General features: G+C 39.8%; 1 protein-coding gene and 1 long non-coding RNA gene across 2 annotated transcripts; one reads left to right on the top strand and one right to left on the bottom strand.

Moving 5' to 3' along the window:
* Nucleotides 1–12,887: 12,887 nt before the first annotated feature.
* Nucleotides 12,888–92,823, bottom strand: LOC135697538 (thioester-containing protein 1 allele S3-like). The gene is made up of 13 exons (XM_065217297.1): nucleotides 92,672–92,823; nucleotides 92,052–92,601; nucleotides 69,379–69,718; nucleotides 69,044–69,309; nucleotides 68,877–68,971; nucleotides 68,559–68,814; nucleotides 68,273–68,488; nucleotides 68,167–68,209; nucleotides 67,682–68,101; nucleotides 52,105–52,398; nucleotides 13,706–14,985; nucleotides 13,102–13,255; nucleotides 12,888–13,034 (listed from the first exon to the last, which is right to left on the bottom strand). The coding sequence occupies exons 1-13, from the start codon at nucleotides 92,731–92,733 to the stop codon at nucleotides 12,946–12,948; spliced, it is 4,065 nt and encodes a 1,354-aa protein (XP_065073369.1). The 5' UTR covers nucleotides 92,734–92,823; the 3' UTR covers nucleotides 12,888–12,945.
* Nucleotides 30,748–46,861, top strand: LOC135697843 (uncharacterized). Its single transcript, XR_010517444.1, has 3 exons — nucleotides 30,748–30,924; nucleotides 31,269–31,330; nucleotides 46,554–46,861. It is a non-coding gene; the product is annotated as an uncharacterized LOC135697843 (long non-coding RNA).
* Nucleotides 92,824–134,166: the final 41,343 nt, after the last annotated feature.

Below are 134,166 nucleotides of genomic sequence, written 5' to 3'. Positions count from 1 at the left end.
CATATACAGCTATCGCTGTACCTTCCTTGTTCCTACTCCCATCCGTAAAAACTCGCTTGTATCCTTCATAATCCGTGTTTATAGCTCGTTGATAGGCCTTAAGCCATATTTCTTTGGAGATGTTGGTCTTTTTGATTTGATGTTTAAAGAGCTGTTTCTTTACTCGCCCTTCCAGTCCGGTGTTTCTTCCAAACTGTGGTCTTAGTTGGCATGCAATGTCATTGTCCTTAGGGTGGATTTGCATTACCACGTCAACATGCTTGATCGCTATTTGCGTGATGTAGGAACCATTGTGCTGTTCGCTGGAAATTGTGTTTTGGATGAACCTCGCTAGCTGGTTTTGATGATACACACTCTTGATAATTTCTCTTTTCGCCAGCCATTCGCCTCTAGCCTTCATCGGTACCTGACCAGTCTCCGAGAGCAAGACGTGAATTGGTGTAGACTTGAGATATCCCATTGCTGTTCTCAACATGCTATTTTGGATCGTTTGAATTTTTTGGAGATTCGTATCTGCTGCGCTTCCATAGATCGATGCACCATACTCCAATCGGCTTCTTATCAAGGCATTACCGATCTTGACTATTGTTGCTGGATTCGAGCCGCTATTCCTTCCAGCGAGAAGTTTTAGAAGTGGAAGCTACTTGCTGGCTTTTTCGTTAACTGCCTCTATGTGTTTTGGATGGCGGAGTTCCCTGTCTAAGGTGAAGCCCAAATAGACGTGTGTATTCACCAGTTCTATATTAACTCCTTGGATCCTAACTTTGATGTGTTCCGTGTTCTTCCTTGTGAATGGGATTATCGCCGTTTTTGCTTGGTTGATTTTCAGCCCTATCGCCTCAAGTCTACCCGTAACAGTACTCAATACCACGTTCATCTTCTCCGCCGCTTCTTCCAACGATCTCCCCCTCACTATGAGTGAAAAATCATCTGCGAACTGCACGAGTTCGCAATCCTCGTTGTTCACTTCATGTATCGCAGCTGTGTAGAGGTTGAACAGAACGGGAGAAAGCGGGCACCCTTGGGCCAATCCGCTATTCACCACTTTCGTAATCTCTCCTTCCTCCGTCTTCAAAACAAGAATCCTGTGTTTCATGTAACAGTGCAGCCATGATATCAGTTTCCCAGGAATTCCTTGATCCCTTAGTGTTACCTGTAGTTGGTTTGTGTTAACGCAACCGAATGCCTTAGATACATCTAGAAATGCGACCAAGCACTCCAGGTTTTGGGCCTTCACTTCATGAATGGTGTTCACAACATAGTTGACACATGTTGTGGCGGAGCTATTACTTCGGAAACCAAAAGATCTCATCGGAATAAGATCGTTTATTTCTGCGACTTGCGATATTCTGTTTTTTACCACTGAGTTGATCAGTTTCAGGTTAACATTCATGAGCGCAATCGGTCTTTTCGAGTTAGGCAACGACGGATCGGTTCCAGGCTTCGGAATGGGTCGTATTTCTGTCCGTCTCCAGCTCTCGGGGATGTTCTCCGTCATGAAAATTTGATTCATCATCTCACTGACCTTCAACTGCAAGTCTAGTGACAGTCCTTTGAGGATGTAGTACGATAGTCTATCTTCTCCCGCTGCTGAGTGAAGTTTTCTCGTTCTAATACATTGCAAGATTTCATAGTCCTTCAATGCGTTTTCGAAACCTTCCAGATCTTTCACTGTTGACGCAGTTGGGCAGAAAACCTCACTAGGCGTGTTAGGGAAGAAGTAGTCCATCAGCTCCCTTCCTAACTCTCGGCTGGCTACGATGACTTTCTTTTTCCCTCCTGACAACCCAGTGTCGACACCCTTCACAATGTTCCACAGCTGTCTTGCCGGGGTATTTTCGTCGATCTTCTCCTTCAGTTCCTTCACATATGCTCTCTTTTCTTTTCTTAACGCCTTCTTAAACATCGCCCTCCTTCGTTGTAACTCGATGAAATTTGTTCTTGATCTGTCCCGATTGTACATGCGCAGCGCCTCTCTCTTGGTGTTGTACCTCATCAAATGGCCTCATTGTATGGCTCAATCGAATAAACATTACAGAGCCGAGTTATCATTTGCATTATACATGATTAATGTCTTAAATCTAGAGTTAAAGGAATTGAACCGATTACTCGCGGTCGTCTCGAGGTTAGTGGAGATTTACAATTTTTTGGATGGGGAAAGGGAGAAGGAGGTTTGAAATATGATTTATTATACAAATATTTAATTAATCCTAAAACATGAACTTATTTCTATTCATCTTGAAAACAAACATTAAAAAAAAACTACACGCACAATACACAAACTAAACACAAGGTTAATCAAACTTTCAATCTAAGGTTAGTATTCTTAAAGTAAACATATATGAGTTTCATAAACTCCAGATCACGTCTAGTCAAAATATCACGAACTGGAACATTAGGTTGTCTACCTCGAGCCCGAAGGGAATCGTACAGTTCAGATCTGACTCCACGATGCTCAGCACAAGACCAAAGGATGTGATCGGCGTCTTGGTAACCTTGTCCACATTCACAGAGATTGCTGTCTCCCAGCCCAACACGAAACAAGTGAGCGTTTAACGAATAGTGATTGGACATGAGGCGAGACATCAGACGAATGAAGTCTCGACCCACATCCAACCCCTTGAACCAAGGACTCTTCGACACCTTAGGGATGATCGAGAATAGCCATCGTCCCAAACTCCCTTCACTCCATTTATTTTGCCAGCTGGCGAGCGACTGTTGACGATAAATGAAGAAAAATTCATTGTAGGCGATTTGTCGATCGTAAATATCGCCTTGCATAGCGCCCACCTTAGCAAGTGAGTCCGCCTTCTCATTGCCCGGAATCGAGCAATGAGATGGGACCCATGCAAAGGTGATGACAAAAGATCTTAAAGATAAAGCACTCATAAGCTCTCGTATTTTCATGAGAAAATACGAGGAGTGCTTTACCGGCCTCATGGATAGAATAGCCTCGACAGAACTGAGACTATCCGTAAAAATAAAATAGTGATCTGGTGCAAGTGAGGCGATCGTTTCTAGCGTATAGTGTATTGCCGCCAGTTCAGCAACATATACGGAACAAGGAGCTTGAAGCGTTCGAGAGGCGCTATGAAATTCGTTAAAAATACCAAAACCAGCGGACGACTCTATTAGTGATCCATCTGTGAAGAACGATCTTGCGGAATCAACTTGGCCAAACTTTGCAGCGTAAATTGACGGAACAATCATTGCATCCTGAGTTATGTACACGTAGTACAATGACATAAAACGAGTTTGAGGGTTTAGCTCAAGAAGCTTCTCAAAGTTTTCGATTACCAGTGGGTTCATAACTTCACAACGGGTGAGGAGCCTGAGGGACAATTCCGAAAACCGATCCGATAGTGGCAACATGCCCGCCAACACTTAAAGACTCATCGTATGAGTCGAGTGCATGCATCCTAACGCGATACGAAGACAACGATACTGGATACGTTCCAGTTTGATGATGTGAGTTTTAGCCGCTGACTGGAAGCAAAAACTACCGTACTCTAAAACCGATAAAATCGTTGTCCGGTACAACGTTAGAAGATCTTGCGGATGAGCTCCCCACCACGTTCCGGTAATTGTTCGGAGAAAATTGATCCTTTGTTGGCATTTTCGTCTCAGATACTCAATGTGGGATCTCCAGGTACATTTGGAATCGAACCAGACCCCAAGATATTTGAAAGACATGGAATGAGTGATCGGCTTACCCAAAAGTTGAAGCTTCGGATGTGCTGGGCTATGCTTCCTAGAAAAAAACGACCAACTCAGTTTTCTCCGTGGAGAATTCGATACCTAGCTGGATAGCCCAAGTAGACAAATTGTCTAAGGTATCCTGTAAGGGCCCTTGCAGGTTGACCCCTTTGGGTCCTGTCATAGACACTACGCCATCATCTGCAAGTTGTCTCAACGTGCAGTTGTCCCTTAGACAATTGTCAATTTCTCTGACGTAGAAATTATACAGAAGGGGGCTTAAACATGAGCCCTGGGGGAGACCCATGTAGCTAAATCGAGAAGCTGTAGAGTTTCCATGAGAAAAGCTCATATGTTTCTCTGACAGCAAATTGTACAAAAAGTTATTCATTAATGGGGAAAGGCCACAAGCGTGGAGTTTGTCTGAAAGGACTTCAACCGATACTGAATCAAAAGCCCCCTTAATATCCAAGAACACAGAAGCCATTTGCTCTTTTTTAGCAAAAGCCAACGGGATTTCTGTGGAAAGCAACGCGAGACAGTCGTTCGTTCCCTTACCCCTACGGAAACCAAATTGAGTATCTGAGAGTAGGTGGCTCGTCTCAACCCATTTGTCGAGGCGAAAAAGGATCATTTTCTCCAACAATTTTCGAATGCACGATAACATCGCGATGGGACGATACGAGTTATGATCTGACGCGGGTTTTCCAGGCTTTTTAATGGCTATAACTCTCACTCGCCTCCAATCATCTGGAACAATATTGAACTCCAGGAACTGACAAAACAAGTTCAACATGCGCCTCTTAGCGACGTCTGGGAGGTTCTTCAACAAGTCGAACTTGATTCTATCAGCCCCCGGAGCCGAATTGCGACACGAAAGGAGCGCGAGTGAGAGCTCCAGCATTAAAAAAGGCTGGCTGATCTCGTCTACCGAATTCGTCGTTTCGCGAGGAATCATCTGTGCCGGAATGGAATCAGGACATACTTTTCGCGCGAACTTGAGAATCCACCGATCCGAGTACTCCTCGCTCTCGTTGTTTGAAGACCGGTTACGCATCCTTCGCGCCGTGTTCCAAAGCGTATTCATCGACGTTTCGCGCGATAAACCGTCCACGAATTGCCGCCAGTATCCGCGTTTCTTGGCTTTGATGAGGCTCTTGAGTTCGTGTTCAAGAGTCGAGTACGCTTCGAAATACTCGGGTGTTCCGCGTTTCCGGAAAAGCTTAAACGCGTCGGACTTTTTACGATAAACCTCAGTGCATTGCTGGTCCTACGAAAAGACGTTCCTGGAACCGGCCGAGTTTGAGCTCGAAGCGCGCTGTCCAAGATCAGATTGGAGAGGAAGTTATATTCCTCCAACGGTGGAAGCTCTTCTACCGACGACACGGCTTCATCTATCGCGGTCTTGAACGTTGTCCAATCGATATTACGGGTGAGGTCGTACGCGACGTTAACGGATTCCGACGAATTGAACCCACTGGCAATCGAAATACCGATCGGCAAGTGATCACTACCGTGGGGATCCTGGATCACATTCCACGTGCAATCCAACGATAATGAATTAGATCAAAGTGTGAGGTCTAATCTACTACCATTTGAGGATGGACCAGCCAGACGTGTTACTTCTCCATTGTTAAGAATTGTCATATTGAAGTTATCACAGAGGTCATATATCAAAGTAGAACGGTTGTCATCATACAGTTCCCCCCAGCCTGTACCGTGGGAATTAAAATCTCCCATAATCAACCGTGGAGCAGGAAGAACTGAACAGATATCTGAAAGTTGTTTTTGACTAATCGAAACTCGGGGAGGAATATACACAGAAGCAATACAAAGGCTCTTGCCTTTAACAATGCCTGACATGCGACAACTTCAATACCTGGAAATTGTGGAAGATTCACTCTATAGAAGGAATGGCACTTTTTGATCCCCAAAAGTACTCCTCCTCCACGCGAATCCTCACGATCCAGTCGAATAATGTTAAAATCATGAAAAGGAAGATCGATATCTGAAGAGAGCCAAGTTTCACACAGAGCAAATGCATCACAATCATTAGCGTGCCTTGCTGCCACAGTGAGAGGCCGTATGTCCCAACTGTTTGCAGTTTTGGCAGATCATGACCCGAGGAACAAACAAGCGCACAGGTAGCCGAAGTTTTCCCAACTCGATGTACTGAGGAAGGGCTGAACCAGAAAAGGTCACGCGAAACGAGTCTGTGGGGGTAATACTCTTTTTACCCTCGCTGACAGATACTGAGCCCAGTTTTTGGACATCCAGTATCTTCACCGGGGGGAGCAAGGGGTTCTTGAAACGGCCAACCGCCTGCTTCTCCAAGATCTCGGGGGTCAGACTCGCTTCGGTGACCACACCTTCGATCTCCACATCACGAGCTGGTATGTAAACCCTGTACTCAATCGTAAAGAGCTGGGAGGCAGCAATCTCGTTAGCCTGCTTCAGGTTAGAAACGACAACACGAAGTTTATTATGCCTAACCTTCGTGATTTCGGTCACGGCCGAGTATCGCTTCGTCAGATCAGTGGAAATTTGCATCAAGTTCAAAGGTTTGTTTTTGGGCTGAAAGTAGACAACCCATGGCCCAGTCGAGTCATCTGGATAGGCTCGCGATCGGGGGCTTTTCTGAAACGAACCATGAATGACAGGACGTTTTCGTCTTTTCTTGCCATCGAGTGGCAAACTGGTGTCATCTTCCGACAAAATGTCCATATCGTCTTCTGACGAGACGTCCATTTTGCCGTACTAGTGGGAGCGGTGAACGCTCTACCACTGAAACGATGCTTAAAACCACACAGACACAATAAACAGAAAAAAAAACTACAAACACAGAAACACAAAATTAAATTTAACTGATGGCCGAGAGAAAGATACAGGAAAAAAAACTTATCTGCTATACTACTACCACCGAGTGATTACACAGCAGCAGCGGAGCGACGCGCAGCGTGGGTGACCTTCGATGCGCGTGTGCGGGCGATCTTTGTAGTGGTGTGCTTGTATGAGGCTTGGCACTCAGCTGGACACACGAAGATGGATGACCGGTATAAATGCGGAGGCAGATGCTGACACTCGATGACGATGATCTGTGTGCAGGTATGCGTGATCACGCACCGATGAAGCGCAAATTGGTTTGCGAATATCCAATTGCAAGTGAACTATTTTCTTTCCGATGACGCCGAAAATCACACTTGCTTCTCAGAAAAACTCACTTTCAGATAATTGTTTAGCCGGGTACTATGCCAGTGTCTCAAGTACATGCAGCACAAATACCTCTCTCGTGTCGGAAAGCGACGAGACATTCTCGAACACCTCACAATTATTTACGAATGAGAAGCAAAAGAGCAAAAACCAACTTGTATGTGATATGCCCGGGCGCAACGTTAATAGAGAGAAAAGTGGCGAGAGAGAGTAAAAATGTTCTCGTCACTTGAAACTGATGCGCAACAGCAACAAAAAACCGTTTAAGTCTTTGAAAATTGATGATTTTTTTATTATTTTATAGTAGCAGGAGGGCGTCAGGGATGACTTTTAAACTTATACCAACATTTTGGAAGGTTTATCTGCAAAACAAGGGCGTTTGGAATGTGGTCAATCCTAGACCATTGCAGGAACTGATGGAGTTTCGGATAACTGAGGCCTCGATGGGTGATAGCTCATCCTCGTTAGAAAGTTAAAAAAAAACTCTTATTCGGTCTTGAAAAAGACCAATTCGTTTCGGCTGGACTGGGAGAATAAGAAGGGCGCTAGTAACAAAAAACGAATTTATTGTTCGATCTGTCAACTGCTGGACTGAATTAGTTTAAATGATCTTTATTTTAGTTTAACTTGGACGATTACCATATAAATTTTTACTAAGTGATTTAATTGCTTTCTTCATCTTTAGGTATGGGCAAAATTTAAAATTTGTTTTACAGGATTAGTCCTAGACTTAGTACACGGTCGACCACCTTGGTGGGATTGGTTTGTTTTGTTTTTTTTTTGTTTTTATTTTTTTTTTTTTTTTTTTTTTTTTTTTGTTTTTAGAATTTGAAGAGAAACTACTTAATACTACTATTTACAGCTTAAAACTAACCTACTCTACTATATACACTTAACCTACTATGTACAAATTGCTTATTAAAGCATGTTCAGAAAGATTGCATTTTTGAATAAATTTAGTTGTCATATCATCAATTTTGGAATCTACTTTGGGAATTTCTGCCTCTTGATGGAGGTCTGCTATTCTTGTGTCGAATGGACGATCTAGGATCATCCTCAACACTCTATTCTGTGCAACCTGGATTTTGTTCCTGTGGGTCTGAGCGCACGATTCCCACACCGGGGCGGCATAGAAGATCGCGGGGGCTATGATCTGTTTGTAAACAGCCAGTTTGTTTTGCCTTGAGAGGCGGGATCTGCGGCAAATGAGCGGATACAAACACCTAACCAAGGCGGAGCACTTAACTAGGGTTTTCTCTATGTGCGAGCGGAACAGGAGCTTCTCATCGAACAACATCCCGAGATAAGTAACATCAGTGGACCACTCGACCCTTGTACCATCCATTATTACGGTACAGGAGGGAGACGGTTTAAGTTTTAATGATTGTCTGTGAAGGAACATGATCGCTTGGGTTTTCGAGGCGTTGATTTTGATTTTCCACGTGGTGGCATAATCAGTAAAGGTGTCAAGGCATCGTTGGAGCTTGTTCGTAATTTCACGAGGCATCCTACCCTTGACGGCTATCGCGGTGTCATCTGCAAACAGAAAGAACACGCAACCGTCTCCTAGAGGAGGGATGTCCGACGTGTAGATGCTGTAAAGCAGTGGTCCCAGCAGACTCCCTTGCGGAACACCTGCTGGGATCGGAAATTGTCCCGAAAGGGAACTATTCAACGACACCCTGAACGACCTTTGCTGGAGATAGTTACGGGTGATTTTCACAAGGTATGGTGGAAAGTTGGAGTTACAAAGCTTGTATATAAGTCCGTCGTGCCAGACATTGTCAAACGCCTTTTCGACGTCTAACAAGGCCATGGCTGTGGACTTGGATACAGCTTTGTTACTCCGGATGTTATTCATCACCCGCACTAGCTGATGATTGGTGGAATGCCCCTTACGGAACCCGAACTGTTCCGGAAGAAGAATGTCATGTTCCTCCACAAACTTGTTTAGTCGGCTGAGGATCAATTTTTCGAACAGCTTGCTCAGCGCTGAGAGCAGGCTAATCGGTCTGTAGCTTGACGGTAGTGAAGGATCTTTCCCAGGTTTGCGGATCGGGATGATTTTTGCCACCTTCCAGATGCTTGGAAAGTAGTGCAGCTCCAAGCATCTGTTGAGGATGGCAGCCAGCAGCGAGTGCACCCTCGCGCTGAGATTTTTCAACACTAGGTTGAATATTCCGTCAAACCCGGGAGCCTTCATGTTCGTACTGTGTTTCAGCGCTGAGCAAATTTGTTCCTCTGTAATCCGTTCTTCTTGAGGGACGGCACAAGGGGAGGCATCTAACGTCTGGACGCACTGCACAACCTGGTTCTCGAGTGGACGTGGGATTGTAGAGCCAAGCAAATGCGACTGGGCAATGTGCTCCCCAATTGCATTGGCCTTCTCTTCGTTGGTGATAAGCCGTTCGTCATTGACTCTAAGTGGTGGAATGGGCTTGGGGTGAGACTTCAGCACCTTGGCAACCTTCCAGAATGGTCTGGAACGGTCGTCCAGGTTCTGAACGAGCCGCCCGAAACTCTCGTTCCGGATTGAGACCATTCTGGAAGCGATCTGCCGATTCAGATCGACCATTTCGTATTTACGCTGCAGATCCCCAGTCCGCTGAAACTGGCGTCTACGAACATTTCTGAGCCGAATCAAGAGTTTGGTGTGGGAATCAATTGCTTGAAACTTACCCCTCACAGGAACTCGTCGAACGCACTCTTCGTCAGCCACGGATATGGCTTGATGGAGACCCTCCAGGGCCCGGTCGATGTCCTCCACTGTGTCGAGCGGTGGGTTGTCGTCGATGTGGCGGTCGACCACGCGTCGAAACTGGACCCAGTTGACTCGATGGTAGTCCTTCCGCTGGCACGGTGCAGGGGCCACGTTGTAGCCCAGCTCGGTCAGCACCGGTTGGTGGTCCGAACTCAGGTCGTTGACGGCAACCGGCTTGGCTAATCTGGTGTTTGCCAAGAACAGGTCCAGCGTCGATGGGTTGCCCGTCGGTGATGTGAAGGTTGGTTCGTCCGGAAACCAGACGGAATAGAGACCATGCTGGGAATGGTCGAATAGCAGGCGGCCGTTCTGGTTCTGCTGGTAGTTCCGCCAGGCCTCGTGCCGGGCGTTCAGGTCCCCTCCGATTACGAAGCGGGCATTGGTGCGGGTTATGATGGCAAGGTCGTTCTTGAACTGCTGTGCTGTGCCATTGCTAACGGTACATTGCCGGGGACAGTAGGCGGCGATGAACCGGATGTTTCCGGTCGATGTTTCCACCTCTACGCCGACGGCCTCGATGATGGAAGTGCGGTAGTGGGGTAGGGTGCAGTACTTGATGCCTTTCTTGATGATGACCGCGACACCGCCCCCCCTGGAGCTGGTGCGATCAAGCCGGACAATGCTGTGGTCGGGCAGCCAGAAGCTGTCACCGGTCTTGAGGTGGGTCTCGGTGAGGAGGCCCACGTCGATGTCGTGCTTGCGGAGGAAGTCTGCAAGCTCAATGTTTTTCGCCCCTACGGAGCGAGCGTTCCAGTTGGCGATCTTTATGGGTTCACGGTCCATAATTAGCGACGAAGGAGATGATAGCTTGGAGCTGTTGTGTTCTTGTTGCGCAGGTGCGCTTGATGATGATGGCCTGGGCCAACAGTGTGACGATCTCATCCGTTGACAGCGGAGAATCGTCTGTAGCTTCACCGGTTGTACCGGCCAATCCCGGAGCAGGGGGATCCGTCGATGGGCCGGAGGCTTGACTAGGTACTGCAGCGGCAGCCGACTGGGCAGCAGTCAACTGTTGGTTGAGCGGGAGCGGCGCCAACACTGGAATTGGCCGTGGTTGGACCGGTGATAACGGAGGAAAGTTCTGCGCGTTGTTTTCCGGGACCTTCTTGCGACCGGGCTGGTTGTTGGACGAGGCCTTCTTCCGGATCTCGGCGTATTCGGCCCGCTTCGGACAGGCCTTACTCGTGGCCTTGTGGGCAGCACCGCAGTTGGCGCATGTGGGAGCGGCTTCCTCGATGCTGTCGCAGTCGTCGATCTTGTGGTTTTTGCCGCATTTGATGCAGCGGCTGGCCATGCGGCAGTTCCTGGTGCCGTGCCCGAACAATAGGCAGTTCGAGCACTGAGTGACGCCACGGTGGGTTGGCTTATACCGCTCCCACTTCACTACGATGTGGAACAGTGTGCGTGTCGTATGGAGATCCTTCACGGTTGTGGAGTTCTTCTGCAGATGGACCAAGTAGAGCTGGTCACGATACTTGATGGCCTTGCTGCGGGTCATCTTGTGGATTTCGACCGGCTTGAGGCCGTTCGCCTTAATCTCGTCCATTAAGGTGGTGGTGTCCATGTCGTGGAGCCCGCGCAGCACCACTTTCAGCGGCTTGGTGGCCTCGACGTCGTGGGAGAAGTACTCCAGCTTCATCCTGTCCAAGAGGGCCTGGACTGCGTTGTAGTGATTTTCGGCCGAGACCATCAGTTTGTAGCCTTCCGTGCACCGTTGAATGGTGCAGCGAAGGCCCTGCTTAATGTAGAAATCCAGCTGCTCCCATAGCCCGGGAGGGAAGCCCTTCACATAGAAGGGTGGCAACTTAACTTTTTTAGGCACCGTCTCAGGGTCCGACTGCGGCTGGGCTCCGTTCTGCAGGGCGGAGAACGGATTGTTGCTCAGCAGCTTTTTTGCTGCCGATGCGGTGGCGCTGATGTCTTCAGGTCTGGGTCGTTTAGTTCCGGGAGGCCCCGGCTGCGGGTCCGCAACGCCTGTCGGGACGGGCAATGGGGTTTTCTTCTGCTTCTTCTGAGCTGGCTCGGTGGTCGCGCCGTCTCCTGGGAGAGTCTGTTTTCCCGGTAAGCCGGCACTCGCGTTACCGCGCGATTTCTTACCCATGGCTGGGTCAGCGAGAGCGTCACTATACAACGCGGAGCTAATTCGACTTGCGAACGAACGAACGAAACTAGAGAGAATTCAAATCGACTGAACTGCTCAACAGTCTGGCAGCGAATGATGATGATGAGCTGGACTGAATATGACGGGAATTTTCTAAAATCACTTATCTATAATAACATTCTTCTTCGTTTTCTTCTCTAAACTGCTCTTATTGGCTAGCAAATGGCACCAATCAAGCAACACTGTTTATTTCGATGTGGTGGTGAAGCTCTGCTTGGGAGGGAAGGGACCGTTGGCGGCTGGTCGATAACGACGTTCGTCATTTTGCACCACACACACACTTGCACTTGGTTTGCGAAAAGTAAGGTGGATGGAAACGATGAGATTTCAGTTTTAGGAAAGAAGTTGTACGTTAACTGTTATATTTTCGCACTATAGTTGCGAACAGAGTGTTAAGAAAATTCATGATTTTTTGATGACTTTGAAGTATCAAAAGGGTGTTTCGAAGTTCTACAGATCTCCTCGTGCATTTGTTTGGAGGTTGAACAGCAACAGCGTGACGTTTAGGGTGTCGATATAAACTTAATATTTTTTTTTTGTAGCAGACGTTCTAACCCAAGTTGCATTGCAAGTTTTATCGAGGTTTTAAAGCATTTTACAAGTCTAAATCATATTCTACAGAACCCTCATGAAGTCCAAATTGTTATCTAAGAAGTTACTGTTGATTTTTTGAAAATTTCGATAGATTGAATTGCAATAACAGGGAGTTTGCAATTTCTATTTAAATTTTATTATTGTTCGGATACGGGCCTGCTTTAGCTCAGTCGGGACGCAGCTACAAAGCAAGATCATGCCGGAGGCAGCTGAGTTCGATTCCCGGTCCGGTCTAGGAACTTTTCAGGTTGGACAATTTCTAGACTTCCCTGGGCAAGAGTATGAGCAAAAATGGTACAGGCATCGAAAGCTCTCAATTAATAACTGTGGAAGTGCATCGAGAACATTTAGTTGAGAGCACGCAATAAGCTAAAATGCGATAAGCAATAAGTTTGTACACGCCACTGTTCTTGACAACAAAAGGTAAATAAGCACATGTTTAAATTAATTTATTTTTATTTTTATACGATAAGAATTGCTTTTCTAGGCCAAAACATGACGAAAACGGATACAGTTGCCCACCTTAACATGCAAGTGTTCTACAATCCTCATCTTCACAGATGTCGCAAACTTGCAGTACGATTCCTTCATAGGTCGCCAAAGCAAAACGAGCTGCATTGAAATGGAAAAGGATAAGCTTGAATCGTTAGTCGGTTGAGTTGTGGCAGTAGTCAATTACCTCTATCTTCCGTGTCATACACAACGACGTATGCCGGCCGGTGCATTGCAATCTTGAACTTGCGATGGGCAGTTACCACGAAGCAAAGCTCACGATGTCCCACGGTACTGTAGTATACATACATGGCGGATCCGTCGAACGAACGCATGGTATTCTGCAAGTAAAAGTAATGAAATATATGGTCTGTGGCAGGGTTGCTTCCACTCACTTGCTATAAAAAAATGATTTTCTGAATTTTGAAATTATTAGATGTTATAATGATACTTTGTCTTTGTTAGATACAAGAAGAGGTTGAAAGGCAAGTTTTTGACACATGAAACCTGTCAATTTCACTTTCAGAATGTTAAAATCAGCAATTTTATGATTCATGAGCGCTCACTCAGAGTGAGTACTCGCGAGTCGTAAAATCGCTAATAGTGACTATCTGAAAGCGAAGTTGACAGGTTGTATGTGTCAAACACTTGCCTTTCAGCCTTTTCTTGTATCTAACAAGTACAAAATATCATTATAACATCTAATGATTTCAAAAATCAAAAAAAATCATTTTTTATAGCAAGTGAGTGGAAGCAAGCCTGGTCTGTGGTGAATTTTCGCCACTACTTACTTTAATTTCTCTACCAGAAGATAAATCTCGTACTGCATTATCGTTGACGATGAGACCGCTTGGAAGATGTACTTCAACGAGAACCTTGTTGGATTGTACTTTGTGTTCAGGCGGTGTAAATTTTAAGCATACTTTTAAATCTTGAACCTCGTAGTTGCTCGTCTTCAACAATTCTATTGTAAGGTGGAAACTGTTTTTGGCTGATGCGATATTGTGATGATACTGATACGACAGTTGAAAAAGGCCATATCCAATACCAGCGACGCTGACTTGAAAAACACGGTGTGTATCAGGCAGTTCTTGCTCGGTGATGTACAATGATTTTGACTGATCTATATGGAAGTCCCATTTTCTGAGCTGAGAATCACTGATTTTCGATGTGATTTGTACCCTGTAGTCAACAGGCGATTGGGAAAAGGTCTGTGCCATTTTACCCACTGCTTTCAGACCTACGAAGGTACTTTGAACTCCAGCAAAATTGCCGGAAGAATATCGTTGTTGGTTCAACCACTTATAAATTTCCAAGGCTTGCAACGGAAGATCCTGTGCGATATATGACAGCAGAGCATACCCTGCGATTTCAATACTCAAAGAACCTTCATCCCAGTAGCGCCCATCTTCCATATTGGATTCTGAATTTTTAATGAGTTTTCCAAGAGAATCATATCGCTTTGGGTGGTTGGTCAATGATAAAGCATACGTTACCAAAGCTTGATGATAATCACTCTTAAGATCATCAATTTTACCTGCCAGACATTTAACAGCATTGTCTACAAGTATTTTGTATTCGCTGGAAAAAATTTGATTCTCCTTAATGGCAACCACTACGAACGCCGTCAATGCGATAGATGAAGAATTGTCTTGCATAGGGGAGTAGAGTACTTCACCGACCTCATCGAAGCATCCATTCTTATTTTGTTTGCCTGCCAACCAAGAGAAGGCATCGTTGATCACTGCGCGATTAACCGTGATGTACTTGGATGCCGTTACGAAAGCGTTGGCCACCAGGGCCGTGAGAAATATACTTTCAGTGCCCGGCTCTGAAATCCATTGTCTGAAGGCACCGTTAGCGCTTTTGTACTTCAGTTGGTTATCATAGCCCTTGCTCAAAGAGTCAATTGCCTTTTGCTTAATCGTTTCGTCAGGGTCAGAGACTGTTGAGTGGAGATAATCCAGTGCAACAATGTTCGGAATGAACGTCAAAAGGTTCAGATCACCGCACCCATTGGGGATATTGATTAGTGATTCCGAATGCTTAGCAGGTAATCCTATCACATCATCTGAAATGTAGAGAAAACAATAATCGCAATCAAACATCAGATTGAATGGTGCATAGGTTTGTTCATAGAGCAGTTCCAGGCACAATAGCAAAAAATTGATATGTTGAATCAACCTTCTCCGATTTGTATAAAATTTTGCGTAACTATTTGATATGGGCAACATCTTATTCGGTCATTTTGGGTCTTGTGAAATACGGAGGTGAACTAACCCCATTCTAAAAGCCTCCCTAACTAAGAAAAAAAAAAAAACAAAAAACAAATTGTGAAATTTTCAAAATGGCGTCCTTAGAAATTTTCAAATAATGTTGGCACATAAACGGCATTCCTGATCGAAATGCCGTCTGAGACAAAGCTATAGATAAACAGAAAGTCTTTTTGGGAAACATAAGCAAAACATGTATAAAAATTAACAATTCAATAAAAATACTAAAAACCCAAATTTCTCAACATGTTCATGTGCGATTTTTGATTTTCGTCGTCAAAAAAAAAAAAAAAAGGTAATGAAAAATGTAAATTTTTGGATGTTCAAAACAATGAACTCTTGAAACTGACAAAAATCGTAGAACAAGAACTATTGATCCACTTTTCAACCTTATTGTTAGTTTACTCTTTTATGTGTATTTTTTCACATGAAATGATTTAAAAAGTTTTTGTTCTTGGATTTTTGTCAATTTTTAAGTATCCTTAATTGAAAACACTTCAAAAGTTTGCATTTTTCATCAGCTTTTTTTTTTAATAATTCAAAAATCAGACAAGCTCATTTTGAGATAGGGAAAACGTCGACTTCGGCAATACCTTAACCCGTAAAAGCCCGGGACAAACTATTTATTTTCAAAAAATTGTATCTCTGAGATGCCATGGCCGAATAAATTGAAATTTTTTTAACATCATTCCGGTGAGTGGTTCTTACATATGTTGGGTGGTACTCCCCATCAGGCCCCTCCCTCTTTGTTATATATTCAAGGATTTTTTTTCAATCTGCATCCTATATCTTACTTTGCATTGCGACAACATATTGATTTTTTTCTAATTACTCGATAAAATAATAGAGACCAATCATAAGAGCCCATGTCTACCTTGGAATCGATTCCGGATGTTCCGGATTATGGTCAAATTTATTATTTATCATAACTATGTCGTGTGACGTATCAAATCACATCTACTCGATGAAATATGACCAATGGATCTCAAAATTTATAACCATTATTATATGGCGATCGTAGAACCAGTTCATATCAAATCACATCTACTCGACGAAATATGACCAATATTGCACTCAAAACAACAATCATAGAGCCGTTTGGCCACCGTAGAACCGGTTCTGGACATTCCGGATTATGATTCCATCAAATTAAAATCTCCCATAACCATATCAAGCGATAAAGCAAAGAGCAATATGGCCTCTAAGGTGTTCCAGTTCCAGATATTAATGATCATGGTTCCATATGATTAAATTTGATATCTCTGATAATCATATCAAGTGACATGTCTAATCTCATCTATTCGATGAAACATGACTAACGGCTCTCAAAACAAAAACCATAAAGGCATATGGCCACCGTGGAACCGGTTTCGGGAATTCAGGATTATGGTTCATCAAGGTAAAATTTGATTTCTATGATAACCGTAATAAGCGAGCGACATATCAAATCACATATGGGTCATTCCAGCTCAAGTGGGTACACCACCTGTGGTCGATGTCACCGATTTGAGCCAAACTTGGCCAAAACGCTTATTTTGGCATTTTGAACAAACGCCTTTTTGATTTTGCTCTAAAGTGCTAAGTATTTTCGAGATTTAAAAAAAAAAAATTTCAGAAGAGATTACTCCAAAACCAAATAAGTTATTCATGATCTTAGAACGTCAATTTGAAGGTTTTTATAATGTTAATTCTTATAGGTGTACCCAAATTGTGTTTTTGTTATATTAACGACAGTAAACAGGCTGATTACCGGCAGGTATTTAAGTTGTAAAAAAATGGCCTACTTTAACCATGGGCGGGATTTTTTATTTTCTTATATTTTGGGCTCAAATTTTCACCACACTTTGGAAAACTCTTGTACTTGATGTTTTTCCAAGGGAAAATTATTTGGACAAATAGTTTTTGAGATGTGACCAGATGAGTGAGAGGTAGTTTTAAGCTTTTCTGGTGAAAAATCAATGCTATTTAATATATTTTTATTTTTTCTTGAATTCCTTCATGCTGATGGCACAATAATATTGTTATGTTATTTTTCACATGTTCTGGCTGGATTCTGATTATATGAAATCATAGCTACCTCATTTATTTACTTCTGTTCATAATTTAATTATAATCCTAAAAGTGAAAAATACATTCCTATGGGATACAGCCAAAACGTGCTTAAGAAGTACGATGAAATCAGATAGATTAGGTATGCAAAATTTCAGTTGTGGATGACAGTTGCTACTTGAATAATACCGAGTACATCATATCAAGAAGACTGGCAACTTTTCCAGAATTCAAGCGACAGATACAATAGCGCTGCGCTTGAGTGAAGGTGGAGACAACGCATGGAAAAATTAGCAAACTTTGGGAGTTTCTGTTGAAACAAAATTTGGACAACTTACGTTTATAGCTGCCTATTTGCCATTCCAATGCGTAGGCCAGCAAAAGAATTTTCTCAAGGGTGACCTTCAGAAACTTACCCGTCATAGGTCTAAATTCTTCATTATTGGTGATTTTAATGCAAAACACCGCTCATGGAATAATGCTCAAAGCAATTCCAATGGTAATATTCTGTTTGATGATTGTTCTGCATGTTATTACACTATTCAATATCCAAACAGCCCAACATGCTTTTCTTCTGCAAGAAATCCCTCCACTATTGATTTGGTCTTAACTGATTCATGTCAACTTTGTAGCCAATTGGTTACCCATGCTGACTTCGGTTCTGATCACCTTCCAGTAACTTTTGAAATATCCCAAGAAATAATTTGTAATCCCAACAGCTCTACTTTCAATTACCATAGTGCTGATTGGGAGCAGTATCGAACATTTATGGAATATAACTTCGATCCAAACATTCCATTGCAAACCAAAGATGAAATTAATTATGCTCTTGAATCTCTGACTACTTTTATAGTTGAAGCAAGAGCTGCCTCAGTACCAAAATGCGAGGTTAAATTCGATTCAATTATAATAGACGACGATCTTTAGCTATTGATCCGTCTTAAAAATGTCCGTAGGAGACAATATCAAAGAACACGCGATCCTGCCATGAAAGTTATCTGGCGGGATTTGCAAAAACAAATTAAAAAACGATTCTCTGCTCTGAGGAACAAAACTTTTGAAAATAATGTTTCTAAATTAGACCCGAGTTCTAAACCCTTTTGGAAACTCACAAAAATTTTGAAAAAACCTCAAAAGCCAATTCCAGCGCTTAAAGAAAGTGGTAAAATTTTGATCACAAATTTGGAAAAAGCTCAGAAACTTGCTTAGCAATTCGAGAGTTCCCATAATTTCAGTTTGGGTCTTACTAGCCCTATTGAGAATCAGGTTGCTCGGGATTTTCTGAATATTTTCTCTCGGGAAAATATTTTTGATGATTCCTGGGGGACTGATTTGGACGAAGTAAGGTCTATAACTAAAAAATTTCAAAATATTAAAGCTCCAGGTGATGATGAAATTTTCTATATCCTCATCAAAAAACTCCCAGAGAGTACCTTGTCTTTCCTGGTAAAATTATTTAACAGATGTTTCCATTTGGCATACTTTCCTGATAAATGGAAAAATGCAAAAGTTGTTCCAATTTTGAAGCCGGATAAAAATCCAGCTGAAGCTTCTAGCTACCGTCCAATAAATTTGCTTTCTTCAATAAGTAAACTTTTTGAAAAGATAATTTTAAATAGAATGATGCTTCACATCAATTTTTGCAGATGAGCAGTTTGGATTTCACCATGGGCATTCAACTACTCATCAACTCTTAAGAGTTACCAATTTAAGTCGTTCAAACAAATCTGAAGGCCACTCAACTGGAGTTGCTCTTCTAGACATAGAAAAAGCATTCAACAGTGTTTGGCATGAAGGTTTGATTGCTAAATTGAAAAAGTTTAATTCTCCACTTTACATTATGAAATTAGTTCAAAATTATTTAACTGACAGAAATCTGCAGGTAAATTATCTAAATTCCAAATCTAATCGACTACCTGTTAGAGCAGGAGTTCCTCAGGGTAGCATTCTTGGGCCTATATTGTATAACATTTTCACTTCGGACCTCCCTGATTTGCCTCAGGGTTGCCACAAATCTTTGTTCGCTGATGACACAGGCATTTCCGCTAAAGGAAGAAGTCTTCGTGTTATTTGCAGCAGACTGCAGAAAAGTTTAGATATTTTCTCTTCTTATTTACAAAAATAGAAGATTTCTCCCAACGCTTCCAAAACTCAACTTATAATATTTCCACATAAGCCTAGAGCTTCCTTTTTTGAAACCTAGTAGTAGTCATATAGTCACTATGAGCGGAGTTCCAATTTCCTGGTCAAACCAAGTGAAATATCTTGGATTAATACTTGACCAAAAATTAACTTTTAAAGATCACATTGAGGGCATTCAAGCCAAATGTAACAAATATATAAAATGTTTGTATCCTATTATAAACAGGAAATCCAAACTTTGCCTGACGAATAAACTTCTAATATTTAAACAAGTTTTTAGACCGGCCATGCTTTACGCTGTGCCAATATGGTCTAGTTGCTGCACTACCAGGAAAAAAGCACTTCAAAGGATTCAGAACAAAATTCTGAAAATGATTTTGAAGTTGCCTCCCTGGTACAGTACTACCGAAGAACATAGAATTTCGAATGTTGAGACTTTAGCACAAATGTCCAACAAAATAATTAATAATTTCCGGCAAAAATCGTTATAATCCTCAATTGCAACGATTAATTCCCTTTATACTTAGATAAGATTTAGTTTTAGTGTTTAGTTTTAAGATATCAATTGTTATACTGACATGCAGGTTTAAAAAAAAACCTGTTTAAAATACTGAATTGCCAAGACAGGAACAATGTAAAAACACTTAGATATATATCATAACAATTAAGGCTGGTAAGTTACTGTAGTAACTGGAGCACTTAGGTTAAAAATGAAAAAAATATTTTGAATTTGGAACAAATAAAGATGACGCAATTGTACCTGGCTCATATGGAAGTGTTGCCAGTCTTCTTGATTTGTTGTCTTCGATAATATCCTTACTTGAGTTATTAATTTTTTTAGATGCAATCTCACGAGCAAGAGTGCTTTTTTTATTATAGTTATAAAGAAAAATAAACGTTGAACATTTATTTTAAATTTTTGTAAACACACTTTCCATTCATGAACGTAACTGTTATGTTCTTCTTCTACGCATTTTAAGCTTATTGCTTATCGAATATTAGCTTATTGCTCTCAACTTAGTGTTCTAAATGCACTTCCACAGTTAATTGAGAGCTTTCGATGCCAAAATCAATGCATGAGTTAACTGTTAACGTAACTGTTATGTATCGTCAGCAAACCCATAGTTCAAAATCAGTTAGTAAACTATTATGTACCATGTTTTTACTGCACCGCCCACCGTTATTTCTGTCTTTTGGAAAATCTAACTATTTTCTTTACTAGAGCTATATTTAGTACTCTTAATTAGTCATCTACAATTAATCTGTTGGATTGGTTAGAGGACAACCGAGAAATAGTGATGGGAAAATGGTACTACCCACCGCGCTATTCGAAGGATGGTACTCATTTAACATACCTGCGTTTCGATTTTACATAAATATCTGTTTACTACCAGCCAAGTCTGATGAAATAATTTTTGAAGTGCTCCCAATGTTGAAAATATTACTCTTCTTATGTCAATGGAAAATTTTGTCTTCTGAGCACAAACACAACTTACTACTTGTTTTGTTTTTGCAAGCCAAAAAATATACACTAATACTTAGACATAATTGTAAGTCTGCAACTGTTTCCTGTGCGTAGCTTCAAATGCGTAGAAGAAAATAACATGACAGTCACGTTCATGAATGGAAAGTGTGTTTTCAAAAAATGAAAAATCAACGTTTATTTTTCTTTATAACTATAATATAAGGGGGCGACCCCGGCGTAGTGGTTAACATCCTTACCTCTCACGCCAAAGTCACGAGTTCAAATCTCACCCCCGGACAAGTCACGAATGGCCCAAGAGTGTTAAAGTGACTATAAAAAAAAAAAAAAAACTATAATATAAAAAGCATTCTTGTTCGTAAGATTAATTAATCAAATAAGGGTATTATTCAAGTGGCAGCTTTCATCCACAACTGAAATGTTATGTATCTGCTAATCTATCTGATTTCATCGTTCTTCACGTTTTGGCTGTATCCCATAGTATTTTTCACTCTTAGGACCACAATTAAATTATGGACATAAGTAAATGAACGAGATAGCTATGATTTCATATAATCAGAATCCTGCCCAGAACATGTGAAAAATAACATAAAAATATGATTGTGCCATCGGCGTGAAGGAATTCAAGAAAAAAAAATGGTATTTATGTTCCACCAAAAAAGCTCAAAACTACCACTCACCAGTGCTGAGATTTGTCATTGTCACTGACAGACTTTCGCGCGATATTGACTAAATTGTTCGTCACATAGTCACTGACAGACTTGATCCTCAAAAAAACCTTCGTCAAAATCTCATTCATTTTTTCGTCAATGACAAAGATTCACCTGGTAACAAAAAGTGTAATTTAGTACATTCTGTGTCACATTATTGTTATCCAAGTAGCTCAGGACGTAGATACTCATTCACTAAAATGGATTCATGTAATTGTTTTGCTCAAGTCATTTAATTCCGTTACAAATTTAGCTAATAAATAAATCTGCACATGTTCGTCACTGACAGCATTGTCATTGACAATTGACATGGTTTGCCTTGACTATGACTGCTGGCTCCAATGAGTGACCAAAGCAGAATTGTCAATATCACCGTGTACTGTCGAGATTTTGCAGCACTGCCACTCACTCATCTGGTCATGTCTCAAAAACTATTTGTCCAAATCATTTTTTTTGTCCCTTGGAAACACATCAAGTACAAGAGTTTTCCAAGGTGTGGTGAAAATTTGAGCCCAAAATATTAGGAAATAAAAAAAAAAACCCATCCATGGTGAAAATAGGCCATTTTTTGATAATTTGGATGCCTGCTGGTAATCAGTCTGTTTACTGTCATTACTATTACAAAAACAAGATGTTTGTACATTTATAATAATTTAAATTACAAAACCTTCAAATTGACGTTCTAAGATCACGAATAATCTCTTCTGAAAGTTTAAATTTATAAAAATCTCGAATATCTTGTACCCCAGAAGGATTGAGGCACTTAAGATCAAAATCAAAAAAGGCGTTTGTTCAGAATGCCAAATTAAGCGTTTTGGCTAAGTTTGGCTCAAATCGGTGACATCGACCACAACTTTTTTAAATTCTGTACCCACTTGAGTTGGAATGACCCATATATTCGACGAAATATTAGCAATCGGCTCTAAAAACGAGAACCATAGACCCATATGGCCACCGCAGAACAGGTTACATATATTTAGGATTATGGTTCTAAATGATTAAATTGGTTTTTTTATGTTAACCATATCAAGCGACATGTCAAATCACATCTACTCGACTAAATATTACCAATAGCTCTAAAAATTAATAACCAAGCCTTATTACCACCGTGGAACCGATTCCAGATATCCCGAATTATGGCTCAACATAGTCAAATTGGTTATCTATCATTGCCACATCAAATCAAATGTACTGAACGAAATTTTACCAATGGCATTAAAAACAATAATCACAGTGCCATATGGCCACCTAAAATCCGATTTAAGATGTACCTAATAAATAAGGCAAACTATAGCTAAACTGAATCCGACAGATCCGAAGTCGATATCAGAATATCAGAAAAATAAGTGAAGGTAAATCGACGGCACATTATCGAGGGGCGAAAACGAAAGCAAGTGCAGCAGAGGCAGCAGTCATGGCAGTGGACCTGAGAGAAGAGCCTCAACAAGATCGTCAAGCTTGGGATAGGAATTAGACCAGGGCCCAGGACAAAGTAAAAAAAAAACTTCAAGGGACAGCCCTATGGGGTTGTACGCAATGGTAACGTTGGACTACGTAGTCTTATATAATAAATGTCGCCCCATTGCCAACATTGATGGAGACGAATGGCCACCAACACGTTAGCCCACTGCTAAACACTACATTTTCACAACTTTCACAATATGTTAAGTCATTGCCAACATTAGTATCGATGGATGGCCATCCACATATCAGCCCACTGCTGGTCCGTGACGTGGCGATTGTGTTTACACACTGTCAACACAACCACGCGTGGAAATCACGACGATTCTATTGGCACACTGTCGACGTCGATGATGATGGTGCTGTGATGACTCACTGCCACCGCACGCACACTAACGCTGATGTTGACAAGGCAATCAGCCTACTGCCGACGCTGGATGGTCGAAACGAATTGGCGATAATGGTAAACTACCACTACACGCCCGCTAACGAACCATTGCGATGATGCGACTGACGCTTCGTCTATCGAAAATTCTTGCTAATGAGCACTGAAAAGAACTCAACTCTTTTGAAGGATGTAGCGAGCTATATACACCGAGTGAAAAGAAACCACGCTGTTTCCGACGGTCGGGCCCAAGCTGTTTCGAGGCGACGCTGGAACATATCGGCGAATCCGGTCAAAACATGGAAATTCTCGATGAACATTTCAAATGGTCCTATCTGCTTTGATCGATTCTCTTCATCGACTTTCTCTTTTCATAACCACTGCTATGCAAACAGATTTCGCGCTAATTCTACCACATAGTTTGATAAAGGAGGTTCTTATCTAGCGTCCAAAACGTCAAATACAACAGGGAAAGGTTTTGCAGCTAAGTTATTAACGAAAGAGAAAGTCGATGAAGAGAATCGATCAAAGCAGATAGGACCATTTGAAATGTTCATCGAGAATTGTTCTCGCTTGGGAAAACAGTAACACTGGATTTGACGTTTTTCTCTATGTTTATTCTTCGGCTTATGGTAAAAACTGAACCATGGTTCGAAAATGGCTATTGCTGTTATAATATCAAAAAACTACGAAAAAGTTACATTTATGGTACATTCTGCTCTGTGATTGGTAGATGGAAGCTCACTTCCATTCGGCAAATCCAGTGACCGTGTCGGCTGTACTTCTCCCTCTCTCTCTACGACGGCTCGATTCGTAACGCACACACACACAAAAGGACCGCGAGTGTTGTAAACGCTTCTTGCCGGAGAGTGGCGCGTTGACACGGCTGACGGTGGTGAACGTTAGGAAGTTTCGCTATTGCGAACAATAAATGTTATTTGTTAACCGCAGCAGGAGTTTGTGTTTTGTGTAGGAATAAAAATTTGAGCGGGATTCTCTCTGTTAATACTCTTTAGTATGAAGCGCTTGGCATAGATGACCCACGAAGAGCTACTGATTCCGATCAATAGCGATGCGGCGTCTTTCTCCTTCTATGGATGCTCATTAGACTGATGCAAAATTTGAAATTTTCGCTCCACGGTGCTCAAACGGCTTCAAATCATGTCCTGATTAGCCTGCCAAAATTTAAACTCAATTGGTAATAAACTGACTTGGCACAAACCATTCGAAGTTTATAAGGAAATTACTATGGGAAAACCAATCTTTTTGTTCATTTTCCATATTGATTTTTCGAAAATTTCTACAATTTTGCAGAATATTGTTTTTCAGCCAAATGTCAAATTAAATAGATATTAATTGTTTAAGAGATTGATAATCTTATGGCATGATCAAGCAGCTGTTCTGTTAGCAACACTGTATTCTGCAGTGTGACATAGTAGCCATGATATTTGTGCTCTATTCTTCTCACCAGAAACACCAATGTTGCCTGCTGAACAGTTGAATGAGCATAATCATAAGACATCAGTGACTTGAATCATTAATAACTTTTGTTCCGTGCATTTGATTGAAAAGTGGTTTGGAACAATCACTACAATCACTGCTATCATTTTTTAAATCAAAGTAATGTGGTGAATTGTTAGATAGATTTGTATGAACAAAAACATAAGTTTTCCCATAGTAATTCCCATATAAACTTGAAATGGTTTGTGCCAAGTCAGTTTCTTACTAAAGTAGTTCAAATTTTGGGAGGCTAATCAGGACCCAATTTGGAACCGTTTGAGCACTGTGGAGCGAAAATTTCAAATTTTGCATCAGTCTAATGCTCATGTGGGTTGCAGCTCACTGTTGCAGGCAGCCTTTCGTTGTGAACTGGAGAACACCGCCACTCACCACGCGGTGATTGAATAACCACCGCTTGGTTAGACCGGATAGAATTCAACTTTGAAATCTGTGTTAGGGAAATCGCTTTTCGCAGGCAATAGGTGATAATTTTAGTGATCATAGTGACATAGTGACATTTTTAAAAATGATAAAATCTTATAACAGATGTATAGAAATACTTCTGATCGATTGGTGATAAATGGTCCAGGGGCAACTGAGTTATTAACGTTCCAAATCTTTCATATATTGTTACATGTTCCATTTCCGGTTTTCACAAAGTGTACCCCCATATAGAAATCACAGACGTAGTCCTACGTCAAAAGCAGCCACCGAGAATGGAAATCTTTCATATTTTTAGGGGAGAGGAAAGTTGGCGAATATCCACAGTTCCTTAAAATATGTAATATATTTGAATGGATGATTGTTTATTTTCCCCCTTAATAGCTCTCCAAAATTGATCTTGTGGAATGTAGATAGTGCCTAATATCACATCAGGTAGATGATCAAATTGAGTATATAAAACTGGCTGATAGACTGACAGTTACTATGGGACTGTCCATCAACTACGCAGATCGTTTTATAGAGAATTAAGTCGATTTCCCCCACGAAGACATTCATTAATATTTTTTTTAAATGCCTGCCAACTTCTGAATAATGATCATTGATACAACATATTTGGAATTTTTGAATCAAAAAGTTATAGACAACGGATTTGCCTGTATCCAAACATTTTTTAGAAGCATCTAAAACCGTCCTCACGGTGTCCATTTTGATTAATGATTTTTTATTTAAATGTCATTTACTCGGTTAAGCCACAGCTGTGCTTACTCGGTTAAGCTCCAGCTATAAAACAAGACCATGCAGAAGGTGGTTGGGTTCGATTCCCAGTTCTGTTTATGAATTTTTCGGTTTGTAAAAATTGTGGAAGTGCTCAAAGAACACTAAATTGAGAACTGGCTTAAAGTCCCAGAGGGGACGTAACGCAGTTAAACACAAGTGGTGATACATATTTCGTTGAGTAGATACACTGAAACAAATCGACATGTACCGTTTATTGGATCCATCTTATAACATAGCAATGTCAGCATATTTATTCATTCTATGTTATGATTGATAGATTCCATTGGATTATCACTTAAAAACTATGACTGCGATATGGAATGATTTCTATCGTAATTTCACATACTTAGTACTTGATAATACTTTGCTTCGAACGTGGTTAGCGAAGGTAAGAAGTATATGAATATTGTCTGATATATTTCATGGTGAAAAACTGTTGATATGTCATGGGTGGGAACAGACATCTAGAAACTAATGGAAAATCATATAAGTTTGCACTATGAGAAAATTCAGTAAAATATACCTGTTTTCATGATGAATATTGCTCACTAAAATATATATCTTATAAGATAATCATGTATATTTTATTGGAGTTGCTTTTACTGATTTTTGACGTTTGTTGATATGTCGCGTGTGAATAGACATGTAGAAACTATTGGACTGTCATTTAACTTTGCAGTATAGGAAAACATGTATATCTCATCGTAATAGCTTGCTTTGATTTTTGACGTTTAAAGATTGTAAACAGATCTATCCCAATCATTAAATAGTCATATAGAAATGCCTTTTAAGAAATCCAACAGCAAGCATTTGTTTTTGCATGTTTTTCTGGGATGAATATCGCTCCCAATAAAATACATCTTACATGATTGTTCTTTATAAATTATTGAAACAATTTTCATCGATGTTAACGTACACTCATTCATATGATAATTGGTTCCAGAAAAGAATGTATTGAGATTGAAAAAAAATGATTCTACTGTAATATTTACTTTGCTGTGATTCTAATTGTAAGCCTTCTACACGGCTAATTCAGATTCCAGCCCTAAGTAGTACTCGAACTTCATGAGCCAGTTCTATCAAATCATATAATTTAGTCGTTGATTTATTGCACACAGGTGCATTAAGAAAGATTTGAACAAACCACACCACCGAAACGGAACATAAATTTGTCAGTGCTATTTGTCTTCACTCTAGCAAAACGAGCATAAAGTTGCACTACATTCCATGTCGGGAGAGCTGTTCTTACTTCATGCTATTTGAACGAGCTCAATCTTGAAGTCAGCCGTGGCCCAGTGGAATCGAGCACAGACACCGAAAGCATCACACCTCAACAGATCTTGATCGAATCCCAAATCAGCTACAATAAAAAAAAGGCACAACTGTGAAAGCTCCCACTGCCTGATGTTTATTTTTCGAATTTATTTTTAGATATCGATTAAATATATGTGTCAAAAGAAGAAGTAAATTTCATGTTATTTTCACATAAACTTTACTTCGATTGATTTATGACACATATATTATATTGTGGTGAAAAGTATAGCTTATGCTTATGGGTTTCAAATCCATTTCAGTTAATTATTATAATTTAATCGATTTTCATTTATCATATGACGATCATATAAAAGTTACCAAATTATCAGCATTGTAAATGTATCAGATATTCATATAGAATTTACCTGACACATTTTCAATCATATCATTTTCAATGGATTATCTTATAGCGCAAATTTATTAGACTTCCACATAACAGGAATATGTCAAATTCGTTCAGTGTATGATTTGATGATGTGGTATATGGGGCATTCCAGCTCAAGTGGGTACACCACCTGTGGTCGATGTCACCGATTTGAGCCTAACTTGACCAAAACGCTTATTTTGGCATTCTGAACAAACGCCTTATTTTGATTTTGCTCTAAAGAGATGAGAGATTTTCAAGATTTTTAAAATTTTCAAACTTTTGTAAGGGGGATCCACGTTGGGCGCCAATGTAAGGGGGATCCTGCTAGGGTTCTCAAAAAATTCCGGCTTATGCGCCAGACGAAGAAGTCGTCTGCCGAGAATTGCAGATATGTGTGCCCAGCTAGCAGTTTTCTCAACCCAGCAGATTCCACCCACTAGAGTAACCCAACGACCAAAAACCATCAACGTCCCAAGTCCAATAGTCCAATCGTTCTTTTTCCCCCCAATTCTTCTATTCTAATTTTATCTTCCAATTGTTTTTAATTGATTGAGTGAATTTTAAAATACGGTGCATGTGAAATAGGTTTATTAAAATCAAGTTCAGTAAAGTCAAATTCGATTTAACGAAAAAAAAAACCTGGTTTTGAAAGGTTCAAAAAAAATCCATTTATGGTTTGCTCGTTTTAATTTTTGTTGTTGTTGTTTTATTCACAAAACCCTGCTCTACCTTTTTCTCCTATGTGTGACGTCACTCTTCCCTTCCCCCCTTTTGTGTTCCCTTGTGAGTCGTTCTAACCCCTAAAAAGCTTTCTTCCCCTACTAAATATAATTCAGGGTCCCTACTTATAAATCGGTGTTCTTGTGTGTGTGAGGAGAATGGTTCGCGTACTTACGGTTGCTGCTCAACGGTACCTGTTCGAGCCACACTCGTCCGTAGTGGGTGGCTCTTCCGTATGATGATGGACGATGATGATCACCCCGACCGTTGCCGGGGGGGGGGGGGGGTAAACCAATCTACTTCAGACCGGCTCGATGATGCTCGATGGTTCGGTGCCAAGTTGTTCACCGCGACCAAGATGAAGATGCGACGGTTGGAGATCGCTATGACCGCAACGATCGCCGGGTCAGACAACGCCGTATCCTAACCTCAAAAAGGGAGCGTCGCCAGAGTGGCGACCAATAGCGGGCACTGGGTGGGGCGGATGTCGTCGAGTGGCATTGCCGGGCGAAACTCGCTAGATAAGGAATTCACCGTTTGGGATAGTTCCAGTGTGCACTAGCGTCGGTGGGCGGTTTTTCTGTGGGGTGGTATCGCACGGAGGGCCTCCGGTTTTCAGGACGTGAGTCGGGCGGATTACGCTGGCGTTGGCAGCCTTCCCCCTTGTGGACCTTCCCACGAAACAGGCAATCACTTTAGGCGTGTGATGCACGTGGGGCCGAGTTCTTCATCCGATGACCAACGCTCTCCGAATGTCCTATAGTGGTACGCAACCACGAGGCGATAGGAGCACTCAGGGTAACCAAGCCTGATACCACCAACCAAGGACTCAAATTCACTCTGGGCGGTGAACCGATGGAAATACCGTCCAAAATAACCTCGCAATATGTTTAGCGAACGTTCCTGCCACAAGCCCAAATCGCTGTTGCCACCGCTCAGTGGCTTCTGTAGAAACAAAGAAAACTCCTCAGAAACACATCACACATGTTTTTATCCACTACTTTACCTGAATTCTCAATCTTTTCACTTAAATTACTCCGACTCACTTTTAGCTACCTTAGCCTGTTTTTCTAGAAAAAACCTTTCAATAAAAAATTTAACTGATTAGGAAACTATCTTCACTTTTGCAAATAAACTTCGCTTACTTTTATAAACGATTTTCGCACTCGTGACTCACGTTTTTGTGTGCTTTTTATGTATAAAAAAAGGTTAATAAATTCTGAAAAAATAATTACACCACATTACAACATTTTAATTTTTTTTTCTTTAAGTTTTCACCGTACTTGATTTTATTATAGGTTTTGTTCACTGCACTGATTTTCTTTAAATTCTGTACTGATCTTCTTCACTCGGCGGTCCAAAAGGGAAAGACCAAATAGCTCTCCCTGACCAACCAATAAACTTCCCTTCTATTCATTTCATCTTTTCAATATTCCAAGTTTTGTTTCCGGTTCTATCTTGATTTCTAAAATTCATCATTAGATTTTCCCTGTCATTAATCATTGACATGGGTGAAAACACAGTCACCCCACTATCATCGTCATTTCAAAACAAATTGATTCGAGCACTCGAATTCACCTATTGCCTAAGCACTAGGAGCAACCAACTCTAACGCTTCTATATGAAACGATCGTTTGACCGTTTCATCACTCCCCACTAACCCAAAAAAAAAAATTATGAAATAATTTTTTTTTTCTGACCTTTTTACACCTTAATTTCCTTCAATGCATACGTACACCGATATTTTCCGATCTTATTCCCTAATATTTACACTTAATTTGCAATATTTACCCTTTACCCTAATATTTACACCTATCACTAAATTCCTGCAAATTCTTATAACCATCCATTGACAAAATTGTTCAACTATTACACCCTCCGAGAGAGATCCGCGGCGAACGTATACCCGATTCAACACCAGTTGATAAACTGATCATATTTTCGTATTTCTCCCAACGTATCACTCCAATAAACCTATTGGCAAAAAAAACAAATTTGAACCTACAAACTCCTACCACTACATATTCCGCATTATAAAAATGTACCTGACCGTTGGTCAGAACATATTAGTATCGTCAAAATGTAGGTAACTACTACCAAGTTACTCCATATTGTTATATGGACACGATCAAAATCTCTACACAACCCGAATATTTCTCTTGCGTTTCTCTCTCTCGGCACAGAGATGAATTTTGAAATTACCAGGCTATTGCTTTGTCGGAGAATGTGAATCGGTATAGTCTATTGTGAGTAGCTACTGCGGGAAGCGCGTTCTCGCTAGCTGTTGAAAAAAACCTACTAAGGAACATGCTTCAGGCTATTGAAGTGAAGTGAATTATGTGGTATGCTTCCCAGGATACGCCATGTTATGGAATTGCCAAAAACGTAAGTACCAATTTATCTACTTAACTGACAGCCTATTTCCTACCTAATTTACATATTTACCCTAATTTCCATCTCCTACCTTTGCATATCTATTGTCTAGTTATGGTTCCTTTGTTTCGCAATTTTTCTAAATGACCTTCAAATGACCTATCCTATTTATCAATTTTATATGGAGCCACTCTATCTTTCACGTGGTGATGGATATGTGACTCCGTTTTGATTTGTTGTGAAAATCTTTTGGAATCTTTAGAAAAAGATGAAAAGCATTCAAATAGACTTATGTTGGATTAAAATTTACTGGTAGCATTATCAATAACTATTTACAAATTTACATTTTATTTTAGCACGAAACCGATTATGGATGTTGTGACTGATCGATGTTGATCAAATTGTTTCGTGGTTTTTGGTGAGTATTTATGCTGTTCTTATTTACGCTTAGGTTTATCCTTTTGACCTTGCTTTTGCTATCTACATTTATGTTCCGACAGTGCGTATTTTTGTTTGGTTTAACCGATGGCTATCCTCATTGTTTATTTACATAGCTTGCGAAAATTTGTGAAATTATTATCTTGAATGATTGCACAGACTTAAAGTCTGGTGCACCAATTATGAATTTCATTGAACTTAATTACCATTTTAACTTAAACTGAAATATGTACATTATTTACTATTTACATTATAATTGTGATTATTTTTCGCTTTCGTTATTGCATTTACCTTGCACTGATTATTTAACCGATTTCCGTATTTTTGTGTTTGTGTTGGTATTTATACATAGCTTTCCAATTTTTTATTTTGTTATTTTTTATCTTGATATTAAATCTTTTTCAATTGAGAAACATGATACATTCCGAGAGTTTTGCCATTTAAATCTTCTAATATATAACAATAGTCGCCCACTTTTTTCTTAATTATAGCCTCAGAAAATTTAGGAGCCAGCTTTGCATTGAATCCTTTCGCTTTGTCTGACAAAAAATAGTTTTTCTTCAGGACTTTTTGTCCTACTGCAAAATCGACCATTTTTCCTGCGCGCAGGTTATAATATTTTGAATATTTTTCGTACTTCCTCGAATATTTTGTTCATTTTTTTGCCATGTTCTTTTTCGGTGGGGGTCAAGTCCCTTTCCGTGTCTCTTAAAACTTGATATTCTTCACCTGAACTGATCTGGTTCCTACCAAAATTTACAAAATATGGTGAGAACTTACTGGATGCATGGGTTGCATTATTTATCGCATTTGCAATTTTGTAAATGTTTGTGTCCCACTCATTCTGGTCTTTTTTTATAAGGGCTCGTATTGCCGAAGTTATTACGCGGTTTGTCCTTTCAGCATTATTCACTTGTGGAAAGTAAACCGGGGTGAGCCAATGACTTACACCGTAATTTTCCAATAATTTTTTAAATTCTTTTGATGTAAATTGTGCCCCATTGTCTGACAAAACAATTTCGGGCACTCCAAAAAGCAAAAAGACCATATTTTCCATAAAAAAGACAAGCTGTTTGGCTTTCGCTTCTTTAAATGGTTGAATGATTACAAATTTTGAAAAAATGTCCGTAATAACTAGTAAACATGTGTTACCCGATCGTTTTGCGCGTGGATACGGTCCAACATAATCAATGGCGATTATTTGCCATGGCTGGTTAGCTATTTTTTGTTTGCCCATAGGGGGCACATGGTTAACATTATCTGATTTTGATGTTTTGCATGACATGCAGCCGTCACAATAACGTTTTACCTCACTGTACATCAAAGGCCAGTAGAACTTTTCTCTTAATTTTTCTAATGTTTTTTCTGTTCCTAAGTGAGCCTCTTCATGTATTTTTTTGATCAGGTTCAGTCTGTCTGGCTTTGTAGGAATAAGCTTCCATTCAAATCTTGTATCTGTTATGTTCGTTTCGTTGCCTACATATTTAAAAATTTTATCGTCTATCAGTCTAAACTCTTTGAATTTTTCAGGATTTTTTTTAATTTTTTCTATCATCCCATTGTAGTCAGCATCTTCCCATTTTGCTTGGATGGTGTTGAGTGATCTTGAGAGACAGTCAGCTGTTATGTTGTCTCGTCCTCTCCTGTATTCTATGCTAAAATCAAACTGTTGGAGTTTGAGAGCCCATCTGCATAACTTCGCCGATCCTTTTTCTGCGCTGACTTTTGACAGCCAGACCAAACTTCGAGCGTCTGTAACCACTCGAAAATGGGTTCCCTCGACGTAGTTGCGGAATGCTTCAATTGCCCATAAAACAGCCAAACACTCCTTTTCCACCGCAGCATATTTTCTTCTAGTGGAATTTAACTTTTTGCTAAAGTACGCTATAATTCGTTTTTCGCCGTCCTGTATTTGGGTTAGGACTGCTCCTACAGCCAAATCAGAGGCGTCTGATTCAATTGTAAATACCTCCTCAAAGTTGGGGTTTGCTAGAATTGGTGGACTAATCAATGCCTCTTTAAGCCTCCCTAATGCCTCCTCTGCTTCTTTGCTCCAGGAAAAATTTTTCTTGTCCTTTTTCAAGAGATCGGAAATCGGTGCTGTTATGTCACTGTACTTTTTTATGAATTTCTGATAAAAGTTTGCCAACCCGAGCAAGCGCCTAATATCTTTCACTGTTTTTGGTGTTTGGTAATCAAGGATAGGTTTAATTTTCTCCATGTCGATCGAAATTCCTGATCTGAAATCACGTATCCTAAATACCTTACGCTTTTTCTACCAAACTTGGATTTATTTAAACTTATTGTCAAATTTGCCTGTTTTAAACGATTGGCAACTTCTTTAATTAGCTCGAAATGTTGGCTTAATGTCTCAGTTGCTAAGATAATATCGTCCAAATAAACCCATTGCAAAGGCCTCAAAATCCAATATCAATCTGAGTAAGAAATTAACCAGTAATAGACCCCCATACGGTAGTAGAAAATACACAACTTAACAGCAGCAGTGACAATGTTGCACATTTCCAGGGTCAGTTGTTTATAAACAGTTGCTACCGCGTCGTCAGCGATGCGCGCTGACTTAACTAGGTGCTTCGAGAAAGGTCAAAGTAAACATTGGTGAGTAAGCATCCTACATAGCCGTTCCTACCGCGAGGAGCATTAATTCTTGTTAAAAAAAACAGACACCGACTTTCCAAGAGAAAAACTATCTGTCTCGCTTTATATGTACATACTGGAGAAAAACTATTGTGTAGAGTTTAAGTAACAAATTCATGTATAAAAGGTTTCGAAGAATAAAGAATCGGGGCAGTTGTTCTGATGAGTTATTATCCGAGGTTTGCTAGGTGCGGACGAGCACAGTTCCAACCTCAGGATAACTGATTCATCAAAGAGGTTTTTCCATACAGTAGAAATGGAATTGCACTGTCTTTCATTTTACGGAGAAAGAAAGACCACGCGAGTTGTTGCTCTACGTTGGGCACTTCAACACGGGAGTGAAACATGGATGCGCAACGGAGTATGGGCGCTTCATCTGGTGACAGCGGAAACTAAACCGCTATTTTCAAGTGTTGGAACGCCAAAATTTCGACTGGCTAAAATCAGTAAGTGTTAAAAAACCAAAAAGTGACTTTGATTAAATTACAAAAAAGGAAAAAGTGAACTAGTGATTAATAAAGAGTACAGCACATTGGTGCACATCTGGTCAACTATAAAGATATGGGGACTTCAACTGGGAACTTCATCGCAGACTCAACAAGGAATAACCCTGATCCTGCTCCTGATAGGGTGAGTACACGGTTAAAAAAAATGTGTTAAGTTCTATTCTAGATACACATAAATGGAGTGTCTCATATCATACAAGTGAACATTATAAATTGATTAAAGTTCTGATACGTTTCAAGCAATGTTTCAAATATTGTACATTTAATCTTTGTAAGCAATACTTCTTGCAAGATGCTGGATTGCGTGATATGAAATATAAGTTTCCACTCATCAATGTCTACATCATAAGTAAAATTCAGAATTTTTGCGGTGTAATTATTATCCTTTTTTTTCAACCACTTTAAGGGAACGTTAAATTAATTTCAACAAATTTAAAAGGCCAGCAGGCAAATTTAATTAACAAAGCACAAAACATGAAAAAATAATGTTGTCTTGAATTTACGCTGAAAGCGTTTTTGATCCAAATAAATTCGCGAAAACGGAAGATAATAGCAATATCCATAATTTAATAAGAGACTGAGAAACAGTCGCATTTTTACTCGTTTGCTTCGAAAAAGAAACAAAAATGGCAGAGTTCCCGACTGAAAGAGCTATTCAATGCATTCCAGAGTTCAGAGGCGCGGCCTCAGAATTACGATCGTTTTTATACCAGTGCGATTTCTTCGCTAAGAAATTGCCAGTAGAAGAATCGCATGAACCTTTAGTTCAGGTAATTTTGATGAAATTGAAAGATCCGGCATCAGGGTATTTCAAACGCATTTATGCGGAAACATGGCCCGAAGTGAGAATTAATCTCGAAAGAGAATTTGGGACAAATGTTAAACTGGAAGAAATTTTTCAGAAAATCGAAACTTTGGAGCAAGGACCAAACGAATCCTTTCAAGATTACAAAGATAGGGCATTAACATTAAAAGAATACGTGGATGAATATGAAGAAAACAATGCCAAAGGCAGAGAGTCATATGCACTACGGCATTTGAGGATACATTTTTTGGGAGGTTTGAAAAATAGGAACTTGAAAAATATGGCAAAATCACAGAAAAATAACACCTTCAATGAACTAGTCAAATGTTTACAGGAAGAGTGTATCTACGAAAAACAAATTGAGGATATCGAAAAAAGACTTCAGTGTATTCACATCGCTGAAAAATCAAAATCACAAAGGAACCGGAATAATTGGGATATTCATGTAAATCAACCCAAATATTTTAACCAGTACCAACGGAACGATCAACAAAATAATTCGTTTGATAGAAAATTCGGATCTCATAGAGATTTTCCGAATAATTTCGTTAGGTCTAATCAAAGGCCGTTCAATGGAAATCAAAATGTTTACAGGGGCACGAGTTGCGAATACCAAAAAAATAATAATTTTAGCAGAAATATGAACAACAATAATTCACCGAATAGGTCAGACAATTACAACAGGAATGATAACGGAAACTACAACAGAAATTACCAAGGTGAATACAGCAATAGATACAATGACGAAAACCGCAGAGAGAATCTCAGTATCAGACATAATTTCAACACAAGACATAAAAAACTAAAATTCCGGAATCATGGAAAGACACATGTTACAGATTCCCAATGTTTTCACGCTGGGATAAAATTTGACCCAATCATTACAACAAAGCATAAATATCCAATGTTCGGTGGAAATAACGGAGATTTCTACTGGTATATGTCAACAGCAGAAAACCCGGAGTTCTTTTGCAGATACTATTTTAAAACAAGTAAAACCGAAAATTTTATGCACAAAAGTATAGCATTGAAAGTGGGAGCAAAACTGATAAACCCACTTAGTGTGGCATATACAGAGATAGACGGAGAAGAAGAAGAATCATTTGGAGACATTTGGGTCAATTTAAAAATAGGCAGAAGTAACATACCAATAAAATTTAACTTAGTTCATAATTTAGCTGTACCAGCCACGATAGGCACAGCATTCGCAAGAGATCATATCGAAAGTATAGGTGGGAGCTTCAGATTTGCAATCTTCAAAAGCTTCTCTCATCCTATAAATAAAAAATATATTGATTATATACATAGAGAAAGTAGTGTGAAAGACATTAAACGATATGTGGAAATTGAACCATACGTTTTTAAAAAGGACATGGTAGGAATTACAGCGGATGAAAATATAATTGAGAGAAATAAGGAGCTCTCAAGTAAAAATAGTCATGAAATAGAATTTAATTTTCATGCAATAATGGGGAAACAAAATAAAAATAAGCAATATAATAACAACGAATCACCCCTTTATAATATAATATCAAATAAAATAGCACTTAAAAAAATCTATTCTAGAGATAACTTATTTTTTGTCGAGATACCTACATCTAATAACCCCGCATATAGGCTGAGATGTTTACTCGATACAGGTTCATCAGTAAATCTGCTCAGATATGAAGCAGTCAAATCGCTAAGAATAGACCAAGTAAATACAAATGATACTATAACAATAGCGGGAATTGGAGGAAATACAAAAACAAAGGGATCAGTTAATATAGGTTTAATCATAGGAAACATAGTATTCCCAGCAAAATTTCATTTAATGACACATTTATTAGTACCATGTATACTCGGAGGAGAGTTCCTTCAAAAACATGTAGCACAAATTGGAAGAAATTTTGAATATGCTATTTTTGAGCTCGACACTTGCAAGAAAAACTATAAAGAAGACGAGTGTAAAGATTTTACACAAGTCCATACATTCAATGGAATGGAAATAGATGACCCGTTGGAAAATGATTTTTATCATGAAGAATATAATGAAGAAGGAAGTGAATATGACGACAGAGAAATGTTGGACTTAAATTCTGACATAGACTACGATATTGTCAAATACAAAAATATTAAAATGCTTCAAGGACACGAACGATATAATAAGATCTTCGAACAGATCAAACTTGATCATTTATCACGAAGCGCTTTAGAATCAATTGAATCAATTTTAAGTAATTTTAGTGATGTGTTTTTTCTTGAGGGTGATAAACTGACCCACACAGATGCGGCAGTGCACGAAATAGAAACTTCAACGAACGTACCCATTAATAAACGGCAATACAGATTCCCAGAAGCAACAAAAAGGCAAATTAATGAAGAAATCGAAGAAATGTATAGGCAAGGGATCATCAGACCAAGTAAAAGCCCGTGGAATGCACCAGTCTTGTGTATACCAAAAAGGGACTTGGATGCAGCTGGAAATAAGAAATATCGAATTGTAGTGGACTTTAGGGCTTTAAATTTGATAACTAAGCCTTTTGTATATCCAATTCCACTCATCAATGAAATCATGGATAATCTTGGAGATAGTGTATATTTTTCAACATTGGATTTAAAATCAGGATTTTATCAAATCCCAATCGATCCAAAAGATGCCGCTAAAACAGCCTTCTCAACCCCAAAAGGACACTTTGAATTTACAAGAATGCCTATGGGATTAAGGAATAGCCCATCAACTTTTCAAAAATTAATGAATACGGTACTATACGAAATCGGAGATGTTCGAGCCGTTGTTTATCTGGATGATGTCATCATTTCAGGAAGAACAATCGAAGAACATAATGAAAACTTATATAAAGTGTTGCAAGGACTACGCAGACATAATTTAAAATTGGAACCGGTAAAATGCAAAATTTTGAAAACAGAAATCAAATATCTTGGTCATATAATAAATCAATATGGTATCAAACCAACCAAAGAAAATGTAGAAAGTATACAATTGATGAAAAGTCCATCTACAGTGAAAGATGTTCGATCATTTTTAGGTACAATTAATTTTTATGGAAAATTCATTCCAAACATTGCAAAGTACAGGAAACCTTTGAACGATTTATTGAAGAAGAATGTAAAATTTGTATGGACACGTGAATGTGAGGAAGCTTTCGAAATGCTTAAAACATGCCTCATATCTGAACCTTTGTTAGTAAGGCCTAATTATGAGGATACATTTGTCATCACCACAGATGCTAGCAATTACGCGATAGGAGCGGTGTTATCTAATGAGAAAACTGTCGATAGACCGATCGCCTTTGCGAGCAGGACATTAAAAGGTGCAGAAAGTAGATACCACACAATCGAGAAAGAATTATTAGCGATCGTTTGGGCGGTTGACTATTTTAGACATTTTATATTTGATCAAAAATTCATTGTTTACACAGATCACAGGCCTCTAATTTCAATTTGGCGGTTAAAGGAAACGTCACCCACATTAACAAGACTGCGACTTAAGCTGCAAGGTCTTAAATGTGATATACGCTACAAACAAGGGAAAGAGAACATTGTTGCAGACTTTTTGTCAAGGCTACCATGCACGAAGGAAAACAAAAACGTCAACCAGATTCAACCAACAAGTTATTGTCAGGGGCAATCAAGGTTACAACGTTGTAATTGTAAAAAAGGTAACGTAAACATTAAGAATCAACAACATACGTCGGTAGAACAAGAGCAGGTAGTTGCAGTCGTTACGCGACAGCAGCAAAGAATGCAGAGGCAGACAACCCAAACAGAAATAAACAACAAGCGACCAAGCGATTCCACTGACCAATATTTGAGAACTGACCAACCTCAAAGGAACTCAGTTTTTAATGAATTAGTTAACATGGATATAAGTGACAATGGAAACACCACAAAGAAAGATGATAACCACAACTTATACAATGATTTTAAAGCAAGCGTAGAGCAATCATTAGTAAACACAGATGAACTTTTGATTTCAGGGAAATTAACTAATGACTCAGCAGATGCTACATTAGTTATATTAAATAGTAGATCAGCCTACAAGGAAATTTCAACTCTGTGTAATTTACCACATGGATTGAAGGATTATGACAAAAATGGAATTATAAATATACCAAACGAAAAGATTGCAGGATTGATTATCGAGGGGAAAAATAACTCTTTGCTCAATGGTAAAAGTTTCCTAAAGAAACTCCATAGGAGCTTTATGGAAGGTCCTGACTATCTAAAGCAAGCAAAACATGTCCATATATTATCATTTCGCAAAATAAAACAGTTTGAAGTATTACAAATGATACAATTCATATCATTGAAATTTGATAAGAAAATTTCTTTGTACAATGCAGACTCTGAACGTATTCAAATAGAGGGTGAAGAAATCGAAACAATTTTACGAGAATTTCATGACGCACCCCTAGGTGGACATGTAGGAGCAAAACGTATGCGAAAGAGAGTTGGGTCTCTTTTTACATGGAAAAATATGAGACGAGACATTGAAGATTATGTAAGAAAATGCGATTCGTGTCAGAAAAACAAAATTTGCAAGTCCAACAAAATTCCAATGAAAATTACTACAACAGCTACAGAGCCGTTTGAAAAATTATTTATGGATATCGTTGTTTTACCCGAATCGGAATGGGGTAATAAATACGGATTAGTCGTTCAAGATGACTTAACCAGATATTTAATTGTCGTATGTATGGAAAATCAGGAAGCACAAACAGTAGCAAGAACTTTTGTCGAAAATGTGATCTGTAAATTCGGGTGTCCAAAAGAAATAGTGACCGATCAAGGTGCGAACTTCATGAGTAACCTCATGAAAAACATATGTAAAATTTTGAAAATTAAAAAAATCAACACAAGTGCATACCATCCACAGGCTAATTTAGTGGAACGTTCAAACAGAGAGTTGAAAACCTATTTACGACAATTTATTGGAGGGAATCAAAGAACATGGGACCAATTGATACCATACTTCAACTTTGAATACAATACAACGATTAACTCTTCAACAAATTACACCCCATTTGAGTTATTATATGGACGAAAGGCAAAAAAAGGTAATTCCACAATGGACTATCATGATTACGTTGGTGAAATGAAGAGCATTTTGAGCAACATTCATTATAACGCAAGAGAAAACTTGAAAATATCAAAAGAAAAGCGGAAGGTTCAATATGACAAAAATTCAAATCAATGGCAACCAATGTGGGGAGATTTAGTTTTAGTGCAATCAAACCCTATGGGGGTAGGACAAAAACTACAGAGTATGTGGCGTGGCCCATATACAGTAATGGAAATTCCTAGTGAACAAACCGTGGTAATACAGAATGGGAAGAAATTAGAAAAAATCCACGTAAATCGTATGAAGCGATACAATGATTAATCAATGAACAATGAAAAGTACGCGGAACAAATTCGTCAGTACCGATAAATAATTATTTATTTATCGATTATTATATACATAATATTTATATTATAATTAAGAAAAGAGCGACACACATATTAAAATAACAATTAAAATTTGGATGTTACTCCAGGAGATGGCTATGAAAATGGAAAGAATACTGCGAGCAAATAATAAAAATATTAGTGAAAAAAAAAAAGAAGTGATAAACTGTAGCTAATGTATAAGAAAGATACATGGAATGTTTGTGAGAGCGTGCGTTAGACAAGGGAAGACGTTCCCGGAACGAATGATGTATATGGTGATGATTAAATTGAATAGTAATATAAATAAATAATAAGAATAAAAATCGAATGGATATTATTGACTAAATGATAATGACCCCGGGGTATGTAGATATAAAATTAAGTATTGTTATTTGAAAATGAATATATGGAATCACCAGAATGATAAGAAACAATTGAAAATTGTAAAGAAAAAGTATATATTTAATTTCAATTGGGATTAATAAGGGATTGAACAAAATGTTCAAAACATGCATATATGGAGATGGAAACATAAAAGCGAAGCTTCAGATAAAGTTTCAAGAAAATGAAAACAAAGGTAAAAACATATATAGTTAATAACAGTAAACAGTATTTTCTAATATAATAAGTGATGAAAAAATTTCAAAGAGATACAAAAAATTTCGACCTATATGTAATGCATGCAGTAATTGAATGATTCAGCTAATAAAACAAATGTATTCATCAAAAAAGAGCAAAATATTTTGCAGTACGATTTTGAATGGATCGAAGAGCTAAGGATTGACATTACAGCACACCATATGGGTTAAATTACTGAAAAACAGTTACAGATTTATACAATAATTTCATTAAAAAAAAATTTCACGTTGAAAAATAATACTTATGACAATGATGAAAAAAAAAACGGTGACAAACAAGATCAAAGTGGACAAGAAGATTGTACCTACAAAGCGCTTTGGGCTAACTGTGTACTAGAATCTCACAGCGAGATTGAATACAAAACAATTTTGAACGGAAAATACCGTCAAAACACAGAATTAATATACTGTAAATGATCCCAGAGTCGTAAATGATGCTATGGTTGACAATTTATTAAATGCCGTTTTATTTTTTACAGACCGTTACAGATCTGGAGATGAACAATTGGACAATGGCATTCGGAATCCAGAATGCACGAGAATTTATGAATGAGTCTAACTGAAATTTAAGTTTACTTACAGATATCCACCGTTTCCACTCAATTAGCGAAGACGAGCACTTGCAGCAATTTGGCCACTTACAAGACATTAATTGAATTGACTAAATAAAAACATAAACGTATGGCCAGAGGAACCTGGAACCGAGCATAAATGAATCGAATTACAGATACGTGCCGTTTTAAACCTCATTAGGAGAAAGAGAGTACTTGCTGCAATTTCATGACGTAGCCATTCAGATGCTTTGATTAATTGGTGAGTTACAACTACAAACAAAAAGAGATAAACGAAGTCAGAGAAAAAGTAGAGTAATAAAATAAAAATACTAGCAAAACATGATGAAAGATATCAGAATAAGAAGTATGACACAAAGGAACAAAGTTAAGAGTAAAACAAGAAGTGTAATATCGACAATCAGATAGAATGTTCAGATAAAGTAATTAATTGTGAATTTGTTTGCTGCAAATAGATAGTATACTGATTATTTATTGTGTAGATGAAAATATAAATTTGAAAAAAATAAGAGCGGCAAGCAACTAACGCAGAATATTATTAATCATATCATGTCAATGATATCAAAATATGTAAGCCAAGCTAAAAAATAATAATAATTATAATTGATTCAAAAGATGAGTAGAAAATAATTTGAATATACCAAAGTTATAGTTTAATGAATGTTTTAGAGTGAAATTGAAAAAAAAAATTATCGAAAAGAAAATTATTGATGATACAGTGAAAAAGGGAAAATCGATTTTGAATATCCTTGGATGTACCAGGTGGCGAATCTCAGAGACCGTCAACAGCGAAGGAAGAGTCACATTCACAATGGCTAGATGACAATCGAAAGACAAATCATGCGGAAGATTGAAGATTGACGGTGTTGGGTAGGATGATCGGAAAAGTACAAAGAACAGGAAGATGGAATCGAGTGGTTTATCGAGGATAACAGAATTGATCAACACATTATACTGTATAGATGAGATCTTTGGCATAAGCTCATCACACAGCATCTAAAATGACAAACTACTTCAGCAACGATTTCGCAAACATCATCATAAAACTACAGAACATACAACGTAACGTTTGATATGACATCATTAAACATCAAACTCAAAAATGGCAATGAAGCACAATCAAGTACACAACTAACGCATGGTATGGCACAAACAATATATTGACTAGCTGCATATATAAACTCAGATAGAAAACAGTCGTGGATAAAATCCAAAAAAGTTTACATCTTATAACGAAAAAAAAAAAAAAAAGATGTGGAATTATACTACACCATAGAGAAAGTTGAAGTTCTAATAAGCACCAAAAAGTTTCCAACAGAAACATACATAATGACGAGATGCGATCAGTACAAGACATAGATAGAAAGACGATGAAGAGTAACCTGAATGCGGCAAACAACGAATCATAGATGGCGGGGAATGGCAGATACACCCACACCTGATATTTGATATCAACCAAATGACGAGTCAGGAACAGTTTTCAATCGCATGGATGAACGAGCAGAAATGAAGAAGCTTTTACGAAAGGTACAATTGAGGATCACCCTAAGGTTAGGAGAAATATGGCAACAAGAAAGCACGAAATTTTCAAATGGAAGATTACCAACTCAAGCTTATTGATAATAATTTTTGAAAAATGATTCTCAAGCTCAGTAAGTAAGGGGGGATGCAACAACCCCAAATTCTAACATCACTCCTTATAGTGAATTATTCGTAATAGTTCTATAGAATGTTAACATTAAATATCAATTGCAACAAGAATGGTATAACTCAACTAAACGCATAATTAACGTAAGTCAGTTAGGCAAATTTTCATATCAGCAAAACGCGTGATAAAACTTGTTAACACAGATGATTTAGCCAAATGACAAAATTTAGTTTAAGTATGAACGACTGAATATGTTTATCAATAGTACAAAGTAGGGTCTTAAGAAAGGCACAGTAGGAGTAAGAACAATAGTAAGAAGATCCAGTAAACAAAATTAGCAAATATAGAATAGATACCAGCGCATATCCTTGAGAAGAATCTCTTCGATATTATTCTCAAGCTGGTTAAGTAAGAGGGGATGCAAAGGCCTCAAAATCCAATATCAATCTGAGTAAGAAATTAACCAGTAATAGACCCCCATACGGTAGTAGAAAATACACAACTTAACAGCAGCAGTGACAATGTTGCACATTTCCAGGGTCAGTTGTTTATAAACAGTTGCTACCGCGTCGTCAGCGATGCGCGCTGACTTAACTAGGTGCTTCGAGAAAGGTCAAAGTAAACATTGGTGAGTAAGCATCCTACATAGCCGTTCCTACCGCGAGGAGCATTAATTCTTGTTAAAAAAAACAGACACCGACTTTCCAAGAGAAAAACTATCTGTCTCGCTTTATATGTACATACTGGAGAAAAACTATTGTGTAGAGTTTAAGTAACAAATTCATGTATAAAAGGTTTCGAAGAATAAAGAATCGGGGCAGTTGTTCTGATGAGTTATTATCCGAGGTTTGCTAGGTGCGGACGAGCACAGTTCCAACCTCAGGATAACTGATTCATCAAAGAGCTTTTTCCATACAGTAGAAATGGAATTGCACTGTCTTTCATTTTACGGAGAAAGAAAGACCACGCGAGTTGTTGCTCTACGTTGGGCACTTCAACACGGGAGTGAAACATGGATGCGCAACGGAGTATGGGCGCTTCACCATACATACGGTTGAAGATCGTTTCCGAGAGTTATGTCCATGAGTTTGGACATAGTAAAAGGTGCTCCTTTTAGGCCGAACGGCATGACCTTAAATCTATAAAGCCCTGATTTTGTTCTGAACGCGGTATATTTCTTCGAGTTTTCAGCTAATGGAATTTGCCAGTAAGCTTCTTTTAGGTCTATGACACTAAAATAGGTTGCCTTGTTAATCCTATGCAAAATTTCGTGTAAATTTGGGATTGGATAAGCGTTATTTTTGGTCACTTCATTTACGCGCCGGGAATCTAAACAAACGCGAAATTAACCGTTGGCTTTTTTACCGGGAGTAACGGGCTCGCGTAATCTGAGTCGCACGGTTCAATGATATCCATCTTTTTCATCCGTTCAAGCTCTTCATCCACAAACTTTTGGACGTATGGTGAGCAACGATACATTGGAGAGGGTTTAATCTCTGCTCCGGAAATTATTTGAATTTCGTGTTCCAAAATCGCGGTTCTACCAATTTTATCGTCTTCTGAAAATTCAAAATAACTAATTGCTTCTAGCAACTGCGTGCGGTCCTGATCTCCTAACATATGTTCAGTTTCAATCTCTTCGATCAACATTGGTGGAAAATCTAAAGTAGGAACGTCTAAGGACAAATCTTCTTCCTCGCTCTGATTTTCCTCTATTGCACCTACGAAATTGGAGAATTTAATGGAAACTTCTAAGTCGTCCTTTGAAAAATAGTTTTCAACTAAATTAATTGAGAAACTTCGAGAACTGTTTCCGATCTGGTCTAAGGATATGATTTCCTTGTGATTTACTTTCATTGCTGGAACTATCTCGAAAGCTTGCCAAAAATTGACTCCAAGGATCAAAGGTTTAGAAAATTCTAAAACAATATACATACGGATAATTTTTGTCATCTTATTGAATGTTACTGGGAGGTTTATAAATCCTATACATTTATGGTTTGACGTCCCTGCTGTATCTACTTTAATATTCGTTTTATGAATTCTGAAATTATATTTCTGTGCTATTTCCGTTGAATTTAGAACCGATATTTCCGCTCCTGAGTCTAACAGTGCTTCTAGTTCTGAATCAATAATTTTGACTTTTATATGTGGACATTTGTTTGGCTTAACACTTAACTCGTAGATTTTCCGATTGGTAGGATTTCTTTCCTCATTTCCTTCAGTGGGGGTTGAAGGGTTTGTCGGAAAAGAATCACCCCTTAGTTCTCCTCCGAATTCCCGTTTTTTGGAGTTTGCTGAGGGAGCATATGGCTTTTTGGGCACGTAAAAAATGTGACTCCAGGTGTGCCACATGCGTGACAAAAAATCACCTTCGGCTGTTTACAGTCCCTCCAGCGGTGACCGTATTTCCTGCAGTTCCAACAGAGTGAGAGAGGCTGTGATAGAGTTTCTTTTTCCTGAAGTCCCGAGTTATTCGCTTGAGGTTCCCTGGATTTTTGAAGTTGGCCTTCCTTTCTGTTGAAAGCGCATACTTCTTGTTCATCAGAAGACGATGATGAGGAGTTTGAAGTTGCCTCCACATTCCTAATGTGTTTTTTTGTAGGGTGAGTCGATTTCGAATAAATCCTTCCACTATCTTTATCTAGCTGCTGGCAAAGCATGTTGAGATGTGCAATATTCTTGATTTTATAGAAAGACAGTTTGGTTTTGTACCATCTTCGCATATTGTTCCTAAGAACTTTCAATCGTTTTCGATCCGAGTACTGTTTCGTCATTCGTTCGAACATCCCTTCTATTTCCGAACAGAATGCAACAAACGATTCTCCTTTCCTTTGCTTCCTGTCTTTAATGTCTTGTAAGATCTTACGATCCTTGTTGGGGTCACCAAAACGAATTTTCAATTGTTTAGAAAATTTATCCCACGTTTTGTACTTCTTTTTGTAGGTAAAGTACCAGCGACGAGCTTCACCCGCGAAAAGGATGTATGCTTGATCAAGGAACCTGTCGTTTGGAATCCGCTCAGCGATGATTAGTTCGTTCACCTGGAAAACGAAATCCGAGACGTCCATCCCATGAGAATCTCCGGTGAACTGGATACACCATTTATCTAGGCGGTAATGCTGGAAACGATCATCTCGTCTTCTGTAATCCTGGGATCTTTCCGTGAGAATACTGGAGTCGGAATCGGAGCTAGACTCTGAAGAGAGCAGACTGCTCAACGAATCCAGGGATGAACTTTCACCTTCTGATGACGATTGTTTCGGTAATTTCTTCTTTTTATCCCTTTTTGACCCTGTTTGTTCATTAGATTTGCTCTTTTCTTTTTTCTCTTCCTTTCTTTTTGGTATTGCACCCTGATACTTGTTTAATTTCTCTTCTTTTTTGTTATCAGTCCCTATTTTTTTCTAATCGACATTCAGAGCTGAGATGTTTGGTAATTTTTTAAAATATTTTTCAATTGATTCATTAACCGTCTTTGTAATTAGGTATTGATCAATAGATTTTCGTACTTCTTTTTTGATATTTTCGACAAAACTTGCTTCTGATTGTTTTTTTTCCTGTTTCTTCTGTTTCTTTTTTCTAACTGATGTTTCGGAGTCTTTAATATTTGCTTCCTCCAGTTCATCTTCTGAACTGCTTAAATTCATCAATCTAATTGCTGTTTCTTTGTAAATTTTAGTAAGGCTTCTGACTTTAGACAAAATGTCTACTTTCTGTTCTCCTTGGGCTAAATCAAGGACCTTCGATCTATAAATTCGATCTCGCCAATGGCGAAGTTGTGTAATCCACTTTACCTGGAATGTTTCCTTAAGACCAGTTTCGATCTCCTCAAGTTTTCTTGTTACTAAGGGTAATTCATTGACGAAAAAACTATCTTCGTCGAGGATGATGGTATCGTCACCTTCTTCAAGTAAAATATTCCTGAGTCTCCGTCTTCTTTGGCTATCCGTTTCTTCGTAATATTTATTTCTTATTGCCAGCTCATAAACTAACTCTTCCTCACTTAAATCATCCACATTCATTCTTTCTGCATAAAATTTTGCTGAAACCATAATACTAATTTGTTGTTTTTCTTTTGTTTCAGAAAATTGGTACTTTAAAAAAAAGTTCAAAAATATAGTAGAAAAATAAGGAAAATAGTAATATATACAAATCAAATCAATTCACAATGATGTTTTTAATCAATAAACCTTACCTCCGACAATATTTCTGGGTACGCTATAATTTACGGTAATTCAACTCTTATCCTAAGAACTTCAAATAATATTAGCTTGTAGAGTGCTCAAATCAATTATTTACAACTAATAAAATATAACTTATCATTAGAATTTCAATATCAACAAAAATAATTCAATAAATTTCAATGCTGAGTGGGCCGTGCCATTTGAAAGTTGGGCGCCAATGTAAGGGGGATCCTGCTAGGGTTCTCAAAAAATTCCGGCTTATGCGCCAGACGAAGAAGTCGTCTGCCGAGAATTGCAGATATGTGTGCCCAGCTAGCAGTTTTCTCAACCCAGCAGATTCCACCCACTAGAGTAACCCAACGACCAAAAACCATCAACGTCCCAAGTCCAATAGTCCAATCGTTCTTTTTCCCCCCAATTCTTCTATTCTAATTTTATCTTCCAATTGTTTTTAATTGATTGAGTGAATTTTAAAATACGGTGCATGTGAAATAGGTTTATTAAAATCAAGTTCAGTAAAGTCAAATTCGATTTAACGAAAAAAAAAACCTGGTTTTGAAAGGTTCAAAAAAAATCCATTTATGGTTTGCTCGTTTTAATTTTTGTTGTTGTTGTTTTATTCACAAAACCCTGCTCTACCTTTTTCTCCTATGTGTGACGTCACTCTTCCCTTCCCCCCTTTTGTGTTCCCTTGTGAGTCGTTCTAACCCCTAAAAAGCTTTCTTCCCCTACTAAATATAATTCAGGGTCCCTACTTATAAATCGGTGTTCTTGTGTGTGTGAGGAGAATGGTTCGCGTACTTACGGTTGCTGCTCAACGGTACCTGTTCGAGCCACACTCGTCCGTAGTGGGTGGCTCTTCCGTATGATGATGGACGATGATGATCACCCCGACCGTTGCCGGGGGGGGGGGGTAAACCAATCTACTTCAGACCGGCTCGATGATGCTCGATGGTTCGGTGCCAAGTTGTTCACCGCGACCAAGATGAAGATGCGACGGTTGGAGATCGCTATGACCGCAACGATCGCCGGGTCAGACAACGCCGTATCCTAACCTCAAAAAGGGAGCGTCGCCAGAGTGGCGACCAATAGCGGGCACTGGGTGGGGCGGATGTCGTCGAGTGGCATTGCCGGGCGAAACTCGCTAGATAAGGAATTCACCGTTTGGGATAGTTCCAGTGTGCACTAGCGTCGGTGGGCGGTTTTTCTGTGGGGTGGTATCGCACGGAGGGCCTCCGGTTTTCAGGACGTGAGTCGGGCGGATTACGCTGGCGTTGGCAGCCTTCCCCCTTGTGGACCTTCCCACGAAACAGGCAATCACTTTAGGCGTGTGATGCACGTGGGGCCGAGTTCTTCATCCGATGACCAACGCTCTCCGAATGTCCTATAGTGGTACGCAACCACGAGGCGATAGGAGCACTCAGGGTAACCAAGCCTGATACCACCAACCAAGGACTCAAATTCACTCTGGGCGGTGAACCGATGGAAATACCGTCCAAAATAACCTCGCAATATGTTTAGCGAACGTTCCTGCCACAAGCCCAAATCGCTGTTGCCACCGCTCAGTGGCTTCTGTAGAAACAAAGAAAACTCCTCAGAAACACATCACACATGTTTTTATCCACTACTTTACCTGAATTCTCAATCTTTTCACTTAAATTACTCCGACTCACTTTTAGCTACCTTAGCCTGTTTTTCTAGAAAAAACCTTTCAATAAAAAATTTAACTGATTAGGAAACTATCTTCACTTTTGCAAATAAACTTCGCTTACTTTTATAAACGATTTTCGCACTCGTGACTCACGTTTTTGTGTGCTTTTTATGTATAAAAAAAGGTTAATAAATTCTGAAAAAATAATTACACCACATTACAACATTTTAATTTTTTTTTCTTTAAGTTTTCACCGTACTTGATTTTATTATAGGTTTTGTTCACTGCACTGATTTTCTTTAAATTCTGTACTGATCTTCTTCACTCGGCGGTCCAAAAGGGAAAGACCAAATAGCTCTCCCTGACCAACCAATAAACTTCCCTTCTATTCATTTCATCTTTTCAATATTCCAAGTTTTGTTTCCGGTTCTATCTTGATTTCTAAAATTCATCATTAGATTTTCCCTGTCATTAATCATTGACATGGGTGAAAACACAGTCACCCCACTATCATCGTCATTTCAAAACAAATTGATTCGAGCACTCGAATTCACCTATTGCCTAAGCACTAGGAGCAACCAACTCTAACGCTTCTATATGAAACGATCGTTTGACCGTTTCACTTTCAGAAGAGATTACTCCACAACCAAATAAGCTATTTTTGATCTTAGAACGACAATTTGAAGGTTTTTAATACAGATTCTTAAAGTTGTACTCACATTTTATTTTTGATATAGTAATTACAGTAAACTGGCTGATTACCGGCATGTATCCAAATGATCAAAAAGTGGCCTATTTTCACCATTTTTGACAATTTTGATACCTGCCGGTAATCAGTCTGTTTACTGTAGTTACTATAACAAAAATAAAATGTGAGTACAACTTTAAGAATCTACATTAAAAAACCTCCAAATTGACGTTCTAATATCACGAAAAGTTTTTTGGTTGTGGAGTAATCTTTTCTGAAAGTTGAAATTTTTAAAAATCTTGAAAATCCAGGGTTGTAGCCGAGCAGAATCTAGGTACTTCAGAGCAAAATAAAAAAAAAAGCGTTTGTTCAGAATGCCAAAATAAGCGTTTTGGCCAGCTTTTGCTCAAATCGGTGACATCGACCACAACTTTTTAAAATTCTGTACCCACTTGAGCTGGAATGACCCATATATAATGGTTTATTATATGACAATGATTGATCATGAATTTGCAGAATGTTAACCCATTACCTGGATCATCAGAAACCTATTGTAAGGTATCAATTGGTTCTATTCATCTTTCCACTGCCATCATAAACAAAAATATCCGAACCAGTTTTACGATGGTCATGCATAATGTTTCGAGTGTCATTGGTCATATTTCATGAAGATATGATTTGATATTTCACTTGTCATAACCATGAGAGACAATCATTTCGACCATATGGAACAGCATTCCGGAATATCCAGAGTCGTTTCTAAAGTGGCTTTGAGAGATGCGTTGACCATGTGAAACCATGATCCGGAATTTTTGAAACCAGTTCTACGGAGGCCATACGGTTCTATGGACGTCGTTTCGTGTGCCGTTGATCATATTTCGTTGAGTAGATGTGATTTGATATGTCACTTGATATGGTTATCAGAGATATGAAATGTGGAACCATAAGCCGGAATATCTAGAACCGGTTCTACTATGACCATAAGGTTCTATGATTGTTGTTTTGATAGGCATTGGTCATATTTCATCGAGTAGATGTGATTTGATAGGTCATTTGATATGGATATGAGATATATCAAATATGACCATAAGGCATCATATCCAGAACCGGTTTTACGGTGGCCATATGGCTCTATGGTTGTCATTTTGAGTGCCATTGGTCACATTTCATCGAGTAGATGTGATTTGATATGTCGCACGATATGGTTATGATAGATAATAAATTTGACCACATGGAACCATAATCTGGAACATCCGGAATCGATTCCAAGGTAGCCATGGGTTCTAATGATTGTTCTCTATTATTATTTTGAGTTCCAAGAAAAATATCAATATGTTCTCGCAATGATAAGTAAGATATATGATACAGATTGAAAAAAAAAACACCCCCGGGCCAACACATCCTTGAATATATAACAAGGGGGAGGGGCCTGAGGGGAAGTACCACCCAACAGATGTTAGAACCACTCACCGGAATGATGTTAAAAAAATTTCAATTTATTCGGCCATAGCATTTCAGAGATACAAATCGGGTGGAGGGGGTAGGGGGGTAAGCTAAGTCCTAGAGCACTCAAATTTGTCCAATAGATGCTCTGAAACACAATGTATGCACATGCTAAAATTGAGCTCTCAACGACGTTGTTTATCCTCTGACGATAATATAATAAGGTTTTGCCGAAGCCGCCATTTACCCTATTAAGATTTTAATTTTCTTTTTTAATTTTTGCTTGGAATAACTGAAAACATTTTTTGAATATTTTTTCCCAGAACAACACTATTTTTTCCACAACTTAGACCTCATGTCGATCAGGAGCGCTCGATTTTTTTGAAAAATTTCAAAGACGTCATTTTGAAAATTTTACGATCCGACAGGGAGCATTGCAAACAATAATGCAATGCTCCCTGTCGGATCGGGGAAGGTCGAGTTTTTCCGATTCATCATTTGGTCTGGAACTGCTCCACATAAACTTACGGTCGATGGACGCCTTTATCTTGATGGATCCTGGGTCGACGGCTCGTGGTATGTTACAATTGATGTTGAACGACAGATTTTTAAACTCCGGCAGATCAATGAATTTGGGTTCATTTGCTATGTACTCTCGACTCTCCGGGGTGACCTGTAGCAAGTGCTCCAATCCATCGGATGCTAAATCGTTGACGGCTTCGATCTTGATAGAAATATCGCCCAACTTCTTTGCTTTGATCAAAAATGATATCGGTTTCACTTGGTTGGAATGTATAATGACTGCCTTACTCCGACGCCTATCTGTGTATCAAAATAAAGCAGAATCTATATGAGTGTGCCCTTTTAGCGATCTGAGATAGTGATAGAAAACATATATGTTAAAAACTGCTAAATTTAGGTTGATGTTAGGTTATGGTGCCATGTTTGAAATTTCAGCTCGCTCACGCAAACTTAAGGGTGTCCACAGTTAAATTGCACTTAAAAGTAACTTACAAGTACTCGCCAAAAATAAATCTCTCAACCGATTGCCATGACTTTTTTTCTGCTTTCAACCATAATTGCAACATTTCCTGCTCCGTAGCGACAACATTAGGATGCTTACCCCTAATAAAAATAATCATTAGAAAGAGCTTACCGACGTGTTCGGAGTATCATCCAAACCATTTGTGGGATAGTTCAACCATCCGGGTTACCGTTCGTTTATGATATTTGTTTATAAGGGACGGAATTCGTGCTTCATTATAGTCCAGTATCTTTCGATCGGCCGTAGCTCCGGTGTGTTTGGTGGATTGAGATCCATCGGCACGATCACAGGTCCATTGTACCAGTCCAAAACGTCCTTGGAGTAATGCACAAGAGGCTACAAAATTGTAGGGACGTTGTGTGATTTGAGAAACGGGAGCAGTCGTTTCTTCAGGCCAGTGATGCAAAATATCATGACACTCAGATGACACTCGTCTACGCATCAACCGACTATCGCTAACAGAACGTTCACACAACAATCACAACACAACAATCACCAGTAATGGTCGCTTCTCACAAGCTAAACGTTACACTCGCTGCGGATGATGAAGAGCACAACGAAAACAGTGAAGGCTTCTGCTGTACGATCATGAGAAAAAGCGAAACGACAGAAGAAAATGAAAACAATGCCTACGCACTAGGCGAGTAAGAGAGGTAACACAGTCGGAAGAAGTGTTAGTTTGTTTACTGAAATGAACCGCCCATTTTGTTATGGCAAGTTTTGCTATAAGAAATGCTCCTCGTGATTATTAGCGAAATTCACATCAAAGATTGATTAATTGCGTTGGAAATCAGTTTGGCACGGCATTTGTGACCAGCATACACCTTCCGGTCGTATGAAACAGGTCAAAAACTGTTCAAATCCACAGATAATTTTTTTTGTTTTGAATTAATCATTTTGTTCGACCATTTTCCACAGAGATGGCGCTGTTCCGCTGTTAGGAAGTGATAAAAATCCCCATAAAGAAATTGAGAGAAGTGCGAATAATTCGCTTCCGGTGCATATTCAGGTCAAAAAAAAGTGAACGACAACCTAAAGAAATTAGTTAGGGGCTTTGTCGTTCAGTTTTTTCCCGGAAATTAATGCTAAACAAGCTACAATTAAATAGAAATTTTACCTGCTTTACTACCAGTCCCCAGAGAGCCAAAAAAATTCACGAGCTCAATCTCTCAACATGCCTTGTATTTTGTTGACACTCGATTTGTGATTTCCCTTTCACAGATTACAAAATAGAGTACCTGACACTACAAAACATGTCTAGTACCTCTATATATGCATTTGCTTTAACATTTGAAGTACCTCCTTTTTTACATATTCTGCGCAAAAGATACTTTATACCCCGCCCCATACATAGAAATCGGCGGGAAATTCTGTGAGGGGTGAGCTATTGTGTGTGCAGAATGTGTAAAAAAGAATGGACTTCGAATAATAATCTAAATGCATATATAGAGGTACCAGACATGTTTTGTACTGCAGTGTCCTCTGTGAACAATTATAGGAAAACAGATTGTGTCTAGTTTCCAATAGATGTCACCGCAAACAACAGCTGTGACATCTGATGGAACATGAATGCAGAAGCTTGACAAAATGATCAATTTCTGTATGGCAAAATAGTGAACTTTTCGTGAACATTAACGGCAAAGAACTCACCAACACTGGGAGACCGTGAGTTCCTGCCCACCTGTCTTAAAAACATCTCGGCCTACGCATTCCAAGTTCGTCTCGGCAGGCGCGACTGTGTGAGTTTCAAACAAAGCAGGCAACATTAAACGGAAGTTGTTGGGCTCACTCACCAACACACTCACATATGCATGCAAAGCAGCAACTGCTTCAAAGCGAGCACAGATGAGTGTCGTGATTGTCGGGAATGACCAGATCGGTGATGGATCACAAGCGAAGACGACATTCATCAGTTGCTTTTTACTTCTTTCGTCAACTTGATGGATGGTCATGGAGAGAGCTTCGACGAGCACATTGATAGGAATGTACAAAGCGTTACTACACCCAACCGGGGGATGTAAGATTCGCTTACAATTATGTGGGATTCATCATCAGAGGATGTTAGTGGAGACCGCATGAACCGGGGATGCGATATACCTAGCTGCGGTCCAATGCATGAAAATTGGAGACCGAAAAATGTATGTGTATTAATGAGGTAAATTAGTTATGTCGAAAAAATAGGAATCAGATTGCCGACTGGACTCGAACCACGAACGTTGCGATTATCAGACCTGTGCTTTGTCCACTGCTCGCTCAATGCTTCTGAATATGGGTAGCCTAAAAGCAAACAAGAAGCGCTCATTTCCTCTCACACTTGACTTCGTATGCTTTTTCTGCTGGAGAGATTCGAGGCAAGTGTGTGCGACGTTCTACCATGTTATACATAAAAATCAAGGCAAATGCTTGCTTGAAAGCACAGACAGAACACGAAATAAAAAAGGCAAAAAACCATTACATCGCCTGCAAGGTCAACTTCTAACATTCGTTGCGATGTTCATGAACAGAGGATGGTAGGAAGTGGAACTAACATTCATTGTAATAAATTTTTGGTTTGCGTGTACCATCAATTGTTTGACGATCGTGATTGTGATAGATCGCAACTCTGTGTACAGCTTACGTGCCCGCGTTATAGTTGTCCTATTATGTCGTTCATTGCGGTTTGTTGCTTTCTGAACCTTGAATGAACGTAGTCCTGCTCGTTTCTTGGCTTTCTGCTCGAAGCTTTTTGTCAGGTGCACTTTTTTTCGTGACATCTTGAACGGAATAGTTGGGTTTCCGTTCGAAGGCAGCAACCACTCGCTTGTGATCTTCAACGCAGCATGGAACACTTTTTCTTGCACCCACTTGCTTCCGATCGACAGTTAAACGTTCTCCAAAACGTTTTATGACACGAGAAACAGTAGATTGTTGGATTCACAACATCTTTCCGATGGCTCGGTGCGAAAGATATGGGTTTTCAAAACTCAAAGCTCCTAAAAATTTCACAATGCAAATCACGCAGTGTAAACAATACACGTTGAGGCCATCTCATCCAAAATTTTATTAAAATTAACCCAAAGGGCAAAATGTTACAGATTTTGAAAGTGATGCAATTTAGCTGTGGATACATCGGATTTAGAAAAAAAACTGTAAAATACTCAACAATGTGTATTTTCGAAACTAAGACGATGTTTAGATATCAAAATTTGATGCCCGGTGCCATTTAGGAATCCAAGATGGTGGCCATCGGTTTTGAAAAACCTGTCATATACTCTACAATATGGGTATTTCCGAAATGGGGACGACGTGTAAAGGTCGAAAATCGATGTTGGACACCATTTTGGAATCCAAGATGGTGGCCTTCGTTTTTAGAAAATCTGTCAAATTCCCAACAATATGGATATTTTCGGAACGAGGAAGACGTGTAGATGTCAAAATTCGATGTCCGCTGCAAGTTTGGAATTCAAGATGGTGGCCATTTGTTCTAGAAATACTATCAAATGCCCTACAATATGGATATTTTCCAAACGGGGACGACGTGTAGAGGTCTAAAATTGATGTTGGATATCATTTTGGAATCCAAGATGGCGGCCATCGGGTTTCTAAAAAACTGTCAAATACCCACAATATGGGTATTTCCGGAACTTGAACGACGTTTAGAGCTCGAAAAGATGTTGGACGCCATTTTAAAATCAAAGATGGTAGCCATCGGTTTTAGAAGAACTGTCAAATACCCAAAAATATGGATATTTTTGGAATGAGGACGACGTGTAAATGTCAAAACTCGATGATCGCTGCCATTTTGGAACCCAACACGATAAGCTGAACTATTAGCTCTTTCGAATTCATGACTTAGTTCTCACGTTCTGACGCCTGTTCAGTGTGACTAGCGATTTCATAACGCTAAACAAAATACAAAATTCACAGTTGAGCCACTCCTGCCAGCGTTCAGCAGACATCCCGGTCCTGTGTATGAGAATTAGGGTGTCCCAAAGTTGCACTGGAAATCTGGGGGCTCACCCTCCAAATGATACCTAAGGGTGTTACAAACAAACTTTTGTATAGCGGCAACTCTGGGAAATGTTGTTTAGAAGTCACCCCGACGATAATTTTGAGAAAAGTCCATTTTCATAGCTTTTTTTTTCCTTTGGTTTGTTTTTTCCGTCGATCTTGTTTTCCGTGCTGAGTACCAATGCTACCGACGCCAGGGAGGCAGCTCCTACACCTGGACCCTACCTATCGACCCATCAAGTCATGAACCGGGAACCAACGGATTTACTTCCCATCCGAAGGAAGGCGTGATCAGAGATGTTATGCCTCAGAACATCCCGGTGACGCCGACTGGGATTGAACCCAGGCCTCCTGGGGTGAGAGGTAATCACGCTTACCACTACACCACCGGCGCCGTTCATATTTCATAGCTATTATCCAATAAATATTTTTAGGTCTTTTAATTTCAGTGAAATCTTACCCTTTCTTATTTTCCGCAGATTACCAAGGGTCAAAACTATAAGAGAAAAAAAATGCTACGGCATGTTCTGTGTCCAATTTGTTAGTTACAATTTTTCAAATTCTCTAATATGATGTTTTTTGTTGTACATCACTGCATTCAATCATCAAAAGTGGGTATCAAAAATAGCGCTATTATCAATCAAATGCAGCAAAAGACACAGAAACTTCGAAACAAATGTTATCAAGGGATTTGCAACAAAGTCGGTGATTTGTATTTATCGATTTCAATGATAGTTTAATTTGCTGGTGGACATACTGCAAGTATTGAAATTCTGAACTTAAAAATCATTTCTGCTGCATTTGATTGATAATAGCGCTATTTTTGATACCCACTTTTGATGATTGAATGCAGTGTTATTTATTGGATAATAGTTATGAAAAATGGCCTTTTTTCAAAATTATCGTCGGGGCGACCTCTAAACAACATTTCACAGAGTTGCCGCCATACAAAAAATTGTTTGTAACACCCTTAGCTATCATTTGGAGGGTGAGCCCCCAGATTTCCAGACATAGTGCAATTTTGGGACACCCTAATGAGAATGGACCAGGGGTCTTCCAAGCCCCCACTACAGGCAAGTATGCATTCAATATCGAAAATTATATACCTGATACGTCCGACGTTTCCAGTCAACCATTTCACGACCGTCTCTCATCATCTGTATCAATCGTTCCGGATCCGGGATGCACGCCTGCAATCCTCATAGAAGCCCCTAATCCCCTCATTACAGTCGAGCCACTTCTGCTAGCGTTCAGCAGTCATCCCGGTCCTGTGTATGAGAATGGTGAAGGGTAATGTCCATCGCTTCTAGCTGCCACACTAAAACCGAAGCTAGAGCTGGCTAGAGCTCTGCACTGGGTAATTGCTAAGATTTGGGAGGATGAGATACTACCGGAGGAGTGGATGGAAGGTGTCGTATGCTCAATCTACAAAAAGGGCGACAAACTGGATTGCTGCAACTACCGTGCAATCACACTGCTGAGCTCTCCCAAATTCTATACCGCCGCCTGTCACCATTTGCAAGAGAGTTCGTGGGGCAATACCAGGCGGGATTCATGGGTGCCCGCACTACCACGGACCAAATTTTCGCGATTCGGTAGGTTCTGCAGAAATGCCGCAAATACAACGTGCCCACACATCATTTGTTCATCGATTTCAAATCCGTATACGACACAATCGATCGATATCAGCTATGGCAGATTAGGCACGAGTACGAATTTCCGGATTAACTAAAGCGATTGGTCAAGGCGACGATGAATTGAGTGATGTGCGTTGTTCGAGTATCGGAGACACTCTCGAGTCCCTTTGAATCTCGAAGGGGGTTACGGCAAGGTGATGGACTTTCGTGGCTGCTATTCAACATCGCGTTAGAAGTTGTGATTAGAAGTGCTGGGATAGACACGAGTGTCACGATCTGCAGGAAGTCCATCCAGCTTTTTGGCTTCACCGATGACATCGACATTATGGCACGGAACTTTGAGACGATGCCGAAAACGTACATAAAACTGAAGGTTGAAGCCAGGCGGATTGGACATACGATTCGCTGCCAGACTGTTGATCAGTACAGTCGACGTTTCTTCTCTCGCTCTCTTCGTTCGTTCGATTGCGTTGTTCCGTTTTTTTTCTCACGTTGAATAGTGACGCTCTCGCTGACCCAGCCATGGGTAAAAAATCACGCGGTGGCGCGAGTGCCGGCAATCCCGGGAAACGGTCTAGGCCTGAAGACAACAGTGACAGTGCGACAGCCGCGAAGCAGCTGTTCGACAACAATCGGTTCTCCGTTCTGAAGGACGGTGCAGAACCGGTGACGGTAACAACAGGACCGCCGAAAAAGGACAGAATGCCGCCCTTCTACGTGAAAGGCTTCCCTCCCGGACTGCGGGAAAAAATAAATTTCTACATCACCAAGGGCGTCCGGTGCACCATTCAGCTGTGCACGGAAGGATATAAATTCAGCTGTGCACGGAAGGATATAAATTCAGGCCATGCTGGACCAAGCACAGGTGGAGTACTTCTCCCACGACATCGAGGCTGTTAAGCCGTTCAAGGTGGTCCTGCGAGGACTATACGACATGGACACAGACGTCCTCTTGGAAGAGCTGGTGGCTAATGGACTAAAGCCGGTCCAAATTCACAAGATGGCCCGCCACAACAAGGCCGTCAAGTACCGCGACCAGCTATACCTGGTCCACCTTGAGAAGACCTCAACAACGTTGATGGACCTCCAGGGCATTCGCGTCGTGTTCAACATTGTGGTGAAATGGAAGCGGTACAAGCCGGTCGGTCGTGGAGTCACCCAATGCTCGAACTGCCTGCTGTTCGGGCATGGAACGAAGAATTGCCATATAGTCAGCCTCTGCATCAAGTGTGGCATACAACACAAAACCGACACCTGCGACAGACTCGCTCATAAAGCTACAAACAAGGTCTGCCCGAAGCGCGCCGAGTACATCGCGATCCGGAAGAAAGCGTCGAAGAGAAACCAACCCGGCCGCAAGAAGGTGCCGGAAATGAATGATCAGATCTTCCCACAGGTTCCACGACGACCGATTCCAGTGCTGCCACCGCTGCCACTCAATGAACGATTGGCTGCTGCTCGTTCCACTGCTACTACTACTCAAGCTCAAGCTTCCGGAGCCCCTGCAAACTCAGGTCAACAGACGACTGCTGCTCCACAGCCGCAGGATCTTCCCACAGCCCCTGGGCTAAACTGGCGTCAGGATGGACCGTCCCTTCCGCAGCCCGAAATCAACGATGGTTATTGGTTCACCGCAGCGGATCTGATGATCATCTTCCTCAAGATGCACGACGTTGCCAACACCATCAAAAATAAATCCGACCAGCTCCAAGCTGTGGCTACCTTTATGCTCAGTTATGGACCGTGAGCTCATCAAAATCGCAAACTGGAACGCTTGCTCGCTCAAGTGCAAAATTATCGAGTTCATTGACTTGCTCAACGAACAAAGCATCGACATCGCTATCATCACCGAAACTCACATGAAACCGGAGATGAACGTATTTATTCCTGGATTCCGGCTCGTGAGACTGGATCGGACAAGCTCTGGAGGTGGTGAAGTGGCCATCGCTACCAGGAACTACATATGCTGCCGGCTGTTACCCAGTTTCCAGCTGAAAATGGTTGAAGCATTGGGAGTAGAAGTCTTCGCACCCGTTGGCCCCGGCACCATCATTGCGGCCTACGTCCCGAAACAAGCAAACGCCAGGGATGGATCCGCGATAGACCTGCGGAGGGATATTGTCAAGATAACACGACGCCGTACAAAATTCATCGTCGCTGGTGACCTGAACGCCAAACATCAAGCTAGGGGCAACCAAAGGCGGAATCAAAACGGCACCATCCTGAACGACGACCTGCAAGAGGCTCACTACACTATCCTGGCGCCGGACACTCCGGTCGGCGTGCACTCCATCATCGACATCTTCATCAGCAACATGGGAGACAAAATCTCGCAACCTATGACCCACCAGGAGCTGAGTTCGGACCACTATCCGGTGGTGGCCAAAGTGGGCTCATCCGTCAACCGATTCCAAGCTTCCCGACGCAACTACCATCGTGTCAGCTGGGATCAGTTCCAACACTATATGGACTCCACTGTCGACTACGGTGTCCTTCCGAAGACTTTGACCGGTGTCTGCATTCCATCGAGGAGGCGATATCCCGGGCCAGGAAACAACACGTGCCAGTATCCTTACAGGTGAGCAATACTCTGAACCTTGACAGATCTACCAAATACCTTATAAGACTCCGTAATACCATCCGAAGGCAGTACCAACGCTCTGGTCTGCCTGTCCTTAAGACCCACTGTAATCGCCTAACAAAAACCATCCAAGACCTCAGAAACCAGGACCTTTTGGAAACTAACCAAAATTCTTAAAAATAAGCCAATACCCATTCCAACACTGACCCCACTGGATTGTTACGGCAACCCAGTGGTTCATCTGATAACCCCTGAAGAGAAGGCGCCCGCGATAGGTCAACACTTCGTCAGCTCCCATAATCTCGGACAAAACATCGTCAGCCCTCATGAATTTGAGGTTGCTGAAAATGCAACCAATCTTCATCAGATTCCTAACATTTTTCCAGAGGAATCCGAGATTACGGCTGACGAACTATTGGCTTTTATCAAATCATCTAAAAACATGAAGGCCTCAGGTTTCGACAACATCCTGAATCTGGAACTCAAACACTTGAGTTCCAGATTCTATTTACAACCATCTGGCACTGATTTTTAATCAGTCTTGGCTACTTCCCCGTGTGTTGGAAGTCAGCTAAAGTCATACCCATCCGGAAACCTGGGAAGGATCCGTCCTCTCCTCCAAGTTATCGACCAATCAGCCTTCTCTCAGGGTTATCAAAACTGTTCGAAAGAGCAGTCTACCACCGGCTGCTAACATCTGCCGAACAAAACAACATCTTACTCGAGGAACAGTTTGGTTTTTCGGAAAGGTCGTTCGACCGTCCACCAGCTGACTCGAGTGACAAACATTCTCAGACGGAACAAGTCTGTTTCGAAAACATCTGCCATGGCGTTGTTGGACGTTGAAAAAGCGTTCGACAATGTCTGGCATGATGGCCTGGTGTTCAAATTGCAGCAGTACGGTCTTCAGATACTGCTATAATAAACAACTATCTTTCGGATAGGACGTTCCGAGTCTCTCTGAATACCATCACATCGGATGCTTTCAACATCGGTGCCGGGGTTCCACAAGAAAGCACCACCGATATGCCGGCTCTCCCTGATTGTGGATCGTTGTCTCTGTTCGCAGATTACACATCCATCGTCTACAAGGGTAGGGTCATCGGAGCTCTGACTGCCAAACTTCAGAGAGGCCTGGATATTTCAAAAGCTGGAAGATTCGTATCAACGCGGCAAAGACCCAGGTCATTATCTTTCCACGCTCAAAATCTCCCAGACTTGTTCCGTCGGAGAATAACAAGATCTGCCTGAACGGCTCAGTGGTGGAATGGTCCAGAGAGGTCGTGTACCTCGGGCTAACACTAGACAGCAAGCTTCTTTTTAGGGAGCACGATGACAAAACCAAAACCAAGTGCAACATCTTGATAAGATCGTTGTATCCACTCATCAACAGGAGGTCTACCCTGTCCCTGAAAAATAAGCTTGCTGTCTACAAACAAATCATCCTTCCCGGAATAGCATACGGGATGCCAATATGGGAGAGTTGCGCCAAATGCCGTCACCTCAAACTTCAAAGGATCCAAAACAAGATTCTTAGGATGATCCTTAACAGTCCCCCGCGGACTAGAAATTCTGAGGTCCACCGCCTGGCTGGTCTTCAGACACTGGAGTTACGGAGAGCTGACTCCATTGTTCAGAGATTGCTGTAGGCGATCCGATCAACAGATCGTCAGGGATCTGGCACGTTAGGTTAAGTTAGGTTAGGTAGGTAGAATAACAAATTAAAACATTCAATCAACATACTTCACAAGAAGAAAATTGAAAAAACATTACACAGTAAAACACAACATGTACAACACAAAATCAAAAAGTTCACCAAAGATGAAGAGCCCTTCTGGCTAACCTCTTGCCCTGTATTAGCAATTGTAAACCACATAACAAATCAAAATAAAGAAGCATTTTACTACTAGGCGGATTGGACTTGGCATCAACGCATCGAAGACGAAATACATGAGAGGAAAAGGTTCTAGGAAAGACAATGTTAGCCTCTCACCCCGAGTTCGGATTGACGGTGTCGAACTCGATTTAGTCGAGTTTGGGCTCACCGCTGACCGCCGAAAATGATAACAGCAGAGAAATTTCTAAGACGCATTATGGCAGGGAATCGTGCCTTCTTTGGACTCCGGAGGACGGAGCGACCGGAGCGGTCGAATAAAATTCACCGCCGCACGAAGTTGACTATCTAAAAGCCACTGATTAGACCGGTGGTCCTCTAGGGCCACGAGACCTGGACTATGCTCGTGGATGACCAACGTCCCATGGGCGTTTTCGAATGGAAGGTGTTGCGTGCCATCTACGGTGGAGTGCAGATGGATGACGGAACATGGAGGAGGCAAATGAACCATGAATTGCACCTGCTGTTGAGAGAACCATCCATTGTTTACATTGCAAAAAATGGGCGACTACGGTGGGCTGGGCACGTCGTAAGCTTAGTCCAAACATGTATAAATTTTGGTTGTATCACAGACTTGTAGATCGATTTAAAATTGAATAATACTTTTAAACCTACCAAGTTTTAGCAATGTTCCTTGCGTTTGAAGGGACACGAATCGTCATTCCATTTCTCATTAAATTAGCTTTACCACTTCAACATTTCCTCAAGCCCACATCTGGCGGTCTACTTCGTGTGCGAAGCAGGCTTGATGAAACTACTCAAACTCACTGGATGTTTCATGGTGTATTCAGATCTGAACCTAAGAGGAAGAGGTGACAATTGGCTTCTTCCTCTTTTATTTCTATCTCTATCTCTATCTTTATCTATCTCTATCTCTATCTTACGCACATGAAATCGGCCAATCAGGAGCTGGTTCACGTTTGACAGAAAAGTGGTTCATTTTCGCCCCCCTATTGTCACCTCTTCTCTTAGATCTGAACGTGCATTAGCGGAGCGGGGCAAAATTTTCGTTGGAATGAGAGAGGCTACTAGTACTTCTCTTCCTCTCATACCTTCACTTAATCTCGCCCCGCGCGTGAAATATCGCTCAGAACCGAATCCACCTTTATAATGATCTTGCCCTGCGAGTTTCGAACAAAAGCTCCCCGAGAGAGAGGGAGAGCAAACTCAAGCGAGATCATTATTTGATGTGAGGTGCGCATATCAAGCTGAACATTGCATTAGGTCCTAAGTAAGATTCTCTTCGTCGACTTTCTCTTTGTATCTCCACGGCCATGTAAAGCCATTCCCAGGTATTTTCAGAACTCGGATCGATAAAAGAAGTTTTTGTCTAGCATCCAGGCTTGCCTAAACTCCTCGAACTCAGATTATGCCGTAGAGATGCTCATTCATCGTGAGCTAGTTCATCCCTCACATATAAAGAGCCAAGGTGTCAAATCCAAAGAGCGCAAAAGAGCTCGAGCTCAGATTGATGCTCAAGCTGGACTTCCACAAACACGCATCACGATGAGTGATGCGGGGTTCGTTCTTGAGTGAGGCGTGATTTACATCGGCTCTGCTCACCAAACAACATTTTGAACTTCGGGATGAACTCGGTGAAACTGTAAATCTAGAGTAACATTTGAAATGGGCCTATGTCCAAAACGTAAACAAACCAGAAAATGAATTTTAAATTTTGGCCGCCTCTATTCAATTCATATTTAAGAAAATTGAAGTATTTTAGGCATTTATATTATTCACAATAACAATAGTAACTGTATCTCAGTATACAACATCCAAAATATGCGAAAACCTTTCAAAAATATATGAAAATCGATAACAATATAATTTCATAAATTAATAAGCCTTTTTTGTGAATCTTTCAATGGATTCGCCCTTTTTGTTAAGCCGTTGTGCTTGTCATCAGAAATGGTAGGCCCTTTGCTAAGCCTTTTCACAACGTCAAATAAATTCAAAACAAATCATCGGCCCTGCCTCAAGCAGTTTGGCCTAGCTTTGGTTTGAAATTTTTCAATCATCGGCCCTTCTACGTCACTAGGTTTAACAATGAAATGAAATAAATGAATGGTTGGCCGTTTTAGCGTGCGGGCCTATAAATGAATCGAAAAATTTCGTTGATCGGCCGTTTCGAAAATCGAGTTATTTTTAATGATTTTTCTCGATTATGCGGAACTTTCTTACACGATTAGTAGCTATCAAGCGGTGCTAAAGAATGGTATCAAAACCCGATTTGTTTACGTTTTGGACATAGGCCCATTTCAAATGTTACTCTAGAAATATAGAGCTTCGTTATGCATTCGGAGAGAGCACGCACGGCCTTTGATTTATGCACGGTTTTTCCATTCAATATTATGATACACAACAATACTATACTAATACTATAGGATCATTCCCAGAGAACGTAACGTTTTGAGAGATTGATGTTTTTTTAACTCGCGGACCACTTTTTGGATTACTCAAACTCAGTCACAAAAATCTTTGATCATTTTTTCCGCTAAATGCTTTATGAGTGCATAAACGAAATTATATTTCTGACCTAGAATGTACGAGGGAAAAACTAGTAAAAGCACTAATTACTCCGTTTATGGATTATCCCTTGGTGCTGTCTTCGTATTCTCCTGTTGCCTTTTAACATGTTCATTCAATCAATTCGCTACCCTCGCTGCACACACGGTAGCTCGGAAATCTTTCTGGACCAACAATTGAAATAGGCAGAACAACCAAACGTAAGAAATGGCTTTAAACACAAACTTCTTGAGAATCAAAACACTACCACGTAAACTAAAATTTCCAAAGGAAGTTTACTCTATCAGATGATGGCGTTAGATTGTTTGGATGTGCTTTGATTTTCGAAGAATTTATGTTTAAAGCCATTGTTTACATTTTGTTGTTCCGCCTATTTCAATTGTTGGTCTAGCGTTGTTTAAATCAGGTGGAGTCTGCATCGATTTATTCATAACCTTCAGTTGGTTGCAAGATGTCGCAGAAACGCATTGCCCCAGCTATGCTCAACTTAACAGAAAACGGCCCGAAAATGACACAACCGGCGGAACCCCACTGTATCAACTTCACCCCGACGGGTCCCCGCATACATAAATACGAAAAAATGCAAAATACACATTTTCAAGTCGGGTAGATGAATCGAAAATACTCAAGTTGACAGCCCCTCGCCGAAAATAAGCAGGGATTTAGATGCCCTGCCCGAAGATCTTTTTTATTTTCATTTCTTTGCAATCCGTTTTATTTTGCTTGACCCTGCACTCAAATACTAAAATAATTTCAAAATATGTTTATTTTCTTCGCATAGCTGTCAAACCAAACAAAAACCAATACATTTATTTTCAACACGAATATATAGAATAGAATATAGACAGTTACCCTATGAATCCATTTCCCACTTTTGCGTGACGGAATGTATGCATACGTTCCATAATGTTTTTTTTTTTCATTTCTTGGTTGTGCACTTCTTTCTCGAATACAATACAAAATCACTCATTCATGCGCTCTGGGAGAAGCCATCAAGAGCCATGCTCTCTACGAATACATCACGAAGCTCCAAGTTTACTGCTTTGCGCGAGCGCATCACGAAGTTAAAATTTCTGCTCGGCAGGCAGAGTCGATGTACACCCGAGAACGAGCTCCGCATCCCTCACAAAGATGCGGGTTGGCAAGAGCCCAGCTTGAGCATCAAGTATAGCTCCGTGAGAGCAAAATATTTCATCATCAAAATATGCTGGAGCTCAGCTTATTGATGACTCTTGATGGAGCTTTTGGCAAGCCTGCTAGCATCTAATACAACAAACACAACATGAAACGATTATGAGCACAAGTTATCAACGAAAGAGAAAGTCGACGAAGAGAATTGATCAATGTTACTTAGGACCTAATGCAATGTTCAGCTTGATATCAAACACTTTTAATGACACTTTTTTTTTAATCTACCAAAAACATGGTGGTATTAAAAATGTTGTACCCATTTTGCATGAGGGCAATATTGAAAAAAATGCAAATCGCGTAAAACAAATTGAGTGTATGTATATAATAATCTGGCCACCGGCGGAATTTCAGCTCACACGGGCGGATTACTATGGCTGCCTAAGGATTGCCTACTAAAAAAATGTATGCACATTATCAGCTGTAACTAAATTTTCTAACGAAATTCTTAAATTCTGAGTTCTGAGCAAGATTGTTAGCCATAACGAAAAAATCACGGATCTCTTTCAGAAAATTACCATTTTCTCGGTGAATCCGAATTTCTGCAAAGACCAACCACACGAAAGTAGATATTCATACCTTTCAAAAAGTGGCTCAATCTTAAAATTTGGGAACCAAATTGCCGAGACCCAGTTATGTCAACATGAAAACATGATCATGATTCATTCAAAGTGTTTTTATGTTACTTCATACACGAAGTTAGCGTTTTCAGAGTTGGTTGGAAATGCTAACATGAAGCTTTAGTGTGATAATTTATTAGCTAGAGAATGATCTTTAGAAGAGGGTAGGTGGATAGTTCCGTTAGAGTACGGCAGTATGAAAATTGAATAGAAGTTGAAAATTAGCGAAGGGCCATTAATGCGACAGTTTTCTTTTGCCTAACCCGTACGATGTACGCGGAGACTTGAAGTATGTCTTCAAGTCTACAGGCAAAAGATGTGCGTCCTCCTTCTGCTCTATCCACCTACCCTCTTCTAAAGATCATTCTCTAGCTAATAAATTATCACACTAAAGCTTCATGTTAGCATTTCCAACCAACTATGAACATGATTGTATGAGAATCCGTAATTCTGTTTGGTTTTGGAGATCTAGCTCTTCGATATGTTCATGCAAATGACATTTCATAATGTTGCTTAAGAAATTATATGGTGACGTTAGACAGATGATTTAGTGATGAGGTCATTAATGACCCCGTGGGGTCGAATCGGTTAAAGCAAACCCTTAGCTAGTAGACCGACACTTACCATCTTTGGAAGACTTCTCGACAAACTCAATTTCGTCATTCTTGTTGAAGAGAGTCACATCCGTAGTCACCGTGTTTCCAAGGAAATTGTGCAGGCTAACCTGTATCAGTGCCACCTCTCCGCGCTTGATCGAGTACGGTAGATGGGCTATCATATAGAACGATTTGCCCACCGTAAATTTCCGCGGGTACTTCATTATTCCCAGCCCTCGATTGGGACTGAGTGCGAACCCTGACACATACCAAGAGGTGATCGTATCCGGTACTAAATCTTCAATCTCGAACGTATCTTTGTTGTTCATGCTTAAGTTTCTCCACAGCCAAGTTTCCGGAAAATCTAACCTCAGCAGGACGGGTTTTTTGACCGTTCTCTGTCCGAATGGCTGGTAGAATGGGGATCGTTTGGCACGACTTGAACCAACTAGAATGAGGAGGAATAATTTAAATGATACTTTGGTCTGTGGCACATTCTTCCATCATACTTACAGGCATCAACAACAGAACCGCTTCTAAAAAATAGCCCAATCGACTGAAAGGAATTGGATTTAGATTGTTATTTAAAATTCAGGCCATACTTATCGGTGAAATTTACATCAAACCAATCCAGTGCATTATCGTTTCCATTGCCATTGTACTGATCCAGATCGTCAAGTATACCTTGCATGGTGAGGCCATATTCAGTGTGTCCCAGTAGCAGCGCACTTTGATCGATCGCTTGGAAGACAACAATTGAGTCAGTCGGGGCCTTACCTTCGACGTAAATATCCTGATCCGGTCGGTACGATTCATCGTCCAGCTTGAATTCAAACTTGAATCGAACGGTTAGTTGGTATTTTGTTTGTCTTGAATTTGAATATAATTCATTTGATGCATCTTACGTCATTAGCGAATGATACGAAATCCAAATCAAAATAGTCATTTATAAATTGCCCTTCTTTGGTAAAGAAAACCACCAGCTTTGCCTTCGGTGCCATTGCTTCTGTGAGATGCAATTTCAAGGCGTAGGTTTTTTTCTTTGGAGATTTTATGTGGCCAAAATTGACGATGCTGCCTCTAGTCGCAACAAAGTACGTAAACTGCACGAACGGCTCGTTGGAACTGATGGTAAATGACGTTGATCTCCCAACAATGATCCTGAAATGAAGGATGCGATTCTTTGAACAATTGGAATATCGGAAGCAAATATCCAGAGTTACCTTTGCTTTGAATGTATTTGAAGATATTGCGTACTGCTGCTTTCCAAACCTTCGATAGTTCCGATGCCGTCGTATTCTACTGAGTCGATTTCAGCCTGTAGATAAACGAATCAAAGTTAAATTTATTGACTTCAATCTACATTTAGTATTTGATGCCAGAAACTAACCGATACAGTAATATTCTCAACTTCATCTGGCGTTGGGATGACGAAGGAAGCCAGACCTTGACCATCCAGTGGCGCCGATTTTTCCTCACCGTCGACGAAGATTTTTACCGTTTTTCCTTGTTCCAAAGGTAATCCAGTGTGATCTTTGACCGATATTTTGAAATGATATGGCGCTCCCGGACGGTAATAAAAAGAAGGTTTAATCAACGATATCTTATATGGGTTCAAATACACGGGAATCTGCTGCGTAACGTTAACTGTGGCATCTAAACAATAACAGAAAAAAATATTTTGCACACTCTGCTGCAATTCAATAATGCTTATAAACGGCTTACTTGTGATAGAATCCTTTACAGTGACTGTCACATTAACCAATGTGTGATCTTTGGTCTCTTCCACTTCTAATTCTTCCTTGAGCTGAAATTTAACTACAGTATTCCCGTTAATTTTTCCGACAGTTGTATGGTCTGCTCTTTTGCTGTATTTGTACAAATAAAGATTCGCTATAACCTGCCCTTCGACACGCTGCCCGAAAGTGTAGTGTGATTCTACGTTCAGGCTTATCTCTCTGTCTTTGGTCAGCAGGATCTTCGACGGCCAGACTTTAACGGCAAACTTGGGTAGTACATACTCCATGACTTCAAAAGGTTGTACTTTCTCATTGAGAATGGCATTCTATGGCAAAGAGATAACAAATATAAGTAAACAAATTTCAAGTCAAAATTGTTTAGTGGCAAAGTGTTCCTAATTATGGAGAGGATAGAGATTAGGGTGGGTCACCGTTGTATGTATGAGATACAACTGAGCAAAATTTGGGGACTTGGTGATTGGTTGTAACCCGGATTTCCGCATTGCGTTTGAAATTTGAATGGAAATTAGTGTGGGAAAACATACTTTGTTGCATTTCCATCCTCGGAGACCACAATTTTGCTTAAATCATGCAATCAACCATGTACAAATATAATCCAGAAAGTGCCTAACAACATTGCGCAAGGATGTATGGTGCTAATGGAAATGTTCCTAATCTTATCGATTTGGTATGATCAGATGATTTATTCAAAAACAAATACTCTATCTCATAAGCGTAGTTAGAGAGGGGGCTAACTATACCCCCGCTCCCTCACTCATATCCCAACAAACAATTCACAGTCACAAATAAGCATACACATTGAATAAATGCTGTATAACAGTGTACAAAGCTGAATAAAACAGGATGTCGAATTATGTGCTGAAAAAAGCTCATTGAGATCGATAGATGCGCCTTTATTCCGCCGTTTGCTCTATTATGATTAATTTACTTATTAAAAGCTTTATAAACGTTGACTGTCTTCCTGATTCAGAACCAGAAGTTTAATTTAATAACAAACTGAATAAGTGTAATTTGCACATACATTGTCGCTTTAATTCGACTGTTTTCAATTGCTTTAATAAAATGCTTTATAAGACGTCTTATAAATGTTTTCTAGCTCCATTATTAGATTGCATTGCATTGCTTTACAATATTGCTGTATAAAGGTGAATACAGTAGCAATATAGCTCTTATACAACTATGCGTTCATTTTTCAATTGAATGCTTTGTAAATGCTTTATAAACGACAAATTAGATTCATTATTCCACAACACTGCCCAACAAACAATTCAGAGTCACAAATAAGCATATAGATTGAATAAATGCTTTATAACAGTTTACAATGCTGAATAAAACGGGTTGTCAAATTATGTGCTCAGAAAACCTCATTGAGATCGATGATGCGCCTTTATTCCGCTGATTGCTCTGATTTGATTAATATACTTATTAAAATCTATACAAATGATGACTGTCTTCCTGATTCAACACCAGAAGCTTGATCTAATAACATACTGAATAAGTGTAATTTGCACATCCAGTGACGCTTTAATTCGATTGTTTTAAATTGATTTAATAACATGCTTTATTATACGTCTAATAATTGTTTTCTAGCTCCATTATTAGATTCCATTGCATTGCTTAACAATATTGCTGAATGAAGGTGAATTCAGTCAGCAGAATAGCTCTTATATCCCAAGTAGCATTTCTTGTTTTATTGCACTCTATTAGTGGTTATTGAGATCAATTTCATAAAACCGCCAATAAAATTAATAGCTCCAGCACAACCTTTTGATAACCGCTATAAGATCGTCATACAGCTTAGTGGACCACTCTTGATAAGGTTTATAAAGCATGTTTGAGAATCACAATAAAGCTGTCTTAAAACCTTTTGTCAGGAAGCCTCATACTCTGCAAAAGGTTCTCATAGCCTCTATAAGAGTAATATTGTATCCAAGCAGTTTTATTACGCTTTGGTAAAAATCAGTTATAAAGCCAATTTAATGTGTATTGGCTTCAAAGCAACCGCCATAAATTAGCTTGTTGTTGTTCTGTTCTGCTGAAACTTTTTTTTCCAACTGGAAATCTTTAAAAATAGGTTTGAGTGTTGGTGTCAAGATCACCATGCAATCAATTTTGTTTCATGGCGACATTGGTGAAAATCTTAAAGAAAATATATTGCTTTTTAGAAGTTCCAAAACATATGCGCTTGAAATGTTATCGTGTATATTGAGATAATATGAGCGTTAAATAAATGCGCCTCCAAAATAATTCAAGTTAACAAAAAAGATTGTTTCAGAAATCAAATGAATTTGATGGAATCACCTTAATTTTACAGAAAATAGATCTCAATACATAAATTCATACCAATGCAAACTGGAAATCATTTCGTATCTCTTATTTAGCCATTATTTTATTGAAATTTCTTGGATTTTATTCCAAGGCTAATGGCATTTTCATAATGACAATATGGCGACAGAGGACAGCAGGCAAGAAAAACACCAAGCGCAATTTCTCAAAATGTCTAATGCTTACATTGCACACTGGGTCAGGAATGCAACCTAGCGGAGCAAAATTAATAACTCCGAAACGAAGCATTTCCGCGACTTGGTGTCTTCGGCAAAATTTCTCGTCATAATAAGGACCATCTATTGACATAAACAAATAGTTCAAAACTCTTCCGCAAAGATGGTGCCACAATCTAACTTCTTTCTCTGACGTTTTGTAGACTTGATGTCTTTGGCAAAGTTGTTTATCTTGACAAAATCTCTTTCAAAGACGTTAAATTTCCACTGTCTACTGGTTCCAAGTTATATGAAGTTAAAGAAAAAAAATGTTGAAAATATGGTTTTTTTTTTCTGTTTCGGTTTTTTTGCTTACAGCTTTATAATGTTATATTTTTCTCTTATGCAAATACATTAAATAAATAGCTTTTGTGAAGAAACATACTGGATTAAGCTTCAAATTTCAAAGACATTGTTGAAAAAACGAGAAAAAAAAACACAATTTTTGAACATTAATGTCTCCTAAAGCGCAAAAAATCGCAACCTGACATTTTCAGCAAAAATTAAGCAATACTCGATAAACAAAATATCAAAATTTGAGAGAGGTATATTTTGGTGTTTTGTAGATTTCTTTATTTTAATGGAACATTATTTTTTTTCTATAACTATTTGTTTATGTCAATAGATGTGGGGCCTCATAGCCTAGTCAATAAAGGCACGGTATTATCAAACCGGAGGCGGCGGGTTCGATTCCCAGTCCGGTCGAGGGAATCTTTCGGATTGGAAATAGGCATAGAGTATCATTGTGCTTGCCACACGATATACAAATTCATGCATTGGTATTGGCATCGAAAGCTCTCAATTAATAACTGTGGAAGTGCATTTAGAACACTAAGTTGAGAGCACGCAATAAGCTAATATGTACTATGTAATAAGCTTAAAATGCTAATAAGAAGAAAAAGTTTTGTCAAAAGATGGTCCTTATTATGACGAGAAATTTTGCCGAAGACACCAAGTCGCGGAAATGCTTCGGAGTTATTAATTTTGCTCCGCTAGGTTGCATTCCTGGCTCAGTGTGCATGGGATGAAAGCAGAACAGAAAAGCATAATGCTTGATTTTATTACGAGAACTATTTTTTTTTACAAGAGCAATTCAAGCTGAACTTTGCATTAGGTCCTAAGTAACATTGATCGATTCTCTTCCTCGACTTTCTCTTTCGTTAATAACTTATTCACAGAACCGTTTCTTGATGTGTTTGTCGTATTGGATGCTAGATAAAAGCTTCTTTTATCGATTTATGTGCTGAAAATACCTGGGAATGTCTTTACATGACCGTGGGGATGCAAAGAGAAAGTTTACGAAGCGAATCTGTCAATATTACTTAGGACCTAATGCAATGTTCAGCTTGAATTCATTTTTTTATTTGAGGGCAAATGTATATTCCTATTCTACGGGTGCAACCGATGAATTTTACAAACATTTAGAAAAGTTTTGAATGGTACATTAACCATTATGAAACGTTATGCGTGATTTCAACCTTTTTGCCCTAGGACTGTCACCATTCCATGTATTTCGACCAAGATTCGACCGTGTCACCCCATGTATATGCGAGCGAGAACGGAAGAATCATGGAGATTGCTGACGTTTTTCTTACGCACACTACGCCCATTTCTGACAAGTTGCAACTGAATGCTTATAATTGTTTTAAAATAACTGTGTCATGGCCAACTAGTTTTATCATAGAGGTAACTCTAAGACCACTGCATCCCGAAGAAAATCATTATTATTTTTGGCTCACTCAGTACCAGAACAACGTTCCCAAGCAGTCCCAAGCTATTTCACTCACCCCTGCATGTTCTGCATGAATCCACACACCCCTGATGTTATCTGTCAAACTTTCATAGCGAATCAAAACAAACATAGTGTAGTAATAGAATTTCAACTAGAATAGGGTACGTTAATCGTTTGCTTGGGACCAATAGGCTACTAAAGTGGTGAGCCAATTTAAAATCGTTAGTTTCGTATTGATTGTTGGTTTTATTGCGCTTACTTATAAAGCAACGAAAAAATTTATTTTTTGGTTTTATAAGGGCAATTCATATTACTTTTTTGTATACTTCAAAGCAATTATAAAACCTTTCATAAGTGAAAATAGCATAAGCATCAGTTGGTTTTTTAATTAGCTTTATAGGGGTTTTGTAGATAGCTATAAGAATGTTTCATGACTTGCATTGTATATGACCGTGATAAAGCTGTAGGTAATGGTTGTAGCTGCAATAAAACCTTTATAAATTTTGAATATAGCCAAGCAGCTCTAGATTTGTTACTTGGGATACCACTATGCGTCCATGTTTTAATTTCATGCTTTGTAAATGCTTTACAAACGGCGTATTCATTCGTTATTCCACAATACTGCTTCAGGCTAACAACAAAACGAAATTGGTAGCATATTTTCTACGCCTAATTGATTTAAATCGTAATCATAGATCGCATCACTCACGACAACCAATTCATAGATCTCTCGAAAAGAATAGCATCCTTTCCATCGAAATTAGAGAGATGGAGAGGTAACGTTGGTCTCATGTTAAACAACTATGAAGGAATTAATCATTCTCACATCTCCTTGAATTAGCTAGAGTTACGGCTGGGAGTGCTGATAGGTTTTCAGATTCAAGCTTTTATTACTTATTTAGCTGCCCATATGATGTATTCTAGGATAGCTCAGATGGCAAGGCACGCGGCTGGTGATCGGAAGGTCATGGTTCGAACCCTATCTAACGACATGTGTGTATGTATGTATGTATGTAATAAATTTTCTAGGATCTATGTGTGTGTGTAGGGTGCGTGCTTCGACAAAAATAATGACAGCAACAATCACTTCCGAGAACAACCATGCCTCTGTTCCATTCTTATTTTCGGATTAATTATTCCGTAGTTGAATAATCGTTTGGTAAATGTATGATATACTGTCTAATTAAACATTATTTCACATGAGAATCAAGCGCTTATATTACACCTTTATACCATCGCTGTTTAAGGATGTAATGATGTCTACCCTAATAGTAACTGAAAGTGAGTTTTTCTGAGAAGAAAGTGTGGTTTTCGGCGTCATCGGAAAGAAAATTGTTCACTTGCAATTGGATATTCGCAAACCAATTTGCGCTTCATCGGTGCGTGATCACGCATACCTGCACACAGATCATCGTCATCGAGTGTCAGCATCTGCCTGCGCATTTATACCGGTCATCCATCATCGTGTGTCCAGCTGAGTGCCAAGCCTCATACAAGCACACCACTACAAAGATCGCCCGCACACGCGCATCGAAGGTCACCCACGCTGCGCGTCGCTCTGCTGCTGCTGTGTAATCACTCGGTGGTAGTAGTAAAGCAGATAAGTTTTTTTTTCCTGTTTCTTTCTCTCGCCCATCAGTTAAATTTAATTTTGTGTTTCTGTGTTTGTGGTTTTTTTCTGTTTATTGTGTCTGTGTGGTTTTAAGCATCGTTTCAGTGGTGGAGCGTTTACCGCTCCCACTAGTACGGCAAAATGGACGTCTCGTCAGGTGATGATATGGACATTTTGTCGGAAGATGACACCAGTTTGCCACTCGATGGCAAGAAAAGACGAAAACGTCCCGTCATTCATGGTTCGTCTCAGAAAAGCCCCCGATCGCGAGCCTATCCAGATGAGTCGACTGGGCCATGGGTTGTCTACTTTCAGCCCAAAAACAAACCTTTGAACTTGATGCAAATTTCCACTGATCTGACGAAGCGATACTCGGCCGTGACCGAAATCACGAAGGTTAGGCATAATAAACTTCGTGTTGTCGTTTCTAACCTGAAACAGGCTAACGAGATTGCTGCCTCCCAGCTCTTTACGATTGAGTACAGGGTTTACATACCAGCTCGTGATGTGGAGATCGAAGGTGTGGTCACCGAAGCGAGTCTGACCCCCGAGATCTTGGAGAAGCAGGCGGTTGGCCGTTTCAAGAACCCCTTGCTCCCCCGGTGAAGATACTGGATGTCCAAAAACTGGGCTCAGTATCTGTCAGCGAGGGTTAAAAGAGTTTTACCCCCACAGACTCGTTTTGCGTGACCTTTTCTGGTTCAGCCCTTCCTCAGTACATCGAGTTGGGAACACTTCGGCTACCTGTGCGCTTGTTTGTTCCTCGGGTCATGATCTGCCAAAACTGCAAACGGTTGGGACATACGGCCTCTCACTGTGGCAGCAAGGCACGCTGTTCCAAATGCGGGGAGAAGCACGAGGATGGTGCCTGCACAGTCACGGCACCAAAATGCGTGTACTGCAAAGGATCTCCTCCTCATGGTCTCTCGTCGTGTCCGGTGTACAAACAACGCGGGGAAAAACTAGAGCGCTCTCTTAAAGAACGTTCCAGGCGGTCTTTTGCAGAAATGCTTAAGACAGCCAAGCCATCGACCAACGAAACAAATCCCTTCGCTCTTTTGTCAGATGACGAGTCTGGCTCTGACTTGGCTAAGGAGGGAGTTTCTTTCAGTTTTCCGGAAGGTTCTGCCCGGAAACGAAAACGCATCCGTTCGCGGAAAGTTGCAGATCAAGAACCCCAAATCAGCTTGCCCAAATCAAGGAGTGGTGGAAAAAAGGAGACTTCTACTCCTCCTGGATTCCGCAGAACTGATTATACCCAGGATTTTCCACCTCTCCCGGGGACATCAAAAACCCCTGATGGCCCATTTTTAAGAACAGAAGCCCCTTCTTCATCTGGGTTGTTCTCATTTGATAACATTGTGGACAGTATCCTCAATTACCTCGATATTTCTGATCCTCTGAAAAGCATTGTTCTGGCAATGCTTCCTACTGTGAAAACCCTCTTGAAGCAGTTGACATTGAAGTGGCCCCTCCTTGCAGCAATCATCTCCTTCGATGGATAATTTTCCAAACGAGGTCGGGGATTTGATCACTGTTCTACAGTGGAATTGTCGAAGTCTTATTCCTAAGATAGAATCGTTTAAGTTTTTGGTTCACAATAATGATTGTGATGCATTTGCTCTGTGTGAAACTTGGCTCTCTTCAGATATCGATCTTCCTTTTCATGATTTTAACATTATTCGACTGGATCGTGAGGATTCGCGTGGAGGAGGAGTACTTTTGGGGATCAAAAAGTGCCATTCCTTCTATAGAGTGAATCTTCCGCAATTTCCAGGTATTGAAGTTGTCGCATGTCAGGCTTTTGTTAAAGGCAAGAGCCTTTGTATTGCTTCTGTTTATATTCCTCCCCGAGTTTCGATTAGTCAAAAACAACTTTCAGATATCTGTTCAGTTCTTCCTACTCCACGGTTGATTATGGGAGATTTTAATTCCCACGGTACAGGCTGGGGGGAACTGTATGATGACAACCGTTCTGCTTTGATATATGACCTCTGTGATAACTTCAATATGACAATTCTTAACAATGGAGAAGTAACACGTCTGGCTGGTCCATCCTCAAATGGAAGTAGATTAGACCTCACACTTTGCTCTAATTCATTATCGTTGGATTGCACGTGGAATGTGATCCAGGATCCCCACGGTAGTGATCACTTGCCGATCGGCATTTCGATTGCCAGTGGGTTGAATTCGTCGGAATCCGTTAACGTCGCGTACGACCTCACCCGTAATATCGATTGGACAACGTTCAAGACCGCGATAGATGAAGCCGTGTCGTCGGTAGAAGAGCTTCCACCGTTGGAGGAATATAACTTCCTTTCCAATCTGATCTTGGACAGCGCGCTTCGAGCTCAAACTCGGCCGGTTCCAGGAACGTCTTTTCGTAGGAAACCTCCTACCCCTTGGTGGGACCAGCAATGCACTGAGGTTTATCGTAAAAAGTCCGACGCGTTTAAGCTTTTCCGGAAACGCGGAACACCCGAGTATTTTAAAGCGTACTCGACTCTTGAACACGAACTCAAGAGCCTCATCAAAGCCAAGAAACGCGGATACTGGCGGCAATTCGTGGACGGTTTATCGCGTGAAACGTCGATGATTACGCTTTGGAACACGGCGCGAAGGATGCGTAACCGGTCTTCAAACAACGAGAGCGAGGAGTACTCGGATCGGTGGATTCTCAAGTTTGCGCGAAAAGTATGTCCTGATTCCGTGCCGGCACAGATGATTCCTCGCGAAACGACGAATTCGGTAGACGAGATCAGGCAGCCTTTTTCAATGCTGGAGCTCTCACTCGCGCTCCTTTCGTGTCGCAATTCGGCTCCGGGGGCTGATAGGATCAAGTTCGACTTGTTGAAGAACCTCCCAGACGTCGCTAAGAGGCGCATGTTGAACTTGTTTTGTCAGTTCCTGGAGTTCAATATTGTTCCAGATGATTGAAGGCGAGTGAGAGTTATAGCCATTAAAAAGCCTGCAAAACCCGCGTCAGATCATAACTCGTATCGTCCCATCGCGATGTTATCGTGCATTCGAAAATTGTTGGAGAAAATGATCCTTTTTCGCCTCGACAAATGGGTTGAGACGAACCACCTACTCTCAGATACTCAATTTGGTTTCCGTAGGGGTAAGGGAACGAACGACTGTCTCGCGTTGCTTTCCACAGAAATCCAGTTGGCTTTTGCTAAAAAAGAGCAAATGGCTTCTGTGTTCTTGGATATTAAGGGGGCTTTTGATTCAGTATCCGTTGAAGTCCTTTCAGACAAACTCCACGCTTGTGGCCTTTCTCCATTAATAAATAACTTTTTGTACAATTTGCTGTCAGAGAAACATATGAGCTTTTCTCATGAAAACTCTACAGCTTCTCGATATAGTTACATGGGTCTCCCCCAGGGCTCATGTTTAAGCCCCCTTTTGTACAATTTCTATGTCAGAGAAATTGACAATTGTCTAAGTGACAACTGCACGTTGAGACAACTTGCAGATGATGGCGTAGTTTCTATGACAGGGCCCACAGGGGTCAACCTGCAAGGACCCTTACAGGATACCTTAGACAATTTGTCTACTTGGGCTATTCAGCTAGGTATCGAATTCTCCACGGAGAAAACTGAGTTGGTCGTTTTTTCTAGGAAGCATAGCCCAGCACAACCGAAGCTTCAACTTTTGGGTAAGCCGATCACTCATTCCATGTCTTTCAAATATCTTGGGGTCTGGTTCGATTCCAAATGCACCTGGAGATCCCACATTGAGTATCTGAGACGAAAATGCCAACAAAGGATCAATTTTCTCCGAACAATTACCAGAACGTGGTGGGGAGCTCATCCGCAAGATCTTCTAACGTTGTACCGGACAACGATTTTATCGGTTTTAGAGTACGGTAGTTTTTGCTTCCAGTCGGCGGCTAAAAAACTCACATCATCAAACTGGAACGTATCCAGTATCGTTGTCTTAGTATCGCGTTAGGATGCATGAACTCGACTCATACGATGAGTCTCGAAGTGTTGGCGGGCATGTTGCCACTATCGGATCGGTTTTCGGAATTGTCCCTCAGGCTCCTCACCCGTTGTGAAGTTATGAACCCACTGGGAATCGAAAACTTTGAGAAGCTTCTTGAGCTAAACCCTCAAACTCGTTTTATGTCATTGTACTACGTATACATAACTCAGGATGTCAGCCCTTCACAGCATAATCCCCATCGTGTATGCTTCTCCGACTTCGGCAATTCAGTTAGTTTTGATTTATCTATGACGCGGGAGATTCGTGGAATCCCAGAACATCATCGTTCCATGATTGTTCCGTCAATTTATGCTGCGAAGTTTGGCCAAGTTGATTCCGCAAGATCGTTCTTCACAGATGGATCACTAATAGAGGCGTCCGCTGGTTTTGGTATTTATAACGAATTTCATAGTGTCTCCCGAATGCTTCATGCTCCTTGTTCCGTATATGTTGCTGAACTGGCGGCAATACACTATACGCTAGAAACGATCACTATTTTATTTTTACGGATAGTCTCAGTTCTGTCGAGGCTATTCGCTCCATGAGGCCGGTAAAGCACTCCTCGTATTTTCTCATGAAAATACGAGAGCTTCTGAGTGCTTTATCTTTAAGATCTTTTGTCATCACCTTTGCATGGGTTCCATCTCATTGCTCGATTCCGGGCAATGAGAAGGCGGACTCACTTGCTAAGGTGGGTGCTATGCAAGGCGATATTTACGATCGACAAATCGCCTACAATGAATTTTTCTTCATTTATCGTCAACAGTCGCTCGCCAGCTGGCAAAATAAATGGAGTGAAGAAAGTTTGGGACGATGGCTATATTCGATCATCCCTAAGGTGTTGAAGAGTCCTTGGTTCAAGGGGTTGGATGTGGGTCGAGACTTCATTCGTATGATGTCTCGCCTCATGTCCAATCACTATTCGTTAAACGCTCACTTGTTTCGTGTTGGGCTGGGAGACAGCAATCTCTGTGAATGTGGACAAGGTTACCAAGACGCCGATCACATCCTTTGGTCTTGTGCTGAGCATCGTGGGGTCAGATCTGAGCTGTGCGATTCCCTTCGGTAGACAACCTAATGTTCCAGTTCGGGATATTTTGGCTAGACGTGATCTGGAGTTTATGAAACTCATATATGTTTACTTTAAGAATACTAACCTTAGATTGTAAGTTTGATTAACCTTGTGTTTAGTTTGTGTATTGTGCGTGTAGTTTTTTTTTAATGTTTGCTTTCAAGATGAATAGAAATAAGTTCATGTTTTGGGATTAATTAAATATTTGTATAATAAATCATATTTCAAACCTCCTTCTCCCTTTCCCCATCCAAAAAATTGTAAATCTCCACTAACCTCGAGACGACCGCGAGTAATCGGTTCAAATCCTTTAACTCTAGATTTAAGACATTAATCATGTATAATGCAAATGATAACTCGGCTCTGTAAAGTTTATTCGATTGATCCTGTACAAATAAATTAATATAAAAAAAATATTATTTTACTGACAATGGATATTCCCAATCGTGTTTTACATCATGCTTTATTAAATACGCGCTGGATTCAAAGCATTGTTCTGAATCTGAATGTGTGCTTGCAGTTCTATTAGCCATGTGATATCGGAACTGTAGACATGGGAACGTATGGCTTCTGAAAGTGACTTCGGAATTGGTATGAATTATCAAACATTTTAAAATGGGTTTCTGGATCAACAGTAGAGCTAGCAGCTTCTAATGTTCGGACTAAAGCTGCTTTTAGTTATCTCTAATATGTAATTTCAAGTATATTTCTTCCATAATACCACTTGCAGGAAACGTTGCAAACAATATTTTGAATGTTAACTTGTATGATACACGACGCTCCTTTAATATGCATCATAGTGATAGATATTAATATTAATTTTTTCAATTGTGTAGGCTAAGAACCATTTTCAACCAACTTGGCCAAATTCAAGAACTGTTACTCTCAAGAAAATGATCAAAATGTGTTGTGAAATAAAATTCAGTATGAGACATTTTTATTGCATTACACTCAATTCTGTAACGTGATTTTTATTCGTCTCTATTTTTAATCGTGTTTATCTTCGTTACCATGGCTACGTAATTTGTGATTAGCCCCGGTCCCTTTAAAATTGTATCATTATTTATGTACGGTCCTTATATTTGAAATGACGTTTCACATTCATCTAGTGATGGACGATTTTCATTCGAATAATCGATTAATCGATCAACGAACCGAAAAGTAAAATACTTGTAAACGGTTATACCATGCCAAAGACTAGTCCGCATCGTGCTCTCTTGCCGTGCGGATCTATTTGCTTTTTGCTGAAGGAAGTGTTACTACTACCTTAAGCTACAACAAATTTAAACAGCACTTTTCAGTGCTCAACCTGTAAAAAAATTTCTACCTTCCTCAACTTTTATTCCTCTTCGATCCTTGTTTGGACCCTACCCGAGGTAATCCTTCTTGGATATAGATTTGGAAAATTCCTCTTCGATCCTTCAGATTCTTATAGTAATCTGCTTGGAAGTCGATTTGGATAAAAATTTACTGCCGCCATGGCGCCTAAACGCAAAAGAAAGGGGCAAACTCTTGACCCCCCTTCTGATGAAATTAATTTGAGTAATCAATTTAATTTGCTCACGGATGATGAGAATGATCCATCATCCAAGAAAAATTCTAGTAAACATTCCCGGCTTAATGCCAAGAAGGAAAAGATTCCCCCTATTGTGATAAGCACTTCCGATGGAACCTTTGAATTTCGTGAAAGTTAAGTTTTCACTACAAATTGGACGTCGGGGTGAATTCCATGTATTGGCTGAAACCTTGGACCGATTTAAATGTCTTCTCAAGTATCTTACTGAGAAGCAGCATAAATTTTTCACTTACGACACCAAAACTGAACGTGTGTTCAAGGTTGTCATGAAAGGACTGCCCAGTGGTGAATCCCTGGATCAGATCAAAGATAAACTGGCAAAATTAATTGGAGTTGTGACACTCCAAGTAATCAAAATGAAAATGAAATCCCGTCCTGGCGATTCGCGCAACGGGATTTCGAATAATTTTTATTTTGTTCACTTCAAGTCTAGTGAACTAAACAACCTTAAGGCCTTAGAAAAAGTTCCATGAAAACGCTCTGGAATGTCGGCAGGAGAATGCGTAACGCGCCATCGTCGGTCAATGAGGACAAAGAGTACTCTAACAGATGGATTTTTGATTTTGCGCGCAAAGTTTGCCCTGATTCGGTTCCGGTCCGAAACAACACTCGCGATACGTCGGTGGAAAATAATGACATGGACTCCCCGTTCTTGAAGATTTGAATTCTCAATAGCTCTTCTTTCGTGCAACAACTCGGCTTCCGGAATGGATCGAATTAAGTTCAACTTGCTCAAGAACCTCCCAGACGTCACAAAGAGGCGCTTGTTGAAATTGTTCAATTAATTCCTCGAGCACAACGTTGTTCCGGACGATTGGAGACAAGTGAGAGTTATAGCCATTCAGAAACCCGGTAGTCCCGCGTCGGGTCATAACTCGTACCGTCCCATCGCGATGTTGTCGTGGATTTGGAAATTGTTGGAGAAAATGATTCTTTTTCGATTGGAAAATTAGGTCGAGGCGAATAGCTTACTCTCAGATACGCAATTTGGATTTCGAAGGGGCATAGGGACGAGCGACTGCCTTGCGTTGCTTTCAACTGAAATCCAATTAGCTTACGCTGCAAAACAGCAGATGGGTTCAGTTTTCTTGGACATTAAAGGGGCTTTTGATTTTGTTTGTATCGACATCCTTTCGGACAAACTCCATACCAGTGCCCTCTCACCAATTATCAATAATTTCTTGTACAATTTATTGTCCGAGAAACAAATGAGCTTCTCTTAAGGCAACTCGGCAATTTCACGAATTAGCTACATGGGCCTCCCTCAGGGCTCATGTCTAAGTCCCCTTCTGTACAACTTCTATGTCAAAGACATTGACGATTGTCTTGCCGAAAATTGCACGCTAAGGCAGCTTGCAGATGACGGCGTGATTTCCGTTGTTGGGCCAAAAGCACCGGACCTGCAAGGACTATTGCAAGATACCTTGGACAATTTGTCTACATGGGCAATGAATCTTGGTATCGCATTCTCTTCGGAGAAAACTGAGATGGTTGTTTTTTCTAGGAAGCTTTATCCAGCACAGTTTCAGCTTCAACTTATGGGTAGAACAATCACTCACAGCATGTCTTTAAAGTATTTAGGTGTCTGGTTCGATTCCAAATGCACTTGGGGAAAACACGTGGTGTATCTAAGTCAGAGGTGCCAACAAAGAATCAATTTTCTTCGTTGTATCACCGGCACTTCGTGGGGAGCCCATCCGGAAGATCTGATAAGACTTTACAAAACCACCATTCTATCGGTTTTGGAGTATGGTAGCTTTAGCTTCCAATCGGCGGCGAACACCCACATCTTGAAGCTGCAACGGATTCAATATCGTTGTATACGAATCGCACTAGGTTGTATGCATTCGACGCATACAATGAGTCTGGAAGTACTTGCCGACGTACTTCCCTTACCAGATCGGTTCGCGGAATTGTCGTTTCGGTTCCTAATCCGCTGTGAAGTCATGAACCCTTGGTGATCAAGAATTTTGAGAAGCTGCTTGAGCGAAATCCGCAAACACGATTCATGAGCTTGTACTACGAGTACATGACTCTGGAAATTAGCCCCTCCCCGTTCAATACCAATCGAGCTGTCTCCCATCATTTCAGTTGTTATTCCGTAAGTTTCGATCTCGCAATGAGGGAGGAAATTCAAGGAATACCAGAACCCCATCGTCCCCTGATTGTACCATCCATCTTCGCGAACAAATACCGCCACGTCAATGCCGAGAAGAGATTTTTCACTGATGGGTCCACAATAAATACGTCCACTGAATTTGATATATACAATGATCTCCATAGCGCCTCATATCAGCTTCAAAAACCATGTTCGGTATACGTTGCAGAACAAGTAGCTATATTGTATGCGTTAGAGCAGATCTCCTCACGTCCCCCTGATCACTATTTAATTTTTTCAGATAGTCTAAGTTCTCTGGAGGCTATGTGTTCTATGAGGCCGTGTGTGTGTGTGTGCAAACTAACCCCCACTGTCCGCCAGTGTTATTATGGAAGAAAACTGCTTTTTATTATCCTTAAATTAAAGCAGGTTTAGTCCGGGAGTTAGAAGGTATTAGCTCTATTGCAGCTACAGTGACCCATTTCAGAATGCCTTGTAATTCACGACCACTCGGAGGTCACTTTAACTTACAATAAGCCCTGCATCATGTTCACTCTACCTTTATCAAATGGATAATGGTATCATAAACACACTTCCAGATTAAAAAAATATTATTTCCAAATCTGGCACGTATATAGTTTTGAAATTTGTTCAACTATATTAAATCGATTTGAATGGACATTTCTTATGATTTTTTTTTTCGAGTACCTATTGATCCATCTGCTGGCAGCACTTACTGGCCCTTACCAACGCGTCTGCCCGCAAAAGCAACAACGCCTAAGTCTCAAAGCTCTCCGGACGTTTCCTTTAAAAACTTTAATAAATGTTTATCAATCTCGTATTAGAAGTGCAGTTGAGTATGGTTCTTCAATTTATAATAATTCTAAAAAACGAACAAACAAATTTTACAAACAGTTAATAATATTGCGTTGAGGAAAGTTACAGGCTGCACACGTTCAACTCCTTTAAATACACTTATGACAATAGCGGGACAAGAACCAGTTGAATTAAGACATCAGTATTGTACAGCAAAAGAAATTGGTCATTACTTTTTCACAAATAATATTGTTTCTGAACAACTTAAATCTACAGACTTGAATACAATTTCTCAGGACAAGTGGTCATACTTAGAAAGTGTATATTTTAAATATAAGCTTGTAATTGACAATATATCGCCGCTAGAAAAGTTGCTTGAGAAACCAATTCATTTAAAAATTGAAAGCGATATAAAATGTTTATTAAGCAAAAAAATCTAAAACTAATCCAATTCAGCTAAAACAAGCAGTATTGTGTCTAATGAATGGTAAATATAAATTTAGACCTCAAATTTTTACGGACGCATGAAAATGTGGTAATGTATGTGTATATCGTCCAACGATTCTACAAATCGCGAGCGCTCACGAATCATAAAACCGCTGACTGCGACACTCTGAAAGCGAAATTGACAGGCTCTATGCGTCAAACACCCGCCCTCCAATCTCCTTCCGCATCCAACAACACAAATCTCCATTACAACATATAACGAATTCAAAACTCCGAAAGTCACTCATCTATTGCAAGTGAGTGGAAGCAACCCTGCATGCAACCATTCTTCATGATACACTTTTCCTGCCTATCTTTCTATTAGGCCTGTGGACATGCGTTAGCTTCGAAACTTCTAACCAAACTGGGAAATCTATCAGATCACAAAAACTTGAAAAATCTTTCAAAGGTATTATTGATTATTTTACGCAAAAACGAACAAGTAATATTAAATCTTTTGCATCGTATGCAAATGCCAACTGACTGTAACAAAAATAATATGCTAAAATAAAATAAAATTTTTATAAAATGATATGCAAAATCATTACTTTATTGGTGAGAAGTTTCTAATAAGCCCTCCCAGTTCCTCTGTATACAGAACAAATCTGATACTATAATCAGAATTGCTCAGTCTGCATGAAACAGCCGATTTCATCAAGGAAGTTCTATTAACAACCAAGAATTAATCGTTTGAGGCATACTGAAGCATTAAGAAGGTGATATGTGTCACTATAGGAAATCATCATCGTTGCAAATATAAAGAAATTAAACATAACCCTTTGCTTCAGTACCGTCAACCTCCATGTCCATTAGACTGATGCAAAATTTGAAATTTTCGCTCCACAGTGCTCAAACGGTTTCAAATCAGGTCCTGATTAGCTTTTCAAAATTTAAACTCATTTGGTAAGAAACTGACTTGGCACAAACTATTCGAAGTTTATATGGAAATTACTATGGGAAAACCAAACTTTTTGTTCATTGTCTTCTACCCATTTTCCATATTGCTTTTTCGAAAATTTCTATAACTATTCTTACGGGAAATTTTCAAAGCTACGAATTTGCGGAATATCGTTTTTCAGCCAGATGTCAAATTAAATTGTTATTAATTGTTTGAGAGATTGATAATCTTATGGCATGATCAAGCAGCTGTTCTGCGGGCAACACTGTCTTCTGCAGTGTGACATAGTAGCCATGATATTTGTGCTCTATTCTTCGCACCAGAAACATCAATGTTGCCTGCTGAACAGCTGAATGAGCATAATCATAAGACACCAGCGACTTGAATCATTAATAACTTTTGTTCCTTACATTTGATTGAAAAGTGAATTTTGAACAAATTTGTAGCTGATAAAATTCGCTACAATAACTGTTATAATTTTTAAATGCATATTGATGTGGTGAATTGTTAGATAGATATGAACAAAAACATAAGTTTTCCCATAGTAGTTCCCATATAAACTTGAAATGGTTTGTGCCAAGTCAGTTTCTTACTAAGGTTGTTCAAATTTTGGGAGGCTAAGCTGAACCCAATTTGGAACCGTTTAAGCACAGTGAAGCGAAAATTTCAAATTTTGCATAAGTCTAATGTCCATGGGGAGGGTTGTGTATGTAGAAGTGTTTTGTGTTTTAATTCTCATCACTATCCCAACCCAAGTCCTCTCTTGTATCATTTCAGCTGTGCTGTGCAATACAGTGCATTGACACTCATCCGTCGAAAGAAGCAGAAACAAGATTTACCAATATCCTTTCCCTTTATCCCCTTCCAATCCTCTTATAAATGTTTTTATTAATCTCGAGTAAACCGCGAGTATTCAGCCCCCATTCTACTAACATAAGTTGTCAAAAAAATTATAAAAAATTACAAGTAAATTAATTTGGCTCTGCAAAGGTACCGCATTTGAGCCTTGACAAATAAATGGATTAAAAAGAAAAATGTACAAATGCTGGACCGGTAATCAAAACAGCATGGACTTGCTTTGCAACTGCGTGTTTACCGACTGAGCTACACCGTTCGAAAAATTCATTTAAATTTCTGCGAGATATAGCGCACATAACATTTAATGTGCTGGAAACATTTTTCACATTTAATCACAAGTGATGAGAATCACGAAATTATTCTCGTTGATGAGTTGAACTTTACAGCGATTATTGACATCTTGAACACTTTGAATGACCTTAAGGGGGATTTCCGGTTCAATTGACCAATTTTTCCAGGGAACCGGTTGTAACCGTTCGTGAAATTTCGCTGAGGTTTTGATTTAACTCAGTGGCTTAAGCGCCACTCTCTATTAAGAGAGACCACTGGTCGTGTTAAAGCTTTGCCCGACAAATGAGACTTTTCTCTCAGAGGACCTCTTGAACGGTCGTTGGTTACTAACGGCAATGAAAAAAACTATTAACTTTCTGGAAATGCCAAGTCCTTCAGTAATACAGGAATGGAGCGCATGAACCAAATAAATAAACCAAGGTATTACTCTGACTCACCCCCGAAACGAAACGGAAAGAGAACGAAGGAATGCTGACTCAACTGAGCGGAAACGAAAGAAAACAGAACGTAACGTAGTAAGTGTGTTTTATTCAGGGAGTAGCATTCAAAACGTTCGAAAAACTAATCTTCAACTTTTTCTTTAAACTATATTCTAGCATTCATTCGCATTGGATTTCTGAGAGGGGTTTACGGGAAAGAGCAAATCATGGCCATGAATTAAACATGCTCTCACATACCTGCGCAGGTTTTACTTGACGAACCGATGAATCGATGACTACTGACCGGTGAGGGCTCGACGACTCGATGATGGCGGTGTAGCGATGGCGGCGTAAACGTGATGGTGCCGCTCACGTGCGGCAGTATGGCGCGCAGCAACGGAAAGGTGACTCGTACGCGGTATGGCCGAATTAGAGTTGCGGAGGGAGTGGCGGCTGGACGGAAGACTTCCGATTTGGCAATCGAGAGCTGAGCTACGACGAGAAGTCGTGCTGTCCCGGGAGATTCGCTCCGCAAAGAGAAGAGGCCAACTTACCTTCGGACGGCTTCGCGTACTTTGTTTCCGCTATGACCATCCGTGATGAAATGAACCCCCTCTCCCGTTGGATTGAATCCGGACCGTGGCACGTTTTTGGCGACGCACTCACACGGTCCGAGCTCTCGGAAATTATGGTCCACGGGGTTGTAGTGGAAGGGACCTCGTCGACGGATGATTGGCGACCGTCGGAAGATATTTCGCTTCGAAGATTAGCGAACTTCACCCACCTCCGTTTAGCTACCTTCGAAAAGGCGGGCCTTAGCAGGGCGCACGAGTCACTGGAAATGTCCGTGTCCCACGAACGATGATGGCGATGCCACAGATGGAACCCCCGATCCGGCGTTGACGATAGCCGAACGGAACGTATATCCAGCCCGTACAAAAAAAGCGCAACGCGCTGGAAATCCAACGCGAACTCACATTACTCATACAATTCTAAATTTTAACAAAATTCAATAAAATTACCTTTTTTGTACAATATCACAAATAAACGCACTGAACAGACTACGCGGAACTTAATACGGACTTATGTCCACTGTACAAAAAGAAAGAAAACGTTTAAAAAACCACTGGTTGATAAAAACTCACTCACTACTATTTAGTACCTTTAGAGAAACTTATCGCACAAAATCAAATTGATTTAATATAAGTCGAGAACGTAAAGTAATTCGCGCACTTCTGTTATCCAGCCGATTCGAAAGCGAAACGGATGAGTCAGAATAATTTTGCGAGCAGGAAAATTCCTAACGACCTTTTCCTATTCAGATAGGTCATCTTTTAAAAACTCTCTCTTTATTCGAGAGTTGCGCCAAACCTTTCGAATGGCGACGGACTTCATGGCGCCTCCAGAAAGCATGTACAATATAATACAGCTCACTATAAGTTGAGCTTTTATGGCGAAGTTGTAGCCTAGACACAGTAAATATGGCAAAGTTGTTAAATCGACACAGTAATGGTCTGATTTTATTTACACGGTTGAAATATTTAATTTCTTAGCAAACTTGACATAAAAAGGATTTATTTGTTAATTAAATTAGATTTCAACGAAAAACTATTTACAAATAACCGTAAAACGTTACATGGTAAGAGTTAGAGACCTGAGTTTTTTGTCTACTCTTTATTCATTCTTGCTCTACAACTGGGATTTTTTTCAAGTCCAAAAATCCAAAATGGCGTCCAATATAGCGGCTGCCCGGCGGGTACTTCCCAAAACTGCGAGCAGCCTAGAGGTCGCAAATCGTCACCTAGAAAGAAAATCGGCTCAGTTTCTTGAAGAGTATAGTTCAGAGAATGGAATGAACTAGAATCTTTGAAAAATCTCAAAATTTGACAAAATGGCGGGCATTTGAAAAAAAAAGTTATTTACCTAGTTACCGCCATTTTGTCAAATTTTGAGATTTTTCAAAGATTCTAGTTCATTCCATTCCACAGTGGTACAGAATGCAGATTTAGGTGGAATGATATGTTTTTAGCCTGAAATTGAAACTTTAGACTAAAAGTCTCTTCTACAAAGTTGTTCCTTATAGTTAGGCCCTCATTTTTATGACAATGAATTCTAGGGTGGTTCCTACTATCATTAAAATCAAAAATCTAACTTTTTTGTTTGAATAAATTAAGGTATACATTCTTCGGCAAAGTTATAGCTGAGCTAATTTCAAGCAACTTTGTTGGAAATAACTTTTTTGTATCTCTTAAATTGGCCGATTTAGAGCTATTTTCTTGAATTGAGTTAGGGTGGCTCTTAAAAAAACAGTTTTTTTGCTCTATTTTTCTTATTTTGAATTTCTCAGCAAAGCTGTCTTCATATAGCTTTTAGATCTTAAGAAGGCGCAAATTTTTGCTGCAAAACTTGTCAATATCTTTCGCCGATCAAGAGTTATTGACGTTTGTATACTAAAAATATGCACTTTTCAAATGTTAATATCTCTGGTTGGGGCAAACAAAAAAAAAGTTTTTTTGCAGCATTTGAAAGGGCGTATGTTATTCTCAATAATATGAAAAAATTGGAGGTATGTTATTTTTTAAACTCGTATAAAATCAATTTGAATTTATTCATTTTTTTTACTATATTTGAGTATATCTTTTTTATTAGAAGAGATATAGGCAACAAATTCCGGTATAAAACATTCATCCTAAAGAGTTTTAAAAGTCTCTAGAAGATAACTTTCATGAGAATTTTCAAATAAAAAAAGTTATTGCTAAAAAACTATTTTTTCCAGAAACACCCTAAGTCAACCCAAAAAAATTACTCTAAAATGAGAACGTTAAGAGATAGAAAAAAAATTTCTTCGACAAAGTTGCTTGCAAGTAACTTAACTACAACTTTTTTGAACAACACATGTTTATATTTTGTAAAAAAAAAGTTAGTTTAAAAATTCCCTAATTTGAGGACCACCCTGACGTTTGCAAACACCAAAAGAAGGGAATTTTTAAGACCAAAAACTTCTTCGAAGACACTAAATGTCCAAATATTGAAACAAATGTACTAGCACATTTTATATAAATTTGTCATTAGAGTGGTCCTATGAAATCCATTTTTTGTCAATAACTTTTTTATTTGAAATTTATCATGAAAATCATCTTCTAGAGACTTTTAAAACTCTTTAAGACGAATGTTTTATACCTGAATTTGTTGCCTATATCTCTTCTAATAAAAAAGATATACTCAAATATAGTAAAAAAAAATGAATAAATTCAAATTGATTTTATACGAGTTTAAAAAATAACATACCTCCAATTTTTTCATATTATTGAGAATAACATACGCCCTTTCAAATGCTGCAATAAAACTTTTTTTTTTGTTAGCCCCAAACAGAGATATTAACATTTGAAAAGTGCATATTTTTAGTATAACAACGTCAATAACTCTTGATCGGCGAAAGATATTGACAAGCTTTGTGCAGCAAAAATTTGCGCCTTCTTAAGATCTAAAAGTTATATGAGGACACCTTTGCTGAGAAATTCGAAATAAGAAAAATAGAGCAACAAAACTGTTTGTTTAATAGCCACCCTAACTCAATTCAAGAAAATAGCTCTAAATCGGCCAATTTAAGAAATACAAAAAAGTTATTTCCAACAAAGTTGCTTGAAATTAGCTCAGCTATAACTTTGCCGAAGAATGTATACCTTAATTTATTCAAACAAAAAAGTTAGATTTTTGATTTTAATGATAATAGGAACCACTCTAGAATTCATTGTCATAAAAATGAGGGCCTAACTATAAGGAACAACTTTGTAGAAGAGACTTTTAGTCTAAAGTTCCAATTTCAGGCTCAAAACATATCATTCCACCTAAATCTGCATTCTGGACCACTGTGCATTCTCTGAACTATACTCTTCAAGAAACTGAGCCGATTTTCTTTCTAGGTGACGATTTGCGACCTCTAGGCTGCTCGCAGTTTTGGGAAGTACCCGCCGGGCAGCCGCTATATTGGACGCCATTTTGGATTTTTGGACTTGAAAAAAATCTCAGTTGTAGAGCAAGAATGAATAAAGATTTGACAAAAAACTCAGGTCTCTTACTCTTACCAGTTTCCTGGAAAAAAAAAATCCAAAGTTTTGGTCAATTGAACCGGAAATCCCCCTTAACGCAACAAATAGCAAATTCTCTTGACCATGCAGTGAAAGTTTTGCGGACTCAAAAGGTTCAAATTTAGAACTATAATGGATAAACATATTGTGTTTCAATCTTACATCTTTAGCGGTTACGGTGATGGTCCACGTTCCCAGCACCGGTACGGCTGCCATTTGGTATGATGTTTCGAAAATGCCCTTGTTAAGCTTGGCAAATGTCCAGTGTCTGACAGAATTGTCATCCTTGTCCTTGATGAGGACCTCGATCGTTTTGATGTTGGTCACGGGTTTTGTCTCGATATCCACCACGACCACACGGAAACGAAGCACATCTCCCGGCTTATACACCGGTTTGTCGGTTTGAATGAAGATGGAAACAGTTTTTTCCGGAATCATCAGATCCACGTCATAGTAGACGACAACTTCGCCACCATCGTTGATGGCCGAGAACGTGCACTCGCTTGTATCGGCGATACTCGGAACGGGAAACTGAACATGCTTTCCTGATATGCGACCAAGCTTTAAAGTGGACTCCTTTTTGAGAACGGCATCGTCGAAATCGTTACACTGTAGCGAAAGGTTTAGTTTCACGTTCTTATTCAACGGGTTCACGAATGCGACCGTATACGGTCGGTTGGGTCTTATGTACTTCGAACCGATGATGGAAATGCTAAAAAGCAATTAAAGAATGGTCATCAATTGGCAAATCATATTGGCTCTTCACAAAAAAAAAACTATACCCATCACACCAAGAACTTTTTACAACTAATGCACAGCACACAAGAAAAACTAAAATCTTCATTCTTAATAACCAGATCACAGAAAATCCATCCGGCTAAAATATCGCTTCTTTCACACTCCTTTGAACGGTCTGCTTTGTGTCTGATCGTGCCGAGCTTGATCAATGGACTGGTTGAACAAGAGTCGGCCTCATGCATGGTGAGAGTTCTTATCGGTTTGATTGGGGAATCCCGTTTATATAAAGATGTTCGTATCTGTAGCACCGGGTGAGACTGATGCTCACGGTAAATGATCTGAGATTTACTATTCCGGATTTTTTGGTCTGTCATAATGTAAGAGGTTTTTAAAGCCACGGAAGCTTGAACGGTTGTGTAATGTACCGGAATGCTTCACACTTAGAAAACATAATGTAAATTTAGGTGCTCTGAGATTGTCATATACGAGCGTCAATTTTGACATAAAATTGAGTCATAATTGACACAAAATTCAATTCAATCATACATACTTTCGAACTTTTCAGTCTCCGAGCACTTAATGTTACATGACATGTTTGTTTACGTCTCATCCTTAATGTCACGTGTAAGATTAGGTATTTCTAAGTGTGTGGCTGAAAATATTTTGTAATTATTGTGATGAATTCTATTTAGTAGTACATGTCAATGTCATGATAAGTTCTACACTCTAGTTACCGTACCTGGTACACAGAAAAAAAAAATCGAATTTTGAACATCGCGTAAAATCTCCTCTCGTTTAAACTGCACTTAAGTTAACAAAAACAACGAAATTCTTTACAATCTTGCACACTTAGAAAAATTGATGTAAATTTAGATGCTTTGAGACTGACATATACGAGCGTCAAATTTGACATAAAATTGAGTCATAACAGACGCGAAATTCAATTCAATCAAATGAAGTTTTCGTTGAGTATCGTACTTTTCAGTCTCGGAGCCCTTAATTTTATATGACATTTGTGTTTACTTCTCATAATTTATGTCAAATATTGATTCCGTCACGTGTAAAATTAGTTATTTCTAAGTTTGTGCATTAGACTGATGCAAAATTTGACTTTTTCGCTCCACAGTGCTTGAATGGTTTCAAATCGGTACCTGATTAGCCTCCCAAAGTTACAACTCATTTGGTTGGAAACAGACTTCGCACAAGACATTTGAAGTTTACATGTAAATTACTATGGGAAATCTCAACTTTTTGTTCATTGCCTTCTAGTATTTTTACATATTCAGCTGCGAAATAGTTCGATAGCCATTCTTATATAAAATTCTCTCAGCTACAACTTTGCTGAAGATCGTTTCTATGTAAAACGAGACAGGAAAAAGTTATTAATTATTTAAGAGATTGGTAAACTTATGACATGATCAAGCAGCTGCTCCGTAGGCAATACTGTATTTGCAGTGTGACATAGTAACCATGATTTTTGTGTCCTAATCAACGCCCCAGAAACACCAATGCTGTCTGCTGAGCAGTTGATTGAGCATGATCATAAGACATCAGCGCATTGAACCATTGATAACTTTCGATCCTTGCATTCAATCAAAAAGTGGTCTTAAGCAGCTGGGAAAATTTCCTACAAGTACAGTTGAAAGTTTTTTTAAGCAGACCGATATGGTGAGTTATTAGATAGACATGAACAAAAATCTTGGTTTTACCATAGTAATTCCCATACAAACTTCAAATGGTTTGTGCCATCTCAGTTTCTCACCAAATGGGTTCAAATTTTGAGAGGTTAGTCAGGATCGTTTAAGTATCGTGGAGCGAAAATTTCAAATTTTGCATTACTCTAGTGTGCATAAAACATCGTGTAAATTTATTCCAATCTCTAATCTATCGCAGAAATAAACATGACTTTTTCAAACTGTATTTTGTATGACATGTTATCACCGGGAAATCCCAGCCTGTTTTTCTTGACTACTATAGCTTCAACTGTAATCTATTGATAATGGTGAGGAAGATGACAGCATGGGAGCAGAAGACAGTGATGGAGCCCACTCGATCAAATCGAACATCGATAATTTTGCATTGAACATTAATTAAGTCGCATCGAACAATTCCGATGGCACCGCCTGGGATTGAACCCAGACCTTAGGAGTGCGAGGTAGTCACACTTACCAACGGCGCCGCTCACTGCAAGTAATGTTTACATTCGATTGTTATGTTGTTTATAAAAAAAAAGGAAACACATATCGAACCGTCTTGCCGGGAAAGAAATACATTCTGGTATCCACGAAAGCACCAGCATAAGGAAGAACAGATCACAGACAAACAGACGTAACTCTTCATTGTGTATCTTCGTTCATGCATTTAACGGTTGATTTGAATATTATCAGTTCCGCGAACTACTCGCCGCAGCGCTGGCATCGGATCATTTTGACGTTTCTATACATTCTATAGAACTTTTATGCAATATTGTTTACGAGTTAGCGAGCAAGCTTGTTTTCCGCGAGAAGCCAGAGAGATGTCGTTACTGAGGTTATATGTTTTGAGATACTATGTTTTCAAGAACAAGTTTTTCAAAGAGTTACGTCTGTTTGTCTGTGAACAGATGCTTAAATTAGCTAAAGATGCCTTGCAATAAAACCAGGACAATCGCAACGGAACAGTTTCTGATTGTAAATCCTAGATTCTCACCAGCAGCAGCCCAATTACGGCCCCACCAATTAATTAATAGTAGCAAAACACATGTTCGTACATCGATGAAAAGTGCATCGGCGTGCTGTCTGTCCACTCTCATGAATCAACAGCATGAACCCTGGGTGAAACGAAGATGAACTCCAAAATCGAACCAATTTCGCTGTCAAATCGAACCAATATTTTACCATCCCGGTATGATGCAACAAATACAAGTATTGCAGTCCCGTAATATTAAACATAATCAAGCTCACCTCGAATCATTTTGTTTATGACGGATGTATTGAAAATTCAAGCCTCACATTTCAAAAGCATCAAAATCATTAATGTATTTATTTGTTTCATCCAAGATTGGTTCATTTTACTTCTCTGGCCACCCTTTTTCTCTTTGCTGCGGCTTCCAACTTTCGATTTTTCCCCGAACCAGGCTTCCTGGCTGTCGACAAACGTTCCCCGAATGGTTTTATTGCCTTGTTGACAGTTGCTTTGGTCACTTTTAACGATTTCGCTAACTCAGGGTGCGAGTAGTTCAGATTTTACCGATGCGCGTGCAAACTACACTCAAAAAATTCTACACGTCATCATCATGTGTCTCACACTTGATTTTGCGCTTATTGTGAATCACATCTATTTCATGTGTGAATCTTATGCTATGAACCATGCCTGAACACTATGGATTTGAATTGTGACACACTTGGATTATATGTGTCTCATTTGGTGATATCATTTGCTTTGCACATCATAGTTCAATATTCTACAATATTCTACTTTATCGACTTCTACTTTGCCGACTCTAAAAATGAATCGACAAATATATAAACAAAACTGCCAGAGGCCAAGAGCTTACACATATCTTTTCAATGGGTCTGATTTGGGATTCGATCATGGACTGTTGGGGTGTGCTGCTGCCGGAATCTTTTTTCGATCCCACTGTGACACGGTTGTTCTCATGTATATGAGGCGGGTTGATAGGATAAAGTCACAACGATGTTTACCTTTCTGAGCAAGCAATTCACATCGCATTGAAAGCAGGGGGATCCTATCCCTGTCAACCACATATAGATGCACCATAGCTCACATGATCTTGACATTTTTGAAAAATCTGACACTTTTGGACATACTGACAGCGGTAAAACTGACGGAGGCCCGACAGAACAAGACAGCTTACTTTTTCACACTTGCATTGCAGTGCTGAATGCTAGAAAGAGTAGCCTGTTGCAGTCATCCTCCTTACCCACTATATTTATCACATTGATGTGAGCTCCGCCGAAATTCGTGATTGTTGCCCCCGTGATTGAAAGGCAAAACACTTTAAATCCATCTGTTTTGAACAGTAGTGTGATTCAATGTGCAATACACATGAATAGATAGTGAAAGATTTTCAACATTTCAACATTTTGAACCAAGGTGAAAAACACTTAAAGTAAATGTGATTGGACATTCAAAAAATCAAGTGCTTAAACACGTCGATCAAACGTGCGGAATTTTTTGAGTGTATGGATGCGTTGCACCTCTTGCTTGGACGCCATAACTGAAGAGCAAATGTCAAAATCAAAATGAGGGGTGTTCAGGTCAGCGTTGCCAGATATACCGATTTATCGGCATTTATACCGACTTCCGAACTAGATACCGATATACAGATAATGTTCCACAGAATACCGATTTTTGATATGTTATACCGAATCATACCGATTTTTTTTTTAAATAATCAAAATGATGATTGCCTGCCCGCACTCGAATTTCGGAGAAAATTTTTGTGAGAGACTTGTATCCATGGACCCCTTTGGGTCCATGCTTGTATCTTTTTGAATACCTCATATTTTTTGAGCCTTCAAAATTCTAAACAATGATCTTTAGAGATGCCTTATGCTTGATACTCTTGCGACTAATGTTTGCATTTCCTCCTTTTGGTTGACTACCCATTAATTGAGAAATAGTCCCGGTAATTCCTAGAGAATCGAGAAATTTTTTTGAAACATTATTTAACTTCCAGAAGTAATTATTCATTTTTTAACTTCCTGAACTTTCATCCAATGGAATTTTCTTGCACCTTACCTTGGAAGCTTCTTCAGCCTTCGCTCAAATGATTCTTTCATCTTCTCCCGCCATTTTTTCACCTTTCCCGGAACTTCAAGGATGCTATCAGAATTTTATTGCGGATCCACACTAGCTTCAGGAATATTTAAGATGTTCTGAAACTTCAGAAAAGTCCAGACTTTTGTGTAAGTTTCGATAAATTTAAGACAGTTTCATTAACTTCTGCTAAAGTTTGAAAACCCGGAAAAGTCCAGTGAACTTCAGCGAACTTAAGGAAACATCATAAATATTTTGGAAATTTCACAAGTCCAATAAACTTCAGGGAAATTTAATGGTTTTCAGGAACTTTAGTGAAGCTCAGACAACATCAAGACAGATCAAAACTTCAGCAATGTCCTGAGGGGCTCATTCAACTTTAAGAAACGTCAGGGAAGTTACATGAACATTAGAACATTCTGAGAACATTTAATGGGAAGTTCTATGCTTTTTAATGGCAGTGTCGATAACTTTAAAAAAAACTAAAAAATCGGAAATATCAGAGAACTTTAATTATGATTTTACAATAAATTCAAGAAAATTGCACTTAAGAGATTTCGTAATCTTCTAGAAAGTCCAGAGACCTACAAAGATGATTAGAGATATTCTGGTAGTCTCATTATAATCTGGGAAATACCGAGCGCTTCGAGGATCACCAGAGAACTCCAAAACAGTCCCTAATTTCAGAAAATTACAAGAACTTTTAAAGAATTTCGAGGAATTATGGAGTATTCCTAAGTGCATTTCAGGAATGTTCCGAAAATTTATTTCCCTACCGATTTCCCAGCGGAGTCTTCAGGGATGTTTTATGAATTATGTCCTTGTTTCTTTCGAGTGTTCCGTAAGCGCTCTGGCTACCGTCTTTCTTCAGATGTTTTTTTTTAATCTACCTTAGAAAGCTTCTGCCAGCGTCTCTAGCAAGTTTCTTTCGTTTTCTCCAGGAAGTTCAATTAATTCTCCTTTAAATTTCTTTCGTCTTCTAACTTCCATAAGCCAAAGGATTTTTTTTGTTCGTCTTCTATTGGAAGGTATTTCTGAGCTACTTCTGGCTTTCCCTGGAAATGGCTTCTTCTAGAAATTAGCTTCCGATTTCCGAAACTTTTCTGGCTTCCTTTGGATGTGACATCCATTTTGTTTTTTGATAATTTATTTAAATTTTCACCGCATGTTTCTTAATTCGTGTCTTGGAAGTTTCCCAGGTGGTTTTTCCAACTTTTCTTAGAACTTTCCTCGAACTTCATCCTAAGAGAGATTCTTTCGTCTTTCTCTGGATGTTTTTTTCAGCTTCGTTCAAAAGCTAATTCCATTCCCCGGGTTTTTCTTCAGGAATTTTTCGATCATAGTTCAAAAGCTAAAATTTTGCTTTGATTAACGGCTTTATCAGCCTTAAAACACTGCAACGACTACGATGTAATATGCACGACAATTTGGCCATGGGTTGTGGCCTTTTTCAAGGGAAAATATTGTTTGTTATTATTGTCAATAGTACACTCGTTGTTGTGGCTGATTTTCCATATTTTGGTTTCATTTAATGATATGTAATTGAAAAAAAAAACTACTTGGTCATAATTTTGATCAACCTGAGGACAACGATAGTTTTAAAAATTAAATTAAAACAATAAAGAGTGTTTTTGCGACTGAGAAAGCGGTTAAACAAAGCAATTCCCCTCCAGTTCCAGTCGTCACCTTCGTTAAAATGTTCGCTTTCAAAAACGGCAAAAATAAAAATTAATTAAATCCTAAATACCGATAAATACCGATTTTGTAATACCTTTAATACCGGTAAGCTCGATTAAAAGAAATACACACTAAGATTTTCTTTTCGTCTTCGATAAATTTTACCGAATTCAAAACAGCTGAACGTTCGGTAAAACTTTGAGTTTTAAAGGCTATTGAATTTGAAAATAGTTTCAAAACATGTTCAACCTTGTTTAAATGATCAAATCTTGTCATTCTAGTGAAGATTTAGTTTCAAAGTAGCTGAAAAGCAATTGAATTGAGTTGCATAAATTTTACTGAAGTGTTCAGCTGCTCAGATTTCGGTAAAAATTACCGAAGTCAGTGATAATTTCTTAGCCTCTAAACCATTTGGCGAATTTTTTCAACTTTTGGTTAAAATTTGACAGATGGAAAGTTATTGATTAACCCTGCTATCCGGACGTGGTTATTTCTGACAGGCAAGAAGTTAAATGTTGACCACCGTGGCTGTGTTCTGCTCGAAAACCGATCGATCGGTAACACAGGGATGCCACTTTTAACCACGAGTTAAATTTAACTCGACAAATGGTTCACAGCCTAAGTATATACGTCAAGTACAAGTCGACCAAATTTTGATTGTAACACCCTTTTTACTATGAGTGTCTATCATCCTGATGCTTTCATTCTCTCATGCGAAACGTTGAATAACGATAACTGAATATGTTTTCGCTGGTATTGCCCACAAGCGAGCTTGACTCTCTTGAACCTGAGGGTCGCGGCAGGAATTCCCCCAATCACTGGTTGTCGGAGTGTTGTAGGGGCTGATAATAAACCACATAGCCACTTAAGCGGAGGGAGGTTGACGAGTGTCTATGGTTTAAAAAAAATGCCCAAAAATGTGTATGGACGATTGTCTACGCTAAAACACACGCTACGCCACAATAAGCAACACCATTTGTATACTTAAATATATGCTGCACAAATTGGCATCGTTTGAAGTACGTCAAATGATGTTTAAAATTTGTGGGAAGAGTTTAAACATTGAAATAATTTGAAGCTATTTTGTTTAAAAAACCAACTATTTATTAAAAACCCTTAAAAGACGTTAGCAAAATAATCAAAGGTCAATATTTCTCAGAAAATTAGTTCCTTGTATTCTCTGCCATCTAGGGTAATGGATAATGGCAAGGGGTAAGTCACTCAGCACAGTGTGCCGGAAGTAGATTCGGCACAGCTTGGGCACATCCATCGGCACACCTGTGGCACAATCTCGTAGGCATTGGATTGTTCATTACTTAAAATTGGAGCACTACTGGACAGCTGTCATTGATGTTGTTCACCACATTACGACTGTGTATTTCAGAAAGATGCTGTAATTGAATATATTAAAGGAACTTGATTGCTATCGATGCCGGTCACAAGTCTTTCAGCTACTACGCAAAGGTAGGTAGTGCTACGAACCGGAATGCAAGAACAATTTGGATGGATTGGATCATGCAGTGGCGGCGGTTAGATATGGAAAACTCAAAGGAGAAGATTACTGGCTAATCAAGAACTCCTGATTCAACAACTGGGGCAACGATGGCTATGCTTTGATGGCGGTGAAGGGTAACAACTGCGGCCTTACCACCGATGCGACATATGTAAATTTGAAGTGAGATTTCTATTTAAATTAGAATTAAGTAAAAGAGTAGTTTTATTTTCGGATATGTGTCATCTTATAGAAGATGGAATATAGGGGTTTCGATTTTTGTAACATAAAATAAAAAATGAAAGTTAAATAGGTTGAGAGGATGCAATAACAATTCCGTGTCATTGTTCCATGAAAAGTAGTTCGGTATTTTTCAAGTATATTTTATGTTGAGGCAACGGCTCGGAAGTAGCAGGATGTGGTCAATTGGTCATATACCAAACCAAACTAACTTGCACAATACTTTTTGCACGGCATAATCACACGGAATTGTTATTGCTTCCACTCAACCTAATTAACTTACAATTTTTAAACCGAATTTCACTGGTTGAGGTACTACGATCGAATTCTCCCGGAACTGCAACTCCAAACCGAACGTCTTAGCTTGGGATCCTCCTTTTTGCATAAACCATTCCAACGTCGAAAATCTCCGAGAGCTTCTTGCCAGGAATCATCACCTTCAGCAGTTCCTCTTCCAGATTGAGCAGAAAGGTGTAGTGCTTCTGAATCGTTTCCATCGGATTCACCAGCAACGTTCAGACGACATTGGAGCAGTAGGACTTGTAACGCGCACCCAGAGCACAGATTACCGATCCGAAGTGCAGATAGTTCTTGTCGCTGAATGCACTGAACTTCAAGCTGTACCCAACTAACATTTTCAAAAATAGTTTTGGAGAGCGTTTACTCAACTTTCTCACAACCATTATTCAATTTGTCAGTCGCACTGAATAACATCAGCCAATAAACGCTAATGTCACTTCTATACACACACTAATCAACTTTCAACTTGTAGCTGCAAAACAAAGCTAACAAACTGAATATATTACTCATTTGATGGCTTCTAAACAACCAACCACTCTTGCTGAATAACATAAACATCAAAAGTGCTTTTTCAACAACTAAACAACCTGTACTCAGCGTATAAACTGTGTTAGAGCAACTTCGGAAGCATTTTCACAGTCAACTAGGTTTATTTTTAGACGTGTGCTGTTTTACAGCTTTTACTCTGCTCTTTTATAACTAGTCGAGAAAAGTGATTCGTGTGCACTATTATAAAGCCTCTACTCAGCGATTTTGTTGTAGAAGGCAATGTTGATTTGTTTACATAAGTTCAAAGTGTTGGCGTAGCACAGTTGGTAGTGTCAAGGTTTGCCAATGAGGTCGTCTCGAGTTCGATTCCAGGTTCCGGTGCAGGGTAAATAATTTGGTGATGATTTGTAACTAATTTCGATTAATTTGATTCACAGCAAAATAAACTCAATAAATTCCTTCATAAAAAAAGCGTACACAGTATTTAGCCCGGCTTCAAGAGAAAGCTGTGTAGTGATTATTGAATAACCGGGAAAAGGTTGAATAAGCGCCTTTCAAGTTCACACACAACTAAACAGCAGGATAACAGCTGTATAGAAGCGTTAATGGATATGCAATAAGAGCTTCTCCCGACCGTTCCAACAGCCATAAGTAGCTGACTAAGTTCGCCAGATTTGCTTGTATAGAGGTTGAGTAAAGGTTTCCTCATATCGTATAACGTTTGAATACAGCTTGAGGCTGTATAAATGAAATGAGTAAAGCGTTTACATTGCGAAAATTGTTAGTTGGGTAATTGCCACCCGACTGGATAATCGCCGTGTGGCACATGTCCAACTAGTTGGTATCCACACCGGAGACATACCTTTTGTCCGTCAGAGCCTGCTCGACACCCTCCGACAGTTTGGCATGTTTTACTTTCTTATCAGCATTGATAATCTCCATGATGTGATCCTTGTTGAAAACGTCTGCCGTTACCAGGCAGGCCTTCTTGATGGTGATAACCTCGGAGTCCTCCTTGGAGCACATGATGTACCCGATTGGGACGCTGATGTCCACCGTGTCGAAGCTTTTGTCCTTGACGAAGGCTCACCACGATTCACATAATTCACCCGGGAAGTTGTCCTTGGAGAAGAGGCCAAACACTTTGCCATCCTTGGATCCCTTGAGCGCCTCCAGCAGCTTTTCAAAATTGGCCTTGTCTTTATCGTTCTTATTCCGAACCAACAGCTTCAACGACGGAATGCCCTCCTCACCATCCTTCTCGATCTGCTCCAAGAAGTCGATCTTCTTCTTGCTGGTCAGGAAAAAGATGGACTTTTCGCACAGCACCGTAATCGTATCGATCAGCTCGTATCCCAGCAGCCAGGTTTGCAGGTTTGTCTGCGCCGACCGAGAATGGAATCCATCTTCTGCAGCGAATCATCATGGGAAAACTCTGATTTCTTCCAGAGATGGAGAGTGGTAAGCGTGACTGATTTCTCACCCCAATGGGTCTGGGTTCAATCCCAGCCGAGGTCGGTGTGATTTTTCTGAGGCATAAAAATCTCTGGTTACGTCTTCCTTCGGAAGGTAAGTAAAGCCGTTGGTCCCGGCCCATGTGTGTTTGACCGGGTGCGATATCCTACGCATGTGTGGAAGCTGCCTTCCTGCACATTCGATTGCCGTCAGTGGATGGCAATCGATGTTCGTCGGTGATTGGCACTAGATTGCGGACCAGAGACCAATAAAGGAAAGAAGAAGAAGAACAAGGCCTTGTTGTCCTCTGCTGTCCGAAGAAGTCTTCTCCACTCTACTCGATCCACGGCCACACGTCGCCAGCCTCATAGACTGCGAAGGGTCCACAGGTCGCCTTCTACTCGGTCGCGCGCCTCTTCTTCTTCTTCCTGTTGGGCAGCTTTCAAGAACCATTTTCACTGGGTCTTCGTCCGGCATTCTTACGACGTAGCCAGCCCACCGTAGTCGCCCAATTTTGCAATGTGAGCGATGGATGGTTCTACCAGCAGCTGGTGCAATTCGTTCCGTCGTCCATCTGCACTCCACCGTAGATGATACGCAACACCTTCCGTTCGAAAACACCAAGGGTTGGTCCTCCAAGAGCATAGTCCAGGTCTCGTGGCCGTAGAGGACCACCGGTCTAATCAGCGTCTTGTCAACTTCGTGCGGCGGCGAATTTTATTCGTCCGGAGCGTCCTCCTGAGTCCAAAGTAGGTACGATTCCCTGTCATAATGCGTCGTGGTCACCAGTGAGTCCAAATACACAAACTCGTCCACCACCTCGATTTCATCACCGTCAATCTGAACTCGGGGTGGGAGGCTAACATTGTCTTCCCTAGAACCTCTTCCTCTCATGTATTTCAGTCTGATGTACGTTTCCGTCATCGTCTCAAAGTTCCGTGCCATGATGTTGATGTCATCGGAAAAGCCAAGAAGCTGGATGGACTTCCTGAAGATCGTGCCACTCGTGTCTATCCCAGTAGGGCTCGAGAGTTTCCTCGAATAATGCACATCACTTGATGCATCGTCGCCTTGACCAATTGGGTCAGTATATCCGGAAATCCGAACTCGTGCATAATCTGTCATAGCTGATCTCGATCGGTTGTGTCGTATGCGGATTTTAAATCGATGAACAAATGATGTGGGCACGTTGTATTCGTTGCATTACTGCAAAACCTGCCGCATCGCGTAAACTTGGTCCGTGGTAGCGCGGGCACCCATGAATCCCGCCTGGTATTGCCCCACGAACTCTCTTTCAAATGGTGACAAGCGGCGGCATAGGATTTGGGAGAGTATCTAGTAGACGGCGCTCAGCAGTGTGATCGCGCGGTAGTTGCCACTCCATCCACTCCTCCCAAATCTTGGCAATTATCCAGTGCAGAGCTCTAGCCAGTGCTTCACCACCGTATTTTAATAGCTCACTTGGTAGTTGATCTACACCAGTTGCTTTGTTGTTTTTCAGCCGACCTATCTCCTCCTCAACTTTTTGGATATCAGGAGCCGGTATCCTGTCATTTTCTGCGCGTGTTCCCAGCAGAGATGCCATATCTACGTAAATCTCCGTAGATCGACGGATTTTACAAATTTTTGCGGAAATACGGATCCGTAGGCAAAATCTACGGAATTCGGAACAGTTTCTACGGATTTTTTCTTCAGTGTATGTCTCCCTTCAGTGTATGTCTCCCTTCAGAATCGAATTTTACAATCTAGAGTATAATCTGATTCTGAAGGGAAAGAAGCATAAAGTAAAATATACCCCTGCAACTTGTCAACCGTTTTCTTGCTCACTTATCCGCTTTTTGATAGAATAATTTGGCATTGACGGCAACTCTGTAGCTCTTCCCTCCTATGAAATATCCCGTAAGCAAACGTCAGACTGTGCGTGAAACATGGCATCTCTTCACTCTGCCGAAAGTTCCCATAATATACTGTCAATCTTTGCTTGAAGAGAAAAGTTTTCGACGGTGCCGTGTGAAGGCGAATAAAAGTCGTGTCGAGACCAGTCTTGTAAGCGGTCACCGTAGTCGACACATTTTCTGTGATAATCGACTGCCTTTGCTTCCGACACTTGCAAAACAAGCTTTCAAATTACAGTGCAAAACTAAAATGTCATACGACAGGCTCTGTCATACGACACTGCCGCCGAAGGCCGTCACGAATGTATGTAATTTAATTTTTCTCATAATTAGACAGGGGCGATTCGTGACCTATCAAGCTACCTGTTCAACCTATATTTTACCTATATTTATTGCATACAATAATAAAAAAAACTTGCGAAGGTTTAATCATGAGACTTTATTATGTACATTTTAAAGATTATTTATACAACAGGGCAATACGTCGATCAGCTTTTTCTGCGAATAAGTCTGTTACATTGTCATAGAAGCCTGGTTTATGTTGTAAATCTGAAAGCAAATCTTTTTCCACAGCCATTAACATAAGGTAAAACAGTCGATCCTCTCCCATAGTCGTGCGTGTATAATCTTTCACCCGACGCATTGCGGAGAAAGATCTCTCCACGGTAGCAGTTGTACTCGGTAATGTGAGAATCAACTTTGCCAGTCTCGCTGTTTCTGAAAACACGTCCTCTAACTCTTCTTCGGCAATTAGCATTGCCATTTCCTTAACGGATTTTCCCCTAAACTCGCTTCGTGAATAAAATACTTTGAGCTCATTACTCAATTTTGTTACATCAAAATTATTGCCGAATAATTTGGTCAATGAATCGAACAGCTGTTTAGGAAAACACTCATAGTACTCTCCGAATTTAGAACTATTGAGCAACCCTACATATTTAATGACTTCCAATGATTTGAACCGATTGTCCAACTCTTTCAAAACGCGATCGGTTATTGTCTCATAAAGTGCCTGATAAAAGGATTTTGACTTTTTCCGCAACATGTCATCACCTCCGTGAACTTGAATAGTGGCATCATACACATTTTCGAAATGTTTGATCGATTTCATCACTTCGATCTCGTTGCGGCAAGAACGGACATTTTTTATGCATTCTATTGCATCCAAGTCTTTCTGTTGCAATACGCTGTAGAGTACGTCAGTAAAGCTGAATAGTGCTGCAAAAACCTTCAGAAAAAAAATCGTTTCAAAATCCAGCAAGAATCCGTGCAATCCTCGAGCATTGGTGCACGTATCTCCATCCCAATTCATATCGGCGAGATACAAATCTCCGAGGCACGTTATAATACCGGCGTAGTTATCGTTTACAACGTTGACCATTCTTGAGGTGTAGGCCCACTTGGTTCTACATACGTTGGGGATTTTAGCTTCAATATATTTCTTTAATGCTTGATTTCGTTTGGTGGATTGGGAGAAAAATGCAGCAAGTGACGATAGCGTTTTGAAAAACTTTGCAGTTCTTTTTTCTTCTGAACAGGAGTGCAGCAAAACCAAGTTTAGGATGTGTGCTTTGCAGTGAATGTACTCAGCCTTTGGAAAGTTTTTCTTCACCAAAGCTTGCGTCCCTCCCGACTCACCCGACATAACCGCGGCACCATCGTAGCTCTGTGCGATAAGCTTGTCAGCATTTAGACCAAATTCGATAGCAATTGAGTCCACTTGACCTGCCAGAGCGGGAGCCGTTTTATCACTACTTACGTCACAAAGACGAACAAAACGTTCAACAGGAGCACCTAAACAAACAAATAAAAATCAAAAAATAAATAAATTTATAAAAGCAAACAACAATGCTAAACGTACATACCGTTATTTTTAACATATCGAAGCGCACATGATAGCTGAGCCAATCTTCCAGAATCGGTCGTTTCATCCATCATGACAGCAACGTATGGAGCTTCATCGACTTCTTTGTGGATTTGTAGCAGTAGGCATTTTCCAACGCACTCAATAATGTCGTTTTGTATAGCACTTGATGTTCCGGTGAAGACGCTGGATTTGCTAATAAACTCTGCAAAACTAACATCACGCAATGCAACGAATGAGCAAAAATCTTTATAATTGCCCCTATTGTTAGAAACCTCTCTTTCGTCATGCCCACGAAAACTCAATCCGTGGGACCCCAGGTAACACACTATATCTATGAGGGTTCTCAATCCTTTCCGGTTCTTGGTCACCATAAAATTGTGATTTGTCTTGGCAACTTCCCGCGCATGGTCAAGAGCTTCATCGATTCTGATCCTTCCGAACGTTTTATGGGCCATGGCATTATCGATGTGGTCCTTCGATGACGAATGAACTTTCAATGCCGCCGACAAATGGTTCAAATCAGTGAAGCCTGTTTTTGACCATACACCACGGTCTTGGTTGCTATGGAATAGCAAGCACGGCCAACAGAATATTTTATTCAATTTTTCCGATCCGCATAGCCACCTGTGACTGCTGTACGATGATCTGTTGAAGTTTCTCGTCATAGATTTTCCTGACTTTGAATAATACGACTTCAAATTTTTCATGTTTCAATATTCGCTACAGCACATTCAATTTGGACTTCTGATGCCATCTGAAATATAAAATATGTATCTATAAGTACAATAAAATTATTGTATACGTAGTAAAAACTAGCTATGCAACTTACGTCTCACTGTTTTAGAAACCGTAAAAGCTGCTAAAAATTCGGAACCACCACTGAGCTTGAACGTTCTACAAACACTTTTTCAACAGAACCATTCATAAAACTGACGGTTCAAGCTCTTCGATGCACACTGAGGGCGTTTTTCGACAGAGAAAAACCACGCACACAGTGACAGATTCTTCCACTGTATTCCCATTCGTACGAAAAAATGCCTGTTCATCGTTGCAAATGATGATGCTACAAAATATTGCAGCCTGAAATGTCAATTAACCGACGAATGCGACAAGCACGCGGAGGATACGTGTATTACTTCTCATCTGTATACGTGTATGAGTGTATCAGTACGACGGATAAACTTGAGCTTTCACGACACATGAAGACGTAGCGTGAGACATGCTGTCGCATAGGTACCAATATATTTCGTGATGATACAATAAGCGCTTGGCGATACATCAATATGAAATGGGCAACTGTATGACTACCGTGGTGCATTCTAACCTTTCTCACTATAGTGCAATGCGGTCATTTTTGGCCTGGAAACAGTATGTGTATATATTTTCGAATGCTAACCCTTCTAATTATGAACATTTTAATAATTTAAATATTTTCTGAAATAGTCATGAGGTCCACGTGTGCAATGAACAGGTTGGACATATGGAGGAATCGCCCCTGTAATTAGAGCTGCTAATGTTGTGCTTGTGTGAATTCTGAAAATAGCAATCAACGATGTCCTAGTTATTATGGTCCGATCAAAAATGGTTTAATTTACACCAAATTGAGGAATTAGAACGAAATCACATATGTCATATGATAGTTATTTGATAATTTTCATTTTGCTCGAATGTTGTTCAACCGTTTGCGTTATGTAAGAGAGACGACGCTCTCTTCCTCGTCAGCTCGATGATGATCAGGCCTTCAACGTGTTCATCAAAAAGCACGTAATCCATAAGTCGCCGGCTTTATAAAGGAAACTACGGTTAAAGCGTGACTTTCTTATTAGATTACAACACCACTGTACCACCGCTACGGGATCACAATTGATCAGATCGCCAATAATGGTCTTGAAACCCCTGCAGTGGATCCTCAAATTGAGCTGGAAACCATTGCCGTGGATAATGAGACAGAATTGCTGCTTGGGCAACAGGAAACGCTCCTTTGGAATGAAGACAAATGCCTGGAGATCGCTCCCGCGCAAAACAGGGTTCCTTTGTCATTAATATATGACGAGCACGGCGAAGATATAACTTTTCCTGCCATATGTTTCGGCCATCTACGGAAATTCAAGCCAGGGGTTCGGGTGACATATTTCATGATTGCATCCAGTGAAACTCGTCGTTAAGACAATGAAAGTTCTTCGCCTTAGAGTTTCCGAAGGCTTGCAATGCATTTTTAAGTTCCCGGGGACTGTAAACATCACACGTGTCAACCTTAAATACCGCCTTATTCATGGAGCTGTGCATTGAGCGAAATCTATCCTTCCTCAAATCAATACCGAATTCAGTACAACAAAGGAAAAACGAAGAGAAGTTTGTTCACCTTGATGCGACAATTGGGAATGCCTACGATGTTTCTCACACTCAGTGCAAATGAGATGAAGTGGCCCCATTTGTTGAAACTCCTACATCGATTGTCAGAAGGACACAATGGCAATGACTTAACAGATCCAATCCAGGAATTGACTGCACTACAAAGAGCAACTCTGGTCAATGATGATCCAGTCACGTGCTGTGTGTACTTCATCAAGCTGGTTGACACGATTGAATTTCAGCACCGTGGAAGTCCTCACGCGCACATCTTGCTATGGCTTAACAAGGATCCCCGGGAAGCAATCAGTGAAAGTATGCCAAAAACTATAGGTGCAACAGTATCATGGTATTCATGCCTGTACTACCATCGGCCCTTTAGCACTGCTTCCACCTTTCAATCACCTCACACTCGTTCGTGAGAAGGTTACCGGCCAAGTCCTTGCACATATCGGTGTATCGTGTATGAGGTACAGATTTTCCATCGCCTCGCGATCTCAGTTTTCCTGGTGATGCTTCTAAATACGCACTTGTCCGTATCGTTGGGTCGCGGCGTTCGACTTCGACGGGTGCTATGCACCGTCGTTTAGCGTTAATTTACAGGATACCCGTTTAAGGGCTTGTTTACGTTTGAATTTAAAAATTTGATAACCTACCTACTTGAGCACAGGAACCTAACTACTTGAACTAGGATGCCAAATCACGAATGATCTGGTGGTTTGATCGCAGACAGGTGACTCTGAACCTTTCCAGCGTGGAAGTCTTTTGCTCCTCGAGTGTTTGAAGACCGGCCAGGTGGTGAATCTCAGAATTACGAGTTCACGGTGGACTGTTAAGGATCATTCTGAGGATCTTGTTATGGATCCTCTGAAGCTTAAGGTGGTGGCACTTAGCACAACTCTCCCTGATTTGCATACCATATTCAATAGCCGGCAGAATGATCTGCTTGTGGACAGCAAGTTTGTTTTTAAGGGACAGGGTGGACTTCCTGTTTATCAGAGGGTAGAGCGACCTGATCAAGATGTTACTCTTGGTGGATGTCTTGTCATACATAGGATCGGAATAGAAATTTGCCATCGAGGGTGGGACCAAGGTAGACTACTTCACTCGACCATTCAATGGGAGTGCACACCAAAAATTTTTGAATTTTACATTGATACATGTAAACTTCCTTTTCACGTAAACTAGCAGCTTGCAAGAAATGTTGCAAACAAAAGTGGACAGTTGCATACAATATATGGAATACTGCATGACATGTCTCATAAATTTACACGATCTATAATCTAAACTTGTATGATATATGACGCTCCATTTATGTGCATCATAGTAACGGAAATTTACACTCCTTTTTTTAGCTGTGAATGTCTGACGTGAAAATGTTGAATAGGATAGGCCCAAGCAGGCTACCCTGAGGGAACCCTGTATCTACGATGATTGATCGACTGCCAACCAATCACGCGTACAAAGCCGTTTCCCAGCTTGTTGCTGGTGCCACCTATCGCAACCCGGGAAGCCGAGCGATGTGCAGTTCCATGTTCCGAGTTTCCAATCGTAGTCCTTATTTCGTTGCGTAGGTCTGTGCCGATTGTGCCGATCCGTATTTCTCTCTTCGGTATTTGCAACCTTATATTTTTTCCAGGGCGGCTTGTTGGTCCTGCCCCAAACCCCTGTCTCGCCGGGGGACCATCATACACAGCTCTGTTAAGAGTCCCACGCTGGCACTAGGACGGTGATCAGCCGCTCCTAACAAGAAGAACAGATGCTGTTTTGAGCCGCACCTCCATGGTGAACAGATGCTCGGGTTTGGTGAAGCATTTCCTCTATCACCTTCCTTTGGTTACCGCGCCAGTGTACGCATCGCACGTTTTCACTTTGCTATTGCCGGACTGGCAACATTGCCCAGGGTACGCCATCCAGCTGTGTCCATGTTTCAGCTGGTAGTCTTTTGTTATCATAGGACTCGGCAAGACGTGAGGTAGGAACTTGTGAGGTCCAGAGCTAGGTATTTCACTCCTTCCAGGTTGTCAACTCACCATTTTGTAATGCAATGAAAAGTATGGGGTTCAAACCCATTTGCCCAATTTTCATCATATAAAAGTTATCAACTTATTAGCATTGTAAATGTATCATATGTTTATACAGCATTTACCTGACACATTTCCAATAATACCGTTTTCATTGGATTTTCCTATAACGCAAATTTATTTGACTTCCAGATAACGGGAATATGCCATATTGGTTCAGTGTACATTAAGGTTATCTGTTCTTAGCGTGTGGATTAACCAGCCACGCCCGGCTGAAAATCAATAATGATAATACTCATAATGAATCACATCATTCGAGCAGTTTAAAATGACGTTTCCTACCAGTGTAACTTTTCGATGGAACAATATTTTGAAAAAATGTCTTCTAGAACCTCGAGAAAAGAGGGTTTTATTCATTCTGAGCTACAAAAATCAGGAATTTATTGCTTCGTTTTCCTTCTCAAAACTGCTCGACAATTTGACTAATTGCTGGTATTTTAGCAATCCCCTGTCTAAATAAATTTTCTTAATACCAATAGAGCTGAAAGAATGATTCATGAAAATCATACAAGATTGTTGTTGATTACTGCATTAGAAAGAAAAACACCAGCCTATCAGCCCACAGTGCATCTTCATTTCCAGTGAGTGTTCCGATTCCGATCGTCCCAGAACCAAAACAAACCTTCGGCTGAGTAACTCACTAAGCTGTGAGCAACTGAGCAGCTACACTCAAGTAACACCTCGCTGCCGAGCACGTGTTTACATTTTGTTCGCCCGCTATTTCAATAACAGGCGCGCGCAGTCCTCGAATATTTTTCCGCACTTTCCGATGCTGGGAATGAAACCTAGTTTTGATTCATTAAAAGGTTATGATGGACCGCGTGCGGAAGTGTTCTGAAAGAGGAAACATGCGCGCGGGGAAAACTTGACTCCGGCAACAGGCTGAACCTTTGTTGACCATGGTTGTATCAATGTGTGCGGTATGTCCCGTATTTTTTGGTAATAAAGATACCATTTTTGTTTAGTATTCATACTACCAAAGTTTGGAATCGGGAAAAAGAGATACCAAGTAAAACTCCATCCGCAAACAACGGTACCTGTCTGTAATACGAACTGGCGGCGAACGGAAGAAAGAAACGATTTCGAAAAAACTTGGTTCCCCGCATGAGAAGCGCTGGCCGAGGACCATCGCTGCTGGTTGCTGATTGATATAAATCTGTTGATCCATGTTAGTTCTTCGGAGAACCACTTAGTGGAAATTGTCATGGCGTGCCACATTGGGGGTGTGTGTGTGTGGTTGAATTCTGAAGCATGATGTGCAGATTTTTGGCATCACATCTCGAATCCCACGGTTAATCGTTTGATCGAAAAGTTTCAACGGGACACGGGATGTTTCCATTTAATGTCTTCTAGAATGTTTCTTAAATTTGTGAATACTTTATTTGAGTGGTGAAAATTGTTGCTTAAGGAGGGTACATACTCAGATAATAACTGTTTTATATCTTGTTAAAATCTATGAATATCTTCAAATAAGTTCGATATGACCAAGTTGATCTTTTTAATTGTCCGGACCTTATTGTTCTAAAATTGTCCTCGTAAAAACGTAAAGTTTTCGGAGTGCAATTTAACTGTTTCGGTCATGCTACGCTGCGCTCTAGAGTTGTTTTTGTGCATTCTTGACCTACGTGTTTTGTCGAATCAAAACTCCATCATCTCGAGCCGGTTTTGCCGTTAACGTTTATTTTTTCCTGCAAGAAGTCTAGTTAAAGGCGTTTGACTGTTCAACTACCAGCATGAGGCCCAATTGTGCCAAGTGCTCGTTGGAAATTACTGGAATTTATTTCCGTGACTTGCCGAGGATACTGTGGCAGTCTGTTTCACATGGCGTGTTCCGGAGTGTCACGTGCTCTTTCGGGTTACTTCACATCACATCGGAAAATCCTCTTTTGGATGTGTGATAAATGCGCGGAACTTTTTGAGAATTCGCACCTCCGATCCATCACCAATTTGGAAGTAGAAAAATCACCTCTGGTATCGCTCACGGAAGCTATCAGCAACTAGCAGACTGAGATAAAGCAGTTGTCATCAAGGCCTGTTCCGTCAATTTTGCCGCCTGCTATCACTCTACGGCAATCATTTGAAGCAGCTTGAACATCAAAACGATTCCGTGGATCCGACTCTATGATACATAAAACATCCGACTGTCTGTATGGTTCAAAACTGCTGGGTCAGAACGTAATGTCTGTGCCTACCTTGTCCCGTATTCGATCTCGTGTGAGTAACGAAGCAATCTCTGCAATGGTACAAGCAAACCTGGAACTTGAAAACAAACCGGATGTTGTGAAATTGTTCTCACCCGAATGGCCTAGTAACTTTGCAGCGTCATTTTTTCGAAAATTCTTTATTTAATTTTCCTTGAAACACCGCAATTCCTGATAACGCTCTTCTAGCTTATCCCTTTGTTCTACTAGTACGCACAAAAGATCGCACTCCACGCATAATCATTTTTTTTTTAAATAATGCGCTTATTTTTCCAGGCTCATTTTCTGTAGCTTTGCGGAGCCGATATTCATTGTTTGGATAGCAAAATTACTTAAAACTAACGTTAGTAAATCGGGGGCCAATTACTCGCGGCTATCTCGAGGTTAGGGGTAACAAATTGTAGCAAATAGATGGCAGGATAGGGATTGAAAACACAAGGTTTGGAGAGCAATGTGCTCTTGATCTCGAACTAAGCGACATACTGATGAAAAAGACAAACATGGGGGTACACCGATGGGCAGCTAACAACTTGGGAGAACACAAGATGACACTAACTCCTAACTCCTCAGATCTATCTGTTTTGAAAACACATAAATTAAATTCAAATAGTCGAAATCTCGGCTAGCCAAGACATCCCTTACGGGTATCCCGGGTTGTACGCATAATCAATGTCATACATTCAGTCCGCATCGTGCTCTCTTGCCGTGCGGATCTATTTGCTTTTTGCTGAAGGAAGTGTTACTACTACCTAAAGCTACAACAAATTTAAACAGCACTTTTCAGTGCTCAACCTGTAAAAATTTTCTACCTTGTTCAACTCTTATTCCTCTTCGATCCTTGTTTGGACCCTACCCGAGGTAATCCTTCTTGGATATCGATTTGGAAAATTCCTCTTCGATCCTTCAGATTCTTATAGTAATCTGCTTGGAAGTCGATTTGGATAAAAATTTACTGCCGCCATGGCGCCTAAACGCAAAAGAAAGGGGCAAACTCTTGACCCCCCTTCTGATGAAATTAATTTGAGTAATCAATTTGATTTGCTCACGGATGATGAGAATGATCCATCATCCAAGAAAAATTCTAGTAAACTTTCCCGGCTTAATGCCAAGAAGGAAAAGATTCCCCCTATTGTGATAACCACTACCGATTTCCATGCTCTTCGCATGGAACTTTTGAATTTCGTGAAAGTTAAGTTTTCACTACAAATTGGACGTCGGGGTGAATGCCGTGTATTGGCTGAAACCTTGGACGGATTTAAATGTCTTCTCAAGTATCTTACTGAGAAGAAGCACAAATTTTTTACTTACGACACCAAAACTGAACGTGTGTTCAAGGTTGTCATGAAAGGACTGCCCAGTGGTGAATCCCTGGATCAGATCAAAGATGAACTGGCAAAATTACTTGGAGTTGTGCCACTCCAAGTAATCAAAATGAAAATGAAATCCCGTCCTGGCGATTCGCGCAACGGGATTTCTAATGATTTTTATTTAGTTCACTTCAAGTCTAGTGAACTAAACAACCTTAAGGCCTTAGAAAAAGCTAGCCTTATGCTCCATGTCCGAGTGAAGTGGGAACACTTCAGGAAGACTGGAGGAAATTTCCAAAACCTCACCCAGTGCCGTAAGTGCCAGGGATGGGGTCACGGAACTAAAAATTGCTACATGCCAGCTAAATGCATGAATTGTGGTGATTCCTCTCACGCAAAGGACGACTGTCCTGTGAAGGAAGATCCTAAGAAATTTAAATGTTCAAATTGTGGTGAAAACCACAAATCCATTTTTTGGGAATGTAAGACTCGCAAAGCGATCCTACAATCTCGTTCTAACCGTCAGGTAGGAAACGCTCCACGTTTCCGACCAGGTACAAATTCCTCTGCTGTTAACAACGGTCAGCGAGGAACAAATTCTACATTCGTACCCGTAGGTACAAATATCTCCCCTGCTTCAAATGTTTCATCTGTACCTACTCCTCTCGCTGCTAACAATGTTCAGCGAGTTAATGGAGCTACCTATGCTGCTATTGCAGCGGGTAGAAATCAAAATACTAATCAACGTTCTAATGGAAATTTTGACAATTTTGACTTAGGAAGCATTACTGCCCCCAAAATGGAATTTTTACAGAATTCATTAATTGACATGATTTCTGATATGCTTAAATCTAACTCCATGTTTGATGCTATTCAAACTGGAGTAAAATTTGCAAATAATATTGTCATGACTTTAAAATTCAGTAATGGATTTTAAAGCATTAAATATTGTAAATTGGAATGCTCGATCTCTTAAAGATAATGAAGACGAGCTATTTAACTTTTTAAGAGTTCATAACGTGCATATTGCCGTTATAACTGAAACGTTCCTTAAACCTGCCCATAAGGTTAAGAAGGACGCAAATTACTTGATTTATAGAAATGATCGTCTTGATGGACCCTGTGGTGGCGTTGCCATCATTATTCATAGACGAATCAAACATAAAATTCTTTCTTCATTTGAAACCAAAGTTTTTGAAACTTTGGGGGTTTCTGTTGAAACAAAATTTGGACAACTTACGTTTATAGCTGCCTATTTGCCATTCCAATGCGTAGGCCAGCAAAAGAATTTTCTCAAGGGTGACCTCCAGAAACTTACCCGTCATAGGTCTAAATTCTTCATTATTGGTGATTTTAATGCAAAACACCGCTCATGGAATAATGCTCAAAGCAATTCCAATGGTAATATTCTGTTTGATGATTGTTCTGCAGGTTATTACACTATTCAATATCCAAACAGCCCAACATGCTTTTCTTCTGCAAGAAATCCCTCCACTATTGATTTGGTCTTAACTGATTCATGTCAACTTTGTAGCCAATTGGTTACCCATGCTGACTTCGGTTCTGATCACCTTCCAGTAACTTTTGAAATATCCCAAGAAATAATTTGTAATCCCAACAGCTCTACTTTCAATTACCATAGAGCTGATTGGGAGCAGTATCGAACATTTATGGAATATAACTTCGATCCAAACATTCCTTTGCAAACCAAAGATGAAATTAATTATGCTCTTGAATCTCTGACTACTTCTATAGTTGAAGCAAGAGCTGCCTCAGTACCAAAATGCGAGGTTAAATTCGATTCAATTATAATAGACGACGATCTTCAGCTCTTGATCCGTCTTAAAAATGTCCGTAGGAGACAATATCAAAGAACACGCGATCCTGCCATGAAAGTTATCTGGCGGGATTTGCAAAAACAAATTAAAAAGCGATTCTCTGCCCTGAGGAACAAAACTTTTGAAAATAATGTTTCTAAATTAGACCCGAGTTCCAAACCCTTTTGGAAACTCACAAAAATTTTGAAAAAACCTCAAAAGCCTATTCCAGCGCTTAAAGAAGGTGGTAAAATTTTGATCACAAATTTGGAAAAAGCTCAGAAACTTGCTAAGCAATTCGAGAGTTCCCATAATTTCAGTTTGGGTCTTACTAGTCCTATTGAGAATCAGGTTGCTCGGGATTTCCTGAATATTTTCTCTCGGGAAAATATTTTTGATGATTCCTGGGGGACTGATTTGGACGAAGTAAGGTCTATAACTAAAAAATTTCAAAATATGAAAGCTCCAGGTGATGATGGAATTTTCTATATCCTCATCAAAAAACTCCCAGAGAGTACCTTGTCTTTCTTGGTAAAATTATTTAACAGATGTTTCCATTTGGCATACTTTCCTGATAAATGGAAAAATGCAAAAGTTGTTCCAATTTTGAAGCCGGATAAAAATCCAGCTGAAGCTTCTAGCTACCGTCCAATAAGTTTGCTTTCTTCAATAAGTAAACTTTTTGAAAAGATAATTTTGAATAGAATGATGCTTCACATCAATACGAACTCAATTTTTGCAGATGAGCAGTTTGGATTTCGCCATGGGCATTCAACTACTCATCAACTCTTAAGAGTTAACAATTTAATTCGTTCAAACAAATCTGAAGGCCACTCAACTGGAGGTGCTCTTCTAGACATAGAAAAAGCATTCGACAGTGTTTGGCATGAAGGTTTGATTGCTAAATTGAAAAAGTTTAATTTTCCACTTTATATTATGAAATTAGTTCAAAATTATTTAACTGACAGAACTCTGCAGGTAAATTATCAAAATTCCAAATCTAATCGACTACCTGTTAGAGCAGGAGTTCCTCAGGGTAGCATTCTTGGGCCTATATTGTATAACATTTTCACTTCGGACCTCCCTGATTTGCCTCAGGGTTGCCACAAATCTTTGTTCGCTGATGACACAGGCATTTCCGCTAAAGGAAGAAGTCTTCGTGTTATTTGCAGCAGACTTCAGAAAAGTTTAGATATTTTCTCTTCTTATTTACAAAAATGGAAGATTTCTCCCAACGCTTCCAAAACTCAACTTATAATATTTCCACATAAGCCTAGAGCTTCGTTTTTGAAACCTAGTAGTAGTCACATAGTCACTATGAACGGAGTTCCAATTTCCTGGTCAAACCAAGTGAAATATCTTGGATTAATACTTGACCAAAAATTAACTTTTAAAGATCACATTGAGGGCATTCAAGCCAAATGTAACAAATATATTAAATGTTTGTATCCTCTTATAAACAGGAAATCCAAACTTTGCCTGACGAATAAACTTCTAATATTTAAACAAGTTTTTAGACCGGCCATGCTTTACGCTGTGCCAATATGGTCTAGTTGCTGCACTACCAGGAAAAAAGCACTTCAAAGGATTCAGAACAAAATTCTGAAAATGATTTTGAAGTTGCCTCCCTGGTACAGTACAACCGAAGTACATAGAATTTCGAATGTTGAGACTTTAGCACAAATGTCCAACAAAATAATTAATAATTTCAGGCAAAAATCGTTGCAATCCTCAATTGCAACGATTAATTCCCTTTATACTTAGATAAGATTTAGTTTTAGTTTTTAGTTTTAAGATATCAATTGTTATACTGACATGCAGGTTAAAAAACCTGTTTAAAATACTGAATTGCCAAGACATGAACAATGTAAAAACACTTAGATATATATCATAACAATTAAGGCTGGTACGTTACTGCAGTAACTGGAGCACCTAGGTTAAAATGAAATGTAATTTATTTTGAATTTGGAACAAATAAAGAGTTAAAAAAAAAAAAAAAAAAAAATGTCATACATAAATTAACCAAAGTGTGCAAATCTAGACACTACAAGAATAATCTTGTTAGCAGCTTTATTCTTTATTCTTTATTGGGAGCAGGGAAAAGCCCATTTGAGTGGAGCTTACAAAAGCTTTTTTTTCTTAAATGGGCATAAAACCTCCTCATCTTTTCGCATCAACAGAACAGTACGTTCCAAATGATACATTATTAACTTAAGACTAAACAAAATACGACCTTGTTCTATTTCTTACTACTAACTGAGCACTTCACGGAACCTATTTTTATTAATGGAACGTGACAGATGAAAGACGAAGACATGGTAACAACGGTTGAACACACGACACATACTACTAAAAGGCTCATTATAGCCATAATTAGTACGGAATGTCGATATACGCATAAATTGATGAGAACGGAGAGTACGACGGCGAATATCAAAATTCAACTCACGTAACACTGTAGGACAATGTATGTGAGATTGAACAACATCAGATATGAAACAAGCCTTAGTGACATTCCTACGAACCTCCAGAAGGTCAAGGTCAATTAATTTACAACGATTTTCATATCTAGGGAGATCATATGGATCGTTCCAAGGCAAACGTCGAAGAGCAAAGCGAATAAACTTATGTTGGATAGCTTCTACTTGCTGTACGCTGTTCTGATAGTAAGGAGCCCAGACCACAACTGCATACTCCAATGTAGAGCGAACTAAAGAACAATACAGGGTCTTCAAACAGTGAATATCCGAGAATTCTTTTGCAGCACGAAAAATAAAGCCTAGGCATTTAGAAGCTTTGGAGGTTATATATCCTACATGATCTTTAAAAGTAAGTTTCGAATCTAAGAGAACACCCAAATCCTTAACAGTAGATTCTCTCTTTAGAGATATTCCGGCAATGATGTAATCAAATGAAATGACAGAACGTTTACGTCCAAAGGAAATTACTGAGCCTTTGTTGGCATTCAAGCTCAAACGATTAGTTGCGCACCATTTGGAAAAAAAAGGTTGAGTTCTTTCTGAAGGAAATGTGCATCTTCTTCACAGGTTATTACATAATAGAGTTTGAAGTCATCGGTGTACGAGAGCTTAAAACATTTGAGCTCTAGGTTGACGTCATTCAGGTACAGCAAGAATAAGAATGGTCCAATATTACTGCCCTGTGGAACACCAGATGTGACATGGAATGATTCTGATATAGTATTACCAATTTTGACCACCATATCTTCCATGTTTTAGGAAAAGATCCGGATGAGAGCGAGCGGTTGAAAATAATAGCTAGAGGATGCAAGAGAGCAGAACTACACTTCTTCAAGATGATAGAAGGTATGCCGTCCGGACCGGGATGAGCATTTCAACCGAGCGCAAGCTGATTCAACAGTATTATGTGATATCCGTGGATGAGGACCAATGACAGAGCGGGGAGGTACATTAGCTGCAGCATCAGCCACCAGATGTAGCTCAAATGATTCGTCAGTAAATACTGCTGAGATTTGTTCTTTGAAAAGGTCAGTTATGGCCGGAAGAGAAGAAGCTTCTTTGTGGCCGAGCTTCATGGTTGAAGGTAGTCCTATTTCCTTCCGCTGTTCGTCGATATATGACCAGAACTTCGTAGGATTGCCTTTTAAATTACGTTGAATTCGACGCAGATAAGTATGAAACAGTTTCTTGTTTAGCCGTTTGTATCTACTGTTGCAGGCGAGGTAATACGACCGTATGTAGGAGTTACGATTCTTTGACAGTTTTTTAAGAGCCGATCTTTTAACCGACTTCAGGCGCTTAAGGAGGTTGTAGGACCAGGGTGGGTACACAGGATTTTTCACACTATTTTGGGGGTGAACTGATCTATGGCGTAAGCTACGACGAAAGTGAAGACTTCAACTGTTGTTTCGACGCTCAAATCATGCAACATGTTCTTTCAACCGATAGATGATAAAAATAGATTCATTTTCGAGAAGTCAGTTTTTTCTGAATGTATAACGAGTGGCTTCGGTAACAGGGATGAATTCATAAGGAACACATTCCTTTATGAACAATTGAAGAGGCGGATGATGGCGGCATTCCTTAACACGAGGGGTTGGAGCTTCAGAAACAGTAGTATCGTGATTGAGATCTTGGCTAACAAAACAGAGATCAAGCAAGCGATGGTTGGAGTTACAGACAGAGTTGAGCTGGATGAGTCCCGCTGTACTAAAATCATCCAGGAGTTGATTTTGAACTAGGTTCATCGATGAGTGCGCAAGGTCGGGATGCAGGTAATCCGATGAACTTTGAATCCAGTTCACAGAACGCATGTTAAAATCACCCAAGATGAGGATCTTGTCTGCCAAAGACATGCGTGAGGTAATCCAAGCCAATGATTCACTATGTTTAGACATCAAAGTTGCATCGGTGATACGGTCAGGAGGTACGTAAATGACACAGATGAATAATGTGAAGCCAGGGACGAAAAGTTCCACCCATACCTGTTCGACAGAAGTGCAGTTGGGTGGTTGCAATAGCCGACATTTGTAGTTGGAACGAACAGCCAAAAGCACACCTCCACCAGATTTTTTAGTACTTGTCAGGTTTGTGCGGTCAGAACGGAAAACAGTATATACACGTCCAAAAATCTGAGTGGAAAGTGTGTTGCAGTTGAGCCAGGTTTCCGCAAATGTCGTATGCCTCATCCGAGCACGCAAGCGAATAGTCAGCAAGAGTAGTGTTCATGCCACCAAGATTTTGATAGTAACATAGTAATCCATTTATACCAGAGTGGCTCTGATATTGGGAAGCAGAGGCTTTGGAGGACGTGGTAGAGTTTGCTGTGGAGCTGTTGTGGGTTTCGGGGGTTGAAGACGTTGAAGTTCTTGTCGTGTAGTTGGTGTTGTGGTAGGCCTTGGGGGTTGAAAACGTGGAGCATCTTGTAGTCGGAATGAAAGAGTTGATTGATTGTACTCGATAGGCATAGGGCGGTTCGAACGAGCCTGTTTTCGAATGCCAACCGGTTTGTGGCTGTTGGATCTCCGGTCTAAAAAAGGAGTTATGGATACTCCATTTGGCCAAAAGCCATCCGAAAGCAAAGTTTGCTCAATATTAGAAGGAACATTGAGTTTGAACGACAAGAATGACAATGGTCTATCTTCACCACTGCGGATAAGTCGATGGCAAGCTATTAGAGTAGGTTCACAATGAGTATAGTGAGCAATATAATTGATTACCCTAATAAAAATAACCACGAAAGAGAGCTTAACGACGTGTTCGGGGTATCATCCGAACCATTTGTGGGATAGTTTATCCATCTGGGATACAGTTCGTTTATGGTATTTGTTTATTAGGGTATGTTTGCTTCTGTTTCGTGAGGTTGAAACTTTGTAAGGTAATACCAATTCCTACTACTATTAATAAGCGTCATTGCTGACGGTGGTGTCGTTGGTAGGAGTGGCGGCGATTGCGGTGATGTTGGACGTGGCGGTGTCAGGGTTTGATATGGTGATGGTTACGTTTGAGATGGTATTGGCGATGCTGGCATTGGTGGGGTTTGAAATGATAGAAGTGCTTGAGGTGGTGGTGGCGTTGGTGGTATTGGTACTAATGGTGGCGATGCTTCAATTGATGGAAGCGTTTGAGGCGGCGGTAGTGGTGGAGGTAGCGGTGTTGGCGGTGGTGAAGGAGTGGTCGGTAGCGTGGCCAATTACACTGGTGCCCGTTGACACAGGAGGTGATGGCGTTACGTTGGTATCAGCGCTTGAAATGATACCGTTACTGACAGGGATACTCACGGAAGCATCACCTGTAATAGAGGAGACTGTAATATTTGGTATGTCAGATGTATCAACTGAAACGTCAACTCTCATTTTTTTTGCCAGATCTCGATGAGGTGACGTTGGAAGAAGATAAGCTGCTGGTACGATGTGCGGTATAAGAGGTGAGGAGAAAGGAAACTAGTGGACTCTTTCGTTTTCGCGTCTTCTTATGCAGCAACAGACGTGACGTCACGTCTGCTGTTGCATAAGAACACCGTCAGAATGAAAGAGTCCACTAGTTTCCTTTCTCCTCACCTCTTTTACCGCACATCGCTGCTGGTACGGTCTCTTTTTGTGTCGGAGATTATAGCTGCGTCTGCGATGAAAGAACTGAAGACATTCGAGAACTCGAATTGAATGTTGTTGAGTGCATCTTCGAAATTCCTTGCTTCACTGACGGGTGCTGGTTGCGGGGGATGAGGGTCGGGCATGCAGCTACTCAAACGGCGATTGCTGTCGTTGAGAGCACGGCAAAGTGTGCGAGTGACATCGATTTGACCCCCGACTAAACGTAGGATTGATGACAGACGAGCCAGAATCAAGTTCAATGCGGGGTTTATTTATGATTGTTCGAGATCGAATGGCGAGTTCCGACAAGCTGGACAAAACCATTCCGCTCCAGGGAAGTCACGCAATGTTTTATGTTGTGAGGCCGACAGTCCTACACATTTTAAGTGAAAAGACTTCCTGCATTTCGCACAAGAAATTTTACTGCTCCGAGATGAAGCAGTAATGCAATGGTAAGCTTTGTATAGTCCTCCATTGTCGGGCAGTAGCAAAAACGGAAAACAATGGCAGCTACAGTAATCGAAATAGTGCGGTAGAAATAGAAATGATATTTATCACTGCTTAATAAACTTGCACTCTTCAACTGAAATAACTCCGGTAAACGACGCGCAAAACTATTAATTGTTTACTAGCGATACAACTAGAAATTTAGAAGACGTTAAAACGACCGTAAATGATAATTTTGTAGAGCGAGTGAAATAATGAACTGTTATGGTTTGTTGTTGTTGATGATGTTGACCTATTTGCTTCTATTGTTATATATAAACAAAAAGTATCAAACTACATGCTGAGAAGATGAGAGACTTAAAAACACGTCTGCACTGATCGACTACCGATCCGGTTCCAATTGTGAATTTTGAGAGTGATTTGAACAAACAATTTTGTTTTCCCCGATTTGAAACCATTTGAGCACCGTGGTGCGAAAATTTTTAATTTTGCATAAGCCTTATGGATACTTTAGAACGACGGCGTCAAATTCAACAGGCAACATTCGTCGCGAAGCTATTAAGTGATGAAATTGATTCCACCCACCTACTCTATTACCTGAACTTACGTGTGCCAAGCGAATTTCATCGTTCCTATTGCGTCAGGACTCACACCGCTCTTCTTTTGGACAACATGAACCTTTACGAGTATGATTCGCATGTTCTCTACAGTTGAAGAGTTGTTCGAGTTTGGAGAGCCTGCGTCAGCCTGTGTCATTAAAAAACAGTAATATGTTGGTCCAGTTTTGAGAAATCGCTGGCAGAAAGTTACGCCAAAACTGCTTGACAAAGTGGTCCATTGATTTTCTCGTTTCTTTCAACTGATTCTTGTGTCAAAAGGACCGCTTACATATATCGGTCTCAGGGAACCGAAATTTACACGACTTTTTCGTAGTGTGTAGTGTGTGTTCCACTGCTATAGGAACACTATCGCAATTATTTGTGGGAAGGTGTCAAAATATCAACGAAAATTAATTGTTTCACATCAGTTTTGGACTAATTCTAACTTTTAAACATGAAAATCTTTTTTTTTTTAATTTTAGGAGAGTTACCGGTGGAAATTATATTTATCTAATTTTCCATCATTACTCTGGCATAAGTCCCATAGCGCAACAATATGTACACTTCTATCACTGGAACATCACCCTAATCCATTATCAAAATGGTTTTCAATCATCATAACCGAGACGATGGCTACCGAAAGCAGACCAAACTTGCACCTAGTTTATGGACATAAAGCACCAACCATCACCGTTACGGTAAACATTGAACTTCTGATAACAAGTGTCTTGTCCAATCGGTGAGTCCATTTGTCAATGACACACACTCTAACGAGTAGGAAAAGACTGTGTATAATGCTCCTCGGGGGTAAAATGGCCCTTGCGTGAGATTTCGTTGCTTTCCCAATCTTAATTCGGAAATTTGCTGCTCAGTACTTAAACTAATAAAATCCAAGTATTAGAAATGGGACTGCAACGGTAATTCATTGGCGAGGCCATTTTACCTCAGGGATGCATTATGGACTGATTTCCCCTGCCATATTGAAGAAAAGTTTCTTTTCCGCAGTCCATAAGTAGGATGCCTTGTTTCCTTCTACTTTATCGTTCAGTTCTTTGTTGTAAAGTTTGCCATGTGAGAGGTGAGACACGGGTCGTATAAGAAAGTTGTTCGAGCCTAGTGGCTGAAAATGTTTACATCTTTTCATTATCGATTGTGTTAGCGTACACTGAGTAAATAAATCGACAGGAATTCATACGAATGGATGGATTTTTGCCACAAGAAATTCTTTCAAATTTCATACGATTCTCGTATGAAAGTTAGTCATAAGACCACAGCCAAACATACGTAACTCTCTCGTAATACGACATCAGCTATTCGCGGCAAAAAAACTTGCTTGTCAAGTCTCAAACAACGTTGGCCATAATTTCGACAGAATACATAGAAACGTCAAAGTGATCCGATGCCAGCCCTGTGATGGGTGGATACGTGTTCTTCTGTTTATTTGTGATAAGACAGTCTTATGAAAATTTTCCACTTAGAAAAAAAAAACTTCAATCGGGGTTCGAACCAAGAGCTTTTGAGATTCGGAGGTACGCACGTAATATATTAGTCCAATGATACTTATTAGATGATGGGGATTAAAAGCATATCCTTCCTTTCGTTCCTCTTCGCATTTCAAGCTTATTGCTTATGGCATATATTAGCTTATTGCGTGCTCTCAACTTAGTGTTCTAGATGCACTTCCACAGTTATTAATTGAGAGCTTTCGATGCCTGCTACCATTTTTGCATAAGTATAATTGTGTGGCAAGTCCAATCATACTCTATGCCCAGGGAGTCGAGAAATTTTCCAACCCGAAAAATTCCTACACTGGAACGGGAATCGAACCCAGTCACCTCCAGCATGGTCTTGCTTTGTAGCTACGCCTTTACCAACTGAGCTAAGGTAGGCCCCAAAAATGATTAAAAGCATATGGGAACTAGTAGGTCGGTGGGATTTTTCTGAGGCATAAAAATCTCTGGTCACGTCTTCCTTCGGAAGGGAAGTAAAGCCGTTGGTCCCGGCCCATGTATGTTGAATGGGTGCGATATCCTACGCAGGTGTGAAAGCTGCCTTCCTGCACATTCGATTGCCGTCAATGGATGGCAATCGATGTCCGTCGGTGATTGGCACTAGATTGCGGAACAGAGAACGATGTTAAATAAAGGAAAGAAGATATGGGAACTACTAATACTACACACTCAGAAAAATTGATATAAACTTAGGTGCTCTGAGACTGACATATACTGCCCATAATCGCAAGTCAGTCCCATCTGTAAAAAACTGGAAATGAGAAAACGGCGTTCAAAGATTTTACCTGTTTTCTGATTTGACACTTATTTTGAAGGAATAAATTTAAAAATAAACATACAATGTGATATAATGCATCTATGTTTACCAAAAAAAATGGAAAAAATATCGTAGAATTTTTATTTTATTGCCAAAATCTGGGGGGGGGGGGGGTTGATTGCTATTACATTCAACGTCAATGAAAAAAATAACCGCAAGTCAGTTACAATTCCATGACGATGCTGCATTAGAGCACCAGAGATTTTCATAAACGTGCCATACCCACCATGCGATAATTCAATTCACATGAGAATTCAAAAATAAGATCAATAAGAGTCATGATGAGTGACCAGCACCATGTTGACCACACCCGGACATATTCCGAGTATCCCCGGGGAAGTGATAAATCCTTTTTATATCAAATCATCAAAGGCCATCAAGCGATACATTCAATCACATGAGAATTCAAAGCCATATCCATTGGCGGTAAAACTGAGTATCATAAGAACTATATTGGCCACATCCGGACATGTTCCAGATACCATAGAGGAAGTGGACAAAATCTTTCTTGAGACAAATCTCATGATGCGATGTGTTGACTAACATTTCTATCATATTTTTTTTTTTCTAATGGGACTGACTTGTGGTTAATTTTTGCTGTGGGACAATTTGACTTGGTATTGGTTTTCTTTTTTCTTGAACAAACCACTTTTTTTCAATAGCACATCTTATCTAATCTAACACCAACACAGCCAGTTCATGAAAGCATCCTGGAAAATGATAGATATACCTCCATCCCTTTTCTTGTCTATTTGGTATATTTTGAACATCAGAGATGCCCAAAATATATCAAAATGGCCAGGCCTACTGTGCAGCATTTAAGGGGCAAGATGATTCAGAAACATCGGGCCTGTTAAAATCAAAGATTAAAACACGATGCTTCAGAATCCAATATATGGATGAAACATGGACATCTCGTACCGTACGTTCCGCTGTATTGTTATTTATAAATGATTGGTCGTTGGGAGCATCTAATCTAAAAAAAGGAATGCTCCATTTTCCTCGAGTGGTCGGGACATGAGCACTAACTTTTGTCCTAGCCCATATGGCTTATGGTTATCGCTTTCTGAAAAGAGAAAAATGGAGTAGAAGGCCATAGGAGAAAGGAAATGGAGGAAGGAACCCTAGTTCTATCTTCCCTTGAGAAAAAGCGGGTCTCTAATCAATCTACAGGAAAAGTTCGCTAAAACTCACAATGGCCCATATTTAGGGTGTCACTTCACGGTGAAAACGAAGTGATGTGACCAGTTATCACTCACGGAGAAGTGATTGCCATGCAAATCAAATGGGAATCACTTCACTGTGAGTGACAAGTTGTCATTTCACCGTGAAGTGACATCGGTAATAAGGGCCAATGACCCGCGAACTTTTCCTTTTGTGTGCTTCATAAACCTCACAAAATTTCCCAACACTGAACACGAACAGGTGAGAACAAGATTTCAGTAGAGAGTAGTAGAAAGAAAATATATTAAAAAGTATAAGAACATATAAATGAAAATAAAGGGAAGATCTCAGCCAGTTTCATAATTGTGTACTCTTACTGTTCTGCTGCACTACTGTTGAACCAAAGGCACTTCCAATACTTTACCGGGTTATTTCCAAACTAGTTTAAAAATTCTTTAGGCAAATCATGAGCACATGAACTTTCCAGAACAAAACATCAAACTTCTAAAACCAGAAAAAAAGGCTAAGACGACTCTCTTGCCGAATGAATCAATCGTCAAATCTATGTTGGAACTTGGCCATAGCCACTCGTTCTCAACCTTTGACAATAGCACGCCTGACATTTGATTTCTCATCAACATACAGCCCAAAAGCGACTCTTCGAAATGATGTCTAAGACAAAGTTGAAGAAACCGAAACAGGTCAATATATAAACAGGAACGAACTCACCAAGCAAAAACTTGGAAGACTGTTGCATCTCCTAATTCTAGCTCAACACATTAAACCATGCCATCGGATCTTCAAAGAAACTCTTGCACAATGTGCCTCCAATCAGCTTGCCTAATAACAGCTCTGACGAAAAGGATGCTGATAAAAAAAAAACACCTTGAATTGCATTTCACCCGATCACTTATACTAAAGTTCTTTTCTAGAACTATGTTATCGAGTGGCATATTGTTTTGGGCTAAAACGCGATAAAAAAAATCAATCACAGAAAAAATTAAGACTACAATTTGACACTCCCCACCTTTTTTCAATTTTCTCAAAAAACATAAAGATAAACTGAATAATGATGCTAACTTAAAATTGATAAAAATGCAGATGGGACTGACTTGCCATTACCGGCAGTATACGAGCGTCAATTTTGACATACAATTTAATCATAATAGACGTGAAGTACAGCTCAATCAAACGTATTTTCGAACTTTTCAGTCTCGGAGCTCTTAATTTTACATTAAATGTTTGTTTACGTCTCATTCTTTATGTCAAATATGGATTCCGTCACGTTTAAGATTAGGCATTTCTAAGTGTGTATATACAGAGATCCGTGGAAGTATTATCAGACGATTTGCCAACGAGATTTGTTTTGTTTACAAAAGCTGCGTAACTTTACTAACTACTAACTGTTCCAGTTTTGTGCGTAACTTTATCATTGCTACGCTCCGAGCTTGATCGTTACGTTTTTGAATTCTCAGTGAACTGGTAAACTATTTGTCTTTAAATTTTGAATAACATTTTTAAGAATATGTGTTATGCCTCAGAACATCCCGGTGGTGCCGACTGGGGATTTAACCCAGGCCTGCTAAGGTGAAAGGTAATCACGCTTACCACTACACCACCGGCGCCGCTAGTACCCATTTTTGACTGAGTGATTTTCGACTCTAAAATGAGTAGCTCCAGAATAGCGTGTATGGCGATGATGACGGTGAAAGCTACAGCATTCCATTAATAGATGTACACAACGGAAGCCATATCTGTTAACCGAATCTACGGTTCCATTTTTGCCAGCGATGCGCATAGGTGATTGAACTTCTATGTTTGATTGAGTTGAACATGTTCTGTTAGGGGGGAAATAAAAAATATCGGAAATGTAATTTTTTCTATTCCTACGTCATCACAGATTTTCAAAACGAACAAAAAACCGAAGCAGTCGATAAACGTTAAAGACGTTCACCCCGCATAATGCCAATTTAGCATCATCTTGAACCCTTATTTGTTTCATCCTGCGATGTTGATAAAGAATTCTTGTCGTCGCAATTTGATTTACAATCGCTTACTTGTTCAATTCTAATTTGGAACCAGCAAAACTTTTCGTCGACTTGCAATACTGGAAACCGATTTGAGACGATGCACGTGGACACAGAAAGGACCAACTTGTTTATCACTCAGTAGTCCGCAATCTTTGGTAGGCAGTCACTAAACATCCCGTCCGCAGAGGCACAGTCTCGATTTCAGTCTGGGGGACGGTTCGATTCCATTAAATAAACGTGATTAATAAAAATTATTTTTTAAGATTGAATAGCTCTGTACAATGTTTTCACTGAGCAGGAAACCCTTTCCTGAGAAATTTTCATTGTACATATAGAGGACTATGGGACGATTCAAATATGACATCCTTTCTTAAGGGGGACTTCTGGGAGAGGTTGGAAGAAACTTCCATTAGAAGTAGAAATCGTAAGAGGCATCAAATCAGGCATATTAACAATATGATCAACTCTTTCCTTTTCCATACTTTATTTATTTATTTCGTCAAGCAAAGTAGACTACATACAATGGTTACAATGTTATATTTACATACTATGCATTATTTCTATTACGTTTTAGTAGGGTTTTAATTTCTTCTTTTGACACATCAAGACCAACAATTGAAAAGACCTCAACTCCATTTTGAAAACAAACCTTGTAAGGCCATTTTTTGCGAACCGAAACCTTCATTCGCAAATCTATAACACAATCGGGTAGTGGTGATCATTCTCCATTGTTTGGCAGGTTTTGTGTTATAATGTGTCTCCTTCTTTTTTTTTTTACTTTTTATTTGTTCCAAATTCAAAATAAATTACATTTCATTTTTAACCTAGGTGCTCCAGTTAGTACAGTAACTTACCAGCCTTAATTGTTATGATATATATCTAAATATTTTTACATTGTTCCTGTCTTGGCAATTCAGTATTTTAAACAGGTTTTTTAAACCTGCATGTCAGTATAACAATTGATAGCTTAAAACTAAATAACTAAAACTAAATCTTATCTAAGTATAAAGGGAATTAATCGTTGCAATTGAGGATTGTAACGATTTTTGCCGGAAATTATTAATTATTTTGTTGGACATTTGTGCTAAAGTCTCAACATTCGAAATTCTATGTACTTCGGTAGTACTGTACCAGGGAGGCAACTTCAAAATCATCTTCAGAATTTTGTTCTGAATCCTTTGAAGAGCTTTTTTCCTGGTAGTGCAACAACTAGACCATATTGGCACAGCGTAAAGCATGGCCGGTCTAAAAACTTGTTTAAATATTAGAAGTTTATTCGTCAGGCAAAGTTTGGATTTCCTGTTTATAAGAGGATACAAACATTTTATATATTTGTTACATTTGGCTTGAATGCCCTCAATGTGATCTTTAAAAGTTAATTTATGGTCAAGTATTAATCCAAGATATTTCACTTGGTTTGACCAGGAAATTGGAACTCCGTTCATAGTGACTATGTGACTACTACTAGGTTTCAAAAAGGAAGCCCTGGGCTTATGTGGAAATATTATAAGTTGAGTTTTGGAAGCGTTGGGAGAAATCTTCCATTTTTGTAAATAAGAAGAGAAAATATCTAAACTTTTCTGAAGTCTGCTGCAAATAACACGAAGACTTCTTCCTTTAGCGGAAATGCCTGTGTCATCAGCGAACAAAGATTTGTGGCAACCCTGAGGCAAATCAGGGAGGTCCGAAGTGAAAATGTTATACAATATAGGCCCAAGAATGCTACCCTGAGGAACTCCTGCTCTAACAGGTAGTCGATTAGATTTGGAATTTTGATAATTTACCTGCAGAGTTCTGTCAGTTAAATAATTTTGAACTAATTTCATAATGTAAAGTGGAAAATTAAACTTTTTCAATTTAGCAATCAAACCTTCATGCCAAACACTGTCGAATGCTTTTTCTATGTCTAGAAGAGCAACTCCAGTTGAGTGGCCTTCAGATTTGTTTGAACGAATTAAATTGGTAACTCTCAAGAGTTGATGAGTAGTTGAATGCCCATGGCGAAATCCAAACTGCTCATCTGCAAAAATTGAGTTCGTATTGATGTGAAGCATCATTCTATTCAAAATTATTTTTTCAAAAAGTTTACTTATTGAAGAAAGCAAACTTATTGGACGGTAGCTAGAAGCTTCAGCTGGATTTTTATCCGGCTTCAAAATTGGAACAACTTTTGCATTTTTCCATTTATCAGGAAAGTATGCCAAATGGAAACATCTGTTAAATAATTTTACCAGGAAAGACAAGGTACTCTCTGGGAGTTTTTTGATGAGGATATAGAAAATTTCATCATCACCTGGAGCTTTCATATTTTGAAATTTTTTAGTTATAGACCTTACTTCGTCCAAATCAGTCCCCCAGGAATCATCAAAAATATTTTCCCGAGAGAAAATATTCAGAAAATCCCGAGCAACCTGATTCTCAATAGGACTAGTAAGACCCAAACTGAAATTATGGGAACTCTCGAATTGCTTAGCAAGTTTCTGAGCTTTTTCCAAATTTGTGATCAAAATTTTACCACCTTCTTTAAGCGCTGGAATTGGCTTTTGAGGTTTTTTCAAAATTTTTGTGAGTTTCCAAAAGGGTTTGGAACTTGGGTCTAATTTAGAAACATTATTTTCAAAAGTTTTGTTCCTCAGGGCAGAGAATCGCTTTTGAATTTGTTTTTGCAAATCCCGCCAGATAACCGTCATGGCAGGATCGCGTGTTCTTTGATATTGTCTCCTACGGACATTTTTAAGACGGATCAATAGCTGAAGATTGTCGTCTATTATAATTGAATCGAATTTAACCTCGCATTTTGGTACTGAGGCAGCTCTTGCTTCAACTATAGAAGTAGTCAGAGATTCAAGAGTATAATTAATTTCATCTTTGGTTTGCAAAGGAATGTTTGGATCGAAGTTATATTCCATAAATGTTCGATATTGCTCCCAATCAGCACTATGGTAATTGAAAGTAGAGCTGTTGGGATTATTTCTTGGGATATTTCAAAAGTTACTGGAAGGTGATCAGAACCGAAGTCAGCATGGGTAACCAATTGGCTACAAAGATGACATGAATCAGTTAAGACCAAATCAATAGTTGAGGGATTTCTTGCAGAAGAAAAGCATGTTGGGCTGTTTGGATATTGAATAGTGTAATAACCTGCAGAACAATCATCAAACAGAATATTACCATTGGAATTGCTTTGAGCATTATTCCATGAGCGGTGTTTTGCATTAAAATCACCAATAATGAAGAATTTAGACCTATGACGGGTAAGTTTCTGGAGGTCACCCTTGAGAAAATTCTTTTGCTGGCCTACGCATTGGAATGGCAAATAGGCAGCTATAAACGTTAGTTGTCCAAATTTTGTTTCAACAGAAACTCCCAAAGTTTCAAAAACTTTGGTTTCAAATGAAGAAAGAATTTTATGCTTGATTCGTCTATGAATAATGATGGCAACGCCACCACAGGGTCCATCAATACGATCATTTCTATAAATCAAGTAATTTGCGTCCTTCTTAACCTTATGGTCAGGTTTAAGGAACGTTTCAGTTATAACGGCAATATGCACGTTATGAACTCTCAAAAAATTAAATAGCTCGTCTTCATTATCTTTAAGAGATCGAGCATTCCAATTTAAAATGTTTAATGCTTTAAAATCCATTACTGAATTTTAAAGTCATGACAATATTATTAGCAAATTTTACTCCAGTTTGAATAGCATCAAACTTGGAGTTAGATTTAAGCATATCAGAAATCATGTCAATTAATGAATTCTGTAAAAATTCCATTTTAGGAGCAGTAATGCTTCCCAAGTCAAAATTGTCAAAATTTCCGTTAGAACGTTGGTTAGTATTTTGATTTCTACCCGTTGCAATAGCAGCATAGGTAGCTCCATTAACTCGCTGAACATTGTTAGCAGCGAGGGGAGTAGGTACAGATGAAACATTTGAAGCAGGGGTGATATTTGTACCTACGGGTACGAATGTAGAATTTGTTCCTCGCTGACCGTTGTTAACAGCAGAGGAATTTATACCTGGTCGGAAACGTGGAGCGTTTCCTACCTGTCGGTTAGAACGAGATTGTAGGATCGCTTTGCGAGTCTTACATTCCCAAAAATTGGATTTGTGGTTTTCACCACAATTTGAACATTTAAATTTCTTAGGATCTTCCTTCACAGGACAGTCGTCCTTTGCGTGAGAGGAATCACCACAATTCATGCATTTAGCTGGCATGTAGCAATTTTTAGTTCCGTGACCCCATCCCTGGCACTTACGGCACTGAGTGAGGTTTTGGAAATTTCCTCCAGTGTTCCTGAAGTGTTCCCACTTCACTCGGACATGGAGCATAAGGCTAGCTTTTTCTAAGGCCTTAAGGTTGTTTAGTTCACTAGACTTGAAGTGAACAAAATAAAAATTATTCGAAATCCCGTTGCGCGAATCGCCAGGACGGGATTTCATTTTCATTTTGATTACTTGGAGTGGCACAACTCCAAGTAATTTTGCCAGTTCATCTTTGATCTGATCCAGGGATTCACCACTGGGCAGTCCTTTCATGACAACCTTGAACACACGTTCAGTTTTGGTGTCGTAAGTAAAAAATTTGTGCTTCTTCTCAGTAAGATACTTGAGAAGACATTTAAATCCGTCCAAGGTTTCAGCCAATACACGGCATTCACCCCGACATTCAATTTGTAGTGAAAACTTAACTTTCACGAAATTCAAAAGTTCCATGCGAAGAGCATGGAAATCGGTAGTGGTTATCACAATAGGGGGAATCTTTTCCTTCTTGGCATTAAGCCGGGAAAGTTTACTAGAATTTTTCTTGGATGATGGATCATTCTCATCATCCGTGAGCAAATCAAATTGATTACTCAAATTAATTTCTTCAGAAGGGGGGTCAAGAGTTTGCCCCTTTCTTTTGCGTTTAGGCGCCATGGCAGCAGTAAATTTTTTATCCAAATCGACTTCCAAGCAGATTAC

Source organism: Ochlerotatus camptorhynchus, unplaced genomic scaffold, assembly GCF_037179485.1.
Source record: "Ochlerotatus camptorhynchus isolate MF236.1 unplaced genomic scaffold, CSIRO-AGI_Acam_v1.1 ptg000007l, whole genome shotgun sequence".
Lineage (NCBI taxonomy): Eukaryota > Metazoa > Arthropoda > Insecta > Diptera > Culicidae > Ochlerotatus > Ochlerotatus camptorhynchus.
This window is presented reverse-complemented; position numbering and strand designations above follow the sequence as displayed.

Excerpts from the sequence above, each read along its gene's own strand:
- LOC135697538 (XM_065217297.1), bottom strand. The coding sequence starts at position 92,733 with ATGAAGATTTTAGTTTTTCTTGTGTGCTGTGCATTAGTTGTAAAAAGT. Across the intron at positions 68,972-69,043 it reads TTGAGAATATTACTGTATCG|GCTGAAATCGACTCAGTAGA; the intron begins GTTAGTTTCTGG and ends GTTTATCTACAG. Across the intron at positions 68,815-68,876 it reads CAAATACATTCAAAGCAAAG|GATCATTGTTGGGAGATCAA; the intron begins GTAACTCTGGAT and ends CCTTCATTTCAG.